The sequence below is a fragment of the Lacerta agilis genome, chromosome 11 (genome assembly GCF_009819535.1).
Source record: "Lacerta agilis isolate rLacAgi1 chromosome 11, rLacAgi1.pri, whole genome shotgun sequence".
Taxonomy (NCBI): domain Eukaryota; kingdom Metazoa; phylum Chordata; class Lepidosauria; order Squamata; family Lacertidae; genus Lacerta; species Lacerta agilis.
In genome coordinates, this window is record NC_046322.1 from 21,908,877 (window position 1) to 22,053,055 (window position 144,179).

The 144,179-nt window shown below is 42.0% G+C and overlaps 4 protein-coding genes and 1 long non-coding RNA gene across 6 annotated transcripts; 3 read left to right on the forward strand and 2 right to left on the reverse strand.

Moving 5' to 3' along the window:
* The first annotated feature begins 2,774 nt into the window (after window positions 1–2,774).
* On the forward strand, window positions 2,775–6,978 carry LOC117054953 (interleukin-31 receptor subunit alpha-like). Its single transcript, XM_033164204.1, has 2 exons — window positions 2,775–2,959; window positions 6,730–6,978. Exons 1-2 carry the CDS (start codon window positions 2,849–2,851, stop codon window positions 6,898–6,900), a joined length of 282 nt encoding a protein of 93 aa, XP_033020095.1. The 5' UTR covers window positions 2,775–2,848; the 3' UTR covers window positions 6,901–6,978.
* A 6,469-nt stretch (window positions 6,979–13,447) lies between these two features.
* On the forward strand, window positions 13,448–32,502 carry IL31RA (interleukin 31 receptor A). The gene is made up of 18 exons (XM_033164203.1): window positions 13,448–13,522; window positions 13,983–14,188; window positions 15,754–15,872; window positions 17,167–17,255; window positions 18,107–18,397; window positions 18,628–18,745; window positions 19,551–19,762; window positions 21,201–21,358; window positions 21,830–21,983; window positions 22,912–22,991; window positions 25,229–25,451; window positions 26,093–26,275; window positions 27,133–27,234; window positions 27,504–27,650; window positions 28,590–28,730; window positions 29,601–29,694; window positions 30,010–30,076; window positions 31,950–32,502. Exons 4-18 carry the CDS (start codon window positions 17,186–17,188, stop codon window positions 32,400–32,402), a joined length of 2,493 nt encoding a protein of 830 aa, XP_033020094.1. The 5' UTR covers window positions 13,448–13,522; window positions 13,983–14,188; window positions 15,754–15,872; window positions 17,167–17,185; the 3' UTR covers window positions 32,403–32,502.
* Window positions 32,503–42,679: 10,177 nt separating this feature from the next.
* On the reverse strand, window positions 42,680–72,353 carry IL6ST (interleukin 6 signal transducer). 2 transcript variants are annotated; one of them, XM_033164832.1, is made up of 16 exons: window positions 72,243–72,353; window positions 66,956–67,036; window positions 65,208–65,513; window positions 63,199–63,331; window positions 61,384–61,538; window positions 58,752–58,903; window positions 56,972–57,128; window positions 55,476–55,558; window positions 54,371–54,590; window positions 52,737–52,913; window positions 51,682–51,783; window positions 50,890–51,036; window positions 49,192–49,332; window positions 47,811–47,907; window positions 46,518–46,599; window positions 42,680–44,677 (listed from the first exon to the last, which is right to left on the reverse strand). In XM_033164832.1, the coding sequence occupies exons 2-16, from the start codon at window positions 67,020–67,022 to the stop codon at window positions 43,985–43,987; spliced, it is 2,712 nt and encodes a 903-aa protein (XP_033020723.1). In that variant the 5' UTR covers window positions 67,023–67,036; window positions 72,243–72,353; the 3' UTR covers window positions 42,680–43,984. The 2 variants fall into 2 exon arrangements, with proteins under 2 accessions (XP_033020723.1, XP_033020722.1); XM_033164831.1 differs by having other exon boundaries at window positions 65,208–65,519.
* Window positions 72,354–89,816: 17,463 nt separating this feature from the next.
* On the forward strand, window positions 89,817–107,899 carry LOC117055120. The gene is made up of 3 exons (XR_004427579.1): window positions 89,817–90,235; window positions 93,749–93,845; window positions 107,702–107,899. It is a non-coding gene; the product is annotated as an uncharacterized LOC117055120 (long non-coding RNA).
* Window positions 93,702–128,165, reverse strand: ANKRD55 (ankyrin repeat domain 55). The gene is made up of 11 exons (XM_033164491.1): window positions 127,776–128,165; window positions 121,794–121,916; window positions 118,341–118,471; window positions 116,918–117,027; window positions 111,884–111,944; window positions 111,038–111,166; window positions 107,894–108,078; window positions 106,245–106,412; window positions 101,511–102,169; window positions 98,912–99,013; window positions 93,702–94,004 (listed from the first exon to the last, which is right to left on the reverse strand). Exons 1-11 carry the CDS (start codon window positions 127,813–127,815, stop codon window positions 93,724–93,726), a joined length of 1,989 nt encoding a protein of 662 aa, XP_033020382.1. The 5' UTR covers window positions 127,816–128,165; the 3' UTR covers window positions 93,702–93,723.
* Between the last annotated feature and the right edge of the window lie 16,014 nt (window positions 128,166–144,179).

A 144,179-nucleotide genomic window follows, 5' to 3' on the forward strand; every position in this document is an offset into this window, starting at 1 on the left:
CCATGGGGCCTGGTGGCAGAACACAAAATGCATTTTATCCAAAAATGAATTTCAGGGTTGTCTACAAATATATTAAAATTTCAGAAATACAGAGAGATTAAGAGGAATAAAGCTGATAAACACAAGGTTACCTCCATGTCCTCACCAGAGTGAGTGGTGGAGACGTTGGGTTTTCTGGCTGGGCACTTTTATGGTGGTGACCCAGGCCTAAGGAGACTTCAGACGATACACCCCCCCTCCGCTCAGGTTAGCAGCCTTAGATGGCCACTGGAAGTATTGTCCTGGGAGAGGAAGTTTATCGTTTTCTCCTTTGCCCTTCCTTTGATCTAAATTAACTCCCACCCATGTCTGATTTTTCAACCTGTAGAACTAATAGCTCTGTGGGAGAGAGGTAAGAGAGGAAAAAGTTTAACATACCTGTCCAGAACATTTTTTTTTAATCTTCAAAGTAGATCTGTGTGGTTACCAATGCATACAAAGATATTTTTTTAATAAAATAAAATAAATAGGCATGTAAGATCTTAATAAAGAATCACATACTGCATCTAGGTGGCAGCAGCACATTTTCATCCTATTAATTTATGTGGGAGGGAGAAACACATGCTTTAAATTTCTTCTGTTGAAATCTGTGGCACTTGAATGTTCTCAACTTTTGGTTGTCATTATTAAAAGCATAATTCACCTTTTACTGTTCTTTTATTAAATTGTGCTCAACATAATCAGTCCTGGATCTGATTCTAAATGTGAGCTTCTTAACCACTTCTTTCACCAAAAATATTTACTAATTTTCTTCTTCTTCCCACCGCCTGCATTTTTCACAAACAGGATGTTAGAACCGAATGAGGAAGAGAAAACTGCTCAACGAAAGGGGCTTCAACATTAGAAGGTGATGATATACTAAGCTGCTCACCCAAAGTGCTTTATGTACATATTCAATCAACCAATTTCTGATCGGGATATCGTGTCCAGGTGACGGCAAGAAATAGCTTGGGGGAAGCAACGTCTGAGCCTGTTTGCATAATTTTCTACAAAAATTGGTAAGTTTATAAACAATATAAAATATGAGAAACATAGACTGTGTTTTGAGCAACCAGATCTTATGCAATACATTTTTTGCTACTGCAGAATTAAAAGTATTCCAGTGGCGTGCAGTGAACATTTTCATAGGATAACGTTTAGGGTCCAGAGGTGCCAGCTTCCAAGAGTGATTGGAACGGTGGCAACGTCATGCGCAATTGCGCATGGACATTGTGCCTTCCCTTCCTCTAAGCTGGGAAGAAGCTTCCTGGGCTTTGGGAAGGAGTTGCCAGGCTCTTGACAAGATAAGCCAAGCGGGCTTAGGGACAGATGGTAGAAGGGCTCTTGGACCCCGTGGAGCATTGCACCTCCCTAAGCAGAGCAGAAGCTTCCTAGGCTTTGAGAAAGAGGCAGCAGGCTTTACTACTTTAATACTCTTAAGTTACCAGGAACATTTAGGGAACCAGCCCAGTCTCCTCGTACAGCAACAGCACCCTGCCGAAGAATTCTATTTTGCAGAAACCTCCATTCCTATGTGGATTTTGAAAAGCTCCATCTCTTGAAAATCTTTCCATGCTTTCATTTATACGCATTAACACTTGAACAAATTTAGCTTTTTGTTTCTATGTGGTCCATAGTTTCCTGCAATATGGCAGGTTTTCCACTACGCAATCAAGGTATCGAGCCCATTCCAACCCCCCACTTGAATGTGTGGAAATTCCATAAAATCATCGAATCTTAGAGTTGGAAGGGAGCCAGGGTCATCTAGTCCAACGCCCTGCAATGCAGGACACTCTGCTAAAGCATCCGTGACAGATGGCTGAGATCTCTGTGATGGGAACAGCCTCAGAACTCATGGTCACTGCAATACCTGTATGGCTGTTAGGATTAGGGGTTCAATATGTACTCTGGCTTTGGTTATTGACGTTTTGTGATGGCACATCTTACACCAGAGCATCAGCTTGTTGAAGGTCGAATGGTTTTGTCTTGGAAAGTCCTTAGATTGGTGACAGAGTACATATTTGGTATGCAGGTCCCAGGTTGATCCTTCAGATCTCCTGTAGAAGGATCAAGTAGCAAATGATGTAGAAGACCCTTTGCCTCAGACCGTAGAGAGTCTTTGTGTGACTGCCACACACACGGTGCCAGGAACCCAGAAGTGGGGAGCACTCTGGAGAGAGCTCTTGGCTTGCAAGTAAACCCTCCCCAGAGCCGGAAGAGGACATCCTCTTTGGGCTCCAGGGAGAGACTCCCTGCAAGCCACTAGGACTCTCCATTCATATGCATTTTGCTGATGGACGCAGAGGCCTGGAACGGTAAACCCCACATAATGATGTGTTACCTATATAGCCACAGTTCAGTGCTTACAACATTTAAGCTGCTTAAAACCACAACAATAGAGAACACCATAATCTTAATAGCAAAGGTAAAAATACTTCCAATCCCCCTGCTTCATTTTATTTATTTCAATATATTACAGCTAATCAGCTATAAGACTGCCTGTTGAACCTTTCCGCAAGCAATATGCATAAAAACGTTCACTTGAAAACAGTAGCGTTGCATCACATTGATCTGGTTCATCAGTCCCCCTCCACCGAAACAGATATAATTTACATATATTTTTATAGCTGTGCTTAGAAATGAAATAAAAATTCTGCAATGGGGTTTCAAATGTGCAGCCTACCCTACTCTCCATTCTAACAGAATATCTCTTGCTGCTGGTGGTAGGATTGGTTGTAAATCATTAGCACTGAAAGGATGAGAGCTTTCTTTCTCAATTCCAGTGAAGACTGATCCTCCTCACATAACTAAAATAGAAACAGTTCCAGGGATGCCGCCAAAGCTAAGAGTTCATTGGAAAAAACCTCGGTATATGCCTGTAAGTGCTCAGAAAAATACAAGATGCCAAATTCGATATAAATCCATAAAGGAAAATGGCATGGTAAGTTGAATTGTAAGTGAGTAGCAATTTTCCCCGCTCATATAACTACAGGCAGTGGGCAAGACCTCTAATGAATCTTTTTATGTAATCTATGTGGCACGTCTTTTTAAAGTTGGAATATTTTTATAACAGCACCTTGCACTCCCTTTTTCTAAAAGGTTCATAGTGCACACTCCCATCCCTTTTAAATCATAAAATTGTTTGCCTCATTCCTGCACACACAATTGGAAAGCTTCCCACACTCATCTCAAAACAGCATGGAAGGCCACCACACAGGGGTTACTGATGTTGTCCATGTTGGCCTCATCTTCTCAGTCTGATCCTCCTAGTATCAACTAGTAGTTTACTGAGGTTGTTGTTCAGTCATTCAGTCGTGTCCGACTCTTCGTGACCCCATGGACCAGAGCACACCAGGCACACCTATCTTTCACTGCCTCCTGCAGTTTGGCCAAACTCAGGCTAGTTGCTTCAAGAACACTGTCCAACCATCTCATCCTCTGTCGTCCCCTTCTCATTGTGCCCTCCATCTTTCCCAACATCAGGGTCTTTTCTAGGGAGTCTTCTCTTCTCATGAGGTGGCCAAAATACTGGAGCCTCAACTTCAGGATCTGTCCTTCCAGTGATAACTCAGGGCTGATTTCTTTTAAGGATGATAAGTTTGATCTTTTGCAGTCCATGGGACTCTCAAGAGTCTCCTCCAGCACCATAATTCAAAAGCATCAATTCTTCGGCGATCAGTCTTCTTTATGGTCCAGCTCTCACTTCCATACATTACTACTGGGAAAACCATAGCTTTAACTATACGGACCTTTGTTGGCAAGGTGATGTCTCTGCTTTTTAAGATGCTGTCTAGGTTTGTCATTGCTTTCCTCCCAAGAAGCAGGCGTCTTTTAATTTCGTGACTGCTGTCACATGGAGCCAAGAAAGTAAAATCTCTCACTGCCTCCATTTCTTCCCCTTCTATTTGCCAGGAGGTGATGGGACCAGTGGCCATGATCTTAGTTTTTTTTGATGTTGAGCTTCAGACCATATTTTGCGCTCTCCTCTTTCACCCTCATAAAAAGGTTTCTTTAATTCCTCCTCACTTTCTGCATCAATGTTGTTGTCATCAGCATATCTGAGGTTGTTGATATTTCTTTCCGGCAATCTTAATTCTTGCTTGGGATTCATCCAGTCCGCCTTTCGCATGATGAATTCTGCATATAAGTTAAATAAGCAGGGAGACAATATACAGCCTGTCGTACTCCTTTCCCAATTTTGAACCAATCAGTTGTTCCACATCCAGTTCTAACTGTAGCTTCTTGTTCCACATAGAGATTTCTCAGGAGACAATGAGGTGATCCGGCACTCCCATTCTTTAAGAACTTTCCATAGTTTGCTGTGGTCGACACAGTCAAAAGCTTTTGCGTAGTCAATGAAGCAGAAGTAGATGTTTTTTCTGGAACTCTCTAGCTTTCTCCATAATCCAGCGCATGTTTGCAATTTGGTCTCTGGTTCCTCTGCCCCCTTCGAAATCCAGCTTGCACTTCTGGGAGTTCTCGGTCCACATACTGCTTAAGCCTTCCTTGTAGAATTTTAAGCATAACCTTGCTAGCGTGTGAAATGAGCGCAATTGTGCGGTAGTTGGAGCATTCTTTGGCACTGCCCTTCTTTGGGATTGGGATGTAGACTGATCTTTCTCCAGTCCTCTGGCCACTGCTGAGTTTTCCAAACTTGCTGGCATATTGAGTGTAGCACCTTAACAACACCATCCTTTAAATTTTTTAAATAATCAGCTGGAATATCATCACTTCCATTGGCCTTGTTATTAGCAGTGCTTTCTAAGGCCCATTTGACTTCACTCTCCAGGATGTCTGGCTCAAGGTCAGCAACCACACTACCTAGGGTGTACAAGATCTCCATATCTTTCGGGTATAATTCCTCTGTGTATTCTTGCCACCTCTTCTTGATGTCTTCTGCTTCTGTTAGGTCCTTCCCACTTTTGTCCTTTATTGTGGTAATCTTTTGACGATAATATTCCTTTCATATCTCCAATTTTCCTGAACAGTTCTCTGGTTTTCCCCATCTGTTGTTTTCCTCTATTTCTTTGCATTGCTTGTTTAAGAAGGCCCTCTTGTCTTTCCTTGCTATTTTTTTGGAAATCTGCATTCAGTTTTCTGTATCTTTTACTATCTCCTCGCATTTTGCTTGCGTTCTCTCCTCCGCTATTTGTAAGGCCTCATTGGACAGCCACTTTGCTTTCTTGCATTTCCTTTTCATTGGGTAGTTTTCGTTGCTGCCTTCCTGTATAATGTTACGAGCCTCCATCCATAGTTCTTCAGGCACTCTATCCACCAAATCTAAATCCTTACTGAGTATGGAATGTAAATGCTCCTTCCTTATCTGGGTGACATGCTGACTGTATTATCAACCTGTCAATAGTGCCCCTATTTTGTCTAGTATCTCGCAGCTTCAAAGTCAGTCAAGGGCATGACTGCCACATTCTCAGGTCCTTGTCACATTCGTTATTCTGATTCCTGGTGAACAAGTCCTTCTTGGGTCCCAGGTGAAAGGCAGATAAGTTAGTTTTTGTGAGAAGAGTAAGAATAGCTAAGAACATGAGAGGGGTTCTGCTGCATGGAGGCCAAAGGGCCCATCTAGTCCAGTATCTCCTTGTCAGAGTAGTCCATCAACCAGATGCCTATGGGAAGTCCCAAACAGAACTTGAATGCCACAGTACTCTCCCCATTGTGATTCCCAGCAACAGATATCTGAGACATACTGCCTGTAGCAGTGAGTTCCATAGTTTACTTACTTACTTAGGTAAAGGTAAAGGGACCCCTGACCATCAGGTCCAGTCGTGTCCGACTCTGGGGGTTGCGGTGCTCATCTCGCTCTATAGGCCGAGGGAACCGGCGTTTGTCCGCAGACAGCTTCCGGGTCATGTGGCCAGCATGACTAAGCCGCTTTCTGGTGAACCAGGGCAGCGCACGGAACGCCGTTTACCTTCCCGCGGGAGCGGTCCCTATTTATCTACTTGCACTTTGACGTGCTTTCGAACTGCTAGGTGGGCAGGAGCCTGGGACCGAGCAACGGGAGCTCACCCCGTGGCAGGGATTCGAACCGCCGACCTTCTGATCAGCAAGCCCTAGGCTATGTGGTTTAACCCACAGCGCCACTGGGTCCCTGTTACTTACTTACTTACTTACTTACTTACTTACTTACTTACTTTTGTCTGTCTGAATCTTCCAACTTTTGGCTAGAGCATTCAGGTCCTTGAAGTCTAATGTTATGAGAGAGGGTGAAAAACTTCTCCCTGTCCGCTCTTTCTCCCTGCTTGCTTTCTTCATGTTGTGCATTATTTATACACTTCATCACGTCTCTTTTTACTGCCTTTTCTCTAAACTATAAAGTGCCAATGCTTTAATTTTCCTCAAAGGAGAGTTTCTCCATCACTTAATCAATTTGGTTGCCCCTTTCTGAACCTTTTCCAATTCCAACATTATCCATCCTCCATGTACGGTACTTGTCATAATTGTGTGTGTGGTGTGTGTGTGTGTGTGTGTGTGTGCTGTCTTTGGTAAGCAGTTATTTTAGTGAAGGGGCCAAGAATGCATGTCAGTTTTGGGCAAGCAGAATTTTCCATCAGAGCCACACTTGGGGTGGACGGTGAGGAATGTAAGAATACAGATGCAAGTGATAGCAAGAGAGACCATGGTATTTATATTTTGCCACCTATGATTTTTGCTGTGCTCTTTGAAGGAAAAACTGTTATTCTGCCCAATTTCCAGAAAGATTACTTCATGGAAGAAGACAGTGCAACAATTGATCTCACTAATCTATGGGATTGTACAAACTATACTGTTGACATTCGGTGTGCTCATATTGGCTCGAAGTTTTGGAGTGAGTGGAGTACCAAAAAAATGGGAGCAACAGAAGGACATGGCGAGCAAGAATGCTGATACAGTGTGATGCTTCTGTTAAGTTTTAAATTGGCAGATCTAAAAAAACAAAACAAAAAACAAATTCATGTTAATCCAGTTCATATTTGTTTTTCTAAATAACCAAGACTCAATTCCATCTCTAAGGGGACTTCCACAATGCAATGTCTACATTTCACAATCCAGTGCCTACCCTATTTCAGTGTGATGAGTGAAACCATATCATTTAGGATGGGAACAGATCCATATCACTGAATGGAAGACCTAGGTGGCAGTTATGGAGAAGTGACCCAACTTTTTATCTTCTATGAAACTTCCTGCAGGGAGGTTGTGGCATTCTCTTCTATGTGGTTTTGGCAGACCACCATCTAGTAATAACTTGTGCATAACTATTAGTCCTTCAACCAAGGTTCCAGCTGAACTGAGTGGAATTACTAAATAATAACTGGGATTTGGGAATGGCACAGATGTTCATTCACATCTTTTTGGACTCATACTGATAAGAGGAAAAATTGTACTATTTCTCAGGAGAGGCTATCTCACACTGCTATACATTTATCTACTAGCTATATCATTCAGTCTTGCAGTATTACTGGGGATATTGTTCTGAACCACAGGCCCAAACGAGGGTTTGTGGGAGTGGTTTTGTGTAGGGATACGAAAGAAGGATGTCAAAAACATTGGAATGATCAGTTCTAATGCTTTTATTAAAGAAAAGTGTAGACTTACAGTAAAGCAGCCCGACAGGTTTCCTAGCCTTTGCATATGTCGGATGAACACCGTACCAAAGAGATGGCTTTTCTACAACCAAGCAAGTGTCTTTATACACAAAGCAGCATATGTCACTTTGTCTAGGACAAATACCCAGGTCTTACAGATAGTTCCCCTTTCTGGGCTCAGAACCCAGGACCCCAACCCCACATAAAGATAACATCAAAGCAAGCCAACTAGCTTTTATAAAAGCAACGTGAATATAAACATATGAGCTCATTCCTGCACAACTACCAATTACCGTAATTGTGGGCTTGTCTTGACTACCAATATGGTGTTAGCAAAGCTTCTGGGACAGTTCATCTTTGGTTCAACAATACCCACCCCTTCAAGATAACCTTAACAATCTGCATGCCTGGTCTTCTGCAAGTCCCTTGGGGTCTAGGAAGGAGGGAGTTGTGCAGTGAGTCTGCTACTCGATTGTAAGCACAATCCACAACAGCAGTACAAAAATATGCAAAGAAGCAATCCTAACAAAATTCTGACAAAAATCACCATAAGTGGTGCCACCACCCTCCAAGCCCTTGGAACCACCCACCATGATTGTGTTCCAAGTTGGCAACATCCTTCGTAAATTGTGGTGCCCAGAACTGGACATAGTATTCCAGGTGTGGTTTGACCTAGGCAGAATAGAATGTGACTATTACTTCTCTTGATCTGGACAGTATACGTCTGTGATGCAGCCTAGAATAATGTGAGCTTTTTTTGCTGCTGTATCACAATGTTGACTCAAGTTAAGCTTGTGGTCCACCAAGACCCCTAGATCCTTTTCACGTGTACTGTTAGTAAGCCAGGTGCACCCCACTTGTCACTCTCTTCCCCCCCCAGGATGGCGAAGAATCATTAATGACTACTCTTTGGGTTCAGTCAGTCAACCAGTTACAAGTCCACATAACAGTTTTTTCACACCATAGAACGCACCTGACCACAAGATGCACTTAGTTTTTAGAGGAGGAAAACAAGAAAAAAATACTCTGAATCAAATGTTGTACTAAACTGGTATTTAATAAACATTCGGTATATCAGCATAATATTTCAACCATGTAAAGTGAACAGCAGTCAACAGTGGCATTAAGAACCATCATCACTGTTGTGTTTGTGTGTGTGTGTGTGTGTGTGTGTGTGTGTGTTTGTAGGGGGGTGTTGAATCAAATAAAGGAGTGGGGGTGTTGAATAAACTGAAGGGCTGTGTGTGTGTGTGTGTTTGTGTGTGTCTATGTGTGTGTTTTGATTCAATCAACCAGAGGGTGTGTGTTTTTGTGTGTGGGCAAGTAAAGAGGTTGAAGAGAAGCTCAAGGGTGTGTGTAGGGGTTGGAGCAGCCTCTGCCCCTCGCCGACGCCGCGTTCAACAAAGAGCAGCTGAGGGAAGCGACTCTCTTCCTGTCGCCGTTGGCTGCTAACGCGGGTGGGGTGCTCCTTCCCCACCTCCCAAAAGCGGAAGTAGCGGCTTGGGAGTAGAAAGAGCAGCATCGTTACGGGCTGCCCCCTCCCTCCCTCCATGAAGGCAGCCCCCGTGCCTCCTCTGCTTCCTGTCAAACATCTCCCTCCCGCCACTTGTAAAAGCAGGCTTTTGCAAGCGGCAGCGACGGAGATGCTTCACGGAGCAGGGAAGGAGGGGCGGGCTCGTTCTTCCCGGGGCGGAGATACGCTACCAAGCCTGCCCCAGCTGCTTTGGAGGGAAGGAGGTGGAGCCATCCTCCGTGGCTCACCCCAAAGCAGCGAAGAGGGAGAAGAGCCGCCTACTCGGGTGTAAGCAGATCTTGCCCAGCTCCCCTGCTCCAAAGCAGGGAAGCTGAGTTTCTGTCGCTGCTTTGGGGCGAAGGGGAGGGAAGGAGGTGGAGCCACCCTCTGTGGCTCACCCCAACGCAGCGAAGAGGGAGAAGAGCCGCCTACACGGCTCCCACCCGTCCCTCCACGCAGCATTCGCTTCATAAGAAGCACAGACATTTCCCCCTACTTTTTAGGAGGAAAAAAATGCGTCTTTTGGAGCAAAAAATAGGGTACCATGTCTAACCCACATTTTACCAGCTTCCTCATGAGAATATTGTGGGGAGGTTTGTCAAAAGCCTTACTGAAATCAAAGATCATAGACAAAAGTTCTGAAATTACATCTGTTAGCTCATTTAGAACCCTTGGATGCAGCTCATCAGGCCCTGGAGATCTGAATTCATTTAAAGTAGCTAGGTGTTCCCTTACTACCTCTTTTCCTGTATTGGGCTGCAGCTCCCTCCTTATATCATTTATTCTGTTTGGGCTTTCCTTTTGGGTGAAGACAAAGATTTTCTCCACCTCCTTGGGAGAAAGACTGAAGGCCCTCATCCCTCAAACGCATCCAAGCCAACAGAGATTCAAGAGGCTGCTGGTGAAACTTTTTAATTGGCTCCATCAGTTTACTTAGGTGTGAACTTACCCAATATAGTCTTATTTCAGCTATGAACCCCTGCTTTCAGTGGCCAAAGAGAGGTACATCTCATCTGTCAAACCACCATTAAGTAAGGCTATTGAAACATTTGCAGCCTTAAGACTCTATTTTCAATTTTGTTGTTTAGCGGTTTCATTTTGTATTATCATTGTGGTTTTTTGTTTTGCTGAGCTTGGTGGTGAAAAGAGAGAGAACTGGTGTGATCAGCATTCTAATGGCACCACACTTTAAATTCCCAAATGATATTCCCTACTGGTTTCGTGGAAATGTCAAGAAGCATGGTGGACAAGAAACCCTGATTGACAGCTTGCACGCTTTATTCATCCTAAATGGAAAAACAACTTGTCTCCTACTGAAGTTTCTCTCTGTTGATTGTGGTGTTCTGTTGTAGAATGATAAAGAAACAGTAACAGGAAGGAAGTATTGCGATTTTTTCCGCCTCTATAGCAGGGAGGCAGACTCTAAATGGGAATATATATTGCACAGGCTCAAACTGGACATGACTTTTATAGTGTAGTTTGTTTTCTTAAAAAAATCAAATAGCTTGTGTGGGAGCTCCTGAGCCAGATTGAGATAGAGACCATGGCACAAGATACTTTAACTTGCATTTCTTAGCAAATGCTTTAATAATCTCATTTTTTCATATATCTGTGTTGCATTATGCCCATGCATAAGCAGTGAGTGGAATGACTTCAAATATTTGCTCTTATTTAGAACATAATTTTAAAGCTTAGGCAAAGGGATATTATATTTTATTCCCTGCATTGTAATTAGGATAATGGAACAGACCAAAAACAATGTAAATGGATATAAGTGCTCATTTTTAAATGGAAGTCTATTTAGTAGAAATGCATATCTGGCCCATCACACCATTTATCCAAGACTCCATATATACTTTCCTGAAGTCCTTTAAACTACCCTTTCATTGCCCTAATGTATGCTTCCAAATGCTGCACAGAAAATTGAATTACGATACTGTTGAATAAAGCCCTTTACCATTTAATATTCTCATTTTGCTAGCAATGATAATTCCAATTGTTTGGCATATATCCAAACAGAACTGGTATACCCGCCAGCTTGTAGCAATTGAATAAAAGTAAAATACCACTTAAATAACAGTTTCCCTTAGAATAACGCTCACAGTATTTTGTGGTACGTTTAACCATCTCCATCTCTGGATGGCTGTTGGCATTTCTTGGCCCAAAACATTTTCTCACTTTAATTTAAAATTATTTGGCTTTTCTGTCTCTGTACATGTTGGATGGTTGGAGCTCTGAAGCAAAGGCTGGGTTGAGGGGAGCAGGTGCTGTTCAAGTGCCTTCAGAGAGCAGCACCAAACACTCCCACCCTCCCCTGCCCTTTCCTATAGTTGTTTTTAAGTGAACTCTAGAATTCTGCTTGGTTGCATACAGTCATGTCTAGGACTTTCCCCTGAAATTATGCAGTTTACTCGGCAGTGGCAGAGGAAGCCTCCGCACTGCCCAGGGCGGCGGCACAGAGGCACCCCCCTGGGGGCGGGACGTCTCGACACATGGTGGGGCGGGCGGGCGGTGGCTTGTGGGCTGCCCCGCCTGTGCTGCTTTACGGACGGGGTAGCCCCATGAGCCACCGCTCGCTCGGTTCACTCGGTCGCCGCAGGAGCAGCGCCACCGACTCGGATGCACTGCGCATGTCCACAACTTCCGGGCATGCGCAGTGCATCCCGCCCTGCGCTGCTGCTCTCGCGGTGACCAGAGAAGCCACTGGGTGAGCGGCAGCTCGTGGGGCTGCCCCGGCCATCTGTGGAGCAGCACGGATGGGTTGCCGGGCGGCGGGGAGTGGCAGGAGGGGCTGGAGAGTGTCACCCCCCTCCCCTGGAACCTGGGGCGCAGCGCCCCCTTCGCCCCGCCCTTCCTACGTTACTTGGTATCTTGGGGAAACACATTTTTATCATCCAAGATTCATACAGGAAACTCTGCAAGCCAAGATATGAGTGTTCATCTGAAAAAAAAGATACATATAGAAGCCATTGAGTTCATTCTGTTTTTCCCTGCCCCCAAGGAAAGACAGCAAAAAACAGAGAAATTGATTAAAACATGGGTAGGCAAATTAAGGCCTGGGGGCTGGATCCGGCCCAATCGCCTTAAGGGCCGTCTTAAGCATATCCGGCACCGTGTTGCAAAGATCCCTCTGGCGCCCCCCCCCCCCCCGTTTCCCAGAATTGTTGACCTTTTTAAAAAAAAAAACGAAAAGGCAGAAGAAAACCTAATGAAGTTCCAAAGCATGACTCATTCAAGACTCAGCAGTTCTTTTAATTCATCCTCATGACCACATATCAAAAAGTTAAAGCAACCACCAGTTTGTTGTTCTTTAAATAAATTGATAAAGACACAGAGAAGGAAGTTTCCAGCCAATTTGTGTTTAAGTACAAAGCTGACGTTTTCAAATATTGTGGGGGGTGTAAAGTAGGGCTGTCTTAAGGAGATCGGCCGCCATGGCGCAGTGATCCCTCCGTGCCGCCTCTCTGCCCGCCTCCCTCCCACGCTGGCTGCCCCTCGGGAGGGGGGTGGGCGAGCGGGGGATGAGGGGTGTGGCGCTGGAGCGGCGCGGGGCTTTGCGCGCCCTTCCCAGCACTCCAGCTGGGGCTCCAGAGGGTGGCCGGCTTGCAGCTCGCCCGTCCGCCTGTGGGGGCGGGGGCGGGTTGGGGAGGGAGCGCCCGGTATGCCGGTGGGCTTGCGGGGGCGCCCCTGGGGGGCCTGGCGCCCTGGCGCGCCGTGCCACCCAGCCCCTATGACGAGACGGCTCTGGTGTAAAGCAGTAACATCCTGAACCTAAAAAGGATCCAAAACTTTGGTCACAAAAGCTGCAGCCCTAACTGCACTTACCTGAGAGTAAGCCCTGCTGAATCTAATAGGCCTTAAAACCCGCCCCCATCTTTAAAGGGCTTTTTGTTGGTGTTCACATTCACGGAAAAATAAAAACACCCATGCAATTATTATTATTATTATTTTAAAAAAAAACCAAAAACAGCCCTCACAAAACAACCCCCATGACAGCCTTGGTCACACAGACCCCAAGGCTACGTCCACCAAGGTAAAAGAGCTCAGGCGACGTTGCCTCAAATAAGCACCATGGGCCTTCCACCCTATTTTGTCAGATCTTACTCCTGTTTATTTCATTTTTATTTGTAACTAAAATGAGGCCACAGGTCTGGGCATGCGGTAGTCCTCTCTCTCTCCTCTCCCTCAAGTGGCTTCACGTTTAGTCGCAATACACTCTCAACCTTGGCTTCGGGCCCAGCCCTGCCCGTAACCGCCGCATTGGTTCAAACTGGGAATCCCCTCACGGGTTCTCCCAAATAGTTTAGCGGGACAGGAACATGGTGGGCGGCGCCAGGGAACACGCGGGTCCGGAGGGCCGGGGAAGGCGCGGCCTCGTCGACCGGGAGAGAGGCTGCTCTAGCTTGAGGAGGTATGGAGAGGAGGCGCAGGAACGGCGAGGCTGTTGTGGGCGCTGAACCCCGAAGGTTTTCTCTCACTCCACGCTCTTTTCTCCGCGCCTTCGGCCTCCTTTCCCTGGTTCGCTTGGCACTTCGCGCTCTCCCCGCTTTGCTTCCTGGCACTTTCAACCGAAAAGCCGCTCCTCTCGCTTCCCTTTCTTTCCCCGGTTTCCTTTTCTTCGTCTTTCTTGCGCAAAGGCAGTTTCTTACTCAACTATTCCCTCGACAGTCATTTGGCTTCGAGCACCACATTTTACTTTTCATTCTCCAGGGCCCCGTCATCGGTATACACTTCTTACCCACCCCGCCCGCCTTCCTCGCTTCCCAGAATTGTTATTATTTTTTAAAGCTGTTTTTCACACAATGTCCAAACTCAGTGGGTTTTTTTCTTCCTTTCTTCCTTTTTCCCTTTTGTATTGTTGTTTTTAATAGCTACAATCGAGGCGTTTATTCGAGTACTTGAAAGATCCGCCGGGTAGAGAACGACGTCGAGTTTTGCTTCGCTTCGTCCTTCGCAACTTCGCATTCCTGGTAACTCCAAAGTGGCTTTAATGCTGCTGTCGGCTGCCGCTTGTAAGCGCTGGGTTCCTGGACCCTCAAACTGAGGACGTAAATTCTCTTTAAGGACTTTTGGACAGGTGAGACTTTAAAGGGCTTTATTCTGGGACACCTGTGCTTGTTGTTCATCCTTAAATGTTTCTCAGCTCCATGTGCAATGCCTTTAAAGCACATACTCCTCCTCTTAGAATTTTGGGCACTGTAGTTTAGCCCAGTTCCCTGCAACCCTTAACAAAACGAAGTTTTTTTTAAACAACAGCAGCAACTAAAGGACACCTTTCACCACCACGATCCTTCGTAATGTAGGCAAGTCCGAAAGGGCGAAAGAGAGAGAGAGAGAGAGAGAGAGAGATGCTGGGGTGAAGGAGAAAGAAAGCGAATGGGGTGGAGGGGGGGGGGAGAGAGAGGGGTGCTTCTCAGCAATATCAGCTCTCCAGTCACGCAGCCCCGATGTCTGTGAAAGGAAGGGGGGGGAGGCGGTTGTCACATAGCGCTTAGGAACAGGCGCCGGTGGGGAAACCGAGGCTGGGGAGGGGCTGGTTGGCTAAGCAGCGAGGAAGGGGAGGCGAGATTCTTAGGAGAAACAGGGCGAAGGCAAAGTTTCCCACGTGCCTATGTCTCCCTGTCGATTCTGGAGCCCCCATTCCTTAGTTTCATAGTCCCTCCGCCCGTCCCGAGTCCCGGACCAAACGTATCTCGCCAACGCATGGATGCATCACAAGGGCATGTTTCCATGCCAGTGTGGTGTAGTGGTTAAGAGCGGCAGACTCGTTATCTGGGGAACCGGGTTCGCGTCTCCACTCCTCCACATGCAGCTGCTGGGTGACCTTGGGCTAGTCACACTTCTCTGAAGTCTCTCAGCCCCACTCACCTCACAGAGTGTTTGTTGTGGGGGAGGAAGGGAAAGGAGAATGTTAGCCGCTTTGAGACTCCTTCGGGTAGTGAAAAGCGGGATATCAAATCCAAACTCTTCTTCTTCTTCTTCTTCTTCCATCACTGAGGATTCTGCAACCAGAGACGGCCCTGATGTTCGGTGGGGTGTTTTGTTACCAAATTTGGGTATCCTTTATTATTAAAAGAGATCATTGCATAATTATCAGGAAGCCTAAGCTTTGGTGGAGTCAGTGGCACACACACACTGTGGTTTTGCTTCCCCTTTTCTACCCACACTCCCCTGTTACTTTGGCTCAGCTTTGCTCAACCCTGTCAGTAGATATTTTTTTCTATTAGACTCACAATTTGAGGAAAGTGAGGAGAAGGAACAGGGAGAATGCAGGAGAAGCAGCACGAGAGGCTGCAATCTTACACCTGCTTACTTGTGAGTAAGTCCAGTTGAGCACAGTGGGGCTTCTGAGTAGACATGCTTGACATTGTACTGTCAGTTTATTAACATTACACTAGAAAAAGAAGCTTTCAATTAATAGAGTACTTTCCATCCTTTTAAGTACAGCATCTTAAACAATTTAAGATCAATGACACATAGACAGGTTTGGGAAAACGTAAGACTTGCCTATAGGGCAAAATCTTAGGGGAAACGTAACAAAGATTCTAAGTTAATCACGTTCACACAATTAATGTCATGTCTAGCTTGACCCAATTTTTGTTTCTTTTTTTATCATTGATACCCTGCATTCTTTCTCAAAAGGTTTACTCACGGTGGCTTCCATCCTTCAACAAATGCCAAGCATCCCTACAGAAACGTGATATATGTATAGCTCAGGTAAAACATGATTTCCGGTCCCTTTAAAACAAAGCTTTCAACAGGTAGGATCTGTCTATAATAGTAGTGCCTAGACCCACTGTGGGAGAGAGAGTTATAGCTCCTTTCCCCTAGAATTATAGTACTGTAGAGTTGGAAGGGACCCTGTTGAGGATCATCTAGTCCAACCCTCTGCAATGCAGGAAGATACAGCTGTCCCATCCTTTTTTACATTTGCTGTCAGCCCTCATTTGCCCTCCTCCTGCTATGTAAATTTACATATATCTCTCCCTCCCTCCCTCCCCCCTCTCTCACACACAGGTTGCCTAGGATGCTAGTCCTACTAAGAGTAGACTCTCTGAAATAAATTAAAAATCCAAACATTAATTTCAAAGGATCTGCCCTAGGTAGGATTTAGCTGGATGTATCCTGCTGTTATGACCAAAGTATCTTACCCAAAAGGATATGCACAAACCAGTTTATCTGCCTGCATTATTCTCAGGGTGTGGGGGGACTCATTTATTTATAATTGCTTAATCTTATGGGACTAAATTGCATTATGTTGTAAGGACCTTTTATTAAATCTTAGAATTGTAAAGTTGAAAGGGACCCAAGGGTCATCTAGTCCAACCCACGGTGCCTATTTTAAACTATAATGTTATCTGCAAACTGGAACTGTGTGACTTGTAGTTTGAGAGTTGGAAAGAAGTGTGCCACACTATGTGGCATTCTTTCTCAAGAACTACAAGTTTCATAGTAGATCCTACTAACGTTGTCTAACATAGGCAGGAGGGGCCAATGGGATGTGGCAGCTAAATAGCAACAGGTGACGGGACAAGCATTATAACCGCTAAGATCCCAGGGACTGTGGGAGCCAGTGCTGTTGATAGGATTTATAGACCTCAGAACATATGGGCGTAAATGAGTTAGATCTATTTTCAGGAGTACTGTTGAAAAACTACCCATGAGTACTGTGGGCAAAGGGGAGCCCAAAATGCTGCATAATTCCAATGGTAGCAACACTGCTTTGTGGTTTGCAGGTTTTTCTAAATTGTTTGACCTCAAAAAATAGGAAGCCAATTTCAAAAGCTTTGTGCTATTGCAATAACATTGTCAAAAGCAAAGAGTCAAAAGTTCAGATCTGGAACCTATTTTCAGGATTCAACTCTGAAATGTGTGAAGTAATAGTAGAATGATGATTTCTGGTTCCTTTGGAAATTTAACTGAGGGAAGATAAGTAAAACAATTTTATTTTTATTATAAACTATAATGCTATGCTCACCAGATAGAAATATATACTATATAAAACAGCAGCATTGCTGACTTTGTTGGAGAAAAAAAATCTTAATTTTGTTACAGTGTTTCCTGCCTACGCACAATGATTCTAAATAAAATCTTTTATACTATGCTTGGGATCTTAACCATGCATTGCAGCTTTTGTTTAGTGGGTAAGTTGAACCTTTTCTGTACTTATTGTTGGAGTGCAAACTAGCTTAGAAGAAAATTCCAATTAAGCATTTAGTTAGGATGGGCAGTAAGGAAATCTGCTGCTTTCTTGAACGGAGGCGGGTGATCCATATACAGTCAAACCTTGGTTGTCGAACGTAATCTGTTCCAGAAGCCTGTTTTGCTTCCAAAATGTTTGACAACCAAGGTGCGGTTTCCGATTGGTTGCAGGAGCTTCCTGCACTCAGTGGAAGCCGCATTGGACATCCGGCTTCTGAAAAATGTTCAAAAACCGGAGCATTTACTTCTGGGTTTTCAGTGTTCAGGAGCCAAAATGTTCTGAAACGGAGTTGTTCGGGAGCTGAGGTTTGACTGTATAAACAGCTTAAAGCTTCTAAATTAACTGGACTAAATCCCAAATAAGGTGATGATGGTCAATTGTTAATACCACAGTGGGGGAGGAAAACCCACTTACCTTGTGTGCTGCAGTCCCAAACCATATCTGCTATTCAAAAAGCAATCACACACTGATATTACTTGTTTATGTTGTGTCTAGTTTGGCCCTGAATGACACAAAGAAATTTGGCAAATGTGTGAAGTCTAAACTGGCTCCTAAGTCTTTGTTTGATGGCGAAAAGACCGATATGCCCTATTATGAAAAACTACACGGGGAATTAAAGCATGTGTATCCCAAACATGAGGGGTAGTATTGAATAGTTGAGTCTCTTAAAGGGACGAGGTAGAACTGTATATACATGAATAGTGCCTTCTTTGTTCATTTTTCCATCACTGCTGTGTTATTTTGTATTTTGCTTTAGTATAACTAATCTAAGTGATTTTTCTTTAAAAATAGATGGAGATGCTGTGGCTCACATCTTTCCTTCATCCCCTTTAATTGAAAGTGGTTCTACCTTGAAAGTTTTTTGTAGACTGGGCAAAAAACTTTTTCCATATAAAAATGCAAGTCATATCATCTGGACACTGAATGATGTTGTGATTGCAGAAGAAAACTACCAAATTATCAATGATTCTGTCTCTGGAGTAGTTATTCATAATTTCACTTATGGAAGAGCTCACGTTAAATGTTTTGTTGATTCTCCGTTTAAAAAGCAACACCTGGCTCACTCTGAAGTTAGATCAGGGTGTAAGTAAGCTTAAAAGTCTTGAACTGAAAATGGGTGATTTAAGCAGTTTAACAATACTTAAAAACCTTTGACAATATTTACGTAGAACGGCATCCTGGTGGGTGTAATGTTTTAAAAGATGTGAATGGTAAGATTTTACTGATGCCAAGTAGTTTAAAGTCTTTTTACCAAATGAAGCTGGTCATTCAAATGCCTGAGAAATCTATTGTTTTTCCTTTCTTGGTTGCAGTTCCTCCACAACCTCCTGAAATTATTTTCTGCATCTTTTTTTACAAAAGTGGCTCAACTCTTACTTGCACATGGACATATGAAAGGAACACTGAAACAGTCTATACTCTCACTAAACAGTAAGTTCTAGGTGGTTGGCTGTTGATGTTATGCAAAGGGGTGTAGCATGTGGGTTAGATAATTGTATTTCCTCCCTTTAATCAAATGTTTAGTTCAACTGCTTTTGGATTATGCCAATAATCTTAAATAGCTATTCATCACAAACAGGGCACCCAACAAGATGCAAACACAGTGGCAAACTCAGAGGCCAACTCTGTCTCTATATCTGCTTGGGCAGCGCTGCTCCATGGCTTCAACCACAACCTCCAGGGTTCATTCAGCTGCTCATCTTTCAATGATACATATGGTTGTCAAGATTTTGGGGTCCATGGGCACACCTGGAATTCTGAAAACCATCAGTCATGAAGTGGTTGCCGTGAGTGTGGTGTGGCATAGTACAAATGGCTGCCATGGAGTGTGTGGCAACGCAAAATGTCCCAGAACATTTTTTTAAATCTTCAAAGCAGCTGTGTGTGGTTACCAATGCATACAAAGATCTTAAAATAAATACGCATGTAAGATCTTAATCAAGAAACTTGTATTGCATCTAGGTTGGCTGCAGCACATTTTCATCCTATTAATTTATGTGGGAGGGAGAAACGCATGCTTTAAATTTCTTTTGTTGAAATCTGTGGCACTTGAATGTTCTCAACTTTTGGTTGTCATTATTAAAAGCATAATTCACCTTTTGCTGTTCTTTTATAAATTGTGCTCAACACAATTCAGTCCTGGATTTGATTCTAAATGTGAGGTTCTTAACCACTTCTTTCACCAAAAATATTTACTAATTTTCTTCTTCCCACCGCCTGCATTTTTCACAAACAGGATGTTAGAACCGAATGAGGAAGAAAACTGTTCAACGAAAGGGGCTTCAACATTAGCAGGCGATGAGATACTAAGCTGCTCAACCAAAAATGATTCATGTACAATATTCAATCAACCAATTTCTGGTCGGGAATATCGTGTTCAGGTGACAGCAAGAAATCGCTTAGGGGAAGCAACGTCTGAGCCTGTTTGCATAATTTCTACAAAAATTTGTAAGTTTATAAACAATATAAAATATGAGAAACATAGACTGTGTTTGAGCAACCAGTTCTTATGCAATACATTTTTTGCTACTGCAGAATTAAAAGTATTCTAGTGGCGTACAGTGAACATTTTCATAGGATAACATTTAGGGCCAGAGGTGCCAGCTTCCAAGAGTGATTGGGGCGGGACAACGTCATGCGCATGGACATTGTGCCTTCCTCTCTAAGCTGGGAAGAAGCTTCCTGGGCTTTGGGAAGGAGTTGCCAGGCCTCTGACAGGATAAGCCAAGCGGGCTCAGGGAAGATGGTAGAAGGGCTCTTGGACCCCGTTGGAGCATTGCAGCTCCCTCCCTAAGCAGAGCAGAAGCTTCCTAGGCTTTGAGAAAGAGGCAGCAGGCTTTACTACTTTAATACTCTTAAGTTACCAGGAACATTTAGGGAACCAGCCCAGTCTCCCTTGTACACCGATAGCACCCTGCCGAAGAATTCTATTTTGCAGAAACCTCCATTCCTATGTGGATTTTGAAAAGCTCCATCTCTTGAAAATCTTTCCATGCTTTCATTTATACGCATTACCACTTTGAACAAATTTAGCTTTTTGTTTCTATGTGGTCCATAGTTTCCTGCAATATGGCAGGTTTTCTGCTATGCAATCATGGTGTCGAGCCCATTCCAACTCCCCAACTTGAATGTGTGGGAAATTCCAACATTCATAGAATCATAGAATCTCAGAGTATTGGACTAGGACCTGGGAGAGCAGGATTTGGATCCCCACTCAGCCATGAAGCTCACTGTGTGACCTGGGGCCAGTCACCATCTCTTTGTCTAACCTACCTCAAAGGGTTGTTGTGAAGATGAAATGGCGAGAAGGAGAACCATGTACACCACCTGAGATCCTTGGAAGATAAAGGAGCTTTATAAATTGAAATACAGTGAACCCTCAGGTTATGTACCTCTCTGGAGACATAATTTTTGGGTTGCGAAAGCAGCAAACCCGGAAGTATTTTTCTGGGTTTCGCTACATGCGCAGAAGAGCTCTATTGCGCTGCGCACATGCGCTGGAGCAGCAGCTCTGGTTACGGATTTTTTGGGGTGCGCATGGACCCCTGGAACGAATTAAATCCGTATCCAGAGGTTCCATTGTAACAATAACAACAACAACAATAATAATCTGCCTCTACCTCCAACCCAGCTGGGTTTAATTCCAAGTGTGGCAGTGGTGGAGCATCACATTGATCTGGTTCATCAGTCCCCCTCCACCGAACAGAAGTAATTTAATTATTTTTAATAGCTGTGCTTAGAAATGAAATATAAATTCTGCAATGGGGTTCAAATGTGCAGCCTATCCCACTCTCCATCCCAACAGAATCTCTCTTGTTGCTGCCGGTAGGATTGGTTATAAAATCGTTAGCATTGAAAGCATGAGAGCTTTCTTTCTCAATTCCAGTGAAGACTGATCCTCCTCGCATAACTAAAATAGAAACAGTTCCAGGGATGAAGCAAACGCTAAGAGTTCATTGGAAAAAACCTCGGTATATGCCTCGAAGTGCTGAGAATAATACAAAGTACCAAATTCGATACAAATCCATAATGGGAAATGGCACGGTAAGTTGAGTAGCAATTTTTCCAGCTCATATAACTACAGGCATGTAGCCCATGTTGGCCTCATCTTCTCAGTCTGCTCCTCCTAGCATTATTTTATGCACTTTCATCACGTCTCTTCTTACTTGCCTTTTCTCTAAACTATAAAGTGCCAGATGCTTTAACTTTTCCTCAAAGGAGAGTTTCCCTATCCGCTTAATCAATTTGGTTGCCCTTTTCTGAACCTTTTCCTACACACACACACACACACACACACACACGTGTGCTGTCTTTTGGTAAGTTATTTTAGCCAAGAATGAATGCCAGTTTTTGGCAAGTAGAATTTTCCATCTGAGCCACACTTGGGGTGGGGATTAAGGAATGTAAGAATACAGATGCAAGTGATAGCAAGAGAGACCATGGTATTTATATTTTGCCTCCTATGATTTTTGCTGTGTTCTTTGAAGGAAAATTGTTATTCTGCCCAATTTCTAGAAAGATTACTTCATGGAAGAAGACAGTGGAACAATTGATCTCATTAATCTGTGGGATTGTACAAACTATACTGTTGACATTCGGTGCGCTCATAATGGCTCAAAGTTTTGGAGTGAGTGGAGTGCAGAAAAAATGGGAACAACAGAAGAACAAGGTAAGCAAAAATGGTGATACAGTTTGATGCTGTTGTTAAGTTTTAAATTTACAGATCTTAATAAAAATCAGTTAATGTTAATTCAGTTCATAATATTTTTTTTATTCTATCTATCTATCTATCTATCTATCTATCTATCTATCTATCCAAGGCTTATTCCATCTCTAGGGAATCAACTGTGAATGTTTATACAGTATATGTTAAATAGGATAGGCAGTGAAGGGGTATCTGTCAGGCAGGGCCGTTTCACACTGCTATATTGGTTATTTCATCCATTGTTGCTGTTGGTATTCTGTTGGGAGCCACCCAGGGTAGCTGGGGGAACCCAGTCAGATAGGCTGGGTATAAACAAACAAGCAAACAAACAAACAAATATTATTCAGTATTACTATTGGATATTGCTTCTGTTTCCAGTCATTTACTCTTGAATATGGTTAGAGCTGTGCTTCCCAACTTTTTTAAGGGGGGCAAATGAATGGCCTTTTAGGTTTCCTCCACATGAATAGGAGTTCACTTTTTGAATAATAAGAATTATATGTCACCGGGGGGGGGGGCAGGATTTTAGAGATGCTTAGGTGGGGCATGGCCAAAAAAAAAAAGGTTGGGAACCACTGGTCTAGAGGGAAAGTGCATCAGTTTAGTGTTGCCAGCTTGTCATGATGTTCCAGCACACAGTTGCTAGGGGAGTTGTTCATAGACAGCCTCATAGTTGGTAAAGAACCTCCCTAGTTTTGGAGAACAACAAAGAACTAGTTGTTATGTGTTCTATTCTTGTGCTATTCTTGAATATCCACTTGCTGCAGGATAAGAATATGATACCAACTAGCTTTTTTGCAGCATAGAAGTGGCTATCTTGGTGGGCTATAGGAGTAGTCTGTTCATGCCTTTTATTTCTATATTTTTAATTATGATGTATTAATTTTGATAGCTCCCTTGAAAGTAGACTTGTGGCGTGTACTTGAATCGCATCAGCCCACTGGAAGCAGAACTGTGTACCTTTTGTGGAAGGTAAAAAAAAAATGACACTTTGAGATTCTGGGGGTTATTTGGTTTAGTATTTGAATGGTTAATGTGCTCTCAGGTTTGAGTGACACTATTTTCGATACAACTCAGTTGCCTATATACTATGTTAATTGGTATTTTTCATGTTTGAGATGATTCACATGCGTATACAAGCCATTACACTGGCAAACACCACTGTCATTTTCATTACTCTGATTTCTGAATAGACTTTCCCAGTGATGCTTTGTTTTTAGCAGTAAACATCTCTCTGAGAAAAAAACTGTTTTGCTGAATTCTGTGAAGGAATTATTTGTTTTCATGAATAAAGGTGGATTATCTAAGATGGTGTCCATATTAGTTTACCAGGATACTATTCAGGAGAGATTGGCATGGGAAATGTATGTGTGAGTATGAACTTCTTTAAATCAGGTGTTGGAAAAATATGGTCCATGCTTTGGTTCATGAGATTCTTCAGTGTAGCTTGCAATATCATACAGAAGTCTTAAGAATCCAGGCTGTTTTTGTTGTTGTTGTTAATGGTTGCATAAATGTTTGGGAGGAAAATTGCCAAAAGCAGAAGCAAGTGGCAGGATGGTGGTGAGGACTCAAAATCAGTTGGTCTTATACACTCTGCAACTTCCTACAGTAGTTTAAGGGAGTGCACACATGTTACAGTGTTGTTGCAACTCTGCAGAGATTGTGTGAAGCCCCAGATTGTACAAAGCAGTACATCTGTGGTAGGCCATTGCACTGCTCCAAGTGTCCCCAGCTTTGGAGTAGGGTAAGGTGGCTACCAGAGGACAAGCCTGCAATTGTACTGCTTGGATTGTGTTGCCCTGACCATAGAGCATCCTCCCAAGGGCAGTTTGTCTGGCACCTACATAGCTCTCTTTAGGCTCTGGGAAAAGATTTTACTATCTCATGCCTTCCCTCCTGTTGATGCCTTCTGTAAAGTTTCTATTTTTCTGTGAAACACCTTTAACAATTAATTGGAAAGGTAATATATAGATGTATTAAATGAAATAATTTGCACGATTACGGTGACTGGAGACAAAAATCCACAATAGCACACATTGCCACTGATGTGTGTTAAAATCCGACAGGGAAGTGCCGTTTCCTACAAGCCAGGCAATTGCCACTAGGTTGTAAACTTGCCTGGAGGGTACATACAAGAAATGTTTATGTATTTATCCTGAAAATGTCAAGAGCTCCCCTTTAGAATATGTTTCTAGGGTGTTTCACGGTAGAAATAAATAAAATACATTAAAATATAAACAGTAAAACAAGGAAAAACAAAAAACTGGAGTGTTAGTATGGCTCACAAAGTAGCACAGAATTGGTGGAAAGTATTTTTTTTTAGGCAGAGCAGTAGGGATTGTGGCGTATATAGGCATACCATTTATTTATTCCCTTGATATTGAAAGCAACCTGCTAGTGCAGTGTTGCAAAATTCATGTCAATCTGATGAAGTAGATATGCAATGATTGGATTGGAGATTGTTAAACTGAGAAACAGCAGCTTGCCCTTGCTTCCTGAGAGTAATGGAATTAAGAACAGTAAATAAATTTGTAATTATTTGCTGACCTATCGCTGGTATTAAGTGAATCAAGACTGCAAGGTACAGTGCAAAAGCACTTGCTGTAAATTTCCTGTAAGCAAAAGATGGTAATAAATTTCAAGACCAGATTTAACAGTGCAATCTTTTACATGTAAACTCAAGTGCGTATGCATTGCAAACTTTTCAAAACCGGTTGGCATACAGTGGTACCTTGGTTTACAACCATAATCCGTTCTGGAGGTCCGTTTGTAAACCAAAACAGGTTGTAACCCAAGGCACGCTTTCAGCAATGGGGCCTCAAAAAAAAAAAAAAAGTTCATAATCAAAAAAAGAGAAAGGGTTGTAATCCAAAAAAAGGTTGCAAACCAGGACACGCACCTCTGGGTTTGATGTGTTTGTAATCCAAAACATATGCAAACCAAGGTACCGCTGTATTTCAAAGCTTTCTGATTCCATGAGAAATGTATATGTATAGAGGGAGAGAGAGGATCCCATCTCTGTCCTTTTCAGTGTCTGTATGTGTGACTCTCATTTTAGTTTTTATGCAATGTATGTGATCCTATACATGTTTGCTTAGAAGTCCCATTGTGTTCAGCACTGCTTTCTCAGGTAAATGCACACAAGTCTTAAGAGTCTTATCTTCCTCAATTGCTATGCTGTACTATTTTGCTTTGTTTTTTAACAGAAACATGAAGAATTCCCATCTTCTGGAAGAATAGATAGCTATAGAATAAAGTATTTTACAGAAAGCAAGCCTCCTTTTGAAAAAACTGTCAATGCTAAAAATAATTCCTGTAATTTTGGACTGACAGGGGAAGCCTATGTGATCAGTGTTGTTGCTCATAATATAGCTGGAGATTCTCCTGAGGCTGTTTTGAAAATTCCATCAATACATGAAGAAAGCATGAGTGAGTTTATGTGATCAAAATGTTGATTTTTTAAATGTAGTAATAGGTCACTGTGGTTCGGGTGTTGATATGTGTCATTGTGTTTGTAAATGTGTATCCCCTTTCAGATCTTCTTTAAAATACAATTACATAAAAAAATAAAAAATACAATTACATGGTTGCAGCATTTGCTTGCAAAAGAGCAAAAGAGCAAATACTTAATTATAGAGTATACATCTAAAACAAAAATGTCTTAAATACGTACTGAGTAAGAAGTATTACTTTAGTGCAGGTAGAATTAAGAAATGACACTTCTAATCTAGCGGATCCCAAGACCTCACTTTGTACTTGAATCCCTGCCTGCAAGGATATTGCTATGCAGTCTCACTGCTTATTCATTGTGTATTTATTTTTGCATCCTATATTGATAACATGTAGAATGTACTGGAGTATTACTTCTCAGAGTACCTTGTTTTCTGTAGGGGATCATGTTAAAAGGGTTTCTTAGGAAGGATTGTTATTGTTACATACATTTCTGCTTCCTTCTGTCTTCTGTTCTCAGTTCTGACTCAAATATTTTATTAATCACAATAATATTCAGTTGAATTGCTGAAGTCTGCTTAAGTCAACATTCCTGCTAATGTCAGCAATCATTCTCTTAGATCTCCAAAGGATTCTTAGCTTGAATACTTCTGCTTTAAAGGAACACTTGTTTTTGGAATGGGAAACTTCAGAGTTAGAAATAAATGAATACATTATAGAATGGTATAATGAATTGGAGACAGATCCATACAACAGATCTTGGGAATACATAACAAATGCCACAAACTGGACATTTCCAAAAGGTAAGGGTTCTGGAGACTGTCTTTTAAATCCAATATATTTATTTCTGTATCTTCACTCCCCATTTTTTTCTATCTAAAGATGTACATTATGCTGAGAAAGTTTCCAGATGTGGTTGCATGTCACTATTAGCAAATATCTCTGAGTGGTAAGCGCATGGGTGCAATGCTGTTCTTCACTGCTAAAGTCCTCTAGAATAGTCCATGCTGAAATTGCTTGAGCTATTTCAGATTATTGGTCTTTAAAATTATTGGCTGTTCTGATAGGGACAGACAGAAGGGAGTGGATTTCTGTCACAAGACAGGGGAACATGAAGGTCTTTATACTACTTTGCAGCCTTTTTTGCTTGGCTGCAAACCAATAATATCTCCAATAATATCTATTGGAGAAAAACTCCACAAGTTGGAAACACATTTATTTAATTCTAGTGCTTATATCCCATCTAGTGATGGTGTTTTGTTTTAATGTAAACTCCTCAAAACAGTCTAGCTCCATTTCTGTATTGGCATAAAAAGTCTGGTTATCAGCTGTTCCAGGAGTCATTCTTCAGAAACATTTATATTGCATTTATATTGGTTTTATCCTGCATAAAAATTGGGTCTTGCAGGTTTCTTAGTCTATACTGCTTTGCAATATAGCAAGGAAAATATGTCATAAAGGAAAGGTCCTAAGTTTGTAAAGTCCTGATTCTGGCATGTGGCTTTTCTGTTGCTGCTGTGTGAGTGAAATGTTATGTTTGTTGTTGTTATGTTATGTTATGTTATGTTATGTTATGTTATGTTATGTGTAATTAAAAGTCTTGCTGCACTTCTTGAAAGAGCAGTGATAATCTGTGCATCTTGTTTCCCCTCCCCCCCAGGAACCTTCAATCCTTATATATGTTACAACATTTCAGTGTATCCCTTACATAAAGGTGAAGTAAAAGCGCCGAGTTCCACCAGAACCTACTTTCAAGAAGGAAGTACGTATAAATGACTGCCTCTGTGGCAAATATCAGTTTCCCTTAATCCTATAGTCAGCTTTGAATCTGGTAGTTCCTCTGCTTTGGGTTATCCCTTCCTACGACTACCTCCATTAGGATTGTTCTGTTAAATATGTAAAATTGCATTACAGTAGTTGTTTAGAAACTTGTTTTTCTACATTGCTATGCATTTAGCAACACTGAACATCATTAACGACATCATTTCTTTTATTAAACTTTTGTTGGCTGTATTTTTCTACTTCATTTAGGCCCAATCCGAGGTCCTACTGCTGTGGTGAAATATTTTGATAAAAGTGAAGCTGCCATAACATGGGAGGAAATTAAAAAAGCAGACAGACGTGGTGATATTATTAACTACACTATATTTTACAAAGCTGATGGTGGAAAAGAATTGGGTACGTATACACATAAGAGGCAGGAAGTTAGAAGGCTGTCATAATACCAATTCTTAGCAATGTTCGACTGTAGTGCTGTTCTTCTTTAGTCTCAGGTGGCCTCCAGATGTTTGCATGGATTGCTGGTAGGGAAAGGAATAACTGAAAAATTGGAAGCTTTCTGTTTGTAATCTAACACATTTGCCTTGGTACAACTGCCAGGAAAAAGGCACATGTGATTTGGTGTGGAGGCAGAATGCTACTTGCTGACTCTTACCCATCCCTGGACCTTCCAAACATATCATGCAAGGTTAATGTTTTGTCAGTGCTTGGAACAGGAGCCAACCACTTAATTCTTTTCCTGTCTTTTAAATGGCTCTTTGTTTCCTTTGGTTTGTCTCTTCTCAAACATGGTGCCAAACTTGGCTTTGTCAACAGGTTTGTTATTACATGTTGGGAATTCATTTTTTTTCTTACTGTGACATGGTTTGAAAACCTTTGCTGAAGAAAGTTTGGCTACACCCACTACTGTGTGTGCTATATGACTATAAAATGCTCAGGCTTGGGGCTGCCACCCCTCCAGCCCCATATTTCCAGTGGGGGAAGAAAAAGAGTGTTCGTGATTACTTCTCAACTCCTGAAACACAAATCTCAAGAGGCCTGAATTGCACCACAAAGTTGTTTCCTTCTACCTGGATCACTCCTCTTAGGGGGCATGAATGCACAGCAGTATTTCTTTGCAGATTCCACTCTACCTCTCTCTATAATAAAATCTCATTTTACATTTTGTCACATGCATCATTGCTGTCCATTTTGCTGAGCATCAGCATCTCATAACTCTTGGTAGTTAAAAAAAAATCTGTTTCCTTTTGTATGGCACTTGAAGATCCTTCAGGCTTGAAGGAATTTCATATATACTAGACCAGATGAACGTTTAACCCTAAATTTGTGTCTTATTAGGAGAAACAGTAAGTGCTGATGTGCTAGAATACCACCTTAAATCCTTGCAAGCTAACACCAAGTACACAGCTCATGTTATGGCAAACACCATGGCTGGAGGAACCAATGGAACAGAGATAGATTTCATCACCCATAAACTTAGTAAGTTACTCAGTGCAAATTCATTAATGTGTGTTGAACTGGGCCTCAGAAAGGGTAGTCTACTTTTCCAATACTGTTACAACACAAAGTGAAATCCAGGAAATCTTAATTCTGTTGATTGAAAGAAAGTACAGTTGACATAAACTCATAGGAAGGGTGCACTTCCAACTTGTGATTGTGCATAATCTCACTTTAGCCCATTATACATGTAAGAATGTTCTTACACGCCACTCCTCTAGTGCTTAGGTTATTACCTCCTTGAAATACACGTGCCCTGCTGAGTTGCTCCTGGCTTAGTAGTACTAAATCAGGTCACAACTGTATGGACAGGGCACTGTGCTGAAGGCTCTCTGGGGAGGATATGCAGTATCATGACAGGAAGCTGCTACACACAAACAGCCTCCCTCCCCTGCTGTGTGACACCCATGTACCGTATATACCGGCGTATAAGACGACCCCCAACTTTTCCAGTTAAAATATAGAGTTTGAGATATACTCGACCACAGATTTTCCACCCGGCGTATAAGACGACCCCCAACTTTTGAGATGATTTTCCTAGATTAAAAAGTAGTCTTATACGCAAGAATATACTGTAGTTGCATTCTACAGCAGCTGTCTATGTGGTTCAGTATATATGTCAAAAGTGCAACAAGAAGATGTCCTTTGATGAAATTTCTTTCTTTGTTCTTACTGGGGACCTCTCTACAAGACTGTAGCCCCATCTCCCCTTTTTAAGTGCTAAAATATAGTATAGTTCAGTAAACGGGAGTAAGTCCCACTGAACTCATTGGCACTTACTTTTGAGATTACCTAAAATTCTTGGATGTTTATATTTTGAAGTCATTTTACTCTTCCTCTTTCCCCTCCTAGGTGAGACAGATATTATTCTTCTGTTTGTCATTGTTGGATTTTTCATGCTGTGCTTAACAACTGTTGGGTTATTGTGGGCTCTGAAAAGACACACGTGAGTAAATGTTTGCATAAGTCTTTTTATATGGGTGAAAATGAGGCATTGTAATAAATGGAAGCATAGTTTTTTTAAAAAAAGTTTCTTGCTTGTTAAATATGTGTCTGAAAAACCAACCACTACAAAGGAAAGGCAGAGCCACTCCCTGAGCTGAGAAATCTTATTACTGAATTATGGCAAGTTACATAAATTAAAAACTTATTATGACAGATGGAGGAAAAGGGACTTGATTTTAACTTCGTGTAAATGGTTTTTCTTGTTAATAGGTGTCAATAAATACCTGTATTAGATGGATAAATTTTGTTTTGGCAGGTTGAAAAAGATTTGCTGGCCTGAAATCCCACATCCGGTACTACCAAGTTTTCCCAATGGATTTCAGGTAATGAATAATTTCTGCTGATCTGGTGTGATAATTTGTTTGAAAATAGAAGAAAAATAATATCTAATAGATGTGTGTGGTGGCCAGGGCTGTCCCTGATCATTACACTGCCCTGCAACCTGACTTCCCTTGTGGGCATGCATGAGACTTTGCTTTGCTCTGCGCTCCCTTTCATGCTTGTGTTTGCTCCTGCCATTCCCCTACTACTTGCCTGCCCTCTCCATTAGGTAATAGCAGCTCCCAGTAGCAGCTGTTGCCAGCTGATGACTTGCAAAGGCAAGCGACAGACACTTGCCCTTTTTGCTTGAAGAGGGGAAAGTAGAGCTGTAGCCAGTGGTAGAGGGAAGAGAGGTGGCTAGTTCTTCCCGGAGTCTCTTTGTTCCTCTTCCTGCAATATTGAGGATAATGCTTAACTTACAGGGCGGTTGCAAGGATTACTGGGATAGTGTATGTGAAGTGCTTTAAACATTCATAAAAGTATGATTATCATTTCTCTTTTTCTGACTGGTCTATGGCTAGGGTAGCTAACCTGTGAGCCTGATTCAGCTGGCAAAGCCACAGGTAGTCTTTCGATCTGATCTGGAGTTACCGCCTGATCGTTAGAGATCACTTTCTACAGAAGTGTGTTATTTAATTCCAGGCTTTTAGAGAGACCATTCTGTGCAAAGTAAAAGGCAGAATTTCCAGCAACCCCCACCCTGCAAATGGAGTGGGGTGGGCTCATGCACATGCATTGATCATAGCTGTCAACCTTCCTTTTTCTTGCATTGGGAAACGGTGCTGGAATAAGGGAATTTCCCGCAAAAAAGGGAAAGTTGACAGCTATGGCATTGACCATGCTTACTTGCTGGACTGTGGCCCTCATAAATGGTAAAGGTAAAGGGACCCCTGACCGTTAGGTCCAGTGGCGGACAACTGGGGTTGCGGCGCTCATCTTGCTCTATAGGCCAAGGGAGCCTATAGCTTCCGGCGAACCAGAGCAGTGCACAGAAATGGATCCCTCATAAAGGGATGGGCAAATCAGTCATTTTTCCAATCTTAGATTCAGTTCTCTACATTTCTTTTGAGCAATTTGCAATTAAAATAAAAATAAAAAACCTCATTAAGATTAGTCAATTTCATTGTGAATTTCCCCTAATAAACTCATTGTTGTTCGCCGTTCTGAATAATACACACATTTTGTAAGTAATTTCCCCAATATAATGCATTTTTGCATATTATATTCAACAATGTGTGCTTTTTTATGCACACTTTACCCTAGTGTATGCATTTTTTGTGCACATTACTTGACTAGAAAACTGCATTGCAAAATTTGGACAAGTGTGAATTTCTAAGGACATATGTGTATCAGTTTGAGAAATGTGAACTGGGTAGCTTCTCATTAAAATGTAAACAGAATTGAATTTTGCTTCCAGCCTTTCCTTGAGAGAGGTGATTCTAGGGCCAAAAAAGGTTAGTCATGCTGGACTAGGGCATATTATAGTGGGGTTGAGAACTCAAGTGGATGGAAAATGTCACTTGGTAGCATCTGCTCCTTAAAATTAAGGAGGACAGAACAGATTTGTTAATGAGACTTTTCCTTTTTGCTTCCATGGTATTGATTGTTAGCAAGCAGGCTGCACTCATATTAGTTTGAGGATCATTCAAAGAATGTGAGGTTATGAGTGTAACAAATGGACAGTGGCTCATCTGCAGGCTTACTTGTAGTTTGTTAGCAAGATTCCAAAAGGGAAAGACTTATTGGAGGAAATTACACTATCAAAGTTTCTGCAAATTTTGGAGACTTAATCATTTTTTTCCTGTTGGTGAAGATCCAAGAGGAACTTAATTACTTAACTTTACATCCTCGATCTTTCTCTTTTTCCCCTCCCAGGAGAAAACAATGTTGAGAAACTCACCCTCTGAGAATGAGACACTCAGTGTTTTGAGGGTAGATCCTTGTGGAAAGGATCATGATGAATTAAACTTGCTGACCCTTGAAACCTCGTTGAACCAGACTGATGTTACCTCAGACTTCTTGATGGCCAACCATGAGATTTTGTGCAGTGAAGAACATGAATCTATAGTACCTCTTGCACAATCAACCTCTCTGGAGCATGATTTCAGGAATCCACCAATTCCAGTTCCAAAAGTGGATTCTACAGATTATGGAGATGATCAGCCAGAGTTGGAGGAGAAAACTGAGTTCAACCTATATTTGAAAAACTCAGTCCGTACAAGAGAGTTCTTAGGCCAAAATACAGAAGGAACAAAAGCCCAGCCAGCTTTTGTGACAGGACAGGGTTATGTGGCACTAGATGCAGTTAAACTGTTCTCAAAGCGTTAATATATTGTCCCTGTTCAGAGTAATTTAATGGAGCATGAGACTCTTAATCTCAGGGTCGGTGTTTGAGTCCTACGTTGGGCATTGCAGGGGTTTGGACTAGATAACCCTCATTGTCTTTTCCAGTTCTATGATTCAGTGAAAGAAGCATGCTGCTGCTGCTGCTGCCTGAGTCAAGGAGAGTTTTGCAGACTCGATTTAGCTGTGACCATTATTTAGGACATAAGTTCTCCGTCCTATTTTCAATTGGCATCAAGCATTTGATGGCTTTCCATGGCCCACTGTTCATTAGCAAAAATGAAGTAGTGTAATTCATACGGAGGCACTATGTTTCTCCCCCACCCCCTCCATCCAAAGATAGAATGATCAGAGATGGAGGGGGTGGCAGTCTCTGCATCCCAAACCTCTGTGGCCATCAGAATGTGGGGGGAAAGTCAACTGGGGAAGCTTTGACACCAGAGGATTGAAAATATATTTTTTTAAAATGCTCACAATCATCAAAGTGTTCTAGAATACCAGAGCACCTTTTTAAAACCCTCTAATGATTTAATCCTAATATTTCACACCTACCTGGTAAGTATGGAAGCATAGCTGTGCAGGCAGGGGGAGGGAATCAAAGCATGTAACTGAAAAGTTAAATAGAAATTCCTTCAAATGAAACAATAATAAACATGGGGCTGTATCCCACAAGATCATACTCAGCATAGATCTACTGATGTCAAAGGATTTAAGTTTCAGTGGATCTCCTTTGGGTATGACTTTAAAATACCATGGGTTGTATACAACCAAGTAAAAAATAACATAAGTAAAAAGAAAAGTAAAAGCATTAAGGACAAAGTTCCTTAGGCAAAAATCCTATTCAAGTGACTGATATAGTACCTTATTTGGATAGCAAAACATACATAGTACAAATATTCCATTGTTTCAATCCACCTTACTGTGGAGTCAAATGTTACTTGGTTTGCATATAGGTAAATGAGAAAACAATGCATTCCACTCCCGTTTCACATTGGCTGTTTGAGTCTCATGTATCTTCTCATATGGGAAGACCTGTCAGGTTTGGTAAAAAATGTTTTAGCCAAAGAATTTGAAAGCTAGCCAAGTTGTGGTTTCAGCCTTTCCTGTAGGTAGAGGAATCATGACAGCAATCCAACTTCATTCAGCTTACTTGTCCATTTGCAGCTATTTGGCATTATTGGTTGCTAAACCACCAGTTCAGTATATTTAGGGCATATTGCTGAATGTGAAAGCATATTAGGCTTTCCAGAAAGAAAAAGGACAACAGAGAGAAAAAGCTTCCAAAGATCTAGTCAAAATAAGAAGTATGATAGCTATTTCTCCATCCATTATGCTGCTCTATTTCTAGTCCCCCCAGCCAAACCCTCTGTGGAAATACAGGGCCCATGCATACCAATTACAGCATGTAGTAGATCAGGATTTAGGAACTTCTAGCCTTCTGTATGTTGCTAGAATCTAACTCTCTTCAGCCCCCAACATCATGGCAAGGTCACCAGCATCTTCAGCACCACAGGTTCTCACACTTCTGATGAAGATAATATTAGCGCCAAGCCAAGTTCTGTATCATTTTTTCTATTTTACAGACGGCCTAGCGTACTGTTGGTGGTAGGTGTTCCTAACACAGCAGCAAGGTGCAAGTAGATGTTGTGTGGGTGAAATGAGACAGCATCACAAATAAACTCCATAGATTATAATCCCCTACAATTGCTCTTAATTGTCCAAACAGATGCTGAAATGAGGAGCAAAAGATGGGACTTGGAATGTGATTAAGCACACATGGCATACAATCAATTGTGGTGATGACATGTGTCCTAGGGAAACCCAAAAGCCTTTTTACCCACCTACACCCTAGCCAGGAGATCCACATGCCCTTTCTAGATGGCAGCCCTTTGTCGGTATTCCTATATGTTAGAAGTGCTTCTTTTGCCACAAATTTGCCTATTCAGACATTGTATTTAGACAGGTTGTATGTGCAGGGCCTGCCCCAACTGCTCCACGCAGGAAGGTCTGAATGGGGATTGTAAGCCTGTTAAACTGTGCGGTCTGAATTCCTGATCAGGGGGAGGGCTTTCATTGCATTCAGCCTAAGAGGCTTTTGTTGTTGTTGTTGTTGTTGTTGTTCAGTCGTTCAGTCGTGTCCGACTCTTCGTGACCCCATGGACCAGAGCACGCCAGGCACGCCTATCCTTCACTGCCTCCCGCAGTTTGGCCAAACTCATGTTAGTAGCTTCGAGAACACTGTCCAACCATCTCATCCTCTGTCGTCCCCTTCTCCTTGTGCCCTCCATCTTTCCCAACATCAGGGTCTTTTCTAGGGAGTCTTCTCTTCTCATGAGGTGGCCAAAGTACTGGAGCCTCAACTTCAGGATCTGTCCTTCTAGTGAGCACTCAGGGCTGATTTCTTTGAGAATGGATAGGTTTGATCTTCTTGCAGTCCATGGGACTCTCAAGAGTCTCCTCCAGCACCATAATTCAAAAGCATCAATTCTTCGGCGATCAGCCTTCTTTATGGTCCAGCTCTCACTTCCATACATTACTACTGGGAAAACCATAGCTTTAACTATACGGACCTTTGTCGGCAAGGTGATGTCTTTGCTTTTTAAGATGTTGTCTAGGTTTGTCATTGCTTTTCTCCCAAGAAGCAGGCGTCTTCTAATTTCGTGACTGCTGTCACCATCTGCAGTGATCATGGAACCCAAGAAAGTGAAATCTCTCACTGCCTCCATTTCTTCCCCTTCTATTTGCCAGGAGGTGATGGGACCAGTGGCCATGATCTTAGTTTTTTTGATGTTGAGCTTCAGACCATATTTAGCGCTCTCCTCTTTCACCCTAATTAAAAGGTTCTTTAATTCCTCCTCACTTTCTGCCATCAGGGTAGTATCATCAGCATATCTGAGGTTGTTGATATTTTTTCCGGCAATCTTAATTCCGGTTTGGGATTCATCCAGCCCAGCCTTTCGCATGATGAATTCTGCATATAAGTTAAATAAGCAGGGAGACAATATACAGCCTTGTCGTACTCCTTTCCCAATTTTGAACCAATCAGTTGTTCCATATCCAGTTCTAACTGTAGCTTCTTGTCCCACATAGAGATTTCTCAGGAGACAAATGAGGTGATCCGGCACTCCCATTTCTTTAAGAACTTGCCATAGTTTGCTGTGGTCGACACAGTCAGATGCTTTTGTGTAGTCAATGAAGCAGAAGTAGATGTTTTTCTGGAACTCTCTAGCTTTCTCCATAATCCAGCGCATGTTTGCAATTTGGTCTCTGGTTCCTCTGCCCCTTCGAAATCCAGCTTGCACTTCTGGGAGTTCTCGGTCCACATACTGCTTAAGCCTGCCTTGTAGAATTTTAAGCATAACCTTGCTAGCGTGTGAAATGAGTGCAATTGTGCGGTAGTTGGAGCATTCTTTGGCACTGCCCTTCTTTGGGATTGGGATGTAGACTGATCTTCTCCAATCCTCTGGCCACTGCTGAGTTTTCCAAATTTGCTGGCATATTGAGTGTAGCACCTTAACAGCATCATCTTTTAAAATTTTAAATAGTTCAGCTGGAACTATTTAAAATTTTAAATAGTTCAGCTTACAAGCCCCTTTGAAATTGTGTGAAAGTCAGATGTGGAACTGGCACGGACATTCTCTCTACTCATACAATTAATGAATGCCTGACTAGTGCTTCTGTGGCTTAAGACCCCTATCTCCATATGTCAGTGGAAACAATAGTGATGTACACTACAGATTTATTGTGAGGACAAACATGGTAAATATTAACAAACATGGTATATATTAAAATGCTGCATAAATTGCTCATATACAGAGCATTGATCCATGAAAAAGATCAGATTTGTAAATATTGGTGTGAGACTTGTCATTTAATGTACCATCCTACTCTGAGCTGCTGGAAAAAAATGCTATTAAAGCATTAAATAGTCTGCTAAATTCTAGATGGCTTTGTTATGAAGTTGCAAGTGACAGGAGAGCATATGTTTCAGCCCTGAGTAACAAGTGAGACTGGAGTAAAGCGAACAGGAGTGGAGTTTAATCTTTCAAGGACATTGTGAAACATTCCATTTCATGAACAGGATGCGAGTATACTGTGACCAGGCAACCAATGGTAATAGAAAAATGCCAGTTTTTCATATTAACCTCAATTTTGCCTGATAACTCCCATAGGGTTTGCTATCCCCAACTCTTGTCATTGCTAGTGTCTGGGCAGTTGTTTACTTTGCAGCGCCTTCTATTGCCAACATTTATATGATATACTTCATTTTGAGATATATATATATGATAAAACCTTCATTTTGAACACCTGTAATCCATTTAGGTCTAAAATACTCAAGTATTATCACTACATAGATGATTTATTTTTTGTTCTACAAGATCAATATGCAGCTACACAGTTTCTACAATGGACTAATGACCAGGATCCGCATATACGTTTATCTGGAACGATTCACGAAAGAACAGTTAATTTCCTAGACATCACAGCCTTTAAAGACCACCACCAACAATTGAAGGTCCGTCCGTTCCATAAACCTACTGATCGAAACCCGTTGCTACACGCATCATCTTTTCATGCTCCTCATCTTCTTAAGAACTTACCTTATGGTCAATATTTAAGACTAAAAAGAAATGCATCATCACAACATGATTACAAACTAGCGTCTGACCAGCTTACACTTTCATTATTACAACGGGGATATACCGGTACCGTTAATACACTCCCATGTAGCCAAAAGCAGAGCTGATCAAAAAACCAGGAGTGACCTCTCCACAACAACCACTAACAAGCCAAAAGAAGACCGCATATTTTCTGCATTACAATATACGCCTTCTACTATCAAGAAGATAATACATAAACATTGGCATCTGATTGCCAACATTCCAGGATGCCATAAACCCCCATTGTTTGGATTAAAAAGAACCAGATCCTTATGGGACTATTTGGTAAAATCGGATCTGACCACATACCCCACAGAATTAACAATGGGACATCATAGATGTGGAAACTGTAATATTTGCAAATATGCACTTCAAGTAAAGGAATTCATCAATGAACAGACAGGATTAAAATTTCGGATCAGACATTTTAGCAGCTGTAACACCAAGAACTGTGTATATGTATGGATGTGCCCTTGTAAGAAACTCTACATAGGCAAGAGCACCAGACAGATTAAGATACGGATTAATGAACATCAATCTCGAATTTGGAATAAAATCTTAGAAGCCCTGCTAGTAGAACATTATATACAACAGAAACACTAGGAAGACGATTTCGTATTTTTCATCATTTGGAAACCTAGAGTGGACCAATTTCATTGAAGAGACATTAATAGATTGTTATTACAACAGGAGGCCCAGTTTATTCATTTACTTATGACCATGGCCCCCATAGGTTTGAATAGTTACCAGGATTATAAATCCTTTTTATGAGATCTCTTATTGGTTTGCAGTTGTCCTCTGGAACTCTATTCCTTTAAGAAACCTTAGGGAACCACACCTACCCTTTAAAGAGAATTAATATAAAAGGTTACACTCTAAGACACGCAGAGAACAATTGGGTACACACTGACCTCCTTAAACTTAGGTAAGGAACCATATGACTATATGCTGTTTTATGATTTTCAATCTCAATTCATGTAACTAGTATATATATGCTTTTTCATGCAATGTTCAATCCTTCTAGCTGAAGACACCGAAACAGGGCCCTGTCCTGGCTTCTGACTTTGTATTACCATGGATGCTACCATATTCTAAAAGACTTCTACATCAAACACAATACTGATACATCCTGATTTTGGACTATTATGAACTCTATTTAATTCTTAAAGACTCTCACACCAAACGCTGCATTGATATATTGTGCTAAGAGACTTATTTTGTGAATGTCTTTGTAGCTTTAAGTTTATTATAACAACTGTGTGGCTACATGTATTTTTGTTTTTGTTATTTATATTTGACTTGCTAGTAGGGATTATTCTCACTATTGAATGCTATATTGACCCGAGTTCTTGGTCTGTTTCCTATTGGTGTACATAATGAGAACTCCAATTTATTTAACCTGAACAGTCATGGCTTCCCCCAAAGAAACATGGGAGCTGTCATTTGCCCTTCACAGACCTTAGTTCCCAAGATTCTTTGAGAGAAGCCATGACTATTCAGTGTATGGTATGGATGTGACAAATTTTTATGGACGCTCCTTTTTGTTACCAAATAAACTAAAATGGTTCCAGGCCATCATTTTTGTACTTCTGTGACATGGGCATAATGGCTTGTTGCACTAAAGACACGCAAGTCCTGTGTGACATCTTAGAGATTTAATATTTTTGTAAACTCTTTCTGTTACTTCCCCCTCTGTGAGCTCCAAGAGAGAAGGACAATATATGTTTGCCATTCATTTTCAGATTGCTTTCCAGACTTTGTCTTTTTCTGGACATCAGGGAAAAGGAAGGTGATCACCGTAGCTCAGGCTTTCATAGCGCTCCAGTTCAGATTCAAGAAAGAGGCACAGCTTCTCTACAAATCTTGAGGAACCTCTTCAGTATCTCTGGTAAGTCAAGCTATGTTGTTAGACTTGTATAGGCCGTTTTCTGAAGCACACTTGACCACTGAACCATCCTAGTTCCTACAAGATGGTAGAATACAAATAGTCCTGCACAAAGGAGATGGACTGGTGAAGGGGCAAGGGTTCTCTGACCTAGTGGCCTCTAGGGCAGAGATAGCCAATCTTACAAGTGTTGTAGTTCACAACTTCCATCTCTTAACTCTTGGCCATGCTGGCTGGGTTGAGGAGTCGTCCACAACAACAGGAGAGCATCATGTTGGCTACCTTGCATGCCATCCTATGTTTCCTCCATACTTTTTATAACTGGACCAGTTCCTCTTTCTGGATTAAAATTTGAGGTAGCCTTCACACTCAAGTGAGTTTCTTAATCAGTAAACAATGCCTGTGCTACAGATTCTAACTCAGCTGTAGCACAGACCACCTCTGAAGCCCACTGCATCCTTGTTCTCTCCAGTGGATCAATGCTTTGAATGTCAGCTTGCTTTAATGGGCAGAGGTGGCTGAATCAAACAGGTGAGACTTTTCCAAAATATTTCTCCCAGCACAGCAGTATATATGGACCAACAGTTTTGTAGCCACTGCACTAATGAAAATAATGTAACAAAACAAGCACAAAGCAAAACACTGCTGGGAAATACCGAGAAACAAAAAGACAACTTTTAATTATGACTTCATAGTCTTATGCAGCTAGAAAAGCAACATACACGTACAACATACGGTACTCCAAAGACACTGAAGGCTACACAAATAGATACGTTAACAATAGTTTGCACAACACTGCGAGGATGACAAACATGCACCTATATAGAGATGAGAATGGGTATCAGATGTTCTTATACAAGGGATGGCCAAGGGCTTGTTTATGCTACCAGCTGACTACATGTCAGTGCTTAGTTGGGAGCTGAATTGACTGTCAGTTGACCTGAAACAACTGTCAAAGAAATTCTGGGAATTGCTCCAGGCATGCCTGAAAGATGTTTGCATATTTTTCCTTTTCTTTAGTGGAAGGTTGTCTTCACTAAAGTGTGACCTATTGAAGTTGAGTGGCTACAACTTCAAGACTGTGCCTTATCTTTGACATTTTCTCTTGCATTTGTATGGTCTTGGTTGAAACAGGTCACATCTAGCCAAGCCAGATATGAAGTAGGAAGTACATCTTAGTTAATTGCCCCAGACAAGAACCTTCCTCCTAGAGTAGAGAGATTAGTCATGTGAATGATTGTAAATCGTATCAAGCTGCAGCACAGTCAGGTCCTGATGAAAAATTAAGCACTGTGTGCATTACTGTGAGTTGACAATCAAAAGGTGTTTATGAACTTTTACCAGATATATATCTGACGCAGTAAGCTACAATACTTATGTTCAACATCAAATTTTCACAGCTGTTTTGAAATCTAATGAGGTTTCCCACTTTTCTGCAGACTTAAAGACAAAGTTCTCCAGCTAACATTCCATCCAGCAGTCAGAACATAGCATGGTATATCTCCATACATTTTGTCGGTCCATCACTTTAGCTAAAAAGCAACATAAGGACGCAGTATTGGGTGAGAAAACGACATGGGCAGGATATTACATAGGATGGAATGCATGTATTAGCATAAACTGTTACTGTATTTGTACTATCCCTGCAACTAGCCCATGTACAAATGCTATAGTTAGGGAATGCATTGCTCCAGAACATCTGAACCCAGGGCTTGTGTGGAGGTCTTTGTTGTTTCACCCCATTGACACCAAATGCAAGCAAGGCATCCATGTGCAAGTCCTACTGAACTCAGCCTTAATTCTGAATTCTATTCAAGAACAGAATTTGGTTCAAATCCATGCATGATAAAGTAAACCACAGTGTTTAATTATAAGTCACACTTAATGCCACATTAATTTGAATTTTATGAACAAAATTACATGTAGAATTTTATTACGTAACAATTCTATCGCACACAAAGGAATGGGTAATACTTGACCTTAATAAAAGTTTACATTTTTATTTCAGCTTGCTTCAGAATTCTGGTTTAAAAACAGAGGTGTTCAGGTTTTTTTTGGTATTGTATTTTTTGAAAGCAGTGCTTTAAGGTCAATTTCTGCAGTGTGGCTTTCTCAAAACAGAAAATAAGCATGTCACATGTGAAATCTCCCCCACAAATATACATATATAGACGTAAATAACCTTTTACCTTATGTTGCCTGTTACTTAATTGGATTCAGGCAATTTAGTGTTGACATGCCTGAGGAAGATGTTAGGTGATATATTTTACTGTCACAAATCAGCTTTTGATGTGGCCAAATGAAGCAAAATCTCAAAACCCTCTTTTCAGCATTAGAATGGTATATTAAACAATACACAAAGGCAGGAGTAAACTGAATTGTGGGAGCTTCCTCTTCCCAAGAGTTCATCTTGCCTTCAACCACCAGGTGGAACTAAAGTCCAACTTTCACAGGCAATGAGCGATTGGTCATTTCCTCTCTGCACACCAGAAAAGCTTCAGAAGTTAAATCCCACTGGTTGCAATGGAACTAGGAAGTGTGCATAGGATTGCAGACTTAAGGCTAGAATTCTGTACTCTTATTTCATACACACCTAGGAGCTTGTCCATTGAACTCTGGGACTTAATTTTAAGTAGACATGTATAAGATTGCACTGCTAATGGTGTTGATTTGATTGAGACAGCCCCTCCCAAATAAATGTCAAGACAATACTCTACAAATCACCAAGAGGGATTGCACATTTAGAGTACCACAGAAGGAAAACAATGCCAAAACTGCAGTAAGAGGAAGATGAACAAAATTTGACTTGTATGTAAAATGTATTTTTTCAATTTATAGCTTGTCTTTCTTTCATTATGAAACCCAAGGCAGGGCACACATGACTCTTAGGTAGTCCCCATTCAGGACGAACTAGACCCAAACCTGCTAAGCTTTAGCAAGGTATAGTTCCACGTTGTCTCATACCATACCCTGTGACAAACTTTTGAAAATGCTCAATAAAACTTTTAATGAGTACTTCCACTGGATCACAAACACCACTGAAGATCATTTTTAAATTTTATTTTAAAATATTTTTAAATTTTGGTGAGGTAAGCTTGCTACACAAGGAAAGGAGGGTCTAAACTTCAAATGTGTGTTAAAATTTATTTAACTGTAATGAAGTAAGGTGATTGTATAACTATCCTGATAAATTGTCTGTGTTGGAGACTAACATGAAGATTACATTGGTGCAGACAGACAGCTCAAGCATTAAAATTGGATTATGACACTTGTGATACCATACAAGAAGACTGTGTATTATGGTCACAATAGACTGCTTTTGCCACTGAGAAGCCTACATTTATTTTACTAGGGCCTGTATAGTACAAGTTCAAAAAGCAAAATGGGGCTTACTCCCAGTTAAGGTGTTAGGATTGCAGATTTAATTAAGCACACAGAACACTATTCACAGTGTTAACTTTGCTTTCCCCCAAAATAAATCTTGGGAAGGTTTGTTTCTGAAAAATAGAAAAATCACAAACTATGGACTGAATATTGTTGGCATTCATTACATTTTTAGAGCACTGGATGAAGTATAACTGCATCATAAAAGTGGCATTAAGGAGCCGTGCACTACAAGCAAGTGAAGACTAAATCTATTATCTCAACATCAAAAAAGAATTCTGAGGTGGTCATGGCACAAACTCATTATTATAATTTATGAACTTGAACATTGCTGTAATCAGAATTGTTTTTATAGAAGAAACCCTTAAAAGATTAAAATGTGTTTTACAGCTATTCATTCTTATAGACTGGCTAGCTGATCTTCATAGCCACCAATTACAGTGCAAGAGCTTACAAAGTAAAAGCCACTGAGATTTCAAAACACAATCACTACCATAGTTAAATTGTTGAGGAAGAATCAAATTAACTTTTATTTCTTGTTAAAACAATTGTAGTGTTTTTGGATTGCTTCAAAAATCAGTCTCAACTTAATGATTTTATATTAAATACAAATAGAATCTGCAAGAAATGTTTCCAGATTTATTCATTGGCGAAAGAGAAAACCCTCCATGCAGAGTGCCAATATTGCTGTTCTTCAAGATGTCTTTGTGGGTCCGCCATGACTATGCAGTTTTCTTGTTCTGTTCTACGAATTAATAATGGCAGCAGGGAATACTAGAACCTGGCATTGGCAGTCAAAGAGCAGTGGACTTTCCCCATTAAAAACACACTTACTGTATAACTACATTATCTATTATTAAATGTTTACTTCACCCAAGCCTATTCTGGTAAAAAGCAAAAAAGTGTTAAGTGCAATAAGTGCACAGGTATGAGTTCTAAAAATGTTTAAACGGCAGTAGATTTGGCTCAATTTGCAAGACAGGAAGGGTATGAAATACTGGCATTTGACATTAATAGCATTTTGATGGTCATGATTCATATAAATATCTCACTCCACTGGCTTGTAGTTTTTGACTGGCAAGGAGGGCACATTTCCAAACAAGGTGTTTCTGGTCCATTAATCTGGGAACATTAGATGCCATCTAATGTTTTGATTCTGCCATAAATTTGGCCACAGATTTGGTCTCCAGATTATTTTTAAAGCACAGTTGTTCCAATATAAAACACTGTACTTTTACAAAGTTGACAACAAAGTTGATGAAAAGAGCACATTCATAATATAGTACACTAATCTCTTCATCCTGTAAGAAGGTATTCACAGTCAGTCTCCATCTCTATGCCTTCACCTCTAACAAAACGAGGTGTGTTCCATTTTACGTTAAAAGAAGTGTGATGCCCCAGAAGAAAACAGAATGACAACTAATTTGCCTGAAAAGTTGAGTGACATGTAGTGCTTGAAGGAATATTTCTGTAAGAATGGGTGGAAACTTCCAACTTAAATCAAAGTCCGCAAACCCATGTTGTCCACGTTTTCTTCTATAAATGAACCTGAATTGTTCAGCAGAAGCAAGATTTAAAAAACAGTTTAACTTATCAGAACCAATAATGTAACAGTATCTACTGGTGGCAGTGTCTCTTCACTGGGGCATATAACCACCCTGCTTTACAGTCTGTGGTAAGTAACACTTTGGGACCTCATCCTCTGTCACTGCATTTGTTCTCATTGTTTCAAACTGTGCAGCTAGTCCTTCAGTGCTTGGGTGGAAAGCACCTGCTAAGGCAACATCATGTTCATCTGGGCCAGAGCTACACATTTGCAAAGTCTGAGGTCCAGCAGCATCTTCCTCATTTATTGGAGAAATCTGTTTTACCCCATCCAAATGAGGCTCATCCATGACTGTATCATCGTTATTACAATTCTGTTTGAAATAGCGATGTCTTGGTGTTGAGTTGTCACTTCTCAGCACTGGCGGATCTTCGGGCCTCTCCTCCGAGTCCAGTAGAGGTTGCGTTGACTCAGACCTTGAAAAGACTTGGACTGAAGGTATCTGGTCCCGGTAGCCATTGGGTACAACAGTCGAATACTGGACAGTGCTAGAAGTATTTTGAGCAGGTTCGCCTTCATCGCTGTCAGAAACGCTTTGCCGAGGAGAAGACATGCAGGACGACCCCCCAATACCACTGCTGTGCCCTTCTGAGGCATTTTTCTCCTTTCTAAGCAAGTCAAAAGGCTTAGGATCCTGTTCAGAAAATGGCTTGTCAATTTCAACCACACTGACATCAGTAAAGCTGCCTTCTGGATATATCTGATCTTTGGAATGATGAAAATGCTAAGGAAAAAACCACAGATTTAATTAATGCTACCTTTAAATGATGCAACTTGATTATGTTTAGGATCTATATTATGCTGTCATTAGCATGCACTCATAATTCCTTCTAGGAATTACAGTTACAGTGGTGCCCCGCTAGACGAAAAACTCGCTAGACGAAAAAGTCTATGGGGCTTCCTCGCAAGACGAAAAATTTTCGTCTTTTTTTTTTCGTTTTGCGGAGCGCGGCTGTCATTGCCGCTCCGCAAGACGAAAAACCCGCTAGACGAAAATTTTCGCAGAACGAATTATTTTCGTCTAGCGGGGCACCACTGTACTTGAAAAGCGAGTTAGTGCAGCTCCAATTCAGTCTTTTGGCTTTAACCCCCTCTCACCTAAATACTGAATTATTCAAAGTCTACCACAGAGCTACTGCCATATTCGCATTATTCCCCAAACATGGTTCAAAAAGGTTCTGTATATAAAATTGGATTCTCTCCAGGATACTAAATTAATTATTTCTACTTAAAGGATTAAAAATATCAAGTTTCTTCCATATTTTCTATCATGTAAGGATTTTTTTAAAAAATTGATAAACTTATCACTTACATTTTTGTATACAGTCAATATATTTGTCTGACATGTTGATTTACTGATACAAAAATGCAACAACAATTCCCTCCTCCACAACCTTTCAAATGAGAAGTGCTGGAGCTTGCATCTACTGGGTATTCCTTTTTATTTTTCATCTTTAAATCTCAATACATGAGAGTTTGTTGTAGCAATCTCCATGTTCCCTAAAGCAGTGTTTTTCAACCTTTTTTGGGCAAAGGCACACTTGTTTCATGAAAAAAATCACGAGGCACACCACCATTAGAAAATGTTAAAAAATTTAACTCTGTGCCTATATTGACTATATATAAAGTAATTTTTCAATTTTTCCCACGGCACACCAGGCAACATCTCGCGGCACACTAGTGTGCCGCGGAACAGTGGTTGAAAAACACTGCCCTAAAGGAGTAGGCAGATTTCAAGCCTGCAGGATCTTTGTTTTTTCTCAGACCCCACAGATCCACCATCTGGAGCCAAGCACAATTCAGTGGATTAGAAAGAGGGCCAGAGGTGTTCTTAGAATTGAAGACGAGAGCACCTCTGATGACTCTCAGCCCAGGAATTTGTTTTCATTACCAGAAATGAGCTCTCTGTTCTAAATCCACCCCCCAAGCTTTATTTCAGCAGTGTTATCCAAAAGAAAAAGTTGCTTTCTGATCTCCAGCTGTTTGCAGCAACACCAGTAATCTACTAAAAACCATCCAAAGAGCTACCTGAAATTTGTTATCTATCTTCTGTTCACCTGTGCCCTAAAGGCATTCATATTTTTCATGGGCCTAATATCTGAAATGCCCTTTTCCTTAAGTGTCAAGTTATTATTTCCATTCTTTCTGTGCTTGTAGCAGAGGTTAAGTGCCAAGAAGCCACTCTCCAATCAGATTTCCCCTCGCAATACACCACTTTTTCAGCTACTAATTTCTGGAGCAACTTGTAACATCTCTACACTGTTCTGAAGACTCACGTTTCTCAGTTTCAGTTAATGCAAGTCCTGTTTTAAACACAAAGTCACAGTTACAGGTAGGTAGCTGTGTTGCTCTGCCTTAGTCAAAACAAAAGAAAAAAAAAATCGTTCCAGTAGCACCTTAGAGACCAACTAAGTTTGTTCTTGGTATGAGCTTTCGTGTGCATGCACACTTCTTCAGATATCAAGTCACAGTCACATTAGTGGTTTAACTATGGAAAGGCAGCATACAAATAAACAATGATGAGGACGACAAAGCACTTCAGAATAGTCTATTTTTCTTTTTACCTTTGATGGCGTTTGTGGTGACCACTGGGCAATAACACTCTTAGAAGGATCAGGCACGTTAGGCCAGATGTGCTTCTTGATGCTGGAAAAGGATCAAGAGACAAGTCATTGCACTTCAATTGCAAGAGCCTACTGGTAAACTTACACCAATGTTAAACTCCAACTTTCAGATTCTTAATGTTATGATTTTTGAGCTCTGTACATAGGTGAACAGATATCCTGTGGTCTTGGCCACACCTTGTCTATAGGGGGAAGGATTATGCAGACAGAAGAAGTTTCAAGTATTCTAGGTCTGATGCTAGATCTGGAAAATCACTGCCAGCCTCTTCCCCGTCACAGTGAGGGCAGCTCTGACTGTGAAAAGGAAGCCAGGAGAGATTTGCACTGGACAATGTTGGAATCTTTTCCCTACTTAGCATCACTATGGCTGTAAAAGAAAGGGGCAATAAGGCCCAGAAACCACAAAAGTCAGTTTTCTTTTTTTCTAAACAAATGCATACAATTCATGACACAACCAAGAAGCTTCTGTTCCATACCCCAGCCAGATGCACTGCTCCATGTGCCATCTCCATAGGAGGTGTGGCTGGCAAGGATATGGAATGGCCATCACTGTGGCAGCACCCTAGCTGTGGAACATTCACTTAAAAGGAGATAACTGCACTCCCCCACTCCAACAATGTTTAGGCAGGTGGGTTAAAACTAAAGGATTTTAGCTTTAATTCCAACCAGGTTGTGAATCTGCTCATCAGCTGTTTTAATGCTATGAACTGTCTTGAGGGTACTTTCAAGAGCTGAAAGGTAATATGTAAATTATTACACACACATACACCAACTAAAATATGAGTAGTGTTATAAATTCTTTCTGTAGGATTACAAAAAGCAGGGATGGGGAACAGCTTGAATGTGAACATGGGACCCACCCCAAGCTATACCCCTTTTCCTCACCCTGCGCTCTCTACTGCTGTTGCCTGCCGGGTACATGCCCTTGAATTGCTGCCTGGATGGAGAGGTATGTGTGCAAAGTTCTGCCTTTTGCATGGCTGCAATGTAGCCTATTATCCAAAGAACAACATCTGTTTGTCTGGCATTTTGTCTCCACCAGTGTCAAGCAACAGCCCCTCCCTGCCCCAAGACTGCCCATGAGGAAATGCAGCCCTAGGGTTGAAAGAAAAGGGGAAAAAATCCAATTCCCAGTTTAATAAAACAGAGCAAACTCAGAACTTTTGCCTAATACCTCTTTCAGAGATAATACAGCATATTATCCATGCAATGTACTGAAATAAGGATGCTTACCTATCTCGTTTGTTGAAGCAAAATAATACACCTAAAAGAGTAAATAGCAGGATTGCTAGGCACACAGGGACAACAATTGCTTCAATTTCTCCTTCCGCTAAAAGGTAAAAGACAAAATGTTAGACATTTTTAAGATCTCCCTAAAAATGCTGTGCTTAGTACAATCTTATTTTAAAAACATGAAATCCATTAGTATAAAGTAAGTCTTTCAGAACCTGACCCTAGTCTTCTTTGCTTGAGAAAAAAGAAGTCTAAATGATTTAGATGAGGTTTAAGGCATAATAAGCAAAATCTTCTATTCTGTTACACTTTTGCCCTACTTAAAAATAAATAACAAGACAAAGCCTAAGGTGACTAACAATAAAATCCAGAATAAAAAGCAACTCATCCACACAAAATAAGCAGTAACACAATTAAAATATCAAAAGAAAGGAAGAGCAGATTTAAAATGTAAGAAAGGACAACTAATTGAGAACATAAATTACAACAATATGGCAGAACAAATCCACCCTGGTAGGCCAAATGCCCATTTATATAAGGCCTTTGCCTGCCAGCAGAAGGCCATCAACAAGGGGGCTAGGTCTATGAGCCTCTGCTGTAAGCAGTTCCAAAGCCCAGACACAGCCACTCAAAAGACCAGGCTTCCTCAAACTCGGCCCTCCAGATCTTTTGAGACTGCAATTCCCATCATACCTGACCACTGGTCCTGCTAGCTAGGGATGATGGGAGTTGTAGGCCAAAAACATCTGGAGGCCCGAGTTTGAGGAAGCCTGCAAAAGACCCTCTCTTGAGTATGTGAAGATAGTGTAAAAAGGTATATCTAGGTAATGTGCAGAGGTGACCCATCTTAACTCATGTTTTCAGTGAGTGTCCATCCAACCAACCTGTGTGGTGTGATGCCACCTAGTGTCCAAAGACAGGGAATGCACTCAGAGTCAATGCACAGGTATTCTAATCTATTCCTTCCAGTTCTTTTAAGCCAGCCTTTCTCAACCTTGGGTCCCCAAATGTTTTTGGCCTACAACTCCCATCATCCCTAGGTAGCAGGACCAGTGGTCAGGGATGATGGGAGTTGTAGTCCAACAACATCTGGGGACCCAAGACTGAGAAAGGCTGTAAGCAGATGCTTTGACTTCAAGTGCCATTTCTGTCATTGGGCACTAGATGGCATCACATGATGGATGGACCCAAGCCACCTTTCAGATGAAACCAATGGTTGCTTTTGATGACCAAGTTAGTGTTACCAAGTGTGCAATAAAGTCCCAGAGTACTACTTAAGGTTAAACTAAGTATGAAACTAGATATGTGGCACTACCAATTTATACTAAGTCCTGAGCAGTTCAACAATTAAACATATTAAACATTTTATGTAAGAACTTACCAAATTTCTTTGTAGTAAATGTAAAAGCAGGACCCCTTTTCCCTCCATTTTTTGTGTATGCTGCTACCTGCACCATATATAAAGTGTCACTTGATAAGGACGACAGTGGGTATTCCGTTTTAGAAGGGTCCACAAACACAACTGGAAATGAAAATTACCCATTTGATATGCATTATATAAAACAGTAGACAGCTCTTGTATTAACACCATGCAAGCAAAACCAGCTTTACCTATGAGTTATCATTTTCATGATTCAAATAAAAAGAAAATTTGAAGACTGTACTTCAACTTGCATGCCTGGTAAATCAAATTCTTCTATAATACCCCTATCACCAAATAAGCAGTACTTGTCTCAAATTCAAAACTCTACTAGAAAAGAAGTGAAAGTGTAAATAGAGATCTTGTTAGCAGTTTGTGACCTTCATTTAAATTTAAGATTAAACTTCAGAAGTGTTTTTAAACAAAAATATTTAATAGAGCAATAATGAAGTGTGCTATGAGAACATTGGTGCTACAAAACACTAAGCTATGAGTTAGTGTTATGTGACTGAGCAGAATCAAGTTTCAACCACATGTACTCTCCCCACCCCCTTCTCCAGGCATGACTACAAGAGGACCAGAAGCATCCTCTCCAGAATATCATTAGACCTGCACTGGTGAAACTCTTGTTAGTTAAACTATACAAACCAAGATCAGGAACCACAATTTGATCCTGGTTTGTTTTTAACAAATTATATGTTAAACCAACCAGCATTTCCATGGTTTAGAAACAATGATAAACTCAAGTTTCTTTAAAACATGAAGTGCTTTCAACCCCTTCGCAGTCACACTGGAGAAGGGAAGAGTGATCACCCATGGCTTGCTTCCGTTTCTGCTTATCCATGTAGTGCAAAACCATGGTTTAATGTTACTTCTGAAGCAGGCCACAAGCTCCCCCTTCTTTCTGCATGTGTGGAGAAACCATCCTCTCTATCAAATTAAAAGCTTTGAAGAAACTCCAAGGCACAAATCTATGAAAAATTATTTGCTGAGATAGCTTAGTATCTTGGCAAATGAGCATGCTCTCCATTTATCTTTTGGAGCTGTGGTAGGGCACATGGGAGGAGGTAAGATATTTAGATTATGCCACTCATTAGTCAAAATGAGCATCTGGTGCTGTGCACAAAAGGCTGCAGAAAAGTCAGCAAACACTCAGATGCTTTAATGCCTAATGACTTTCCAGTGACCCACTATTCAAGAGGTATCCTCTGCATTCTACACCAGCAGCAACCTCCAGATCGTCAAAACAAGCTCACAGAGCATATTATGCTTGTCAGGATATGAAAGGTTGAAGAGTTTATATATTCCACGGAAGCTGTAAAAGGCTAAAAGCCACACCAAAGAGAGCCGAGTCTCAGTAATTGGAAGGAAGTGAGCTTAATTGATGACTGAAAGTTCCTATAGACCACAGTCAAAAGGAATGATTTTATAAAAAGAAAAGAAAATATGAGCCAGCATATGCATAATGAGGTATAGCAATTACTACACTTGTGCCATATCACTATACTGTACATTATGATGCTGCTGCAGACATAATTGCTAACTTAAAATGTCTGGAGTTTGGGTAGAGAAAAAGGCAAAGTAAAGCTTAAAATATCTTTAGAAAAAGTAATCTCAGCTGAATCATATATTTAAACATGATAAGCAAAACTCAATTACCCGTTTCATTTCCAGTAGCTGTTTTGTAAATTATATTGTAGTATTTGATAAATCCATTCTGTTCTTCTACTGAAAGAGGTTGCCATTCAATAAGGGCGTCAGTTTTTCCAACTTTTGCTGTGCGAACAGTGGGACCTACAGCAGGTGCTATTAGTGGAAAATATTGAAAAATTATTTCTGAAGAGCAAGTTCTAGATAATTGCTTATCTTTTAAGTTTGTTATATTAAAATGCTATTTTATCTGTTTTAATATGGAACAAGCCTGAAGGTATACTGGTAAGTGGCATACTATATCTGACTGTATTGTAAGAAAAGAAGAACCTTTAATTTTCAAAGTCTGTATTTTGTTGAGATTTCTAAGAAATTATTATAATAACAAAGACAACAAGGTTTGCATAATAAGAGCCCATATATTAATAACTATGTACAGATAATAAAAAGTAAGAAGTAAAAAACTCCATATTTAAAAAGTATAGGCCATTTATCACAAATTTTCATAAATATTTCCAGAGCAAAGGGAAGAGGATCACATGAGTAAACACTAGATCACTGGTCACGTCAGAAGAAAGCTAAAGACTCTGGAGGTTTCTTTCTTTACTTATCACATTAAAAATGGAAACCATATGACCACATGAATCTGGTTTGGCCAACCCTTAAGCTAGCTGCACAATGCGAGTTAATTTCTCAGAAAACACCATCTTCCCAATGCAGTCATGCCACCTATTGATGGAGAAGTCCGAAGATGTTTTTGGCTACCGTCATGCAAGAGAAATTCTGGTGCTTTAAACGTACCATCTTCTTGAAGGTATGCTTGTATTGATCTTTCTTCTCCTTGACCATTTGAATATAATGGATACACACTTATTTTATAGCTTTTCCGTGGCTTTATGTCTCCTAAAGAAATAATTTTAAGACTCAGATTTGCATATTCTCAAATATATAGATCCACTGACATTTCCATTTCGAACACTAGTTTATCAATTTCCTTCATACCTTTAATCAAATCCCTTCATTTCTACTCCGGCAGCCTTTTCAGCAGAAGAGTGGGGTACAAATACTCTAAATACCTGGAAAATCAGCTGAAAAGCCTAGAAGCTATTCTAAAATACATCTGAATGAAGAACAATCTTGGATGCTATATAGGACATGCTGGCAAGTGATTGTGCAAATGATTCATACTTATTCTCTATCTGAAATGTCTAAAAGGGAACTTTTTGTGGTTGCGATGACCAAGCTATCCATGGGTTGGGACAGAACAGCACTCTCCATGAAAATCTGCGAAGCTACCTAGTAAATGCAGTGTCAGAGTTTCTTAACTATACTGTACTGGAAAACTGTAATCCTGAAGAAACTAAACGTACTCCTGACATAGCTGCGACATCCAAGGTCTGTTTTCCCATCTGTTGTTAGTGTAGCTACTGAGCTCTGTTGTCTCTCTTTCAGGCTTCAATATGTTCCCTTGACACAAAAGGTATGAGAAGGAGGGTCACCTCTGGACTATGATGAAAGGGAGATTAATTTTATTCAGAGCTCAGTCACTGGCAAAGAAGGGCACACACACTGATAGTCTTCACAAAAGGACAAAACTGGCATGCTGTAACATTGAATTCATCTCTCTCAACCCATAAAAGTGCCCTAAAGGAATTCCTCCCCATGTGTGATAGGAGATTAGAGACTCACTAAGAATATCAGATATTATAGACATATTTATATTTCTTTTATATTTAAAAAGATGCCAAATTACAAGTGCCTTTTTATTTTTAAAAAACAAAATCACATTTATTTAAGGTGTAAAAAAGTTTGTGTACTCTATAAATATCCAAGAGTTTATAAATATTGAGAGTTACCTCTTAAAAATGTGCGATTTTTCGTTCCAGATTCCTGTTGCCATTCAGTAGCACATGTCAAATTGTCACACTCTTCATACCATTCAATTATGTATCTATTAACATCAGTTTTAGGAACTGTCCACTCTACCCAGAGCTTGCCATCTTTAGGAAATGCTGTAAGATTTTTCACAGGAGCTGAAATGACCATAAACATTCTGTTAAATTAGTATTCTTATTTCTAAAAGAGTAATGAAAACAATAACATTTCAAACATTAAAAAACTAAAAGGGGTTGTTGTAGAGCTGTAATTATATTTCACTACAACAAAATGTTAATAAAGCCTGAGCAGATGCCCAAGGTCACAGATCAAGCAGCATCAAAGGTAAGTTGCAATTCAATCAAGTTTTGAAACCCAAATGGAATTCAAATGTTTACATTTTGAAGCACATTTAACAAACTTTTCATTGCTCCTTAATAGCTACTGTGCTGCAATGGCTGAAAGCAAAAAATAACAATGACCTGTTAGTGGCCAGGTCCACCACATTGAGAAATTGCCATATAAATATAGCAGTATATAGTAAGGGAATAAAAGATGCTTTTAATATGTACTTATTCCTGTTTCAGTTGTTAGATGGTGCCACATATTTCAGAGGAAGTCTTACAGATACCAGATATGTAATCCCCACTTGTTCCTCTCAGCTATAGACTTCTGTAGAAAGGGGCTGTAAGTATTACAACTCATTTTATTGTATTTGTATGTTATTTTACTTATCATAGATTCATATATTGTAAAGAAACAGGAGGGGTCATCTAGTCCAACCCCCTGCAATGCATGAATCTCAGCTAAAGCATCCATTACATATGCTTGTAGGATCATTGGTTTTATTTTGTTGCAGTTTATGACTTCATAATAAATAATCTGTATTGGTATTGTCCATTTGCTTTGCTAATAGTCCAAGTTACAATGAAGATGCTAAGTCTCACAAGCTGGCTTCCATTTACTAATGCCTACACTGCTCTAAATAAGTCAGAAATGTTTAGAAGCTATCCTGTAAAGCACCTGGATCTTAAGTTAAAAGAAAAGTGATTTGATGAGGAAGCAGCAGCATTATACATGTAATAAAATAAAATGAACTGGACAGACGGAATGCTAATTTGAAAACAAACTGAAAGACTGATATCCTTCAATAAGTTAACATTTGAAATATTTCCTCCTCTTGTGGGGATCCAATTTACACATCACATTAAACCATAGCTAGAAATGAACTATGATTTAATGTGAATGTGCAACATGTGGCTAAAAAGTTCTTGCTGTACTTCTCTGGCTTTGTTGTGTCATCCAAACTCAGGCTTAAAGTTTGTTTCTCCCCTAACAAACCACAAGCAGCAAGCACAAATCTAGGCTGCTGCTCCTAGTTTGTGTAGCAAGATACAAACCAAGGACCTGGGTTCAGATGACATGACAAGCCAAACTTCTTTTGTTCACAGTGCAGCAGGAGCAAGGAAGGAGTGCAGCACAAACTTTTCAGTAGCATTCATTTAAGTGTTGTGGTTGACCGTTTAGTTTAATCTTACATGCGACCCTTCTAATGGGATGTGTGAAGCAGGTAAAAAAGTGGGATATATACTCAATGCCATGTGGGAAAACTTACCTCTTGAGTTAGTTGCTGGGATCAGCAAAACTGATGCAGGAGATTCACCCACACTGTTTGATGCTTTAATTCTCACTTCATATGTCCCATTTTCTACATTTAGAGTCAGCTGTGTGGTGTTCAGACTGTAGAATTGCTGTTGAAAATGAAGTGGTGGCTTTCCCAAGATAGATACATCATATTTCAAAATTATTCCATTAGCTTCAGAAGGATTTAACTCCTGTTCAAAATAGAAAAAGATCTGTTTTATTTGACAAGTTTATATGTGAACATCTGAGATTAGCTAACGAGAGTAAGACCTTTAGAGATCACTTAAGCCAGAACCATCTATTCTGATGAGCTGCAGCTCACCAGTGTCTAAGGCAGAGCCTTTCTCAGACTTGCTAACCAAGATCCTAACCAATTTGTACAAGGATCCTTTTTTATGCAAAGCCTGTCTACTACAGAGCTATGCATGATACCTTTTCCAAAGTCCTATTCAGCCATGATATTTACCATCTGGCCTTGGGCACAATGCTCCAACTAACATAGTTTCATGCTTCTCATCCATTATGACTGGAACACACTATCTTGTAACTTGCTGAGATCAGGCTTACGTGTTAAAGCTTTGTTCAAAGAGGATAAACCACTTCACTCAAAATTACTTTGCCTCATAAGCTAAACATGGACAATTCTCAAGCGGTATTTCACAGAACTTTTATCTAGAAACTACATCCATGTGTGCCATGTTTACGGAGAAGGGCACATATATGCCTGTACAACTTGTAGTTTGCAGAAGCAAGAACTAGGAAAGCATAAGATCTTAATCCGTTTATTTTAAAAATGGACAAGTAGCAAATGTGACATACATGAGCCTTTTACTTCATAAGCTACATGTGTGCATATCTTACACTTCAATATATCCTGAGTGCAATATGTTGTGAAAGAAGCTACCACCTAGAAGAAAGTGTTTACAGTAGGATGCATCTACTGCTGCAACAGTGCTATGTGTTAAAAATCATGAGTTTACATATAACAGGAATTATGTTTGGGTGCAGATGACAGATATTAGTGAGAACATCAGGAAATCAGACATTCAGAGTGTAGTAAATTTGGTACTATTTACCTTCCAGATCAGCACCAGAGTCCAGTTTTCTGGTGAGTGAACAGGACTAATCTTCCTCCACAGATCTGGTCCTTTAGATGGTCCTGATAAAGACAAACATCTCTCTTAAGAATCATGTTTATTTAGCCCACTATTCATGTTTCTTTAATTTATATGCAGGGTACTGAAAAAGATTCAAGCCTATCACAAGTGCTTTGTTGCAGTAGATGCAGCATGAAGAATAGCAGCAGTCTAGTCATCCAATGGTCGGCTATGACATATGGCCGGGCATGTGTCTGCTGAAACCACCTCCATGATTTGGGACAAGCAGCCAGGAAAAGTGGCTGGGAGGCTCCTACAGCTTTTCTGAAATAAGGATCACAGTTGCGTGATCTGAAGGCTAAAAGGCCCAAACTTTTTACTCACCACTAGTTAGGAATATAGTGAGAGAGTGGGGAAGATAAGAAAGTAGGTACAGAAAGTCATTATAATTATTTTTAATTTCTAGAAAAAGTTTTTGAGGAATACATATAGCATGCTCATGGATTTTTATTTATCTTGTACTAACTACCAATCCAAATAGCTTTGGAAACATGTTCCAAATCAAACTCTCAATATTAACTTAGAATAATTGTTTTATAAACCATTTTTGTTAGTTCTTAATCTCTTTAAGGTTTAAACCACATTTATAGGGGTTCAATTCAAGTATGTTGGAGAATTCATGCTAAAATACAGATAGGTATAATTTGGTCTTCTCCAAAAATAAAATATTTTTGTATGTTGGTAATCTGTGAAATGGAGGAAATCAGAACTCAATAGTTATTTTATTTGATTGTGTAAAAGATCTGATTCTATCAGAAGATAGAGAGCTGGTGATTGACAGTAAGCCCTCAACTCATGTGAGGGTTACGTTTTGGGAATCGTGCCTAAAGCTGAAATTGTATATAGTCAAAACACATTGGGTGCAATGGTGAGTAGAATTGCCAAAGTCTTTTTTCCTGGTCCCCCTTTTTAATTATTATATTATTATTTTGTCAAGCGTGTAAAGCTGAATGTACACAAGGTAAATGCTTGTAAGTTATAGGCCAACTGTACTTATTAGCAGCTATCCATATGGTAATCAGCTATAACGGGGGGGGGGGGGACAACCCTCTGAGATACAGGGATGATTTACAGTTCAAATGGTAAAATTGACAAATTTGGTCAAGGTAAGAGAATGAAGACAACTTATTAATTTGTTGAGAAATTGAGTTTTATCATAATCTATTGTGAAATAAAGTACAAGATAATGCTGAACCACTACTTGGAGGTTAATAAGAGATGAACGAAAACCAGAGTAAATCACAAATATTAATAAGTACGGTTTGCTATTCATGATTTAAACGACAAAAATGCATTATTATATTGTAGCATAGTTTTTACACATATATATGCGTATTTATTGTGTAGAAACCTTTTAATTAAAAACAGGTTTTGACAATTTGGAGCAAACTGGAGAAGTTGGAAGTCTTACTTACTATCTTCAGCTGTGAACCCAACTACTTCTTTACTCCAGTCACTCCAGTGCTCTCCCCAACTAGTTGCACAACGCAGCTGGAACACATATTTTGTGTTTGGTCTGAGCTCTTGAATGAAGAAGGTATCTCTCTGTGTTGCTGTGTCTTCAAGAGGAACCTGCCAAAATGAAACTGGGCTTTAAGTGCTACTAGTGAATGAACAACATTCACTATACTGAATTTTGTAGCTCTCTCTCAAGATCAGCATAGCAAATTTAGATGTTTTGTTTGAATGACCCTTGTTAGCATAAAACATGAAATTGTGATAAAGATCAATTCAAGATAAATTCAAATTACTCCATCGTTTAGTCACTATTCTCTCCACCCTCCATTTAGTGTTTTTTGTCTGCTTCAAAAACTGAGAAAGCTTATGGAGCTAAACATCTTATCAGGAGAGAGAAAGTAACTATACTTTATAATAATTCTTATGTTGCATCATTTTTTGTAATCCTGAAGTTTATTGATAACAAGCATCAGAAAAATATATATATTTCAGGTCAAGTAGTGTATCCAGTTAAACCCTCGCCACCTACGAAAGCTAAGCTACCAATTGTCCTATTTCCATAGGTTGACAGGGGGTTAGCTGGGTTGAGTTCTATTCCGATCACATGCCAAAGGAGGAGGAAATTACAATTGTAACAGAAATTATATGGGTATTTTGGGGGGTTCTGATAGGTTAATTTCAGAAAGCTCTATTGTACATTACAATGCAGCAAAGGGTTCTCTCCCATTCTCTATTTTTTTTAAAAACAACAACAACAACAACAACAACAACAATAAATTAAAGACATTGTAAAGGTGTACCAGTGTTGCCAGGGGTGTCCTATACAAGAAAATGGCTAGAATGGTGACCTGGATTTGTTGTTGTTAAAGACAGCTATTATACTTTTTGAAGTCTGCCACCTAGGGATAAATAATGCAGTCTTTGCAGAGATTTCACTCTGCCCCCAATCCTTCAAACCTATGAAATTTGGCTGGGCACTACTTTGGTCCAGTACTAGTTTCAAGCAGCTGCCTAGTTTTCCAAGGAGTTCACATGTGCCATTAATCCTGTCTGAAACTAGGATTCTGAAATTTAGCCTCCACTGTCTTAAAAAATATCCCAAGCTTATAGTCTTAAAATGTGAAAGCACATAAATTGATGTGTACTGCAATTCATGCAGAGCAGGAGGTAGAGACAGGGTTCTTAAGCAGATGGAACCTTCTCCCTTCATCATAAAAGACCCAAGTAAATTAAGTATCCCTTGGAGCTAGATCCTTACTGCTTCACATTATATTTGCTGTGGCACCTATTCCTTTTTCTACCACACCATTCCAATGAGAAGGAATTTGCAGCAACAGCTCTTGCTTTTTTAAAAAGTTTCCCTTTCAGCTGTTTTAGGGATTTAGCTATATCATTGCTTCCAGACACTGGTCCAACACTTTCACAGCCTCTCCGGATTCATATAGAATGGAGAGGTAGAGCTGTTTATTGCTGGCTTCCTCAACAGTTTATTTTCCTTCTGACCTATTCTTAAATTTCTATTTCACTTTTCCCAACAAGGATTTTCTACATTTCTTTTCACATTATTTAATTTATGTTTCCACTGAACACTCAGCTGAAATCTATATTTTCTCTAATTTAAACAAATACAATTCTAGTAGATAAAATGCAACTGTCACAGCTCTTTGAATGCAAACACCAACTGTATAAAAGAAAATGCCACAGAAAACAATTGACAAATAATGGGTGTGGGGTTACCTGAATCCAGTTTATACTGTCAATGATCTTGTATCGAATTTGAAATCTCAGCTCCAGTGGTGCTTCATCAAATAGGTTTTCCCATGATAGCTTTAGGACTCTGGGAAATTCTCCTGAGTTGAGGGACAGATTGCATGGTGGCAGCGGTTTTACTAGGGGGGAAAAAAAGGTGCACTCAATTAGCCACAGGCTATTTCATTGTTTTTAATATATAGGTTCAAATTAATTTGAAGTCTAATATTCAGGTACACAGCACAACTTTTGCTCCTTAATAACAGGAGCACAAACCTTTGGATAAGTGGTGGGCTTCAAACTAAACCTCTCTGAAACAAAATTGCTGGTTAAAAATGTAGCAACATAAGAAAAGAAGACCTGGAAAAAACATCTGGCTTAAAGATCTGCAATAAAGTAAAATACCTAGGTATCTGGATCTCTCAAAAAACATCAATGTATTTCAGGATAACTATATGAAAACCTGGAAAGAGATTAAAAGGAGCCTCAAGATTTTGAGTTGGCTAAACCTTTCATTTTTAGGAAAGATCTCTATCATCAAAATGGCCATGCTTCCCAAATTACTCTTTCTATTCCAAACAATTCCAATTCTGGCTGGAATGGGCTGCCTCAAAACCTGGCAAAAACAAATCTCAAAATTTTTATGGCAGGGAAAAATATCTAGAATTAAACATCAAATTCTAATCAATGCAAAGGAAAGAGGAGGCTTTGCTCTGTCTGACATAAAATTATATTTCAAGGCTAAAGGAATGGTGCACACTTCAAGATCCCAACCTCCTAGACTTAGAGAGTTACAATAACAGGTATAGGTGGCATGGGTACCTGGGATATGGGAAAGTAAAAATACATAAAAACTTTTTGACCCTTATAGTTAGAAAATCCCTGTACACGGTTTGGGAGAAATATAAAGATCTTTTAGAGCCTAAGACTCCCTGGTGGATTTCACCAGTTGAGGCAACCGCAGTAAAAAGGGAAAATACGGAAGGGAACTTGCCAACTTACAAAACTTTACTAAAGGAAGAAACAAACAAATTAAAGCTAAAAGTTTTTGAAGCAGTAAGAGAGGAAATAGCAGGTTGGTTTCAATAATATCAACTATCTGAGATGTTTAAGAGGGATAAAAAGGGGGGGGGTTTCGACAGAGGCATCCAGACTGGAAACAGATTTCATCAATTCCAAAACAATAATTATTTCCAAGATATACCGACTCCTCCTTGACGTGGAAGTCAAGGAGGTGATTAAATTCACGGCGTGCTATACGTTGAGGGATATTCTTTCAAAAGATGCAATACCGTTGGTATTTTATACCATGGAAACTTTCCAAAATGTATAAAAATGTACCTAGTACTTACTGGAGATGTAAAGAAGGAATCGGTACAATGTTGCATATGTGGTGGCAATGTAAAAAAATTAAAACTTTTTGCGATTATGTTTATTTAGAACTTTAAAAAATGTTACGAGGTCAAAATCCCTTCTAGGTCAGAATGGTTACAGAAACTAGTTGAATATTTAGTTAGTTAGCTGAAAGTGAATTCAAAGGAACTTGCTATAACCACTGATTAGTTATTTAGCATCCTCTTTTGAAATGTGACATGTACTAATCACCGCATGCCATTATGAAATCAGGTGAGATCTCTTTAAAATGTTAAAAAAGCACTTCGGATTATGCCCTGAAATGCACAGGAAGCCAGTTGAGATAGTTTAACATGGGAAATATATAATCCATATGGTCAATTTTATTAATAACTCTATTTTTAAAACTACATTGGAGTGCCTTTTTTGGGTACAGTCCACCCAAACTCTGTGTAGGAACTATGTTGAATAAAATCAAACAGTAGATAAGATTGACTTGAGTGCAAATGGCACTTGCTTTGTGCTAAAGCCAGTAAATTAAACCAATTGTTTGGTTTATTCGGATCCATTCTATGAGTCTCAACCATTATCAGAGAACTAGAGGAGAAGCAACTAAATTTATTAAGAGGAGCCACCTCCAGAATGGCTGGTGTATCTATTTTGGTTACACAAATGCAATTGTTAAAAGCTGCATCTTTTGATGCCTGGAGTTAGCAATCCCATTACGGAAGGAGAGCAGGCTGCTTGATGAACCCAGAATCTATGGTTGGTCAGCCCCTGCTTAAAGTCTCTCGGGTCTCATCAGTTTTCTTTGCCAGCTATTGTCCTCTTAACATTTTTAGATATTTTTGCTAAGCCATTACCTTCCAGCTTCAGGCACATCGGTTTACCGTAATTTTCTAGACTCTCCCCAGTCTGACTTTTAACTAGAGGTATGACACCGAGGTGGTGGTCTCGTTCTCTAAGTGAAAATCAACCACCAATAGAACAGTAACATTTTTTATACTTTCTTTAGCCCGTACCACTACATAACATAAGATAGGTGACAAGGTTCTAGGACTTGGTGGATATGGTACAGCCACCCTGAAGATGGTTGCATTCATTCTGAATAGAGAGAAACAATTTCTCCCTAAGAATTTCCACCCTATTCCTTCTTTCACCATATAAAGAAACATTATCTTCCTTAGAAGATATGATGATATGAAATCATTCATAGGAGTAGCTCTACTGATTTTTTCCAGAATTGTTCAACTGAGGATATATTTACCATGTTTTATAGGATCAAACACAATGTGGTCAGATTCAACTACCCCAAGAGCATTCTTTGCTTCTACCCACACTTCCAAGTTGACAAAAAATACAACCGAAGTACTGGTACAAGAATTATTGGCACCCAGGCAGTCAGGAAACACTTCGTTTGGCCTAGAAGTTGGAGAAAAAGAAGCAGGATTTAATACACTAAAATTTATATTGGTCCCAATACTTCAAAAACCACAACTACATGTACATATCCTTGACAGATTTAAACAGAGGTGAGTATAGCAGAATTCAATGAAACTTACTCTGTAGTAAATGAGCTTTGGACTGTAGCATTTGCTCCACAATATCACAAAGAAATTTATTTATTTAAAGGTGGGGCTTTGCTAAAATGACACCCAATCAGTTAAAAAAAAAGTTATCTGCAATCCAAAAGCAATTTGCATTAATCCAAATACTTTTAAGTAAAATAGGAAATAACTGTTCATATTTATTTATTTAATTTTTTTAAAAAGATTAACTGGTATACCAACTAACCAGTCATAAGTAGGTTGACTATTTCTACTTGTATGCATCAACAAAAAGTCTGGTAGAAATCTCTAAACATTATGTTGTTTTCTGTTGTGGGGGGATTTAAAGTAAACTATTGATCTCTCTTTTCCTCTTACAAAATATTCTGCTCTTTAAAAAAAATCTTGTTGCAAACAGCATGGATTTGATTTAAATCAGATCAATTTAAATAACTAGTCAGTAAGATTTACTGATTTGAATCATTTTTTTTTTTACAGAAAGACTCATTTTAGCTGGTATACTCTTAATATTTACAACCAGATGAAGGTTCTATTTTTGGAATAATAAATTTTCAGAGTAGTTTTTACAGTTGTATCAAAAATTACTGATTTGGTTATACTATTAGAAATACATAGACAGATTATTATGATTATTACAAATATGCATATACTGTGAGTATTCTGCTCACAAGGTTGCACTTTCATTTTTACTGCTTCACACTTAGGTACTTGTGCAGATCTATTCTACTCCAAACAATCTATTCATTGAACCTCTTGGAACTTAGCATTTAAGAGCTATGGGGTTGATTCTGTGTATATAAATTTGCAAAGGAACAATGGGATTAAGGCTTTTTCCTCAACTCTGCATGTTTATTTTATAACATTCTTCCTGTGAAGAAAAGGCATGTTATCTCTGCAGACACAAATTCAAACTTTTGAGAACTGCAAAAACAAGCACCGTGATAATATCTTCTTGTCAGAAAAAACTGCCCCAAATAATATTACATAAACCTCTGAAAGAGCATGACAATGTGAATGGATTAATGGAATCCATTTACCAAAAGAATTAAACACTGCATATAAAGCCTCATGCTATATAATTAAAAACAAATCCTTATTTCCTGATGGATAGCTTTTGGACTATAATGTAACTTACATAGAAAACTATCTTTAGAAAGATTTTTCCTCCAAAAGCATTTTATTTTTAAAAAATCTGATTTAAATAAAAAAATCTGATTTATCCACCCTGGTTGCACAACGTATCAGTAACCAAAGTTAGAGTTCCTCAAGATTCAGCTATTCAGTAGCTTTAGTCCCCTTTTTCTCTTCCACCACCTATTTTGGCTTTCAGCTCTTTTAAAGTAGCAGGACCACTGTGCTGCTTAGACACAGTGTAGAGCAATGTTTAAATATTTTGGACAAGTGGCTTCCCTTTAAAAAACTGTGTGCTTAACAACAATTATTAAAAATTCAAAGTTTTGTATACACATTCAACAAATTAACTACAGGTCTTTAAAATTGAAAAATATATCTACCACCGAGATTTCAAAGTATAATTGGTGTCCAGAAATGTGTATCTTCCAGGCTCCCAAGTACAAGTTTGATAATATTTCTTTATTCCTGTCTGATGCACAATGCAACTCAAATTCTCAGGCTTGTCTGGAGAAACTGCATTTAAACACACACAAATAAACAGAAGTTAATCTAGGAGTACACTTGCAAAAAAACAACATGAATTCATTTTGGTCCCAATCTTCCCCCCCCCCCAAAAAACAAACTCATTTTTAATTGATTTTTTTTCAATACTGTAAAGCAGAGCATTATGTCAACAGGTCATCAAAGGTAAAGGTAAAAAGGAAGTACATCAAAACACCACAGGTGACATAAAATATTACAAGAAGGGAGGTATTTATTTCCTGCCTTTTTCCCCTCAGAGGGACTCCAGACAGCTTACAAATAAAAAAGGAAAATAAATAAAAACACTGAAGCAATAGTATCATTTTTACATACAAGGCAGCATATACAGCTGTAAATAGAATTTGTGTTTCAAAAACTAATATTGTTCACCTGTTCATTCCCCAAGTTGGATCCAAGATTGTGCAAGCAGGCTACTCACAAAATGATTTCTGCTACTCTACAATAGCTTATATGGAGGGTCAGATGACACTCCAAACAGAATGGGCATGGTGCCAGCTAAGGTGGTGTGTCCTAATAACTGCTGACCTATATGGTTTCAAGACAACCCTAAAGGAGTAACAGGAGCCATAAAATTGTGTACAAAAAATCCCAATGACTGCTCCCAACAATTTCACATCAGTATTAAATATAACTGGGAATAATATAGTGCCCTGCAGCCAAACTTAGCGTAACTGCCAGGGGGACAAAAGGCACTCTTTCAGATCCACTCTCTGGACTTTTATGTAGGATTGGATCCACTGTAATCCCAATTCCTAATCCATGCTCCGTCAAGGAAGATGCCATGCCCAATGGTGTCAAAAGCTGCAGATTCGAGAAGCAGGAACAAGGTTTCACACCGCTTGCCCTGCTCTTTGTAAAGCTCATCCATCAGGGTGACCAAGGCCAATTCATTCCCATGACCAGGCCTGAACCCAGACTGGAATAAATAATTTGCCTCATCCAAGAACAGTAGGTGGTCATCCTGCACTGAAACTCTCTCTACCACCTACCCAAGAAGCGGGTATTTATTACCAGTAGAGGAACTAGTGTAAATAAGGGGCCCAGGATTGGTTTATTTAAGGACATACCACTACCTCTTTCAAGGCAGCAAGCACCACCCCTGCAATCAGTGAAGCATTAATCACACTCTGTACCCAACCACCCTCTCTGCTAGATTGAATAAGCCAGGAGGAACGGGGTCAAGAGGCTACACTGAAATAGATCCTACACAATACAGACATAACTGCTGCACTGTCTTTCTTATGGAAGCATAATGCTTATCCCCATGTAACACAGTTAAACTTTATTTAGAAAACTTATATCCTATTTTATATCTTCGACAGGTTCTCCAAGTGGGTCACCAAGATTCTCAAAATAGAATCTCATAATACAGCACAAGGGCAGAAATTGTGTAGTGACTATGTGGAACAAACATTATTCAGACAGCAATTTCTGCCCTCATCCTTACTCCTGCCGGTGACATATTTGCCAAGTGATGATGTAGCTTTTTTCTTCTTTTTTACTTGGTACCTTTCAACTATGTGAAATAAATGTTTCTCATTTCTCCTTCATGTTGTCTTCAATATATCTGACAAAATCCAACATCCTCCAAGAATGTTATAAGGATACAGTGGACCCTCCGGATATGAATTAAATTTGTTCCAGGGGTCCACCAACCCAAAAAGTCCATAGGCAGAGGCACCGCTTCTGCGCATGCGGTGAAACCCAGAAGTATACACTTTGCTGCGTTCATAACTCGAAAGTTATGTATCCAGAGCAGTACGTAACAAGAGGGTTCACTGTATGGCAATAGATTGTTCCTTTTATGTGTATCCCCACAAGGAAGAATTTAAGGAGATCTACTTACAGCCCAAGGCAACTTGAATTCCATAGATGTTCTGCTCAATATTTCCCGTCACTAAGACGTTACAAGTCAGAGGAGAAGCCAATATAGACGTGTCATTGAATGTTACACTTGAAACAGTTCCATTTATTATGCTATAGTGTTCTTTAGGAACAACTTCAGTTTTAATTCTCCAGATAACTTTATCAGCACGAAGGTTGCCATAATCTGGACAATAGTCACTAAGAATGCAGTATGCTGTAAAGCTGGACTCAAGGGATACTACAGGAGACTCTGGAGTTATATAGCCACATGGTATCACAAATCCATCTGAAACAGAGAGATCATTAGTTTGGTACTGTTCACTAACAACATAGCTACTATTGCTATAAGCATACAATATGGCAACGGAAGACAATAGTTACCTAGAAAATACATTTCCCCCTTTACTTTTCTAGTGTACATTAATTGACAACATTTGCTTGGATCCAAGATAAATGAATGGATGGAAGTTAATAAATAGGTTTCTTGACTTCGCCTCAGGGCCTGCCCATCTATGGGCACCCTCCCCCCCACGAGAAGTAGCAGTAGCTTCTGGGTTCCAGTGAGATCTTGTGAGAGCTGTGCACCTTGAAAAGCTACTCCAAAAGGTGTCCCCCCCCCCGAACAATTTGGGATGGGGTACCAGAGACTGCTGGGATAGCAGGGAATTTCCTTCCAATCTCGGGGAAAAATCCTTCCCTACCATAGCAAACCCATCCCACATTGTTCAGGAGTAACCCCAACCCTATCCAGAGGCTGTTCAGGGTAATGCAGAGGATGGAGGAGGGAAAGAAAGCTTTAATTCTGTTCTCATATTTAAAGATCCAAGACATTAGGTCTAGCAATTGTAATCATTTTCCTTATGACTATTTGCATTTCTTGTCTGTGCTAGTTAAGTGAACTCTCCCACACCTCATGATTTCAAAGATAGTTTCATTATCAAACATCAGAATTAGAAGTGAATAAAAAAATAGAAATGTGCAGAGGTAACAGGACATATGTGTTACATTTCCTTAGGCCTGTTTAATGTTATGTAAAGAGAAACATTATCTTGAAATTTCACCTATATTTCATTTCTAGAAGCATATTATTCAATTTTGTCTGTGCAATTTAAGTATTAATCTTGCAGGAAATATTTCAACCATCTTCTCACTTTCCACCACAACATACCACATGTAGTAACTTAATTGGTTTGTGTATAATCTTTCTCTACTCTACCAGGATTTCTTTTTTTTAAAAAAAGAGGAACTTAGCAAGCTAGAAAACCTGATAATAAGTTAAATATCCTTCATTTCATATTACCACATCAACTATTGGCTTGTTTCACAACATTTTATATTTTGACTTTACAATGGCATCTATCTAGAATTACGCCCTCCCCTTAAATTAGGCTCCTGAAATGAAGAAAGTCTGGGTTAACCAGGAGTGGACTTTTCAGTGAACTTGATTCAGTTCCGCTACCGAAAACAAATACAAAGACCCAGAATGCAATCTAACTGTATGCCTTTTACACCTGGCTCTGGCTCACAGATCTTGTGGTTTTAATTAAAAAAAACAAAAACAAAAACAAATAGATCTGACAAGCCTGTAGTTTCTATGCTGTTGCCTTACATATAATAGATTCAAACTAAAAACCAAGGATCATTTTCTATAATGTATACAAATTAACAAACTGACAGAGCTTAATAATACAGTGGAACAATTCAGTATTATTAATCCTGCAGACTTACCTCCAAAGGAGTAAATGCTCAGCAGAGTACACACAGCTTGCAGTAACCAACTCCATTTTGAAAACATCTTGAACCAAGTCTCTGTAAAAACAATTTTTTATATATATAATATTTTACTCTGCTCAATCAGCCACTATTTTCTTTTTATGAAGACACTTCTCAGTAGACAGGTTCTGTAGTTTCCTCTGTTCTGACAGGTTTATTAACCATGAACAAAAAGGTTTTGTGGAAAGCAAGAAAAGAATAGCGCACGGGGAAACAGTCAAGAGTGAGAACAGGAATACAGGCAACTCCCCACTTGACTAGTTGCCATTTTGGGGCAAGACGGCTCCAAAGTCTTTCTTCTTCTTCAAATGATTTGACTGACTGTGATTGAATATCAATTAAACATCTGGCTAGTTCGGATGACCACATTGAGCTAGCTTAAGAACTCTGAAAACTTAAAGAAGAAAAGTACTCGATCCAGAGACAGGCCACATATATTCCTATTCCTACCTTTTTTTCTTAATGGTGACTGCTCCTGCTCAGGCTGCACAGAAAAAGCATTTTGCTTTCTGAAATTCATTCCAATTGTAAAGATAAATAAACCTTACAGAATTCTACAAGATGTGGTATTATTAGTGTGTGAAAACAGTTCAGATCCAATGATCCCCAGGCATGAACCTCCAGATGGTGGAGATGTCAGGTGCCATCCTGGTGCCCAGGCATCTTCACTTGGTCACTAGTGGTCAATGACCAGGTACAAAATGTGCCTGACGTCTGGCTACTGAGCTTACTTCTCAACCATTATCACAATGCAATAAAGTGAGGGAAAAGTATATACTAACACACAATCTCCATTTTATATATAATTTACCGGTATGTCTAGCATGCTTGTTAATTATTATTATTGCAATCGTGATTTTATAAAAATGTAAAATTAATTGACAGCTGTGGTTAGTGATCATAGTTAAATAAAATATATATACCGGTATATGAGATTTAGTGTGTTTGGATTAGTATAATAATTTATTACATGATCCTTCATCCTAAGGTCTCTGGGAAAGTTAAAACCATTAAGACACAATATTAAAATCAGTGTAAAACAACTTAAAACTACAAAAATAAGGTGCATCATAAAAAATACAACTCAACAACAGACAGGGTAAAGAGATGCATCTTTGGTTGTACAATGAAGGTAACTAGATGCACCTCTGTAGGGAGAACAACAATTTAAGGGATACAGAGGCTGCTACCCTGAGCTTTGGAACGTGGTTGAACAACCAAGAGGGTCCCTTCCACTGATCTTTGTGCCAAAAATGTCTGAGAGGAGGAGATGGGCTTTTAGATTATGTGTACTTCGGGGTTTAATCTACCCTTGTTAATGTTCCCATTAGGAACAGATTCTGTTTGCATGGTCTGGTCTGTGTGTCACACTGAAACAGTGATTTAATGTTAATTTGTCCTGCTTCACTTCTCTCTCGCTCCTGCTGTCCTGCTTCTGCTCATGGTTTGTCTGAAGAAAAACAAACCAAAAGCCTGGGTTCACAAGTAACAAGCCAAATTCTTATTTGTTTTCTCCCCAGAGGAGCTGGAGCAAGGGATGAACAAGGCACAGACCTTTGAGGAGTACACACTGGCATGGTGCTGGTTCACATTAATTAAGTTTATTTTAACTACAGGTTAATGTGAAATACAACCCAGGCCTATGTTACAATTTCAGGTTAGAATTGTGTGTGCATATAGAATTCCCCCACACACATCCCCCACCCCCCTATATGCAGATGCTAGAAATTATCTGCTGACACCTGGACCTTTGAAATATGACTCTTAAGAATTGATGCTACTGCAGATTTGAAATACATTTCTGCTTTACAAGGCCTGCATATGTTTTCTAGGCAGAGCAAAGTGCTTTAAAAATGAAAGCCAACATAGTTATTTCCAGTGCATCTAACATTATAGAACACCACCACTAACAGTGCAATCCTATGCATATGCATTCTAAGCCCTTCTTACTTCAATGGGACTAGACATGCCTAACTGCAATGATCAGGCTGCACATTACATTAATATTTAGAACCAAAAATCTATATTATAATAAATTTTGGTTGCAAAGTACTAATACAATGTTAGCTAAAATATTAGTCTGTTTATGCACAACAGAAGATAATTAGAATTCACAGGAAGTTCTTGGGGGGGGGGAATGGAAAGCCTACTTTGATCTTGTCCTTTTTGCCTTTGATAGCAAACTAAGAAGCATCTTAAGAAAATATTATTGGCTACTGCTTATGTATACCATCTTGTCAAAGGTAAACCGTCAACTCTGGGAAAAGAACTACATGCTGAGAATTCTCACCACTCTCCTGTACTAATTCTCAGCACTCCAACTCAAATTTATCATACAAATAAAAATAGTATGCAACACACTACTGTAGTCAAGTAGCCTGTGGAAATCCCCTAATCAGGCACACTGATGGTCCTAGCATCCTTGGGAGGCTGGGGGGTGGAGAGAGGAAGTACACAAATGGTAAGCCCAGAAACACAGAGTAGAGATAATATTGAGATGCACCAGTCTGCCTTTCAAAAGAGATATCAACTAAGATGAATGACAGCCACTCTATGCCACCATGTACTTCTAGCATGATCCCAGAAATACTATTCAATATCAAGTATGTGTTAGAACACTGCACATTATCACTATTGTTCATATAGCATGCCATCAACTGCTCATAACATAACAAAAAGACTGCATCCTCCTCCAAAGCAGTTTGGTATAAAACTGTACAAGTGGAAGTCAAAGAAAGGGAGTGAAAGGAAGATACTGCTGGATTACAACTCTCATCATTCCAAACCATTGGCTATGCTGCCTAGGCTGATGGGAGTTGTAGCCCAGTAGTTCTAAAGGGCACCACAAAGGTAGTCCCCAGTTTAGGCTCAGGTTTACCACCAACACAATGAGACCTAGGCTGCAGGGGTGTAATTCAGCTCCTGGCCAGGGAACATACAATCCAGTGGGATGCAGTGATTTTTTCATAGGTAAACAGTTAGGGCCAGAGGAACCAGCTTGTGAGGGTGATTGGGGTCCTCTGAAGTTGCAACGTCATGGAGGTGAGCACTGCGCCTCCCTCCCTAAGCAGGGCAGCTGCTTTCTGGGCTTTGGGAAGGAGACACCAGGAGGACATTTAGGGGACTAGCCTAATCTAGGGTTACCAGACACCCCCATTTCCTGGGGACAGTCCCTGGATTTGCAAATAAGTCTCTGGACAAATTCCATCCCCAGAATGTCCCTGGATTTCATCTAAAGTCCCCGGGGAAACGCAGCAGCGGCAGCCTCAGCAGCCCGGAGCAGTTGGCTCTGGCTGGCTTCAGGAGCTGCTCGGAAGTCCCCATATAATGGTGGTGCAGGGGCTCTAAGATGCAGCTTCTGGGCTGCCTCCACCTTCCCTGACCCCAGCAACTAAGCTGTGATGGGAGGCTATATGCTGCTTATCCGAGCAGCCTCCCAACTCCTACTTGTGGGAAAGCAGGAGTGGGGCGGGGATCTCTCAGGCAATGGGAAGCCTTCTTCCCAGCTGAAGGATCCCCACCCTTTCCTGCTTGCACGCAAGTAGGAGTGGGATTGGGGCTGCTCCGATGGGAAGGGAGGCATTGTGCTGCCCGAGCCTCGCTGCTGCCACTCAGCGCTCCTTCTCCACCTTCCATGCCTGACCCACCGCACACTGCTTCCCCACCACCACCACCGAAGAACCAACAACTCAGGGGCTGTCCAGGCTCATGGAGAAAGGAGATAGAAGCCTCGGAAGAAGGGGAAATGTGGCGGTTGAGGTCAAGGCGGTGGCCGCTCCTCTGCCATTGCTGCAGCATCAACATTCAGAATGTGTATTATTTATTTATTTATAGTGTCCCTGGATTCATTGAAAAAAATCTGGTAACTTTAGCCTAGTCCCCCTAGTCACTGGCACAATCCTCATTTGACTAATTGGCAGTGCTAGTTTTCTAGAAAAAGAGGTGCTGGAACTCAACATGAAGGCCTCCTTTCTCTTAGAATGGCAATGGTGTCCACCATAGGAGCCAACTTCTAGGGGACGCAGGAGCTTTGGCCCCCACAATAAAATATTTCAAGGGGCTGGGCCCCCACAAAGTTTATGTGCATTCCCATTCAAACAGGGTGTGTGCAGTGCATCATGTGATCGATTATGTGGGGTGGGGCTTACCTGAAAAAAAAGCCCCACAGATAAGAATTTGGAAAACAAAACAAAACAAAAAGTTATAGCAGGAATGAAAAGATCAGGGACGGCCAGATTGTAACAGTGGAGGAAGGAGAGGCCACCCAGAAGATAAGGTTGTATATACCCTTTATAGTGTAAAAGAGGGGAAGGAAATAACCTCGAGAAATTAGTTCAGGTTCTCCAAACCGCTGGCGACAGGGTAGCCCAGGGGTCAGCAAACTTTTTCAGCAGGGGGTCGGTCCACTGTCCCTCAGGCCTTGTGGGGGGCCGGACTATATTTTGAAAAAAAATAATGAACGAATTCCTATGCCCCACAAATAACCCGGCGATGCATTTTAAATAAAAGGACACATTCTACTCATGTAAAAACACACTGATTCCCGGACTGTCCGCGGGCTGGATTTAGAAGGCGATTAGGTAGCATCCGGCCACCGGGGTTAGTTTGGGGACCCCTGGAGTAGCCTTTGAATAGATATTTGCATAGATATTTATTTGAATGCTTAGTCGAAGAAGAACGACCACTTGCCCCATTCGGCTGAGAACTCAAGGCAGACCGGAGTACGGAGCAGTCGCCCCTCCCCCCCTTCTTCGCGCACGTAAGAAACGCGCAGGAAAAAGAGGGCAGGGGGAATTCTGCTGCCACCCTCGGCCGCGACTAGAAGAAGTTGGCTTCTATGAGAAATGTTACCAGGGGGCGGCGTCGCAAACCAGGGCGACCCAGCGCTGACGGTCTGAGGCACCGGTGGGCGTCCCAAAGCAACGCGAGGCGCCTATCCAGCCAGGCGCCCGAAAAGCGGGACGTGCCTCCAACACACACATTAAAAGGGCCCCGCTGAGCAGAGAGCCGATTCAGGGACCGCCTCAGAGGCCAGAGCCCGACCAAGGCGGCCTTCTCGAGAACAGGCTTCGTTCCCTCACATCCTTCGGAGGACAAGGCCCGTCCGCGGGGGAAAGCGGAGAGCTGCTCCCGCCGAGGGCAGCTGCCAAGTTTTCCTTTTCGGCCTGGCCAAGCTGCTACCAACAGGCTGCTCCCCTCGGTCGAAGGCCAACGCGGGCCGGTAAACTCATCCCTCACTCACCTCCTCCGGGCGTGCTACTCCCACAGGCCTCGGACCATCGCCGTCCCCGCCAGACGCCTCACGAACCGCCGCCGCTGCCGCGCACACCTTATCAACTGCGGTACGCCGCTTGCCTTGACTGACGGCTTCACTCCGCTAGCTCGAGCGCCTCCATTGGTGGGCAGGGCGGCGACGTCACGGCCATGGGCGGGGCAGACGGCAGAGGAGGCGCTTCCCGTAACGGGCCTCTGGGCTGCCAGGATTCCGGGCTCCTGGTCCCAGCAGGGGAGGGGGAAGGGAGGGGAAGAGAGGCCGGGAAAGGGGGAGGTGGGTGGGGGGCACTACGATTGAGCGTGGCGAGCCGCAAACGCTCAACAGCGCCTGCGCGCAGGGCAGCGAACGTTCAGAGAGTGTGACATCCTCCCCCCTCGCTCCGTGCCCCAATCAATTAACCAGCAAAAGTAAAACCCAGTACAGTTTTACATTCCCAGGGCTTGGCTATGCTGAGGCTGAATGTGCTGGCTTACTTTGGAAGGGAGCCCAGTTGAGATCGTTTGCTTATTAGAACGTAAGCAAGATACACTGGATAATTGATCTGATTTTGGGTTTTATTATGTTGCGCTTGGAATATATTGCCAGCAAGGTTCTCACTACAGGGAAAGGGAGAGGCCACGAAAGCTTAAGGCTATAATGAATTTGTTAAGTCTTTATATTACAGTTTCAGTCCTTTCAGTCACCATCATTTTATTTGTAAGCCTGGGCTCTTCGGATGAAGGGCAGTATACAAATTTGCTAAATAATCATGATAGTTAAAACTCTGCTCCAGGCAGCTTATAGCATGAAAAGGTTTACATAATTACAAACATAACAAAAGTAGTCAAAAAGTACACAACCAAATGGAAACTGTTTCCACAGGAATCAGAATAGTATGTATCGAAAAGGAAAGTTACAAAATACTAATATCAGTAACAGTAACAACCCCCCCCCCCCAACAATTCCCCATTTATTGGATGCAAACCTCATTAAAGTCACTGGGCTTTACTTTTGAGTAGACAGAGATGGGATTGCACTGTAAGGTGCCTCAACAATCTTTGTTTATGATAAAAGCTTCCATCTGTCAGAGTTCACTTAAGCATTATTGACACAGGCATTTGATTATCTTTAAAGTGCCACGGTACCACGTTGTTCTAATGCAAAATAATTTCACAGTCATCCTTCTGGAAATTAAAGCATAGTTTCTCCACAGAAACGTTGTTTGCAAGCTGCTGGGAAGATTCTGTTTCAAATGTATAAAACAAAGCAGGACAGAAATAAGGGATGAAAATATGAGAAAAGGTTAGCTCATGTGACAGTGTTTCTGTTGTTATTATTTACCGGTAAATAACAAAATGGCGGCCCATTGTATAAACCAGTCTTCCCCAATCTAGGGCCCTCCAGATGCTTTGTACTTCAGTCCCCAAGGTTGGAGAAGGCTCTTCATGTAAGTTTACCGGTACATTTGGGCATTCTCTGGATATTAGTACCTCAGCCTGTTTATTATTGTGTTAGTTAAGAGCAGGTTGGTGAAGTTTTGTATGTTTATATAGAGGGGACGCGGGTGCACTGTGGCCTAAACCACAGAGCCGAGGGCTTGCCAATCGGAAGGTCAGCGGTTCAAATCTCCACAACAGGGTGAGCTTCATTGTTCGGTCCCTGCTACTGCCAACCTAGCAGTTTGAAAGCACAGCAAAGTGCAAGTAGATAAATAGGTACCGCTCCGGAGGGAAGGTAAACGGCGTTTCCGGGGGCTGCTCTGGTTTGCCAGAAGCGGCTCAGTCATGCTGGGCACATGAACCGGAAGCTGTACGCCAGCTCCTTCAGCTAATAAAGCGAGATGAGCACCACAACCCCAGAGTTGTTCACGACTGGACCTAATGGTCAGGGGTCCCTTTACCTTTAGGCCAGTGTTTTTCAACCACTGTTCCGCGGCACACTAGTGTGCCGCGAGATGTTGCCTGGTGTGCCGTGGGAAAATTACTTTATGTATAGTCAATATAGGCACAGAGTTAAATTTTTTAACATTTTCTAATGGTGGTGTGCCTCGTGATTTTTTTCATGAAACAAGTGTACCTTTGCCCAAAAAAGGTTGAAAAACACTGCTTTAGGCTACCTTTAACAGCAGGTTGGTGAAGTTTTGTTTGTTTATATGAGCTGCAATTTGCATTTTTAATGTACCATGCCCTGGGATTGCTGCTGCAGTGATGAAGAGCAGTAAATAAATATATTAATTAAATTACCTTGGGGAAGGGGGAGATGCACTACCACAACAGTCACAATATTCTATGACCACTCAGCCCAGGTGGGAAAAAGGAACCCCATGAAGAATCTGCAGATGATGTGGAAATGACACACAAACACACCTTCAGCACCTATGGAAACACCACCAGACTCTACCCTGCCACACAGAAAACTAATGTGATGACAGCCACAAGTCACCAAAACATTCTATCAGTTGGTGCAGGCCAAGGAAGGGGTGTGTCTGCCTTGTTTCCACGTCTATCACAGAAGGAACACAGATAAACAGCAGGCTCCCGGAGAGCTGAAAATTCTGGGTTTTCTTGTTTCTGTTCTGAAATGGTTCCTCTGCATTGGGACGGGGGACATTTTTTCAGTCAGAGGGCCATATTCCCTTGTGGGTAATCTTCTGGGGGCCACATGGCAGTGGTGAGTAGGGCCAGGAGCAAAAGTGGCCATAGCAATAGACTTAAAATAATGGAACAAAGACACAACTTACCTAGATAAGAACAAGAAGGGCATTCCTCTACCTGCTCAAGAAAGTCCTGGTGGAAAAATTGAAATAGCCACTTCACACTCTCAGCCCCCTTTTACATGGGAAACAAAACTATGAATAGCAAAGGAAACTAGTCATTAATATTCTAAAAATTACTACTGACACACCTCATGAATTGTGTGTGTGTGTGTATGCTTTGTTTGAACTGTGTTTGTGAGAAACAATAAACAATTAAAACTCAGGCACATGAATAACTCTAGTTTTACTCTGAAAACGAAAAGTGATCTTACACCATAGAATCATAGAGCTGGGAGAGACCACAAGGGCCATCCAGTTCAACCCCCTGCCAAGCAGGAAACACCATCAAAGCATTCCTGACAGATGGCTGTCAAGGCTCTGCTTAAAGACCTCCAAAGAAGGAGACTCCACCACACTCATTGGCAGCAAATTCCACTGTCGAACAGCTCTTACTGTCAGACCAACCTGTGACCTTACATGTGTGAATTTATTAAATTGATTTCAAATGGGTTCCATTTCAGTGTCTCACCCTTATTACAGAACCCTTTAAAAATTGCAAACAGCTGGTGTTTCCCTACCTTTCAAATCTCAGCAGGGCCGGATTTAGGTTTGATGAGGCCCTAAGTTATTGAAGGTAATGGGGCCCTTTATATGTCCAGCTGTCCTTTGTCAACAACAAATTGTCGCTGTTTTTTGTGTTGAATATATGCTATATGGTAATATATGGACCTAATAGGTCCATAAACAACACAATAAAATAAAACCTACATACAGCACTTGCTTTATGTAGGTTTTATTTTATTTGTTTTTTATCTTATATTTTGGAAATGTACATCCAGGTTTTTTTCCTTTACATTTTTTTGGGCCCCCCCAAGAGAGTGGGGCCCTAAGCTATAGCTTGTTTAGCTTACACATAAATCCAGCTCTGAATATCAGCATCACTAACAGAAGATATTCAGGCTGAAGATGCAATCCAGAAAACAGTCAGTAATTCTAGTTGTCGAGATCATTAGCTGTAACAAATATATAAACCACACACTTAAATAAATTGACAATTCAGAAAATCTTGGCATGCTGCATAATAAAAACTGTTGCGTCCATGTTTCTCAGAGATTCTTTTGCCATACTTTGGCTGCTTTGTACGCAAAAGAAGTACCTTTCCAAACCATTTTAGTTGCAAGTAGGGTTGGGGAGAAATTTGTTTCAGTTCTCATTTAAAGGCAAACTTACCTAATGTGCATTTTCTGAAACAACACATGAACCAAAACACACCCATCCTTCAAAATTTGTACTTCTCCAAATTTTGCAATGCAGTGCTCTGGTCAAGTGTTGTATGCAAAAATGTGTATGTTAGAGTAGCATATAAATGTATCTATTGGGGAAAATACATTCTATTGGGGGAAGCTGCTTTGCCAAAATGTGCATATGAGAATAAACCTTTACTAAGATACTGATAAATTTTTATGAGGACTCTTTTAACAAAAAAATAAAAATAAACCACAAACTGATGTGAAAATCTGGAAAACTGAACTTGAAAGAATGGAAATAGGAGAAACTGGGAGGATCCCTCCCTGGCTGCAAGTAACAGTTTAGTTTTTTTAATCAAACTGATCAGTGATGGTCCCTTATATGAATACTGTGCAGATATTTAATTCTTATTTAATTACCGGGGGGCTCTGCCTCCCTGTTCACCCTCCCCCCCCACTCCCCTACAATAACACCTTAGATCAGGCTTCCTCAAACTCGGCCCTCCAGATTTTTTGGCCTACAACTCCCATCATCCCTAGCTAGCAGAACCAGTGGTCAGGTATGATGGGAATTGTAGTCTCAAAACTTCTGGAGTGCCAAGTTTGAGGAAGCCTGCCTTAGATCTTCTCATTTCCACCATGTGCCCCCCTTTTTACTTTCTCAATCCTGTTTCTGAAGCTGCCTTGCTATTCTCCACCCTCTTGAGCCCCAGCCAATATGTCCAATGATCAGGAATTATGGTCTATAGCAGGCATGGCTAAACATGGCCTCCAGATGTTTTGGGACTACAACTCCCATCATCTCTAGCTAACAGGACCAGTGGTCAGGGATGATGGGAATTGTCCCAAAACATCTGGAGGGCCAAGTTTGGCCATGCCTGGTCTATAGGAATAAAATTCTAATTCTATACTGCTTTACATGGGAGCAAGTATTACAGAACTCAGTGGGAATTACTTCTGAGTACCTGTATATAGAATTGCACAAGACAGGTGCCTCCCCTGAGGAAGTTGCAAAGAAGAAATGAAAGAGATTCAATTCAAGAATTTCACCTTCTATTGTATACCCACTTAGCTTGGAATAAAACCTACTGAACTCAATGGGATTGTTTCACTGCTGGGTTGCACTGTCAATTTTAAATCTTTCCAACATGAGTTTTTCAACCTTAGCCCAGTTGTTGTGTCTCACAGGGTCATTGTGAGGATAAAACGTGAGAGCTTCCAGTCTTGCTACCCTGAATTCCTTGTGGGAAGGACAACACACTAACACCATAAATTATATTTTGAGAGTCCTTATAGAGATAGGAGCTGTGTTCTCATATCTCTTCCTCCATAGGGCAAATAAGTTGATCTTGGACCAGTAAAATGGTAATTTATCACATGTTGTGCAAATGTGTTTACTTCGTTTCTGCCCTGGAGATAGAGGGCAGCATCCTAACTATAGGAATGGTTTACTATTGGATCAGAGTAGATTGGCTGAATAGAGACGATTGAGAGAAACCAGTTTTTGCTGTCTGTAACTGAAAAGCATAGAGGTTATTTGGAGGGCAGAGAGAGCAACCAGTGTACATTTATATAAGTTTAATGATTGGAAATACAGAAATCATCTGAGTCCAGCTCCTTCTTCATACCATCATACCTGACTTGTCATGTAGGGACAGGCCCAGCCACTGTACAACAGAGGCTGTCTGAGCCTGTCTCCAGGCTAGCCCAGCTCCCATCTACCTTTGAGCCTTCCCTGGAGGCAAGCCAACACCTATGGGACAAGCTGAGTCCTGCTAGGGAAAGAAGAACACCTTGTCTCCCCACCAAATCCCAACCTCCATAACTGGAGACAAACCTTGCCAGCTGCAGAGGGCACACGAAACCTTTTAGCCAGAGGGACACATTGACTCTCATGGGCAATCTTCTGGAGCCCACATGCGGGCAGTGGGTGGAAGCAGTGGCAACAGTAGGAAGAGCAACAGATGCAGTTGTTTTACCTGCAGACAGTAGGACATGCATTCAGCCATGCAAAAGTCAGATGATTACATACTGCTCTCTCCAGCCAAGCAAGCCAGAGGCATTGTCGTAGCTGAAGGACACTCCCCAGTCTGGCAAAAGGGCAAGGACCAGGGTTGGTGATGACATGGGAAAGGGTTTGTGGCCTGGGAGGAGTCCAAAGGCCCAGGTAGTCTGTATCTCTATACTGACTGGCAGCAGCTCTCCAGAATTTCACACAGGGAACTCTCCTAATATTACTTGCAGATTCCAGGAGTCGAACCTTTTGCAGATGCACTGCCACTGAGCCACAACCGTTCCCTAGAATTGTTTGGCTTTTGTTTCTGAACTCAGGTTTCCTGCACAACCACCCAAGAACTAATCAAGAGCTAAGGACTGAATGATCTGACATTGCTGGCAGTTCTTTTTTTTGCAGTTCTTTCATACTTTCAGCCTCACATTTCATCAGGAAAAGGGGTAGACTCTGGAGGAAGTACAAAGCACTTAAGCTAGCTATCCTGTAACAGAGCAGTCTTCGTCCCACTGGCTTCAAGTTTCCAATGGCTTTGTTTGTGTATTGCTTTGCAAGCCTCTTTTCACATTCACTTTATCAGGCCTGCACCCTCATTTGTCACACTTCCGGCAGCCCCCCGGGGTGCAACATGACTGCCACAGGAGGGAAGAGCATTCTTGCAATCAAATCCTGCTTTCAGGTTTCTGCACTGGCATCTAGTTAGCTGCTTTGAGAACAGGATGCTGGACTAGATGGGCCCTCGGCCTCATCCAGCAGGCTCTTCTTATGATCTCATGGCACTTTAAGGGTCATGGCTTCTCCCAAAGAAACCTGGGAACTGTAATTCATTAAGTGTGCTGAGAGTTGCAAGGAAGATAATTGGTTAACCCCAGAAGGTGTAGGTGGCCTTATGCAGTTAACCCTTAATAAAGCAGGGCTTCACCACTCTCCTAAGCTCAGCAGTAGTGATTCCTGCTGACTTGATTGCTTGCAGGAATGTTCCTTGCGCAGAGATAACACAATTGTAGATTAATTACTTTGCTTGCCTTCTGGTCTAGATCATGAGACCAGCCACACCCCCCCTCAAAAAATGCCATGTGAAGGTAGCTTAACAATGAAGCCGGGTGAAGTTGGTTAAGCAATTAAGCCTCATGACTTGGGGTGGACAAGGGTATAAAAACCATAGGGTCTGAGCCAGAGAGAGGAGAAGCTTTGATGCAGGGACAAAATGATGTAGGTGTTGCATAGCCTGGCTAGATGAAGGTCTACTCTGCTGCTATATCTCTGGGGCTTCCAGCAGCTGAAAGGAGGGGTCGTCATTTGCCTGATCTATTCTCTCTTCGTGCGAGATAAGCCTGCTGCTTGATAAATTTCAGACTTACTACTTGTGTTTTGCATTTGCTTCAGAAATCCCTCCAAAAAAGAAAGAAAAAAGAGGGAAAAAACCCTTTTTGCCTTTGTCAAAGCAGGAGGCCATTGTGACTGTTAAAGTGGCATAAAGGTGCTTGAAATACATGGTGTGGATGTGACCTTTCTGAGCTTGGCTTCTTGCTTTGCCGTTGCTGGCTTGGTTCCTGAAACGTTTCCAGTCTGCTTGTTGTCACGTTGCCATTCCACTTCTCAGACACTCTTCAACCCATCCTGACCCTCACTCTATTTGGCTCAACTCCCTTGTTCCTTATCTGGAACTTTATTCTGCACAGAGCAGCTGTTCCCCAGATTCATGGCTCTTAAGTCTGTCAGCCATGTCCACCGCCTTCAATAGTTTCTTGCCATTGTTGCTGATGAGGCTGTATTGCTCTGCACACTTAACAGGGTAGAAAGCACGATAGAAGTCAAGTTGGAAGAAGGGATGCTGGGGAAATTTAGTTCACATGAAAAGGACAGCCTACCAGACTTTTAATTTTTGAAACAATGCGTGAACTGAAATGCAGCCATTCTTTGAAGCTTTCAGCTCTCCAAGTTTTGCAGTGCAGTTCTTCAGCCAGGTAAAGTGTGCAAAAATGCATATACCTGGGCTAAAGAGTGAGTAAAAATGCATGTTTCAGTGAAAATAACATACAGACTAGAAGCACCGCAATACAACCTTAGGGACTCCACAATTGTGTAGGGTCTACATTTAGCCTCTTCTTCTCCTGAAGATATACCACAAGCCAGCAGGTACAGATTTTTCCTTGGGTTTTGTTGCCGAAATCTCTCATGAACGATTATAGCCTCTATCCTTTATATCAATAAGAATATTATGTTTTATCCTGGGTTTCTTCCCCCTCCATATAAATTTAGACAGATCTTTCTACCATTCTTTAAGACAGCATACATCATTAAGTATCTGGATCGTTTGAAACAGAAATAACATTTTTGGGAGAACATTCATTTTTATCGCCAAGATTCTCACCATTAGAGATAGTTGCATTCTGCCCCATATATCTAGGTCTTTAAAATTTCTTTCCAAGTCTTAATGTAATTACCCTTCTAGATATTATGATTATTTGCCATTAACCACATTCCTAAATACCTCACTTTCCCCCTCTATTTCCCAACTGGCAATTTCCCCTAATTTCTTTTTAATGTGATCATCCATGTCCTTGACTGACATTTTGGTTTTACCTTTCTTTATTTTAAAGCCCACCAGTTTTGCAAATTCATTTATCTCCTTTAATAACTCTAATGCACTTTGTAAGGGTTGTTCCAAAGTTGAGACTATATTGTCTGCAAATGCTTTGGTTTTATAATTTTGCCTGCCCACTCTTATTCCTCTGATTTTGTCATTGTTGCAAATAAAACTGCAGTTAGGCACATCTAAAATATTTTAAAGCAATAATAATATCAAAAAGCACTTGAAAATTAGGGCGTCCTTAGGGAATAAACAAGCTTTTGGATACCTGGAGCACCCAACAGTTTGCTCCTCCTCTGCAGGACTTTGGCTCCTGCTTGCTCCCGGTATTTAATCTCCTCCCTGTTCGTTTCCCACCTGAGATCTGCCAGGCAAGGGAACATCAGTGTTACAGAGATTGAAGAATCGTGTTTTGGCAACTCCCCTTCTGGAATTCAAATGTGTGATGTCATTGAGCCACGCGGGCAGCAGTTGCCACTCAACACCGAAGCACAATGCCAAATATAAAGCACCTCAATGTGGGCGAGGGCAAGATGCCCTAGCAATCGAATGTGGCCTGCGCTATGAAGAGGAAGGAAGCGTGCAGCAACAAGCCCCCTTCCTATTTCAATGTGAAGTGGCCTGGTAAAGACAGATGGTGCTCACATAGCAATACAGCTTCCTGAGAAGTGGTTGCTTTTGTTGAAAAACCATAAGGGTTAAGGTAAAGACAACTGCATGTTCTGTAGCAGATTTGGTGACCATAATTGACACACCTTCATTATTATTATTATTCTTTTTGTAAACCTCTTTGAAGTTTTTCTTTTCCAATCAAGCAGCATGCAAATTTGATGAATTTTTTTAAAAATGAAATAATAACATCCATCCATCCATCAACCTTTTATTGGCATCAAACACACAAACATACATAGAAAACAGAAGCGGATTAATACTTTCACAGTGGCACAGACTATGTTAGAAAAGAAAAGAGACAAGACTCCGCTGACCATGATCACATCTCTGGGACTCCTGATAACTCAGACGACTGCAGAGTATTACGACGAGAAAAGAGCAAATGTAGGTATTGAGCTACCAATTTGGTAAGCTCCTGGTCAGTCCCCGTTAGTAGGAAACCTAAGACTTCCCGCTCTGGTCTCCTTGTAGGGATACAGAGCTGGTCCAGGAATTGCTGGCGGAGATCATCGTAAAGTTTGCAGTGAAAAACCATATGAACCAGGCTTTCCACCTGGTGGTCATCGCATGGACAAATCCTCTCACCCTCCACCCTGCCTGAGAACCTTCCCCATAGGAGGTTTGATGGATTTGCATTGAACCTGGCCAATGAAAAAGCCCTTCTTAACAATTCATCATAACAATGATGAATACATTAATTTCCCGCCCTTCACCAGCAAGTGCCAGGTCAGGTGCCTACCATTCAAAACCCAGTGTAAAAACATAAACAAAAACAAAAACAGTTAAAACAAACCACAGTCACAGGTATGGACATGCGAACTAATTATACTGATAGTATCCAGAGTTCAGTGGGAGCATGGCAGGACACCATTATTCATTTAGTTTGGTTTTAAATGTAATGGTTTGAAAGCTTGCCGGAACCGAGCACTAGGAAAACTCATATATTGCTGACACCTTCACATCTATTGTGACAATAGTGATTCTCCACCGCCTTGTCTTTGGGTGAGCAACACTGTCTTTAAGTAAACATCCTTAGGCAGTGATGGAGGAGTAGGAGCACACCTGCAAGTCTTGCCCCTTGCATTTGCCAACAGATCCTCTTTGAATGAAGAAACTTTTCAACCTGCTGTTGCTTATGGGGTAGAATGGAGACTTTCTCTCTTTCACCCCCCATACCTTTTCTGTTGTGTTGCTTTCTCATCATTCCAGGCTCCTGCCTAAGGTTGAGGAAGACAAAAAGCCACTACTGCCTAAAGGGAAGGGCCTTCTTAGCTCAGTGGTAGAGCTTCTGGTTTGCATGCAGAAGGTTCCAGGTTGAATCCCTGGCATCTTTTTCTTTTCTTTTTTTGTGTCTTTCTGTCTGGTTGGTTGTAAGTCACTTTGGGTTGCCCTGGGCAATATCAAGTGACTAACAAAACCTAGAGAGCCACTTCCAGGGTCCGTAGGCTCTGCTATAGTATGGACTGGAATCAACACACCTGTACCTCTAAAGCAGCTTCCCTGTCCCCAGTCCTCTCCAGAGATGATGCCTACAACTCTCAGAAGCCCCAGGGGTAAAGTGAGTTGTACACCAAAACATATGAAGGGCACCAGCTTGGAGAGGAGGATGTTAGGGGAGAGAACCATCTCACTGCCTCCTCCACTCACAAATGGAGCAAGTCTCAGCTGATTAGTCAATGCATATCACCATGTTAGGTGATTTGCTCTCTCTCCTGTGTGGCAGTTTGGCAGATCAGTAGATACTGCTTCACACCCTGTAATGTTGTCGCGTTGCTAAATCTAACAGGAACTGGAGATGGTATTCCACGACTGTCTCTTATTTTGCTCTATAAAAGTGGGGTAAGGGATCCTTGCCAGTACTTCTGCCCTGTACTCGACATCAAGATGTAGACTAGGCCTGTTCTGACAGCCAGAAAGGAATGTTTCACTGTCTCATGATTCACGATAAGCACACTTAGATGGCATGCCAATGTCCTTTTTAGGTGACAGTGGTTCATAGCAGTTTTATTTGATGGTATCCCACATGACCAGAAGGATTCACTTGACCGTGAATCAGTGGCTCTCTATGAGTTGCTTTCCATATAAATAATATTGGGTTTGATTGTGGCCAAGAGTGACTCAATAGAAACATTGTGTCCTGAAATGATGCCCATATGCACAAAGCAATGTGCTCCCTTCCATATCTCATCCCCTATATCAGAATTTGCCAACAAATTGAGCCTGGGGAGCTGGATTCTCTATACTCAATGCCATCCTTTACTAGCTTAGCTGGAGAGTGGGATGCTAGCAGTACCCCATTTTCCAGCCAAACTAGAAGCAATATTTCCTCCAACGCTTTTCACCTGTCCAGCAGGTAGGCTGATTCAAAAGTTGTCCTCCCATTTTAACCTATGTCATGGAAGCTTTCCCTCTAATTCCCAGAAACTCATGCTTTCCTGACTTAGGAAGACCAGAAGTGAGTGTCTCATCACCTTCCACTGCTCTCACAATTTCTGTGAAGTTACTACTAGCTTTGAACAATCTGGTCCTCTCCAGATGTCGTTTCTAATGTGCATCAGTTATGATTTGTGCTCATGATGGTATTGGGGTGATTAAACACAATGCTGCTTTCAATGCTGTTTGTGCCCGCAAATGTTTTGTGGATATACCTCTTCATTTCAAAACCATACCACATATATTCCAAGTGGGGGTGGTTTTTTTGTGCCCAGCTTTTGTTGCACTTGGATCCCTTAAGTAATGGGATCTGCAAACTTGCAGTCAAAATGTAGGAAACTGACCACTGCTGAAGACCTAAAGTCCAATATTCAAGTGACAATAAATTAATTGGCCACCAACATAAGAGTCAACTCCTAAGGGCCAAGGTTTCTTCGCCCCCCCAAAAAAATATTTGAGGTGCCCCCCCCCAAAAAAAACTGAATGGGCATGAATGGGTGTGTGTATCTGAATTGGTGAGAAGGGATCTTGAAGTCTTTCCGCATACCACACCCATGTGTGCATAAAAAGACACAAATATATATAGGTGTCAACACGTCATTATATATGAGTGGGTGAGAAGTCCCCATCTAAGAGCAAACAAATCTGTTTAAACTGAGAACTATTCAGCCTTCTCTCGGATTCTACGTGTTTGTTGACAGTACCAGTTGCATATCCACCAGGGACTCGTGCTTTAATTATCAGCATCCTCCTTTCCACAAAAGAATCGGAGGAAGTAACTTCTGTAAACTATCGGCTGACTTCTGTTTCAACCAAGATCTCCCACTCATTTTTATACAGGAAGCTCAAGAAGTTTCCTTTTAACCTTTCTCTTGGTCGCTTACCTGGGAGCAAGTCCTGGCAAACTAAGCAGGACTTGTTACAGGTGGGTAGCCGTGTTGGTCTGCCATAGTCGAAACAAAATAGGAAATTCTTTCCAGTAGCACCTTAGAGACCAACTGAGTTTGTTCTTGGTATGAGCTTTCCTATTTTGTTTAAGCAAGACTTAACTTTTGAGCAAACTTGTATATGTTTGGGCTGCATCTATAGGTTCATTCTTGTGGACACCCAATGAAGCTGAATGTTGGAAGATTCAGGGCAGATTAAAGAAAGCACTTCTTCATTCAGAACATTGTTAAAACTATGGAACTTGCTCCGACAGGAGGCAGTGATGGCCGCCAAGTTGGATGGTTTTAAAAGAGGCTTAGACAAATTAATGGAATATAAAGCTATCAACAGCTACTAGCCATGCTGGCTATGTTCTGCCTCTGCTTCTGGAGGCAGTAATGCTCCTGAATACTAGTTGCTGGAAACTGCCTCCATTAATGTTATGAAAGAACCATGCGGTTGAGACCCCTGGCTTTCCCAAGTAACATCTGTTCCTCCCCTTAACACAACTGCCAATACCAAATTAATTAAACTTACCAGGAAAAAGCTGTGTCATTGAGAGAATAGCCCTTGAAACATTTCAGAGAAAGGAGCATTTCAGGATATGACAATGGTTTCTAGGAAGGCCATTCTTTATTTTCACTGACCGATAGCAGAGGGAAAATGTTCCCCAAAAGATCTTCTACATCTGTCCTCCCATATGCTTTTTTGGCTCACCCATCAAACTCTGCTATATTTTTTTACAAACATTTCTCAGCAGAGCAGATTATAGAGGATGGGATTCTTGGCAATGAAGCCATCACATTTCCAAAGAAATGCATCTCTGCTGTAAATAAGGAACACAATAGACTATGGAAAACCACACAGCAGTCTTTGTTGGTTCACCACAACTCTGCCCTTTAGCATTTTGGTTCTTTGGGCAAACTGGATTCTGGAGATTATGCGGCTGGCAGCCTCTCCTTAACCAGCAGATCCCAAATATGTTTTCAAGGCCAGAGTTAGAATGTACCGGTAATAAAAAGGTGTCCCACTCTTTGCTGAGCGAAAATGCTTCTCTGTGAAAAGGGATTTAGCCATAGCTCTGTGCAGGGCTCCCCCCCCCCAGCTGGAACTTGCTAGAACTCAGTTCCAGCACCTTTCAAGTGGGTGCCATTGCCATTATAGAAGAACAAGGGAGGTCTTTCTAGTGAGTTCTGGCCCCTCTTTTTCACTGGCTATGTGGTGCATATGCTTTGTATGCAGAAGATCTAATTCATCTTTTGTCTCCCATTCTAAAATCAGATTGTATAATTTAGACATATTTTTGGAATCAACTCAAATTAAATATTGATCTAATTTAGAAATTTCTTTTTCAAGCCCTATCTGTTTATCTCTGGCCAATCTATACTTTATTTGAGTAAATTGAAACCAATCATTGACATAATTTTTTATCTCCGAATAATCCTTTAATTTTAATTCCCCATTCAATTCTTGCAATAAAATTTTGTAGGTGGCTCAATTTTCTTTCGTATTTAATCTTTTCACTCTTACAATTTCTAATGGAGAGGCGCACCAGGGTATTTTCGGTTCTAATATCCTCTTATATTTCCCCCAACTTTTATATAATGTTTTCCTGATTATATGTTCCAGAAACACTTTACTTTTTCATTGATCAGGTAGGCGTGCCACCCAAACCTGGTCTGTTGTACTAGCATGGAGGAGCACACGGCCTCCATGTTCTAATCAGTGTGTGTGTTCTCCATTTTGGATGTTGCTGTGTGTTTGGAGAAGTGACTGCTTAGCCGCAGTCACTTGGGACTAAATTCTTTATCGAATAGTTATAGTTGTTAAGTAACCTAAGCCTGCCTTCATGGATATGTCTGTGAACCTGAATGAATCTGTGAGTAAACTATTTTTATTTTGACATTAATCAGATTCTTGTGTTTATTCTTTTTAAGAGGGAAAGGCAAGTGATTTTACCAGGAAGGAATCGTTAATAGTAAGACTCAGATGAGTCAGCAACAGGCTGATTGCTGCGTAATCTAAAAGGGGGGATATTTGGAACTCTGCTAGAATATGGAACTTGCTAGCGCAGGTTTGGAAGGATATTATTAAATAATATATCCTCTCCTGGCTCCCTAATCATCCCCACATTTTGCTACCTGAAGTAAATGAGATTATTTATTTATTTATTGAACTTGCACACTGCCCTTCATCTGAATATCACAGGGTGGTTCACAACAAAATACAAAATGAGAACACAAAATACTAATGCGACTACTGCGACTACTAATGGGGGGGACCATTAACCCCCCTCCTATAAGCACATTTTAAAGGTCATAGAATGTTTAATTATCCAAAGGCCTGGTTATAGAGAATCGTTTTTGCCAGATGCCTAAATATATGTAATGAAGGCGCCAGGTGAGCCCACCTGGAGAGAGCATTCCACAAATGTGGGGCCACTGCAGAAAAGGCCCGTTCTTGTGTTGCCATCCTCCAGAACTTTTGTAGAGGGGGCACATGAAGAAGAGCCTCAGATGATGTTCACAGGATCTGGGGTGGCTAACACAGGAAGAGGTGGTCCATGACCTGTTGGGGTCCTGAGTTGTTTAAGGCTTTATAGATCAAAACCAGTATTTTGAATTGGGGCAATGCAATTGGGTCAGGATTATGCTTTCACCCCCATTCCTTGTGCAGAAGCTGATTGGACTGCAGTTCGATCTCATTCCAGCTTCTCTGTTGAGACAGCAGCAATATTAGGCGACCAAGGCAGGTCACAGTGTGGCACATACAGCTTAGTCCTCCAATACCTGTCTGCATCTCACTCACTACTCCACCTGGTGCCTGCTCCTTTCCTACACAAGCAAGAACAAACTCACATTGCCCGCTGGAGTGCCTTAGCTGGTTTAATGTCTGCCAGCTCAGGCAGAATCACTGTGGTTGGGTCAGGGGGGCAGAGACCCGCAACCCCCATCTACCTAATGGCCAAACCAAATGTGGATTATGTAAATCATTATAGGCTATGGGATAATAAAGCATTAGATCAAATATGAACCTAAATTTGTCAAAGTGCAAGGCTGCTTGATCAACATTTTACACTCAGTTTCCACTTTTGTATAGAAAAATGGTAACTGATGTGTAACACTTGTTTGTCTATTTCATTTTTGCTCTGCATATGTGAGGTTTTTAAAAAAGGGAAAAGAAAGTATTCTCAGAGAGTTCACCCAACTGAAAAGTTCAAAGAACAAAAACAGGAAAAGGGTTCCCTCTTTTTTTGTTTTCAAGGTCAAGGTCAAGTTGTATTATTGTGAAATTGGCAAAAGAAGAAGAAAATGGACTGCAGCCCATCCCATGCCTTTTCCTGTAACTCAGAACCTTGATTCTTATAAGAAGTGGGTGAATATTTTAGGGGATTTCATAGAACTGTGGTACGATTCAAACCAATGTATTCAAATTACAAAAAAGGCGATTCCGACTAAACATCAGGAAGAACTTCTGATGGTAAGAGCTGTTCAACAGTGGAATGGACTTTCTCGGTAGGTGGTAGACTCTCCTTCCTTGGAGTTTTTTAAGGAGAGGTTGGGTGACCATCTGTCATGGATACTTAGTTGATTCTTGCATTGCAGGGGAGTTGGACTAGATGACCCTCAGGGTCCCTTCCATCTCTACTATTCTATGATTCTACGAATAGCTAACTGAAGGTTTCTTGTCTACAGAAAGTGATATCTCTGAATAGATGTTAAACCTTTGGTATGTATGAAGCAACAAGAATATGAAGTTGTACTTCAGCAATTACAGACCACATTTTTTTAAAGCACAATAATTATCACCATATTGGAAAAGTATAAGATGTTGCTTTGTGAGAAAAGCACATGGGAGCAAACATACATTCTTCCTATTTATTAGGCAATGAAGAATTTAGTTTAAAATAAGCCCAAAGAGAAACAAATATCATAAAATGAAGATTAAAAGAAAATATATCTTACATCTTTGACATGTTGTGATCTTGGAGCTAGTTTTGGGAGGACTCCATTTTAAATTTGCAAACCATAGCTCCTGTTGAGTGGTTTCTCTTGTGTACCACACACATAAATTAAGTCTACATTGAAGATGTGGAGGAGAAAGAAACAGGCACAAACGATGAAAGAGAAGACAAACAAGTGGGAACATCTCAGCGCAAATGTTAAGCAAGTTGATGGCCACCAATAGTTTCCTTCACTACTGCTGCTGCACCAATCAGTTGGAAGAACTTCAGGGGTGAGGCTGCTTTGCCCTGCCTGGCATGAGTGATACTGTTTGCAGGTCAACACAGTTTCAGGCTTTAAAACAAAACACAACAAAAGCATTCCACCCATGAGTGCCTTTTCTCCAATAGCTGGTTCTAACCTTTGGCAAGGCACATGTACAAACTGTTCCTGAATTGAATACACAAATCCAAGAATATAACTGAGGCAATAACTAATTTCAGGGAACTTAACAGTTCTGTTTAGATACAAGAAATAGCTCTAGTGTTTGTAGACTGTTGTGACTTTGCCTCTCATCCAACCCTTGTTGTGGATTCTGCTTGCTTGGGCTCTGACTTTGGAATGGATTCTGCTTTGGTTGCTGCCAGCAAGTCCCTGTTTTCTCAGGAGCCCAGTAAGAACAGGATAGTTCCTGTCACAATGGACACACTGCAGGCTCAAGTGAACCCTCTCAGGGCAAGTGACCAACCCCTACCTATGCTACCAGGATGTAAGTGGCCTGGGAAGAGGGGCTGATTGCTAAACCACACTGGGAATTGTAGCTCTGTGAATTGGAGCCTCCTAACAACTCTCAGCAAGTTTCTGGGATTCTTTATAGGAAGCCATGGCTATTTAAAGTGGCATGGTACTGCTCTAAATGTACAGGGTGGATGGGAACAGAGTTTCATTACGTAGCACAGTGTTCTTCAGCTCCAAAGCAGGACTGGGAAGGCACAATTTTCAGAGCAGAAGTTGGAATGCAGGCACTTAACGCTTCCCTTATGGGGAACATACAGCCCTTCAGATGTTGATGGATTACAACTCCAATCATCCCTGACCATTGTCTGTGCTGAGGATGTTGGGGTCCAAGAATGTCTGGAGGGTCTTAGGTTGCTCATCCCTGTCTTATGTGCTGCCTTCTACCTTCAATTTCTCCCTCATCTGCTTCTCTTTTCTCCAGCCCAGAACTGTGTTTTCATCCAAAACATTCATTTGGAACTGAACTAGGAGAACAGCTGTTGAGAGTTGGGGCTACAGAAGGGAAGTGGTGGTGATCGTGAAGCTTAACTGCTCTTCCTACACTGCAGACTCTGAAGACATGCAGCAAAGCTGATGGTATAATTTCCATCCACATTCTCAGGTTTCCGTGACTGTTTTCTGCTCATCTTGTGGCCCCTGTTGATGCACTTGATTGTAGTAGGTTGTTCCTCACTGATTAACTTTGTGCTCAAGGATGGGGGAAGGTATGGTAATTGTGATGGAGCTCCGATTCAGCGATGATTGGTCCTTGTCTCAGAAATATTCTGGGAAACATAATTACAATTTTTGCAATAAAAAAAATGAAATACATTCCTACAAAATTACAAGGAAGGCATTTCTTGGCAACAAATTTGCAGTAGTGTTAATAAGGACCAGCTGGTTTGTTGGCTTCCATTAAAAAAAAAATCATATAAAAAGGTTGTTATTGCTTAAGAACCACAATCACTTCCAATAAAATGAAATGGATACACCCTTCTAAATGAAGAGATTCAGACGGTAATGCAGTTGTCTTATTCACTTACCAAAATGATGGCATTGCCCTACATTGGTTAAAGAAGTCATGAACATTTCTGGCGTGGTGCTTTTGGAGAATAAAAGACAGATCTGAAGGTTTCTGAGCATACTATTTTGCTTGGAATCAGCTTGCAAAATCCCACTAAGATTTTCTGAAATTGTAGGAAAACAAAATGTCATGAAGTAAAATAGTATAACAGCACTCTCTCCACTTGTGGTCACCTACAATACTACACAGACATACCCTTCCAACATTTCTCCAACGAAAATAGGGACAGCCCATTCCATAGTGATTATTTTACTATTTATACCCCACACATCTTACTGGGTTGCCCCAGCCACTCTGGGCAGCTTCCAACACATATAAAAACACAATAAAATCTTAAACATTAAAAACCCTTCCCTATACAGGATTGCCTTCATATACCTTGGGGGGTTGCATAACTCCATACCCTCCAACATTTCTCCAATGAAAATAGGGACAACCTAAGGAAAATTTGGACATTCCTGGATCAAATCAGAAAATGAGATGGCTTCTCTAAATCAGGGACGTCCCTGGAAAATAGGGACACTTGAAGGGTCTGCACAGATATCTTGGCTAGTAGTAGATGTTGATAGTCTTCTCAAGAGGCCACCTGCAAGTGCCTATTGTAAGCTTAAAATTCAACAGGGCTTGGGGTGTCAGGTCAGTCACCCAAGCACAGACCCCAGATTTAGGGAGAATAGCCTGGGAGGGACTAGGGACTAGATTTAGGGAGAATAGTCTGGGAGAGATTTTAGAAATTTCCCTATGAATTTAGTAGGTAGGTACATACTTAGGTTAGATATAATGAAGATGGAAAGGGATTTATGAATAACCATGACCTTTGTGAGATGGAGGGAAAGGATCTGAACTTCCAGAGAAGGAGTAACCTGAGAAGAAGGAGCAGATCCCTCTGAGCAGGAAGCGGGATGGTAGTGGAAGAGATTTTATCTGCCCATAGGTTTGTGTGACCTCCTTTAGATAAGGGTATGAAAATCTGTTTGTATAGTTGTGCCTTATTCTTCTAGCCACACTAACTGGCAAAGGAACAATATTATTTGTTTATTTCTAGAAGGAAAGCAGGAAGGAAGGAAAATGAATGGTGGACAGTGCTATTTTTGAAGGGCTGACTGGTCCAAGTCCAGTTTAAAGATAAAGAATTGCAGGAAGGGAAAGTAGGGCCCACCAACAACTAGCACACAAATCACCAGGCCACAGCCTTCCACACTATGGTGAATGTGTTGTATATCATGACATATCTTTATGCACCAGGCAAAAACATTCTCCTCCTCCCAGACCTTTGGCTAATTAAGCCATCTCTCTCTCTCTCTCTCTCTCTCTCTCTCTCTCTCTCTCTCTCTCTCTCTCTCTCTCTCTCTCTCTCTCTGTGTGTGTGTGTGTAGGGGGTTATTGTTTTAATTTTTATTGTGGTTTGTATATTTTTGTTTTCTATATTGTAAACCGCCCTGTGATCTTCAGCTGAATGGTGGTATTGAAATTTAAACAACAACAACAACAACAATCATCAACAATAATAATGCCACACATGCCCTTGTAGCAAAAAGCCCTAGATAGCGGTACTTTATTTGTCATGGTGGTGCTGGCAAAACGGAGTAACTGTGAACAGAGCAATTTAGCAGGGCTGCTGCAATGGCTTGAAAAAGCACCACAAATAAGTTTAAACTGATTGTGTGGAGAAATCCCCAAGCACGTTTGCCGAATGAAGATATGTACATTTGCAAATATATACATTATATATATATTTCTTTTGCAACCATCAACTATACAACTGAAAAGGCAATGTTCTTCTTTGGTCTGCCCCTTTTCTGCACTATATTTAGCACAGAGATCACAGGGACCAACAGTTCCTAACACAGGAAATGCATACTACTTGACAATCAGCATCAAGAAATTAATAAAATATGAGTTTTATTTATAGTTCATAGATTTTCTACAGTCATAGTCAACATTTTTTTTTACCATTGGTTTATATTTTGTTTCATTTTATTAAAAACGTCTGCCAATTAAAAAGGAAAAAGAAAAGAAAATCCTTGCCAACACTCATGGTACAAACTGCTGGAAGTTAAGTGTGCTTAACTCCTACTAGTCAATGCAACCTTCAAAATGGTCTTAGAGATGATCGAACTGGGTCAGCCATTTGGCCTGGTTTGCACAGGAAAACAAGCCTGTTTGCCTTAAACCATTCTTTAATCATGAGTGTGTTTGCTTCCTGCCATGCTGTTCCCCTTGCCATTCCTTTCCTTCTTATCTTGCCGCCCCGCACCCCCACATAGCACCCAAATAAGCCATAGTATGGCTTTCATCATCTGAACCTGGATCGTGATTTTCTTGGTTCAAACAAACCATAAAACAAAAAAATACCAAGAGGGAATAGTAGCAGGGCAGGGGCGTTCTTAATTAAACCATGGTTGAAGACAACCTGAAGGCTATCATGATGAATGAACAAGACCATTGTGTGGGGATAGTTCTGAAAGGCACTTACCTGGGTACATGCTTTATATAAGGGACATCCTGTTTAAAAGGTTCTTAGCCCGTGTGGTGACTGATAGGTTTGGAGCATTTGCACATGAACATGGCTGCCATCTGGGCCACAGAATACTGGCATATAAATGCTGCATAGGTATGTCTTACAACTCAGTTAAATGTAATGCCCGTTGTCTGGAGTGCATGCACAGGTAGATCATTTTGAGTGGCCTCCTGGCACTGTATGCAAATCAGACCTCAAAGAGATGAACATGTGCTAAATATTAAGTATATTTGACTGGGCACTGGAAACAGGCATTCTTGCTTGGCTCCCAGGCCTAAATAACAAAGTTAAGAAAAACTGTGTTTTCATTGTCTCCCTTCTGTTTCCACAGCACATTTGCTAGCACTTTCCCAATATATTATTAAGTTAAATAAATGCCCCCAAAAGATTGCTGCGATAAGTGCTGCTTGAATTTTAAAACAGTCTGTTTGCTAACTCTCTAATTGACAATGGATCGGAAAGCAACGTGTACAAATGGTTTTTATGTGCCAGTTGGATTCTTGAGCTAATTGTCACTGTTTGATTTGCAGTGCGATTGGTTAAGTGCTTCTGTGAGGCTGGGTTCCTTCTGGCTTGGAATGGCAGGCAGGACTCTGCTTGTTCGGAGGGGCTCTGCTGACAGCACTGGTAAGAAAGAGTACAGCAAATTACTCTGAGAGAGTCCTGCTTTGGGGGATTTGGTGGTAAGTGCTGGTGGCAGAACAGAGGCACCAGTCCTTAAGGAGTTTAAAGACAATGACTTCGTCTCCTTGACACCCTGAGAAGCCTGGCTGGGTGGTAGCTGGGCTGGAAGAAAGCAAAGAGAGAAAAGTGAGAAAACAAACCAAGAGATAATGCAGCTTGTCAGATGTATACTTTTTAGTGCACTCTAGTGGGTTATGCTGCAGGCAATATGTATGCATGACTTGCTCATAACTGCTTTAAGATGCACCATCGTAATACTGGCATTCTGCTCCTCTGTCAAACTGTTGTACTATGCACATTTCAACTGTTCTTGCTTTCCGTGGGCAGACTGGGTACTTGCCTCTTGCAAACCACCAAGGCAACCTCACCCCTGATTTCGCATATACGCTAATTAGGTCTGAACTGGTTGTGATGAAGAAGCAGACTCTGGGGTTGTACTGGACAGCTTGATGAAGATGCCAACCCAGTATGCAGATTTTGATTTGAAACCATGATATATGGAGGGCTGTGTGTGTCTGACACCCTCTTATAACTCTCTAGTTGCAGTCTCATCTAGAATGTCACAACACAAACTAAAGTTGAACATAGACAAAACTGAATTCATCCCTGTTCTGCGGTGGCTCCCCGTTTGTGGAATGCTCTCCCTAGGGAGGTTCGCCTGGCGCCTTCATTACATATCTTTAGGCACCAGGCAAAAGCGTTTCTCAATAGCCAAGCCTTTGACTGATTAAACAATCTATGGCCTTTTAAATGTGATTGTGAGAGCGGGGGGGGGGGAAGGGTATTAGTTTGCTTTAGTTAGTTAGTTTTGTTATGTATTTTGTGTTTGTATTTTGTAAATTGATGTTGTGAACTGCCCTGTGGTTTTCGCATTATACAAATTTAAATACACATTTAATAAATAACATAAACTTAAAATCTTATTTCCTTAAACTTATTTTAATATCCCAATTGTGTTTTATGAGTACTCCTTTTGCTGCTGCTGCTGCTGTTCAGTCTTGATGTTTTAGTTTATGCTAATTCACCTTTTCATCCATATATTAACTGTTTTGCAATGGATATCCTTTTTAAAAAACAAAACCAAACCAATATTACAAATATTTGAACAGCTTTATTTTGATTTAGCTAAGAATAGAGATAAAATTCTTCTTGCTTCTAAGGCTCCTCATTTTCTCTAATCAAACACACAGCAACCAATAATGAATACTTTATTTGCTGAGTGTGGCAATTACTGAAAGATTACGTGACTTCTGCCTATAGTTACATAAGCAAGTTTCCTTTACCGGGGAGTAAAAGGCATTTGAGTTTGGTTTATTTTCTGCTTCTTTGCAAAACAAATCCCTCCACTCACACCAGAAGTAAGAGCCAAATTAGATATGACACTAATAATTGCATGCAATTAACTGTATGTGAATAGCTGCAACAGGGAAAGTCTAAGATGCTTCAGGAATATGGCAAGCAGAGAAGGAAAGTAAAGGAAAGTTTAATTCTCTCTGTCTCTGTTACTCTCCTTGTAACATTACAACCAAAATGCTCATTCTGAAGGTGCTACCCACATTTCAAGGGAAGCTGCCTTTGGTGCTAGAGGTACTGAATATCCCAAAAGCAAATAGCAGCTTTGGAGGGGAGATATGTTTATTTGTCTTCAAGGTCTTCCTCCAAAGCAGAGGTGCACAGCCTGTGGCCCTCCAGATGTTGTTGGACATACTTCTCATCATCCCTGATCACTGGCTATGCTTGCTGGGGCTGATGGGAATTGTAGTCCAGAAAAATCTGGAGGACTGCAGGTTATGCACCCCTGCTCCAAAGATACCCAGGGCAGCCAGGATGTCAGTACTAATACAATTAAAGCTTATCAAAAACAGTTTAGAACAACTTTCTAAACAGTTTAAAGCTCTAATTATTTCAGCATTGCCAGAGGCAGAATTTTTAGTCATCCAAAGCCTGGATAAGCAGGAATGTTTTAAAACTTCTCCTAAAAGTTAATGAGAGAGACTGACACACTTCACTAGAGAAGGTGTTCTTAAAACAGATGACCGCCACCAAGAAGGCCCTGCCACCATGGGTCACCACCAACCAGACAGCCCCCAGGCCTCCCTTGCTGACCAAAGGGCCTGAGATGGTGTTGTCAGGATTGGGACCATGGTAACACTTCATATCTCAGTTTCAGGGCTACTTGGGCTTCTCCATAACTGGCCCTCAAGGTCTATGGCTCATGTGCTGGTGGTAGACAGCAAGGTGTTCTTGAAAACTAGGTGTCTGGTGTATAACATCTTTAAATGATGTATTTGTGTTGTTATTAGTGTTGAACTAGTCAAATCCCATCATTCTCTGGATTTCATTGTCCTATTGCTCTGTGGGATCCAGGACAATGAGGGCCATTCCCTCCAAGACTACTGAGTAGATTTTATCCTCACTATAACATTTTCCAAAAGTGCAGCTGTTTGCTGCTCCACACTTTTCAACAAGAACTTATCACAAGTTTTCATACAAAGAATGATATGTGGAAATATCATTTCCTGAAACATTTAGACATCATTATTCTCTTTTTATGCCAATTCTACTTTTTATAAACACCAAATAACATACTTCTCTTTTGCAGTTCTATTTTTAAGTGGTTCCTCTTTACTTTTTACACCCATTCTTCTTTGTTTTTCTTAAAATTTTACTGTTAAAAAAGTTCAGGTTTTAAAGTTTTCTCCTAAGCTATACACTTTTCCACCCCTTCTTCATTTGATTTTTAAAAAAATCACCATGTCCTTTTGTGGAGTTCACTTCTTACTATAATATACATTTCAACCTGAATTTAACTTACCGGTAATTCAAATTCTCTCTGTCTTGGCATGAACCCTTTCTCCATAGCAGGAAATGGCTAGAAATTTTAACTTGGTGTGCCTTTACTAATCAACATCGTGCTTAATTTAAAAGGTTGTCAGCTCCTCTAATCAACTAATCAAAATGCAAGTCACATATGACTGTCGACAGCATTGGCTCTTATCGGGATGTGGTTTCAGACTGACTGTTTTTATATTATGGTGCTCTGACAGCTAGTATTGCCTATTTTTTCAGATCACAGTACAGTTACCCATTATAGCTTCAAAACATGATTGTACAACAGAATAATTATTAACTTGGGGAACTTTTTTTTTATAAAAAAAACCCAGAAAAGCCATGCAAACATTGTGCTCCAAATAGAGTGCTTCTGCTAGCTAGGCAACTGATATTTTGCCTCACCACTTGTTACTGTGAACCACTGAAACAACATGCTGACTACTGGGGGAAATTGAGCTTGTGGCAAACTACTGGAGAAATGACTTTGTTCGGAGGAGTTTTAAGTGATTCAGACAAAAACACCAACGTTTGTTTTGAACATTTTCCACCCAGCCTTTCAACATTACAAGATCTATACTACAATATAGTATAGCCTGCTGTTCCTACACTGCAACAGGAATTTATTGGTGCACAGTACTGGCTCTGATAGTAAGAAATAAAGAATAGGATAAGCAATGGTCGCAACCTAACACAGTTCTGGGGAACCTTTGGCCCTCCAGCTGTTGCTGAAATACAGCTTCCATTGTGACGGAAAAGTTTGTTTTTGCTGGGCAGGTTGGTTCACCAAGTGTTTTCTTTTTCTTTTTCCCTGCCAGCAAATGGTTAATGAACAGCAGCTTATGATTGGCCAGGGTTCCAGGAGGGGGAGTTGAAAAGGAGAGGATTTTGAGAGACAGTTTTTGGTTGGGATAGAGGTTGGGAGAATAGGTTGGGAGATAGGGAGTGAGAGGAGAGAGAGTTGGTTCTGGGTAGAAACATTCACTCTGAGGAATACCGTATTTTTCTGTGTATAAGACGCCCCCGTGTATAAGACGCCCCCTATTTTGGGGGATTCAAAATTAAGAAAATGCACTATGCACTATCCGTGTATAAGATGACCCCTTATTTTAAACTTCAAACATTTAGGGAAAAACATAGTCTTATACATGGAAAAATATGGTGTATCAAAAGCCAGAGAAAGGAGTCTCTGAGTTTTGTGTGAAGGACAGTGTGTGGTGTCCTGTAAGAGTAAGAGGCCAGGAATTAACTGGGAGGCTGAGCCAGGAGAAGTAGAAGCTGTGAGGATAGGTCTCATTCCAGTCAGGAGGGGAGAGATTCTTCTACAAAAAGAGAAGACTCCCAAATCAGTTACTGTAAGAGGGGTGTGGTGATCCCTTGGGTCTGTTACTTGGAGTACCTCAGGAGTAGGGTTGTAAAAGGGGTGTGTAACTGACAGGAAGTCAGGGGTATACGAAGGGGAGGTAGGGAGCGGTGCACCCCTGGTGCGACCCAGGGGGTGACAAGATGGCCCACTGCCTCCCCCCAGCTGTAGAGTGACTGAGGGTGTGCACGAGGTGTCCGTATGGGCTGCTGCGCATGTGCCCCCCCCGCCCCGGGTGCCAGAGAGACTTCCTCCGCCACTGCAGGAAGTACCACCTTGTTTAAGAACCAAATGTTAGGAGTCAACAGCTGTGCAACAACTGAGGAAGAACTGAAGTGAAATAACAGTATAATCTGAAGTATCCTCTGTTTTACCCACGTTGTGTCATAAGCTTCCTTTGTTTAATAAAATCTTTCTTGTTTATTTGATCAAATCCTGCCTGAGACTCCAAATTATTAAGTTTTCCCTCACAGAAGTCCCCCACAAGATAATCTGGGGTACTTTGTAGGATCTGGGTAACTGGTGTTCTGTGAGGTGGGTGCACTATATTTAAGTGAGGGCGGGCCCAACGGCGCCAGGGGAAAAAGTGCCATCGCACCGTCGCACCACCAGCCCCAGCAAGCATGGCCAATAGTCAGCAACGGTGGGAGTCATAGTTCAGCAACATCTGGAAGGCCAAAGCTTCCCCACACCTGACCTAAAGCTTTGCAGAATATTTTTTAGATTATCAGGATTAAGCATTTTGGGGGGCCAGGGGATGAGGAAATGGCCAGTAAACCATCATTTTTTACAGATCACACATAGGTAATACTCTTACCTTTCTGAACACAGTGGTTTAGTATGGGAGCCAAGTTGTTCCGAATGGGTGTTAGTTCTTTTACTTTGGGTCGTTCTAGAATTGCTTGTTGAAAGCTTTCCCCTGAAACGGGAGGAAAATACAGACACACAAATTGTGTTTGTTTTGAAAAGACACTAACAAGGGTGGGATATGGGGGTGAGGGCAGGGGGAAAGGAGGGCCCAGATTATATTCTGTAAGCCCCTTTCCTTTCTCTCCCCTCCCAAGTGTTCAACAAAGCAGTATTATCCTACATGCAGATAGTGCTGCTGTCTCCCTACCTCAATGCAGGCATGGTTTATTTTGGGGGAAAGGGCATAAGGGTAAAGAGTTAGAGCACCCTCTCAGAGAACATAAGAAGAGACCTTTGAGATCAGGTACAGACCCGTCCAGTCTAGCATCCTGTTCTCATAGTGGCCAATCAGAGGCATATGGCAAACAGGACATGAGAACAGCAGTATTCTGCCCACCTGTGATTCACAGCAATTGGCATTCAGAAGTATAATGCTTCTTAAAGTGGTGTTAGGGCACAGCCATCATGGCTAGTAAGCACATCCTAGACCCACTAGCTAGCATAATAAAAACCACAGGCAATTGCTCACATTACATCTAGTTTGGCCTTAAATTTCAGTAACTCCGTAAGAGCTTTGCAGTAACAGCAAAATATGGACTTTCTAACCCATGATGAACATGTGCCCTTTGGGTTTTGTGATCCCTTGTAAGATCTGCACCATGAACAACAGTCCAGTGCTCACCAGTTGTGGTACTAAAATGTACCAGGATGGCCAATTTTTTGCTATAGAATTTGAGCCAAGGGACTAGTTCTCAGTAGAGATCTCACCAGTGTAAGCTTACAGCTTTCATGAGTTTCCATTCCAACTTTTGAAAGTATTAATTGAAATATAACAGATTGTGCATGCTTGAGCCATGATATTCATGAAAGCAATCCAAGAGAAATTGCCTGTGCCAGTGGTAAAACTGTGTAACACATAATCCCACAGTACTAACCAGACATTGTCATTGGAATAAATGCCAGTTCTAAATCCAGTAAGTGTTCATTTCTAAAAACACAAACCAGAAGCCATTCCAGATGCCTTGCAGATACACACAACCATTTGCTATTATTTTGTGGTTGTGTTTTATGATATACAGTGGTACCTTGGTACTTGAATGGCTTGGCTCCTGAACAAATAGGCTCCTGAACGCCACAAACCCAGACATAAGGGTTCCGGTTTGTGAACATTTTTCAGAAGCCAAACATCCAACACGGCTTCCGCTTGAATGCAGGAAGCGCCTGCAGCTAATTGGAAGCCACGCCTTGGTTTTTGAATGGTTTCAAGAGTTGAACGGATTAAGTTCGACAACCAAGGTACTGCTGTATATTTAAAATACAGTGATACCCCGGGTTATGTAAGTGATCCGTTCTGGGTCGCGGTACGTAATGCCGGCGGGCGTATCACGAACGCACGAAAGAAAGAAACAACACCCCGGTAGAAGTGTGATTTGAGCACTTCTGCGCATGTGCAAAGTGTGCAGAACACTTCTCCACATCTGGGAGTCGCGCGCAGGTTGCGTGTGCTCCGGAAACACTTCCGGGTTGCGGGTGTTCGCAACTCGAACGTCCGCAACACGGGAGGTACGTAAGCTGGGGTTCCACTGTATTAAAACTCATCCATCCCAGCTAAAAAACCTGGCTGGGAAAATGAAACAATTATTACCAGGTTCCTAATAACTGTGAAGTTTGGTGCCAGATGAATAGAAAGAAGGATGGTATTTCACAAATGGGGACATTAGTACATGTGCAAATCCGCCCCCCCCATTAATTTAGATATCTGTGTGGAATAAAGGCTTACATTGTAACTTGGCCATCCATGCATGATGGTAACAGAAGGTAGCGCTAAATTAAGAATTTGATTATTAAAAACAAAACTCTAATTTTTATTACTGAAAAGTAATATAAAAAGAATGAAATGGTATTATAGTACAGTGGTACCTCGGGTTAAGAACTTAATTTGTTTTGGAGGTTCGTTCTCAACCTGAAACTGTTCTTAACCTGAGGTACCACTTTAGCTAATGGGGCCTCCCGCTGCCACTGTGCCACTGGCACGTGATTCCTGTTCTCATCCTGAAGCAACGTTCTTAACCTGAAGTACTATTTCTGGGTTAGCGGAGTCTGTAACCTGAAGCGTCTGTAACCCAAGGTACACGGTAATGCTATGGCTAGGCCAGTGCTTGGAGTGGAACTGGCCTTATTTGAAACAAAACCATCCTACTTCCTTGATCCCCCAGTTTGAGTATTGGGAACTAAAAGAGTATATGCACTATTATGTCCAAAAATGGGATGGATGACGAGTGTGTGGAAGAGAATGATGTGCACTGTGTGGGGTTTATTCATTCCCACTTCTGAAGAAAAAAGCCACAGTTCAGCTTAATAGGGGCTTGACTCTTCAGTATGGAAACTGTCATACTGAGAGCAAGAAGCACAGCTCTGACTGCTGCATGCAATGATGTCATGCTAGGCACTTATGGGCCTTCGTGGATCACATGCAATAAATACAGAGAGGAGCGGGGAGAAATTACCTGATGGAGAATTGGGCAGGTGGGGCAGGTGGGGAGGGCACAACAGCACATGACTGGATCTTTCTGCGTACAATCCGTCTATCAGTTTATTATCAGAAGGCATTGCCGTCCAGACTTTACATGTGAGTATTTGGTTAGTGTCAACTTTCCAAGGATTGTCCAGGGTTTGACGGCTGCTCTGATCTGACAAATCATGCTCACTTCTGCTTTTTTGGGACCGGTGTACAAAATGGTGGATGTCAGTACCCAAATTCATGCTAGGGGTTGTCGTGTGAGAAGCTGTTAAAAAAGAATGACCCACAGTAATGGGCGGGAGACTCTGAGCTCTTATTGGCGGAAGACCATTGCAGTCCGAGGGGTTATTCTCTGAGATGAGGTACTTCTTGGTGTCCGCGCTTCTTCGTTTGAAGTCAATCGCTGTGACACATTCCTCAGAGGAGCCTTTGCAGCTGGCATCCATAATGCAGTCAAATGTGGTGATAATGTCATCCACCTCCGAGGTTTCGTCCCTCTGGGATCTCTCTCTTTTCTTGTCTTTTGGGTTTGAATTCCAATCCTCCTTCTTCTTTTTGCAGAAGATTTGGTTAAGCATGCTGAATTTGCCTTCCTTCTTCAGGAATTTATTGTTCTGGTTGGAAACTTGATGGACAAACTCAGATCTTCAAATAATTAATAAATAAATAAATCCATGGTGAGAAAAGAAAACTATAGCGCTTTAGAATCTCTACTTAAAAAACAAAAACAAAAACTTGAGACTTTTGAAAAAATATTTTTAATTAAAATACTATTAAATAAACACTGTCACCCACCATAAAAGGTAAAGGGACCCCTGACCATTAGGTCCAGTCATGGATGACTCTGGGGTTGCGGTGCTCATCTCGCTTTATTGGCTGAAGGAGCCGGCGTACAACGTCCGGGTCATGTGGCCAGCATGACTAAGCTGCTTCTGGCGAAACCAGAGCAGTGCACAGAAACGCTGTTTACCTTCCCACCACAGTGGTACCTATTTATCTACATGCACTTTGATGTGCTTTCGAACTGCTAGGTTGGCAGGAGCAGGGATCAAACAATGGGAGCTCACGCGTCATGGGGATTCGAACCGCCGGCCTTCTGATCGGCAAGCCCTAGGCTCTGTGGTTTAACCCACAGCACCACCCACCATACCCATATTGAAAAAATGTAATTCTGCCCACAAATTTATGTCCCGATTTTTGCAATTTTCACAAGATTGTATACTTCTATTCTCAAAAATCAGGTTTAACACTACACATTTTATTATTATACAACCCCCAATCTATTTGCACACACACACACAAAAACACACAAACATACAAAAAGTAATTCAGAGTACTTTAATTCTTCCTCTGTTCCTTTAAAAACTAACTTCTGTCTAATATATTTAATCTCAGGGATCCATGTCTGTATGTTACTTTTTGCAACATAATTCTATTAGGTCTTTCAATATAGCTGTTACCATATATACTTGAGTATAAGCCTAGTTTTTCAGCACACTTTTTGTGCTTTAAAAGCTGCCCTCGGCTTATACTCAAGTCAACCATTCCTTAAGAAGTGTACAAGAACGGCGGTTCTTTACTCTCCCCAGGCAGCTTGTTCCATTCCTGAACTGCTCACATAAATGCAAACTTTACACCCCAGAAGGCAGAAAGCCTATCAGTTAAGGAAGTATTAAAACCCCACAGGTGCTCACTTTCCCTGGCTCCTGCTTAAACAGGACAGGATCCCAGCCTTCTCTGTATAACACAAGGGAACATTGCGCTGTGAGTTAAACCACAGAGCCCTAGGGCTTGCTGATCAGAAGAATAGCGATTCGAAACCCTGCGACGGGGTGAGCTCCACAGCAGCAAAGGAGGAAGAGGAAGGAGCAGCCCAAAGGGCTGCTTTCGGGCTGCTCGTTTCTCCTCCTCGACCCCAGCGGCAAAGGTGAACCGGCTTATACTTGAGTCAATAAGCTTTCCCAGGTTTTTGTAGGGAAATTAGGTGCCTCGGCTTATATTTGGGCCGACTTATACTCGAGTATATACGGTAATTTATGAATTTCAGTCCATTCCCATAATTTGTGCAATAGTTACTTCTTAGACTTAAAAAGGATGTTTCTACATTTCTGTATAAGAAATTCTTACAATAGTGAAAGTATACAGAATTAATATTCATTTTTCAACTGGTATGCTATTTTTAGACCTACTGATATGTCTGCTAAGTCATGATAAACATATATCCCAGCAGCATTCTCCAATATTAAAAAAAGTTTATCTTAACAAATAAAATGCTACACACAGATAAAGTTGAAGCTCACAAACTGGTTACTGGAACCAGCTACATTCATACAATTTTAATGCCTGATCTCAGGATTACGTTATAATGGTTTGTTTTTTTTAAACCAACAAACAACATATCTTTGCAGCTCTATAACACTGGGAGCGAGTTCTAGTTTTAACTTAAAACTCCCCCACCAACCAACCAATATCCTAAACTTTGTATGGTTGCAGCAAGAGGATTGTTCTGAAAGTAGTGAGCTTCTGCTAAACCTTTACAGGAAGTGTAGTTTGCTGAAAATTTATCGGAAAAGAGGCTTAAGCATTTTCACTCTCACACTTCACAGCACAGGAAAGAAGGCTAGCTGTAGTCATTAACCGAAGGGTGGGGAAGGGCAGAGAAAGACTGGGGGGGGGGGAACGTTGCTAAATTTCCACCTTCATAGATGACTGTCCTCAAAAATGGAGAGCATATCAATACAAAAGGCACAGAGGATTCATAGTGCATTGCCATTTAGTAGGGCAGTTGTGTGATTGTTACATCTTGTATCCAGAATGATTTTTTTCAGTAAATGGTGGTATTTTAAAGCAAGCCATGAACCTCTTTCGCAAGTGAATCTGCCAATAATCCAGAACAAATGGACAACCACCACAGCTCTATGGCTGTACCTAATGATGATATGATGACTCCTTGGGTATACCCGGTACATAATTTTGCCTGCTTCAATTGATCTCTGGCAAAACAGGCTTTGCAGGTTCTTGAAGTACTACTAAAACCTGCAAAACATGTTTAATCAGATACTATTAAGGGACAGATTTTTTTTTATTGTGCATGCGAAGGTAGATCTCTCAAACTGCACTTAGATATCTAAAGAACTCTCTTTTATATATGGTCTGTGACTCTTTGAATGTGATACGTATCAGATTGAGGATTATGTAAACTGAAACCTAATCTAGGGTTTGTTTGTTCTGAACTTAATATAGAACATGTGCTAAACTGTGAACAAAGACTGCATGACTAGCTGATTCTAGTCTCACAAATTCCTGTTCAGATTTATAACCTGCCCTTGCTCAGAGATTCCATTGATAGGACTCATTAGCTGAAACCTGCCTGATACCTTTGAAGCAGATTTGTAGCACATTTCTCCCCTCAAAGAATTATGGGCACTGTTTGTTAAGGTTGCTGGGAATTGTAGCTCTGTGAGGGGTAAACTACAGTTCCCAGGATTTTGTGTGTGCTTTAAATGTATGGTGTATATAAAGCCTGGGGTTGCAACTACAAACATATAAAGCAAAAGGTACATTTTTGTTTTATATGTGCGGCACTGATGTGAGAGGAAGGTAGCCTTGTGTTTACTACTTAAACGTTAATAAAACCAGTGTCTTTCTCTGATGGAAAGCTAGAGGACTCTCCAGTCAGCAAGTGCAACAAAAACTTTATTGTCTCTTTTAAACAAGAGTATAGCAGCACCAACTCCTGACTCCACCCCAGGGGTCAGCAAACTTTTTCAGCAGGGGGCCGGTCCACTGTCCCTCAGACCTTGTGGGGGAGCTGGACTATATTTTTTTTTTTGGGGGGGGGGAAGATGCAAGAGCACCACGAGCCCCGGTGGCTGCTTACCTGTGTCTTGAGAGGGGCAGGGGCTGTCGGCGGCAGGACAATGAGCAGCGCACGAAAGGGCTCCGGAGAGGGGCTGCTTAAAATGGCAGCCACTCGAACACTGCTGCTGCTGGCACCAACAAAGCCCAGCCCCCTTCCTCCTCTAGGCAGGGCGGGGAGAAGCCAGGAGGAGGGAGGGAGGAGGTGCCGCCGCTGCCACCGTGTGAGGGAGAGGGAGGGAGAGGGAAAGAACGTGCGCGCTGGCGATCCATGCAGCAATTCCTGGACCGTCTGCAGGCCAGATCCAGAAGGCAATTGGGCTTGATCTGGCCTGCGGGCCTTAGTTTGCCTACCCATGCTCCACCCAGATGCAATTAAATGTTATGCCGCCTAGTGACTAAACTATATAATGACAGTGTCCTCACAGCTTCTAAATTAGGGATGGGGAACCTATGACCCTCCCAATATTCCCCCCTCCCTTTTAATGACCTCACAGAATAGTTTCAACTCAAAAATAGAATCTGGAAAAGTGCCATAGTGATATAGCATCTGCTTTCCATGCATATGGGTGCCAAGTTCAATCCCTGGCATCTCCAGGCAGGGCTATGAGAGACTCATGTCTCGTTCTCTGAAGGGGTGCTGCCAGCCAGTGTCAACAACACTGAGCTAATGGACCAATGGCCTGACTCAGTATAAGGCAGCTTCCTATGTTATTGCAACTCAGTTTGCAACTGTGTGGCTATTATGTTGGGTGGGGAGTGGAGAAGCATGGTGAATGTCCTCAGGGAAAGCTACAGCAAGGGACAACCTGATAAGCTCCTTTTCTTGCTGGGAGAAGAAGTGAAAAGGGAAGGATTTTACCTGTTCTCTTGGGACAGCAGTTTGATGCATGCTGTGTGCCCACAGTACATAGCATATGTCAGGGGGGTGTTCTCATTGATGTCTCTTGGGCTGCAATCCACCCCCAGTTGTAGCAAGGCCTTTACACAGTCATCTTTTCCTGCTGCTGCAGCCCAGTGCAAAGGTGTCCTAGAGAGCAGGAAAAATAAATCATTTTATAGCTTTGTGCTGTTTAAATTCAGGCTAAAACAACCAGCTGAGGAGGTGGAGTGCCTCTATGGAGTCAAGGTTTTTGAGGCATGGCAACTGTTCATATTAATGCAATTACATGTCAGAGGCAAGATGTTGTTGTTGTTGTTGTTGTTGAGTCGTTCAGTTGTGTCCGACTCTTCGTGACCCCATGGACCAGAGCACGCCAGGCACCCCTATCCTCCACTGCCTCCCGCAGCAAGGCAACATAGTAGTTCACAACTTCCTATAAAGCATGACTTTGTAAGATTCCTGGAGCTCATGAGATGCAATCGGGTCCAGTTAATCTTCCTGACACTTGCCTGTGAAATACCACCTCCATTGTTCCTCTGACTCTACTTCAAAAGAGTTGAATTTGAACATTAAGCAGCCAAAGAAACCTGGGTTTTGGCTGCACAGCCAATATTATATTTGCAGATCTCACACTCGGATGTAATTTGAGATTTGCCAGTAGGACTTTGTACTGAGATCGAAGTTTTGCATCACAGCACAAATATTTGAAGATTGAATTCTCTGTGTTCAATTGTGTGTTGGGGAGAAGTTTTTTTTTATTTAAAAAAGTTTGTTTATTATTTCTGTATTCAACTTTTAAATGGGGCTCCTAACAGTCTCCAATCCAGAAAAACTACCCAGTCCACACCTGCTTAACCTCAGTGCTCCAAGATCATTTACATGAGCTTTACTTTATTTTATAAAATGGATATTATATGCTTTTACACCATGTTGTTAAAGCATTCTTAACCATTCCAAAAAAAGATCTCCTTATATCTGGAAACTCTTTTTAAAAAATTATAAAACATTTCTATACTGACTTTTGGTTCTAAAAACACAAATGTTTATCTATTGTGGTCTTTTCTTCTTTTTACAGTAGACTTTTTAAAATAAAATGAGAGCTGCTGGGACCTAGGGAGGCCATACGCTCCACTTTACAGGGGACCGCCCTCTATTTGAAGGGCTGTCAGAAGACGGCTCCCAATTTGAAGGAGTCCTCTGTTTGAAAAGACAAAAGCCTACCTGAGATTCTCATTGTCTACCTTGTAAACCTTTCCCTTTAAAACCCCAGATGTGCAAGAAGCACTTCCTCGTTTATCTTATTACTTATTAGATAATAACTCACAAGGCTCCTCCCTAGTGAGCTGTGGTGCCACAAAATCAACTCTGTCCAACGTTTAAGCAAACAACATGTTAATACATGCCTTCCAAAAACACTTGCTTTTCCTCCTTTACAGAACCGTAACAGTAAAGGTTAAGGAACCCACTTGCTGAGTTGTTGCTGAGCAAGGAGGATCCATGGAGAGTATCATTTCATTAGGGGGCACGTTTCATAAGAAAGCCGCCAAACCTCCTTCACTGTAGGTCAGAAAACAACGAGGGCCACTGCCAGAGCTCTGCAGCTCTTTTCAGTTGGTTTCCATGGTCACCTGTCATCCACGTCGAGGGCCTGCAGGTTGCATTCTGGGACTCTAGCCAGCTCACTGATAATGTCGCTGTATCCTGCAGCGGCGGCAATGTGGAGGCAAGTCTTCCCGTTCTCATCATCATAGTTTATGATCGACGGACCCTGGCGGTGGCTCAGGATGATAGAGCAAAGGATCCGATTCCCGCTCTGAAAACCAACCATATATGTGTTTGTTCGCGGAGAAGAAGAAGTAATGAACAACAGCAACTACTACTCCTACTAACTTTGTGTGTGTGTGTGGTGTTCCCTCATGCACCGCAAAGGCATGTGCTTTATATTTAGCTTTCAACCAGTCTGTTACCTAATTAAATTTAAACTGATGTATAGCCGCAATCAGAGTTTGAGACTCATGGATAGAGCATTTTCAGGGGTATTTTCCCCCTTAATGGTAACTTGTGCTTTAAAAGACAATTTGTTGTTAACAGTGGGAAAAGTTCCCGTTGGCAGCACTATAGGTTTTTAGAAACTTTAATTGTTTTATTACTTGTCTGTTTCCTGCCCTGAGCTCCTTTGGGAGGAAGTGGGGAGGGAGACAAACAAACAAACAAACAAATGACTGTGAGATGTGGAAAAAATACATTATTCTCTAATGCAGGAAGTACCACTTCATTAAAGTGGTTGCTATGAGCCCAGCCTTGTTGCTTTATTATTATTAAATTTACTAACTGCCCTTCACCAGTAGTTTCTGGGGCAGATTACAACAATTTAAAATTCAGTATTCAAAACGTTTAAAACAAATTACAGTCACAGGAATAGGGTGGGTCATCAAAACACACATATCAGGTGTCAAAGGCCACGGTAAAGAGGCATGTCTTCAGCATTCGCTAGAAGCTGTGTAGTGAATGTGGCAGCCACACATCTGTGAGGATGGAATTCCACAACTTAGGGGTTGCCCCAGGGAATGCCCTCTCCTGAGGCAGCACCCCACTGAACTTCTGAGGGCAGTCAAACTACCAAGAGGGCTCTGTCTGCTGATCTTAACATCCTGGGGTGTGTGTGTGTCTGTGTGGGGGGGTCATTCAGATATTTTTTTGGGGGGCTTAGTTGTTCAGGGCTTTAAGCATTAGTAGGAGCACTTTGAATAGTGCGAAGAAATGAATTTAGAAGGTAAGGGGCACCCCAGGAGCCAACAACATCCCAGGATGACAAACCAGATGATTAATTAGGGGGTGAATCAAGGGAGAATGAGAGGAGAGGGAGAGATGTTGGGAGAAGTGGTTCTTCAAACCTGAGGAATCAGGGTGAGAATATTCTGTTTATTGCAATAGATTTGATAAACACACCCCTCCCTATAACTAGTGCCTTTTAAATCTGTTTTGCTTCTCTTACTCAAATCTTTGCGAAAGTGGTGTTACAAGTGCTGGTTAATCATTCTTCTGTGGGGTGGGTTGCTTCTGAATAGTGGAGAATGGTCAGTTTACATGTTATCAATGGGAGCCAATGATCAAGTTCTCCTGATAGCTGGGAATCTCTTTATGGTTTTGAATGAGACGCCACCAGAGCTTAGAGAACATGACACATTTACAGCCAAGGGGGTAGGGCCAGAGAGACTGCAAAAGAGCAGATTTGAGTTTTGAATGTGATACTACAGAGAAAGGGACGGAGAAAGCTATGAGTCAGCTGAAGGTGAAGCTCATTGGAGTCTCCATGTTTCTCTGCAGATCTGCTATTTGTTTGTCTCCATGTAAACTCTGCTTGAGTATTTGTAAATAGAGCAAACATTACAAAGACACCCTAGGTCTCCACTGCTCTTTTTTTATCAAAAGGAATCTAAACCTAGAGTCCATTCTGAGTATTACTGCACCACAAAAAAATATTTTTAATGTCCATTTGAAATATAGTTTTAGATTGCTCAGCCATATGTATTTCACCCAGCTCTGCTTAAGTCTCCTGGCAGCATCATAAAAAAAAGAAGCTTCCAATGGGTAGATAGCAAATGATGGCCAGGGTCCAATGAACTAGTTTTATGTTCCCAAAGGGGACTGGAAAAACAGCGCCCTGTCAAGCATAGCAAAACACTTTTGAAACAGATTCAGAAAAGGGATTCACTTTAAGACTTAAGGGCTTGTTGTTCAAAGAAGGAAAAAGCAAACTAAAACCTTCCTGAGCCAGAGCCAGAGCTAGGTGCAGGGGTGAAGCACCACCCTTTTAGGGATTTCCCAGATGAGCTTAGCAGATAGCAGATGCAACAGGGACGGGTGGAGGCTGGTGGCAGCAGGGGAGGGGGTAGCCATGGGGACGAGAGCTCCTGAAATCAGCAGCATCACCTCCAGCCATCCAGTCCTCCCTCAGCCCCGTGCTGTGAAGAGAAGCCCTGGGCCAGGCACCTGTAGCTTCCATCTTCAGTTCCTCAGATCGCCTTTGGGCCCGATGGACCACCACAGAGGGATACTAAATTGGAGGCAGACTCCAGAGGCATTGTGGATACTGGTGTTGATGGCAGCTGTAGCTGCCTGGCTTGGCACTTCTCTGTTCATGCTGGGCATTTGTCCAATTACACTATGTGCCCGTGTGGGGCCTGACTGAAGCCTTTGCACAAATGTATATTTTTGGATCTCAGCAGGTGTCTTTTAAGCCAGTGGTACATTTCATTTCCATCCCTCTTTCAACCACAAGCCAGTGCTTTTACGTTTCTTGTCATTAAGCAGCCTTTGTGGTGAGCCAGTTTGTACAAAGGTGAATCATTTCTTTGAATGTTGAAGGTAGCTGTGGGTGTATGAACGTAACTCACGCTGACGTATTCAAAACAAACAGTGACATAATTCTATGCATTTTTATAAGAGGGGAAATAATTCATTTTATTTATTCTGTCGTTATCTTATGGCCAAATCCTGGTCGCATTCTTTCCTCTGCTTCCCTAGCTACAAATGGTGTGTCTGAGTAACAGAACTGGATTAACTCTTATGAAAAATGTTCTATAGATCCACAGGCAGATTTGGGATCCTGGGGAATATCTACAGTACTTCCCATGCTCACCTTACAGAGTACTCATGTTGTTGTTGTTGTTGTTGTTGTTGTTACTTTCAGTGGTTTCACATTATGGAACACAACAGGATCAAATGAAGAGACACATTTGCTTTTGAAAAGGCTGACAACCGTACTATACCTGGACTGCCCAGTGAAGAGCTGTTTTAAAATCTTTGTCCACCAACACTGGATCAGCTCCTTTATGCAGCAGGATTTGCGTGTGCTGGGGTCGATTGTGGAACGCAGCCCAGTGAAGAGATGTCATCCCCTGAAAATCACAACCCAGGTCATCAAAGCTTTGGGCAATGCATGACAGCCCTAGAAGTAGGGATAATAAGGTTATGAAACAATAGATCTGCCTGTGTCCATGAGGGAGCCAAAAGCAACTGCCATCCTGCCTGGACCCAACACTACCTCTGTGGAGACTTTGCACTGAATTACAGCGGGGGGTATTCACACCCCTGATTCACACCCCAAAGGCCTTTGCCTGCCTGGAATGTGTTTTTGAACTCTGGTGATGCCTCTTCCTGGCCTGGATGGAGGATAGAGAGGGCTTTTGAATGTGTGATGAAAGGAGCCCATTTGACAAAAGTAACATTTACATTACAGCGGTACCTTGGGTTACATACGCTTCAGGTTACAGACTCCGCTAACCCAGAAATAACGCTTCAGGTTAAGAACTTTGCTTCAGGATAAGAACAGAAATCGTGCTCTGGCGGTGCAGCGACAGCAGGAGGCCCCATTAGCTAAAGTGGTGCTTCAGGTTAAGAACAGTTTCAGGTTAAGAACGGACCTCTGGAATGAATTAAGTACGTAACCAGGGGCACCACTGTAACTGCTGCACCCACTCACCTCACAGAGTGTTTGTTGTGGGGGAGGAAGGGAAAGGAGAATGTTAGCCCGCTTTGAGACTCCTTAGGGTAGTGATAAAGTGGGATATCAAATCCAAACTCTTCTACATTTTAGGGGATGCTAGTTTGCTTACCTCATTGTCTTGGTGGTTGATTTCACTGAGATCAGACTGCTGTAGCAGCACAGATAAAAGTCTGAGGAGGGCAAAGTGACATTCCACGTCAAAATAAAAGTCAAAACAAAATTCAGAGAAAGTCATGGTCCCATTTCAGTAAGAACGAAGCACCCTTATGTCAATGTCATAGTGACATAACAATTAAACATGTGCTTAACTTTCACTTCACGAATTCAATGGAACCTAAATGTACTTAACTTCAATTAATTGCTTGTGTTTCTATGCTTTTGTCACGGCCTTTGGTTAGCACAATAAACTTACTGAAGCTTTAATTAAACAATGCCGTACGTTTTTAACAGTATAAGCTTAAAAATTAGAACCTTAGAGTCAATGGCCTTGTTCACATACTTCTCCAAATATGGCTCAGATCAGTGTCACATTATCACACTGTTAAAAAACAAGAAACAGTACCCATGTAGAAAACAAAACAGAAAAAAAGATATTGTGTACATTACAAGAAAGGGGGACGACGACAACTTGTTACTGTGGTTAACCAGGCCTTGTTTCTTTTTCTTTTTTTGTGTCTTACTCTGCACTTGTATTTTGTTCTTTTTATTTTTCAATAAAGAATATAAAATAAATAAAAAATTATCACACTGTCAAGCACTCCTCCCTCTATTGTCCCTTGCTAAAGGGGAGAAAGCAACTGTCTTAGCATTATGTGCAAACCCCAGGGCTTATGGTTTTTCTCCAAACAAAGAAGAAGCCAGGGGTCATTATTGGTTTCCTGTTCATGGTTTATTTGGGTGAAACAAATCATGAGTGCTGGTTCACACATCAGGTTAAGGTAAGGTTACCAGATTTTTTTCAATGAATCCGGGGACACTCTTCACCTTCCTACTAAATAGATGGATTTTGTCAGGGGACTCATATGTAAATCCGGGGACTGTCCCTGGGAAACGGGGACGTCTGGTAACCTTAGGTTAAGGTAGCTGCTCCAGGATTTGTTTTCTTGCTCTAGGATTGGTAGAGCAAAGTGGGGAATGCTCAAGTTGTGTGCACTAATGTGCCTCTTGTTCTCGAATTAAATCATCTGACTATGGTGAGGGCCGGATTAAGACCTTGAGAGGCCCTAAACACTTAAAAGATTTTGGTGCCCCCATATATATATAAAATTCAAAATATAAACAACAATAAACCATAAAATAAATTTTTATTTTTTTCAAAATGAAACAAAACCTACAGTAAGATGGAAAATAGATCTTCATGGATATGAATGCCACCATTCGGAAAAATCTATATAACTATAGACTTGCCCCAATTCAGCAATATATTCCAAGATGTTTTTTATTTGAGTTACTTTTGGGTGGTAAGAGATATGGCAAGAGAGGCATTAATTTATTGCAATGTGAATTTTGCATTTACCATAACATCAAACTAAGGTTTAGCACCATGGGAACAACAAGTTTCACATGCTTTCTTCTTACATGCTCCAGTTCAAATAGTTATTTAGACAAACCGTACCTTGACCGCACTACAGCTGAACTGACAAATTATCATTTGCACTTGCCCACCAAACCAAGATTGAAAACCACATTTTGAAGATGGGTTGCAATCCTGGTTTGAAGGGCTTGTGTAAACCATAGAGAGGGCTCCAGCACCATTGTTCCATGAGCAGAAGGGAGTTTATTTACGAAATGAGAACTACCGTATTTTTCGGTCCATAAGGCGCTCCGGACCACAAGACGCACTTGTTTTTTAAAGGGGAAAAACCAGGGAAAAAATATTTTCCTGGTTTTCCTCCTCTAAAAAACACGGAGGGGAGTGCTGGAGGGGAAGCCCCTTCTCCCTTCACAGCGGCTCATCCCCGCTTCCTTAAAGGGACATGGGGACGAGGGGAGAAGGTTTCTCCCCTCCTCCCCATGTCCCTTTAAGGCAACAGGGGATAAGCCTGCTTTTGGCATCGGGGCGCAGGGTGGTGGAGAAAGCAGCAGCATCCCCGCTGTTTCCTCCACCATCCCATGCCTTGCACCGATCCCAAAAGCCTGCTTTTGGGATTGGCGGGCAGCGCGTGGGGTGGTGGAGGAAATCCTCTACCAACCTCCCTGCCGCCCACCGATCCCAAAAGCAGGCATCGCAGCTGCCTCCCCCACCTCCCGCGGAATACGGCGGGGGATGCTGGCACGATCCACCAACATCCCCTTTGCTCCCCGCCGCCTCCCCACATCCCCCGTCGCGTTCGGCGGGACGTGGGAGGAGGCGGCGGAGGTGTTGGTGGATCGTGCTAGCAGCTCCGTGAACGGAGCTGCTGGCACGATCCACCAACATCCCCTTCGCTACCCGCCGCCTCCCCCCATCCCCCGTCGCGTTCGGCGGGACGTGGGGGGAGGCGGCGGAGGTGTTGGTGGATCGTGCTAGCAGCTCCGTGAACGGAGCTGCTGGCACGATCCACCAACATCCCCTTCGCTACCCGCCGCCTCCCCCCATCCCCCGTCGCGTTCGGCGGGACGTGGGGGGAGGCGGCGGAGGTGTTGGTGGATCGTGCTAGCAGCTCCGTGAACGGAGCTGCTGGCACGATCCACCAGCATCCCCTTCGCTTCCCGCCGCCTCCCCCCATCCCCCGTCGCGTTCGGCGAGAGGTCGGGGGAAGCAGCGGAGATGTTGCTGGATCGTGCTAGCAGCTCCGCTCGCCGAAAGAAGCTTCTTTCGGTGAACGGAGGTGCTGGCATGATCCAGCAACATCGCTGCTGCCTCCCCCCACCTTCCGCCGAACGCGACGGGGGATGGGGGGAGGCAGTGGGAGCGAAGCCTTCGCTCCATAAGACGCACAGCGATTTTCCCTTCCATTTTAGGAGGGAAAAAGTGCGTCTTATGGAGCGTAAAATACGGTATTCTTATGGAACAGATCCTACCATGTGTGTAACTATCTTTCCATAAATGGAAAATAAATTGGGATTTTCAAATGGTCATGTCAACCACTCAAAAAGTTTTGGAATTATCACACCCGCACACCAATTGCGTTAGGAGAAAGATTGAAAGGGTGGCTTGGATCCTAACTTTCTTTCCATCCATGGAACACAGTTCATGTTCATGTTCATACAACAAGGTTTATTTTTCTTCCCTTTTCCTGGGCTGCTCCCTGCACCCCCACCAAATGTGGGTAACATGATGTAACATGACTTAATTTGTTGAATTTATACAAGTATCAGAACACACCCTTTTGCTGCACAATTTGAGATGTCTTAGTGCTGAATTTAGTTGTTTTTTTAAAAGTATTATTATTATATTATATTTTCTTCTGGATGCACATTGATTTCTTACATGGGCATTGCTGTTTGTGTTCCTTGCCATGTTGAGCAAAGATGAAGAGAAAAACAAACGGACATGGCAAAGATCTGTGGCACTTCAGCAGTGCTTTCTTGTAATGGAGTGATCATATTCAGAAGATCTAATTTTGCTGATTTGGGCTAATAAGACAGATGAAAAGGAGCTGAACAGCTGGCACACTTCTGCTCCGACCAAAGGTCTGCCCGTTTCCATGGGGACTGTAGAAATTTATTTTGCAGGGATCTCTCTGTGTTGCTGCTAAACTAAATTACCGATACCGCTCCCTTTCCAAATATCAGTGCAGGCCCCTTTTCTATGGATGTTTTATTTATAATGCCCTCTTGGTTGCCTTGAAACCTTCCAAGAGTACTGTTCAAATGATGTGTGTAAGGAAGAACGAGGATGCCAGAAAATTAGAAAAGCAACTGAAAATTGAGATTGCTTGAGAGAAGTGGATGCAAGCAGTTTGTGAAGCATAATGGACACGTGATACACTCATGGAAGCACAATGTTCAATATTTTCATCAGAGGTAGCACACACGCTGGTAATATCCTGTTTGTTTCCTTAAAATGGATTAGGTGTTGTTGCATACATGAGTCCAAATCAAGCTGCGATTTGCACAGAATGAAGCAAGTGCTACTGTTGCTTCTTGCCTGCTTCAAGGAAATCAATATTAAATTAAATAAGAATGACACTCTCTTTGGTTTTGCATGCATCTGTGTCACGGAAACCAATGGGACTTGCCTGCACAAAATTGTGCACAGGATCACAGCCCATAAGAACCACAAAAATTTGATGGATTTTCTTGATAACATGCGTATCAAGTGATTTCTTGTTGGTATTGTTAAAAGTTCCATGCAGTGCTTCTCCACAACTGAGGAAAGGTAGTCTCAAGGCAAATCTTAGCTACAGAATTGAACTATTCCACCTTTTGCACAGTGCTGGATGTGGTTGTCTGGAATTGTGGCTGTTTACTTAGCTTGGCACAATCCCGAAGAAACTAACACGAGGCTTAAATCCCTTTTTATTTTTTCTTGTGTGGATTATGTTAATGCCTGGTCATTGTTCACCCAGCAGAGAGACCTTTCTAAATAGGAAGTGTATTTGCATGAACTAGTTTTTTTCCATATGGAGGCTGTACTCATGAACACTCATTGGTTTCTGCAGTTGCCGCAATTGCACTTGTTGCAGAAACTACAGTATATGTGAAGCCCCATTGGGATATCCTTCATAGAAATAGCGGCTATATATGAACATCTCTTGGTCACAAGCTCAGTAGCAGCACCACAACATCTTCTGTACTTTGATGACTGATAAAGAATCGGCCCTAGGATGGTATTTAATGTAGGTTTTAGCCAGAGTAAACCTACAGAAATTGATGGATATGACTAAGGTCCATTGATTTCAGTAGGTCTACTCTGAATAAAGCTTGCATGAAATACCACCCCAGGGTTCAAGTATAGCAAGCAACACCACAGCTGTGAAAACCTTCACCAGCAACTCTTTATGTGCAGTTAATTATTAGTGCAGGATGCCCAGGCAGGTAGAAAAAGTATGATTAATAATACAAAAAGGCTGAGATTCTAATGAGCCTTATCAACCTCTTTTATTACCTAAGAGGGAACATGTTATAACCACTATGAGAAATAATGAAAAAGCTACAGATTACAGATCTATTAAAAGATTCATTATCTGTAGCTGTCTGGTGATTTCAAAGAGCATACCTGACATTGGGATCAGCAGTGGCAGCGTGCAGTGGCAATCTTCCATTTTTATCTGGGATGTTCTGTTTGGCACCATTTCTCAGCAGGCTGACGCAACCTTCCAGCCACCCCTGAAAGTGAATCAAAAGGAAAGAGGCTGTGCAAATTGCAGCAAACTTTTTTTTTTTTAAACTATGTGTACTGGATATGAATTTGTTTCAAAAATCAATTTTTTTTTTTTAAAAAAAGGTAACAGTGCAATCTGTACACGACTACTCAGAAACAAGTCCCATTGATTCCAGCATGTCTTACTCCTAGGTAAGACATAGACGTAGGACTGCAATCTATATCTCTAGGTTTGGGACCTAAATACTGAGTTAATTGGCATTTGGCACTCTTAAGACCTCAGAGGTTGTGCTAGTTTGTAGGTCTACCTTCCTTGATTTTTCATGGCGTTACATCTGCTGAAGCAGGGGTTCTTAACCTGTGGTCCATAGGACTAGGGGGGGGGCATTGGTGGGGGGGTCCATGAACACAATGCAAAAAAAAAAATGATTTCCAGTGCAATAAAATAATTTATAACAACCAGGAGGTAGAATCTATAAGACACGTCCTTCTGTTTTGCAGTTTCTAGTTCAGCAGCATACGATTACCGAGCAACAGTTTTTCTGATGAAGAGATATTCTACATAACGCTGGGCAAAGGAAATGTTTACTTTGGAAGAAGATTTGTGTGCTTAAAAAAAATACCATAGTGGAACTGTTGCAAGTTTAACAAATGCATTTTTACCGACACCTCATTTAAACTGTCAGCAGTCCCTTTGACAATGTCATATTTTGCCAGTGTTGTATTTTTCGCTCCATAAGATGCACTTTTTTCTTCCTAAAAGGTAAGGGGAAATGTCTGTGTATGGAGCGAATGGTGGTCCCTGGAGCCAAATTGTCCAGGGGGCAAAAACAGATAGTGCTTTTTTTTTTTTAAACGAAGAGAGAAGGGGGTGCTGAAAGGAAGCTGCTGAACAGCTGATCAGCAAGCGATCGGGAGAGAGATAAGGCTTCCTTTCTCCCCCACCCCCTTGTTGCATGTTTTGCAGAGGAGGCTGTTTGTTTCCCTAGTGGCATGTGACTGGCTGATTAGAATATCTGTCTGAAAACTGTAGAAACAGCTCCCTTTCCTTTCCTAAAGAAGCTGCAGAACTGTGAGTTGAACCCCATAAAATGGGGCTTTTCCCCCTTTGCAAAAGAAGCTGCACAACTGGGAGCTGATCCTCAAAAAAAACAGGGCTTTCCCCTTTCCTCCTCTAATAACTTGGTGCGTCTTATGTTCAGGTGCGTCTTATGGAGAGAGAAATACGGTAATCATATGCTATAATAGTTCCATAATGCTGCTTTTTTGTTGTTGACTTTTCCTAAAAACTACGTACAGGGGAAGGAAAGCTCCATACCAGGTAGGTTGCCAGAGATAAACTAGTGCGGCCACATGCATCTTGGGTGTTGATATTGGCTCCCATCTTCAGCAGTAATTTCACTGTATCAAGCTGGCGTCCTGAGACGGCGTGCATCAAGGGAGTACAGCCTTGGAAAGGAAAAGAAAAATGTCTTTCGTTTAAGGCACAGTTAGTACAAAAACACATGTATGGTATATCAAGTGCTTCATTTTGCTTTAAAAAGTGCTCGCACTCCTGGAAGTATTGTCACCTCTCAGGAGAGTCCAATTTCAAACTCCACATAAGTTAGCTATATTATATGACTGTGTTAGTTGACGTGTGTTTGTGTGTATTCATTCATTCTGTACCTGGCTAGCTTTGGGGGGGGGGGGAGAAAGGGGAAGGGAAGTAATAATCTGAAGCAGATACCAAAGATCCTTCCAAGATTTTTTATTTTAAACATTAGCAAGAGCTTTCAGGGTGGCTTCATGCCTTACCTTACCCACCAGTTGCCCCCACTGGGTAGAATAAATTGGAAGAGATTGGGCTCCAAACTGCTTCACTTAGGGTTGCAGACGATTTGTTTCCTTATTTTAATTCCTAGCTAAAATGCATTGCAAAATTCAGGAAAATGCACATTTTGGAAGATGCCTGTATTTCATTTCATGTACTGTATTGTTTGGAAAGTGAAAATTTGGCAGCTTTACCTTTAAACTGAATCTAATTTCTCTCCTACTCCTAGGCAAAGGAATCAGTACTATTGGCTTGAGAGTGAAGCAGAGAGATGGGAAGGGAGGGGAATAGGATGTTAGACCCACAAACCGTGGCTTCCTGCAATCCGGAATTCCTCTCACAGCTCTCATGGTGTAGAAGCCAGACATAATAGCCATTCCTGCAACACATACATCTACTATTCCACATCACTGTTTACCTCCTAAGCCTGTCATTTGCCCACCATTTTGTCTCTTATCCCTTGTTTATTAATGCACTGATCATTTTGCATGTTAGCAAACTTTGTCCTCTGCAGTGCAAAAGCTGCACAGAAACTGAATGAGGCAAATCAAAAGCAAAACTGTGGAACGAGGAGCAGCAACCATAGTGGTTGACCAGCCTAATGACTTTCATTTTTAGGTGCAGCTTTTTTTTTTAATTAACTAGATCCAAGTAGTTAATTGGGGAACTAGTCACCGGCCTCTTACTTTCTTTTTTCGCTTCCATCTGCCACACTTCTGTAGCTATGTAGAGTGGCACAGAAATGTACAGATAGCTCTTTTACACACCCTCCAACATTGTTGACCTCCAAATTGGGACGTCAGGAGGGATGCACCTTCCAGTTTGTTACTCTGGTACTGGTCAGCAGAGTTGTGCCACAGTGCTGGATATTCGGGGCAGCTGGGGGGGTATGTCTTTACACACCAGCAGCTAATTCAAATGTTCAGAAAAACCATGCAGTTCAGCCTTCCTGGCTGCAGATTTCCTTAGATTGTACTACTTCTGGAACTCAAATGACTGTTGTTCGAAGCATGTCAAGAGCTCCTTGCATATGGAAAACTAATAATTCAGGTAGCTGATTCTAGCTAAGCTGGAAACATCCCCACATGCATGGGGTTTCTTGATACTAGAAGGAATGACTGATACTGCTAAAATTCACCCGGGCGTAAGTGTCATTGAACTCAGTGGTGTTTCAGATTTCATAATCTCAACCGACAGAACACAGCAGGCTTTAAAACAAAAGATGCGCAGCCAGCCGAAAGGCAACCTTTATTTTTTATCCACCAAGGCAAACAATCTTGCAAAGAAGCAATGCTGCTTAAACTACTAGGGTGAAGTTGGAACGCCATCAAAGCAAAGGAAAGTATTCACCAGCCTTTTCTTTATTCCCCCATCCCCGCTGGTCCTCTGACTTCTCGTATGTACAGGTATAACTGTCACAAGCAATAGTAAAGCAGTCCTGTTGTTCATTAACCAGAACAGTTGTCCTGAAACTCTTACAGATGACATTATTGTTCTTACACTGAAAACAAATAAACCCAGAACTGCTCCCACACATTTCCCCTCTACTGTACTAGTTCGGTTCTCAAATAGTATATAGTTCTTTCACAGTGAAGTCTGCATCTTTCACAGTTAAGTCTGCATTGCTTTGCTGTTTGTGAACATTTAGGATTACAGTTACGGACATACGAAGCTGCTTCATCCTGAATTGACCATTGGTCCATCTAGCTCAGTATTGTCTGCTCTGGCTAGCAGTGGCTTTCTAGGGTTTCAGGCAAGAGGTTTTCCAAGGCCTTTCTGGAGATGCTGGGGATTGTGGAGATTGAGAACCAGTGTGGTGTGATGGTTAGAGTGTAGGACTACTAGGACCTGGGAGAGCAGGGTTCAAATCTCCACTCAGCCACAAAACTCATTGGGTGACCTTGGGCCTAACCTACCTCACAGGGTTCTTGTCAGGATGAAATGGAGGGGAAGAGAACCATGTACCACCTTGAGATTGTTGGAAGATAAAGTTGTTATAAAAAGGTAAAGGAACCCTGACAGTTAAGTCCAGTCACGAACGACTCTGGGGTTGCGGTGCTCATCTCACTTTACTGGCCAAGGGAGCCGACATTTGTCTGCAGACAGTTTTTCTGGGTCATGTGGCCAGCATGACTAAGCTGCTTCTGGTGAAACCAGAGCAGTGCATGGAAACGCCATTCACCTTCCCGCTACAGTGGTACCTATTTATCTGCATGCACCTTGACGTGCTTTCAAACTGTTAGGTTGGCAGGAGCTGGGACTGAGCAATGTGAGCTCACCCTGTTGCGGGGATTCAAACGGCTGACCTTCCGATCGGCAAGCCCTAGGCTCAGTGGTTTAGACCACAGCGCCACCCGTGTCCCAAAGTTGGTACAGTGGTACCTCTAGTTGCAGACCTAATCCATTTTGGGGTGCCTTTCGCACCCCAAAAAGTCCTCAACTAGAGTGCCTCTTCTGCGCATGTGATGTGTGAAGTGCGCAGGTCGCTTCTGCGCATGTGCGGGTGGCGAACCCAGAAGTAAACGTGTTGCCGTGTTCGTAAGCTGAAAGTCTGTAACAAGAGCGGAACACAACACGAGGTATGATTGTATATAAATGTCAAAAATAAATACATTTCAAAAATAAATATTTGACCTCTAGACTTTCTGCATACAAAGCAGTGTTGTCCAGCTGAGTTTCAGCCCCTTCAGCTTGTTATTAGGTACACTGGAGAAGAATTCGCTTTCTGGGAGTTGTGCAGCTATAATACATGATTGTGTCATATATTATTGTGAACAGAGAGGAGGAAGAATGTGTCTTAAAAGAACTACTGTAATCTCTATCCCTTTTCTTTCACTTGTAAAGAAGGAAGTCTCTAGCCGTGATACCGTGATGTCGAAAGTGATGCTAAAAACAGCAGAACCATAGCAATTAGTTACAACTTTTAGCAACTGAATACCAGAGAAAGAATCGCTTTACCATCACTGTCGCAGCATTCTAGTATTGAGGGGTCTTCACGAATGACAGCCGTCAAAGTGTTGATATCCCCATTAGCTGCTGCTTGATATACCAGAGTCAAGTCAATTTCTTCTGCAGAATCGCCTGTGGGAATAAAAGCGGCAGGGAAAACAAAAGATTTTGTTTTTGTCTTTGGTGGTGGTAGGGTTGCAAGAAGATCGATAACAAGTTTAAATACAGCCCTCACATTAAAGACAGTTGCATAGAAGAAGAAAGAAAAACATCATTTCACAACGCAGGAGCAAATAAAAGGGCCGGCAGGCATTTTGCTGTTCCAATCCAAATGTCTTTAATGTACTTTGGTGATGATGGAAGCTGCAGATCATGATCTAGATTGATATGATTATGACTTGCACTTATAAGTCACTTTTTTTAAACAAAAAGAAAAAATTATTTCATTGTGTTTAATTGCTCTTAGATATTTTAAACTGTTTTAAAATATAGTTATATTTTATTTTTAAACTATTTTTCTATCATAGAAGTGTTTGCTACCATGAGCACCTTGGTGAGAAGGCTTGGGTATAAATGTAACTATTATTATTATTATTATTATTATTATTATTATTATTATTATTATTAAAAGGCAAGGCCTTTTCTGTTGTGACATCTTTGGTGTAGAACAGGTGTGGGGAACCTTTCTCCCACCAGATGTTGCTGAACTACAATTCCTATCATCCCTGGCCATTGGCCATGCAGGCTGGGACTATTGGGTGGGAGTCGTGATTCAGGAACATCTGGAATGGCACAGGATCCCTATGCATGGAGTAGAGGCCCTATGTGCTCTACCTGGCTTGGGGGGAAAAGGTGTAGGTGTTTTTCTCCCCAGAACTTATAGAATGTGAGAGTTTAATATATTTTTAAATGCTGGTTCTGCTGGTATTAATATTAGTTTAGTATCGCCACATATGCTTTCAATGTGCTTTAATTTTTAAAGAAGTTACACATTTTTAAAAGATTCCTTTGTAGTTGTTAGCCATCAGAGAGGGGCCCCTGCCGACACACACACACACACACACACACACACACACACACACACACACACGATTAAATATGTACATACAGTACATACATGTTTAGAGGGGGTCAAACTCTTGGGATTTGGCAGTCCATTGATGCAGTTCTGGTACTGTATAATATAGTCTCCACTGCATCTTCAATTCTCCAAAGCAGCACAGGCCCTGGGTGAACACCTGGAACCCCCTGGAACCTCGCTACCACTCGGCAAAGACTGGGGGTGGCACCCAATTTCTGTAACGATAAATTGCCCCATGCTATATGCCTGCGCTTTCATCTTGCAGTGCTTCATTGGCCTGTGCAGAAGAGGAAGCACAGTGGGAGGGAAGTGTAACAGCCTGTGGTTTAGTCAGTCTGTGATTTCTACCTAAGAGGAATCCACAATAAGGCTGCTGCTCAGCCCTTGCTGCTGTCTCAAAGGCATCGAAGCCTGCAGAGATTCATTTATGCCAATCCCCTCCCTCCTCTCACATTGATTTGCATGATTGCAGCCAACAGCAGTAACTGTCAAGTAGACAGGCGCTTTTCTTTCTGGTAAGCAGAAAGGTAGCCTAGCAACTAATGGTCCTTTGACTCAGATGAAACTATTTATATGTGCTGTGGCCTTTGGTCAGTGCTCAAGAAATCACATGTTCTGTGCCGCTGATACTTAGAGTGGGATAGGACGTTCGCATATGTATAAGCCCTCTTCAGACCATCTTCATCTGTTGGAGATGCAAAGGGAGAAGGGGGCAGTGGGACTATGCTGCTGGCGCCATCCCTTGCCATATGCCTGCTCAGCACAACATTTGCAAAGGGGTCCCTACTCTAGAGCAGCTTCATGCCTATAGGAGTTCTATTAAGAGACCCCTGATTGACTGGGGATCCTGATTATGTGGCACGCACAGAGCTACAAATTTCAAAGCATCCCTTTTCAGATACACTGAACAGGCACATGTTTAGAGAGTGGAGCCAGAGGCCCATGTGCTGTCGTGGGCAGTGCTAGCCACAGTCCCCCAATTATTATTTTTATTGATTTTCCAGATTATTACAAATCATTACTGAATTAATTCAATTTAAAAGAATTTCCAAAACCAGTTTCCCACTCTTGTTACAAGGCCAGACTCTTCCTGTCCAGGAATGGCCATAGTTGGTGCACCAGCTATAGCTGGCAAAAGGCACTCCTAGACACTGAGGGTATCTGAGTGACAAAGATAGATCCAAACTCCATATCTGTTGTGTCCAGAGTGCCATCCCACCCGGATCATGTGCCAGTGTCCCAAACATGAAAACTACCAACCCACAGTGCCTCCATCTCCCCAGGGTTCAAGTTTAGTTTATGGGCCCTCCTCTACTACAGCCAGACAATGGTCCAGATCATGTACAGCCTCTTCTGATTCAGATTTTATGGGGAAGTGGAGCTATGTGTCATCAGCATGCTGATGACATTTCGCCTCAGAAGTCTGAATGACCACACCCAGCGGCTTCATATGGATGGCAGGGTCAACGTCATAGAGATGTTAGATTAGGGACAAATTTGCACCGACACCGTGGGGCTGAAACATAATCTCCTAATGCTACTCTCTGGACATGGCCCTTAGTGGAACCACTATTGAACAGTGTCCCCAATACGCATTCCACAGAGCTGGTCCATGAGGATGTCATGGTCAGTGGTATCAAAAGCCGCTGAGTGACTGAGAAACAGAAACAGAGCTGTACTCCCTGTCCCATTCTTGATAGAAATCATGTATCAGAAGAAGAAGAAGAAGAAGAGTTTGGATTTGATATCCCGCTTTATCACTACCCGAAGGAGTCTCAAAGCGGCTAACATTCTCCTTTCCCTTCCTCCCCCACAACAAACACTCTGTGAGGTGAGTGGGGCTGAAAGACTTCAAAGAAGTGTGACTAGCCCAAGGTCACCCAGCAGCTGCATGTGGAGGAGCGGGGAATCGAACCCGGTTCACCAGATTATGAGTCTACCGCTCTTAACCACTACACCACACTGGCTCTTAACCACTACACCACACTGGTATCAGGGTGACCAAGGCTGATTCACTCCCAGAACTGAACCCAGATTGAAATGGATCTAAAGAATTCATATTCTCCAGGAACTCCTGCAGTGTCTCAGCCATCCCTCTGTCCACCACCTTACCCAAGATGCAGACAGGTAGGTGGGCATATTCAGGAATGGATGCATTGCCTCCTGTTTAAGGGCAGTAGGCAACCCACCGTCATGTAAAGACACATTCACCACACTCTGGGTCCGTCCAATCAACCTTTGGTGTCACAGCCCCATGCCCTCCCCCAGCCCTGAAAAAAGCACACATTCTAAGGCCACAATCACATATGGGTCACATGACATGCGTGGGAGCCCGCCCCTGGAAGATGCATGACCCAGTTTTTTTTGCATGTCCCAGTTGGAGGGTATGAGACCCATGTCTGCCACCTGGAGCTACTTGGAGAAAAAGGCAGGATATTAACACAATAAATAAACAACTAAACAAATATAAACAAGTGTACAAACGTTCACACCTGACCTGCCAGGGCTCCCTGCTGATGGATATTCCTTTTCAGGTGCTCTAGGGGAGAGGAGCACCATTTAGATTTCCCACAATGCACTGCAGTGATACTGCATCAGGGGCACTGGAGGGTCATTTACATGGTGGCTCCAAGCTACCACTGTGCTCACCAGAGCAGCTTTGTAGCTGCTTTCCTCTGCTCCCCTCCTGCCACCAGCCTCATGAACAAGGGAGCCAGCCTACCAGAGGAGATACCGCACTGAGGATCCCTTCAATTTGGAGCTGGCCCTGTCACTCCCATTCATTCATAATAATGTCTAATAACAGCCCCCTCCCCATGCATACAACTGCACGTTCGGGGCTCTGGATTTCACGAAGAAAGGCTCTCTCTCACACAGCTGCAGGCACAGGGCTTAATTTGTGCCTGTCCATGGACATCCGAAGGTAAAATGCTTGCATTTCTCCCCCACCCTTCTCTTTTTCCTCTCAGTATTCCCATAGCACCCGAAAGTCTGGGATACTTCTGTGGAAGGGGACGGAAAGCAGGCAAACTGCATGCTATTATCTTCTGGTGCAAGATGAACATGTGATATCCAAATGCTGGGAAGCCTGGCAGAAACTGTCGAATACCGGGGGGCAGTGGGGGCTGTCAGTGGTGGGATGAGGTCAATGGAGGACAGTGGGAAGTGGAACAGGTTGCTCCCTATGGTCTGCCTTGTCTCTGAATACAGAAAAAGCCAGATGATGACAAGTACAAAGTGCAGAGACACAGGCGAAAGCTAGTCCTCACGTGCAGCTTTGCAGAGGTGTGGGCATTGATAAAAGCAATAAATTGATTCATTCATAAAATGAGAGGTGCTAATTCTATCATTGCACTAAATTTCAAATGTGTAGAAGCCTCAGTGAGGCACAGCATGCCCTCTGCACATCCTCAGAGGCACTTTCCAGGATCCAGAGTTATCTTCCCCCCTCTCCTTCCCACGTGATGAAGATGCAAAGGTCTAGTGATCTGGTGGCTTTAGGCACAGATGAGATAAATTCATGAAGGCCAGGTACGTCACTGCTGTTAGCCTCATTAGCTGGGAAATGAGTTTCTTTATTCCAAGAGAATTAGACTGTTAGACACTCCTTTTTCCAAGATGCTGGGAACCAAAGGATTCTCCATCATTCTCTGCTTGTCAGCTTCTCCTGATTATGTGTGCTTGGGTGCTGCTGGAGATGAGAGAGTGCCAGACTGCATAGACCTTCAGTCTGATACAGCAGTTCTTATGCTTTTATGCACACTCTGTTTCCATTCACACTCATGACGTGGGCAGATCCACATACTCAAAGGAAATCTTTCATGGCTTTGCTCCTTTGGACAAATTAACCGCAGAAGCTTTTGTGGGTAGAGGAGCTCTGCGTGCCCATCTCAGTGACTAGAGTGGATTAGAATGACTATCCTTTTCTTAAAAAATAACAGATAGTGCAGAGACTTCAGCACAGAAAACTGGTCTACAGATAAAATAGTACAACTGTTTTGACATGGGAAAGAAACTGAGCAGACAGCATTCATTCTCTAACATTATGCTTGTGCCCTTTCATGAAGTCATAGAGCCAAGATGCTTTTCAATATGGGCCCGATTCTGCTTTCCTAGCAAACATGTACAACTTGCAGGTGCAAACACAAGACCAGAGGACGATCATCAACACCTTGTTCTTTGGTTCTTGTTATTTGGTGCAATATCAACGCCTGACATGATTTCAGATCATTTGGTGGGTACAAAAGTCATATGAAAAGTTATGGAAATTTTGGAATCGGGCACTTAGAATAAAAAAATCATAGAGTAAATTAAATTGAATGCCAAGAAATAAAATTCTGCCATCACATTACAAAGGTTACAGAGTAAGCGATTTTGTTTCTATAGTAACCTTTCCTGGATAAAATGCACCTTTGCTTATTGGATTGGAATATACAATTGGACATTTGTAGTTTGTCAGTATCCATGCCATCAATTTAAGGATTTATTGAAAGATGAGAGCATCTGAATTTTCAATTGCTTGAACTTAATTCATAATATTTTATTTAAACCAAGAAGCCTAATGAGTTAGATTTTTACAAAACCCAGAAAGCAGATAAACTAGGTGTAAAAGTAGAAATCTGTCAAATATGCGGAAAATGTCAAACACAGTCAGTTTTCTCAGTAGAATTTACCTCTTTTGTTTAACCATTTCCATACTGAAATGGCTGCCTTTAAAACAAACTGAAATAGACCCCCTTTTTAAAAATCAACATGTGCAGATAGTCGAATTGAACAGTTTGACATGAAGTTCACATGATCTAAGAATTCCCACATGTAACATGAAATGTTCTGAGTGATGTGAATGAGAATGCAACAGCAACAGGCATATGAGCACGAATGAATATTAGCATTAACAACAAACAGCTTACCTTTCTGTTGATCAAACACTGATGAAGTACTAAAATCCATGGTTGCCTATTGTATTTCCCCCCCACCTCTGCAATCGCCGTATCAATAGCCCATATATTACACCAGTAAACAACGCATTCAATGATTGCTGCCGCCAGTCTTCCTTTCTGGATTAAATTTGCTTTATGGCTGCAGCTTATCAGAAAGGCAACCACACTCCAGTCATGTACAAAGAACAATATATTCCATCTGTAAAAGACCCTATTCAAAATGTTGATTGTAAATGACCTAAGGTACCATCATTTCACAGGGAAAATAAACCATCTTTCATCCTGTGCCTGAGAAGGGCACTGCTGAGAATGCAGCGTCAGCTGCAAGAATGCCGTGCTTAAACTGAAGTCTCCGCAGATGAATGAGAATCCATCGCGCCAGACAGAGCATGTGCAAAGCTTGCGGTGCCGTTTGCAAGCTGACGTTCTCATTGCTCAGGTGAAACAGCATGTACTGGGGCAAAAAGAGTCAACACTCTCTCTCTGAATATTGCAAGGGTATACCCTGCTGCCCATTGACTATACTCCCCCCCCAACTCTAAACACCTAGCAACCTGGGTTAATCAGCCCACAATCTTATGCATATTTACTTGGGGAAAGCCCATTAGGTATATTTAGAATGGTAGTCTTTATATTATATTAAACATGCATTGTTTAATATGCATGATTTCAAGATTGTTGATTTCTAATATAGCTTGCCATGCATTCAAACTGAAAGTCGCATGCAATGCAGAGGGTGTAATCCAATTGTAGGACTTTTGTTCTAGGAGACATCTCCATGAAAGCAAGAGGAGGGCAGGCAGTTTTTGCTGATGTCCACTTCCTGCTTAAATTTGCAATGCCCATTTCCAGCCCCTGCCGTCAGCTCCAGAGATTTAGGCAAATGCTCAGAGCAGGGGGGGGGGGAAGGGAGCATGGGGCGGGGGCTGCAGTGGGAAGGGAAAGTGGTGAAAATCAGCTCCCCTCCTCTTCTGTTAGCTGTGGGCAGCTGCTGAGGTCCAAGCATCCAGGCATTGAAGCCTGCATTTACATCTGTCCTGGGACCCACATCGAAACATAGACACCTGTCTTATATTGAGTCAGGCCAATATTCATTGAGAAGTGTGGGATGAAGACATGTAAACACCCCACAGACAAATCAGGATGAATGCCGATTGTCCTGTAACTGTTCTGTAAACAAAGTGGAATGAATGCTCACTAAAGAACAGATGCAAGACTCCTCCAGCCATCCTATTTATTGTGAGTGCATGATGATTTGTTCTCATGATGGTATCAGAGCAGTTGAATGTGGTTCCCCTTTCAATACTGTTTGCACCCACACAAGTTTTTGGCTAGACATACAGCTTAGTTTCTAATCTCTGCATCTGCTGTAGCTTCTTGCTGAAATTATGCAACTTTTCATTCCACAAATCTTTGGGGTTTTTTTTTTGTCCTGCTTTTAATGCTTTATAGTGCAAGGGTGCCCAGTCAGGCGGCAGTGATATGCTAACACTGGGAAGCATCGCAGAACAATTAATAATGTTGAATGATGTGTGGGGAGACGATTAAAAGTGAAAAACAACCCCATTTAAGGTACAAGAAGGGCTCTGATAGGCACAGTGAAAACAGGCTGAGTGGGACTTCTGGTCGTGCACGACGGGAGAATGGCTGACCCATAACATCTGTGCCATCCATCACGAGTTAATTTGGCGACTGCGATGGGAGTAAGCAGCCTCCCTTACCTCCCTGGGATGATGGGGAGGGCTGCCACGCCCGCAGATGCCCCTTAACCCACTTTGATCCTTTGGGACCGAATGGGGGGGCCTGGGCGCAAAGGGTTCGTGGGGGATGGAGCTCCTGGACACTGGCCCTGTCTGTGCACGACTTCCAGAACTGGAAATATAAATTTGGTTAAAGGTTTTGGGCATGCCTCGGACAAAGGAGTGGGAAGAATGTTGCTAACAGATTCAGCCCTGAGCTGTTAAGAATGAAAATCAGAAGAAGATATGGACTTTACACTGGTATGTGAAAGAGGGAAAGGAAGGGGGGGAAGCCCTGGACTCTATGTTTGTTTTGCCTCAATATTTTACTTAACACGGGCGAAACCTCCCCCAGAAAATCCACTTTCACGGGGAAATAGCAAGCAGACTTTAAAGACTGAGAGTGAATTAGGCAGAATTGGACGTCATATATATAAACTGTATGGACTTGAAACAAGATTTGGAATGATTTAATAGTAATGGAGGACTTCCGGCTGGTAATGGCGCAGCAAAGATTGATTGTTGTGGAGAGCCCGTGAAGCTGAACACCACTTCAAAGGGAGAAGCCAGTTCTGGTGGATGATTGATATTGGATTTTATGGAGGTGTCTGGCTCTCCTGGAAAGGAGTGGATGTAATGCGAGCGAGGGGAGCGGCTGTGCAAAGAAGTTTGGTTTGCAACAGAAGGAGAATATGGCGACGGCTGGAATGTGGCATTTGGAAGAAGAGTGACCTTATCCATACAGAGACATTATTCATTATAATCTCGTCTACTTGCTGGCATATATCAGAGGCTGTGAAAGTATTAGGACTATGAATGCAACTGAAAGAGAGGTGAAGATCGCTCCGGAGTCCAAGACATGGGGAGTCCAAAAAAATTGTAAAAATTTGGCATAATTGGAATTGTTTTAATTGGGAATTGTATAATTAATTTGGATTGTAATTTGATTGGTAATTGGAGATTTGTATTGGAAAATCAATAAATATGATTAAAAAAAGAAAAGAAAACAGGTTGAGTGAAGTTGCATTTCAAGGAGTGTGATTGGATGACGAGATGGTTGAGTGATGTGGTGGCAGAAGGTGATTGGCCAGAGGATGAAACAGCCAAGGTGACATATATTTGCCTATATAAATTGCATTCTAATGGAAAGTCCTCACAGACCCTTTGGATTCTGTCCTGTAACACATTATTGAATAAAGTCTGACCAACTGGGAATTTGGTGTGGGCCTCTATACTTGAACCCGTAAGAACAATTTCTCCCACAGGTTACTTGGTACACCTTTGAAACCCCTCCCCTTGATTGGGTTATCCACACCTTTCCCTTCATGCACCAGGTGAATCAAGAAGGTTGTGGTGACTGCAGTCTCAGTATATGTCTACCCAAAACACCACTGGGTAGTTACTGGGACCATATACAACTGTTTTCAAATAGACACACTGCAGGATAATGCAGAATCAATCTGCAATTAGCTTTTTTTAAATTGAAACAAGTTTCTCATGAAGTGTTTTTCAGGGGCAGAAAACATTCGGTAGATTGTGTGGATTACAAAGGAAAAACAAGCACTCAGTCTCCATTGATTCTGGAATAAAAATGGTGCATGTACTTAGGATGGGTGTATGGAGCCAGGCAGTGATCCTTGGATGAAGATTGGAGGGTTTCCAGTATGTCTCCGTCTTCATCTATGAAAAGCCGGAGAGCATAATTTAGTAATCCTCGCAAATGCAATAGCAATGTATTAACATAACTGCCTTTGAATCTTAGAATGAAGAACTCTACTCTCAGTGTAATGGGCTTTATGAAAAGCATTTCACTTACCACTTAAAAAAAGAAAATGTTGCAGAGGTTGTTGTTGTCTTTTTAAAAACCCTTTGTATTTTTTCCAGAGGGAAAAAGCCTATTAAAAGAGTGGGTTGTTTTTTTTGGGGGGGGGGGGCTTGCAGTAGGGGGCCGAGTGAGTTGGATCACGACTAAGCCGTATTCATTTAAATAAAACTAAAGCATGATTTAATCTTGATAGCATGTCACGTATTGCCCTCAGTCTTGGTTTTCTTGTCTCTTTACTGCTGGCTATCTACCTTGGTACCAGGCTTTGTTTTGTTTTTGTCTTTGAAGAGTTAGCAGTCTTGTGACATCACCTGCGCACCCCTCCACCCCTGTGTGAGCCTCAAGAACTGAGATGCTGTTGCCCTGGCAACCCTAAGTGATGCGATGAGTGATTTACTCCCCCCCCCAACCCATTTATGTAGTACTACTAAATAATGAACCTGCTTTGCAAAATCACTTGGAAATAAAGGGTGAAATGCCACATGAAGCAGTTGTGAAAAACAAGCCATTCATTTTCCCCTCCACCTTTTTCCAGCCTGGATTGCTTCAGTCCCTTTCGTGGAAGCAGCCTGGAATCTTCTCCTGAATGTTTTGCTGTCTTACAAGTGATGTGCAGTACAGCAGCAGCAGTCCCTGAGTCACCTGCAAAACCCTTTGCACTTCATCTAGGCTAGGAACACAGAACGCTGCTTTATGCTGAGCAGAATGTTGGTCTATCTAGCAGACTGACACAGACTGGCATCAACTCTCCAGGTTTTCAGACAAGGAGTAATTTTTAAAATACCTTTCCTTATTTCTGGGAGGTGGTGCCTTGATGTGTTGGAGCTGAGGGTACCTCTTCAGCAGCTTAAGGGGATAGAGAAGGGGGGGGAAATGAAAGTTAGAAGAGAGGAACGGGGGTGGGTTTGAAAACACAAGAAGTATTCCTGGGTGGAAAGAATAAGGTTTCTTTAGGGATTCTCAAAATCCCTGGTTGCTAAGGCAAAAAGCCGCTGGTTTATATGCCCCAAGGGTGTGTGGTGGAGTTGAATGATTAAAACAAAAGCAATCCCATTTTCCAGTCTTATTTTAGTCAGGATGTGTACACCTGGATTAAGAGGCCATATCAAAAGGAAAGTTAAAAAAAAAAGCAGTAACTGGGACCATACCTGTTGGTTACTTCCAAGTCAGGGGCTTACTTTTGCACTTTAACAAGCACTTCCAAGAAGGAGCAAAAGGATTAAGTTGAAAACATTGGGAATACCACAGATATGCTGACTGTATAGGCGGCATTTCAGAGTGCATTTGGTTACGGCTCAGGCAACTCTGATGTCTTTCAGAATTGCAGAATTGCAGCCTCCATGCCATTCCCTGCACAGGTTATCCATGCTCAAAAAATAGTAACAGAGAGATGGGATGGGAACTGTGCCTATGGCCATTTGATTGTTTCAGTCATTGTATATCCCATTTCCTTTACCAGGTATCTAGTTAAATTGAAAAGTTTAATTGTTGTCCTCACTGCTATCTGATTTTATGATGGAGTTGTTCATCTATTTCTTGTACTCACTGGACTTTTTATGCCATTTAATTTTTTTTATTAATATTTATTTTCATTCAGATTTTTGTTATTTGATTTCATTGCATTGCATTTGGTGCTAGTCCTACTCAGTGTAGGCCCATTGAAATTAATGGTGATGACTAACTTAGGTCCATTACTTTCAATGGGTCTACTCTGAGTAAAATTTAGTTGGATTCATTCCATCTTCAGCAGCTCTGGGACTGAAATATTCAGCGATGATGAATAATGGATTACACTAATACTAATTAATAATATTAAGAAGTGAGACTGGACAGTGACAGGATGAAAATCTCCTTTTGATTTGAAGCATTACATGGGAGAGATTATTGCTGCCTATCCCATGTCTTTGGGACAGGTTGGGCTACCAATCTGAATGGAGGACGTCAATCTCAAATTTTCAAAAATGTGGTGAATGGATGAGATACAGTATATGCACCTGATACTTAGTTGTCTCAAAGCAGAGACAGTCTGCTTCTAAATATTTCTGAAGAACACATAAAAATGTATGAGAGTCTTCCTTTATATAGCTATGTGGTATCAACCTTCAGTAAACAGAGTTAAAAAATTAAAGAGCCTGTAGGGCATTCATCTATAATTTGTATGTAGCAATTGAGTTTTCTTTACACAGCTGGCATCTGGTCTCTCATCTGCAAGAGGAACAGGATCTGATTCCTCTTTGGATTTCACTTCCTAATTTTTCAACGATGCTTTGAAGAATGTTGAAAGGATGCATGTTCCCAGTTGAATTTCTAAGATTTTGTAATCGTAGACAGTGTTGCAACACTCTCTTTAAGTGAACCACTGTGCTGGAGCTATGGGTAGCAAACCAGAGAAGGCTTTGTCCCAAATAAGAAACGAAACAGAGCGAACAGCCAAAGTAGTTAGATCTTGACACTGTTTATGTGTATTAACTAATATGGAAAGTATCCTGCATAACAAAGGGAACAAACATCTTATAGGATTGTTGCAGCAAGATTGTGTTATGCAAAATACTGGAGAAAAGGCTCAAATCCATTTATCATAGATGCTTCAGTTGAGATTCCTGCATAGCAGGGGGTTAAAATAGATGACTCTCAGGATGCCTTCCAACTATACAATTCTACAATTAAGTCAGTCATAACAGAATGGAAAGCAAATCCGCTCCATTTCCCAGTGGGGAGGAGTTGCGGTGGACCACGTGGCCACCCACTCCCCTCCGGGGGCGGGGAATGAAGTCCCGCATCACCTGGAGGTTCCTGACCACGTCATTGTCCAGCCAGCCAATCCGCTAGCTGGGGAGGCGTGGCCGGACCCCATTTAAACTGAGACACAAGCTGGAGAGCTTCCTCTTGGCTCGCTTCCTCAATCTCCCACCCTCCCTCCCTAATTTTCAGGTTTTGACATTGGCCTTGCTATGGACCTTGATTGATCGCTGTTGAGGGGGCTGGTAGGAATTTTTCCACTTGGCAAATTGGCATGGGCCATTTGGTTTTCACCTACCTTGTAGCAATCGCCACAACTTTGTAAGGTTTGGCAGTTAGGCATTGGTTGATCTTATGTTGGGGGAAGGGAGGTGTGGTCATCACCTGCCCCTCCAAGCTTAAGGGTATTCTGTTAAAAGAATCTGGGGGTGTGGATCTTGACCAAAGCCTGGGGCGGAGCTAGGGCTGTGCCACGACTCCGTCGGGAACCCTGGAAGAGCTCGAGTTGGTTTGCATTGACGGGGCTCCCCCTATCAGTGGTTGACCCTTACAGGACTCCCTGCGTGATGGACAGGAGTCAGATATAGTCAGGTCAATTCCAATGCCTAAGCCAATACCGCTCACATTCTGTAACCAATAAAATTGTGGCCTAAATTTGCCCAATAACATTAACCTAATATCTGTCTCCGTATGTCTTATTCATCAACGAGGGGGTGGTTTCGGGGTCTCGACACACAAAAAGGTATGAATTGGTGTCGGGGTTTGGGTGCTGGAGCTCCTCGTGCACGGCCTTGGATTGGTTATGCACGAGGTACCAGTTGCGGGGAAAGTGGCCAGCGTTCCGCGTGCTTTTGAGCACGGTCGCCGGCCAAGCCTCACAGTCTGAAGGATGATGAGTAAGCCAATTGAAGACTCTGATGGTGTGTGAGTTCCTAATTGCCTTCTTTAAAGAAACGTTGCCTCGTGAAATAAAACATGTACCCTGACTCTGAATAGGCGGACCAGTTTACTGAAAATTAAAAATTTTACTTTACTCCCCCCTTTAACCCCAAAGGAAGACAGACACCGGTTGTATCTTTAGTGGCTTCGGCAGAACCCGCGTAGGCTCGTCCCCTAAGCTAAGTTCTCCTAAGCTTAAAGACCCTGCGCGCCCAATCTTCCGCGAGGCTAACTAAATAAACTAAAACCGAAATATCTTCCGCAATTCTAGCCCTAGGCTAAACCTAAAGAAAACCTAACTAAGGCTGAACCGAATGATCTTCCGCGATCTAACTCTAACTAAAGAAAAACCCATCCAACCCGTCCAGCCCGCTCCTAGTCCCTTAAACTAAACTTGACTTCAACTAAAACCCAACTAAAAGAACATAAACGAACTACTCCAAAAGAACGTGCGGTCTCGTGCCTAAGCGGGGTGCCTCTGCCTTTTATTAGGGAACAAACGTGACATCATCATAAGTACTTTAACCAATAAAATCACTGTTGCTGCCCTCCAAAAGGGCGGGAAGCAAGTTTAACGCTCATTAACAACTTTGAACGTGACCGGATCTACAAAATAAAGGCGGATTAATCTTGTAAGTGAATCACACTATTCATTCATGCTTTCACTTTCACTTTTGCGCGCAATTATACCAAAAGTAGACCTTGAAAAACCCATAAAATAACCAAATAATTATGAATCCATGGCGGATCCGTGAAACGTATTCCGACATATCATCTTTCTTTTTTTGTTTTAAATTAAATTAATTTTGTTTTAGTTATATAAAAAAAATAGAGATATCATAAGCATTTATCTGACATAAACATTACCATTTGTTTTGATATAAACTCGACATGAAAGGGCAGAGCATCAACAGTGCCAACAGTGTCCACATCAAAACTGTGATATAAACACCAGCAACACTATCAACATCCACCCCCCTCAATAAGAGGAAATACTTGTACAATAATGTAGCAATAAAGTCATGAAAATAACAAACCACTAGCCGAACATAAAAAGTGATCGATCCGATACACTGTAAACCTTTAAGGCATATATAAATACTTCAATATGTAGTGTAACACAACAAATTACCTTATAAACATGTATACTTTCGCGTGCAGCGTAAAACAACAAATTACTCCCCAAACACAAGAGAGGACCTGATACAGGTCCAAAATTAAAAATAACGGATAACGACTGCCCAAACATAAGAGAGGTCCCGATCCGGGACCCAAAATTAAAGTATAACTAGAGCTGGGGCTACATGGCCTACCCAGACCCCTCCCCCATTTTTTTTAATTTTTATTTGTAAAACCAAGGAAAATGGATAAGGAAACATAAAAGGTGTGTGGCTCTGAGGCTACAGAATCGAAGGAACTTTCAGGAAGGCAGATTCTGGACTTACCACAGCGACCACAGGTAACGGGGAACTAGGGTCCGATTCCAGAGAGGGGATTTAAGCCACCTATGTACAAGTGGTTTTTCGCCACAAGAGGGAATTTAAGCTACCTACATAAAGGTGTCCCAGCCAGGAGGAGGATTTAAACCATCTACGCAAGGGTTTCCAGCGAAACGAAATGGGATTTAAACCAGCTACATAAGGGTCTCCCATTAACAGCAGGAAACAAGGTGAAGGGAAAAGCTGGGAACCTGGTTTACTGCCAAAGGTAGCATATAGAGGGGTATTCTTCAAAGAAAATAGGGGTACCAAAAGGGTAGGACGCCACCAGACTTGACATATATATCTTGAACAAATCCGAGAATGACCAATTCTTTGACCAAAGGAAATATTTCAAATAAGGCATATAAGTGTTACCACATTTTGAACTACAACTTTTGCAAGCACAACGTGGAGATTTAGGATTATTGAAATAAAACATATATGCATGAATATGTCTACGACTAGAACTGCACAAAGACGATGCTTTGACCTTACATAAACATTTCCATATCATCAAAATTGCGACGCTCTAAATGGAAACCATTGCAGAAAAGTTTCATATATATAAACACCCATATCATTAATTACCAAGCTATAAGGAAAACACATGTAACATGCGAGGCGGATATTTCAAGAAGCATACAAAGGTAAATATGCAATTTTTACAAGTACAATATAAAGTACAAGACAGGTTTAGAACTGCAAAATGGTGTTGGAGAGGAGGATGAAGACGATGAATGAGTTGCCGGTCGTCTTCTTCTCCGACTACACATGACCATGTAGAAGAAATAGTCCTGGAACTCAGGAAAAGTTCATGGAGCTCAGGAAAGTACTGAAACATCGAGCTCTGAAGAAACAACGATACCTGTAGAAGAAAGGAGGTTAAGCAAGCAAATCAAGGTGATCTGCTAGTGAATGCAGGTATGGGAGTAACTGGAACAAATCTAGGCAGCCAGGAACCAAGGGGCTGCCCAGAGGCAAACAAAAGGCATAGGTTGAGGATAGTTGAAGAGTTGCTGCATTTGACAGGAAGTTGAGCAGTTAGCGAATAGCTAACAACCAGAGTTAGACATCACGGCTTGTGATGAAAAGGGAGTATCGAATTTCACGCAAAGTTTGTCCAGCGTGTTTCTTGAGTGAAGAATGGAGTTGAGCACACAAACAGGTGTGGGAAATAGGGGTTCTTTTCGCAGAAGTAGGGACAGTCCTTCGCTGAGAAGATTAAGCAACAAGGGGTTGTCGTTGAAGATGCAGGCTGGCAAGTACCACGCAGGGTTACATGACTTGATCTTCAGGTGAAGAGTTCCTTGCGGAAGACAGTACTTCTGAGCACAAGGAGGAACCGCCTGAAGAGCCTGTAGTAGAGTTCTTGGTTGATGCAGGAAAAGATACTCCAGAAGAATACCTGGGGAGATGCGGAGCATATTTGCAATCAGGTAGAGAGCAACAGAAAGCAGGTGAAAAGGGTTTGCGGTTTTGGTTGGAAACAGGTATGCTGCAAGAAGTGATGGCAGCAATCTGTAGGCACGGTGAGTACCATTCAAAACCAGCCAACAGAATGCCCATGCAAAAGACAGCACGGAACATAGCAAGGAGCGTCCCACGGTTGGCGATTGGATCACTGAGACAAAGGAAAGTTTCAACGGCGTGAGAGCGCTTGAAGATGCTGCTGAACAGAACTTGTAGACAGGAGAATTCACCTTACCAAGCAGTGAAACTTTCCAGGGGGACTTTGCAATAGGCTTTCTGCAAAGGACAGTTTTAAGACTATCAAGGGAACGCTCTAAGATCAATGACTGTGGAGCTTTATCCATGAGGTACTGACGGAGAGTAAAGGGTTGCATGCGATCCTGGTGTAGCAGCTCTTTGATTAGGGCCTCTGCTGCAGCGAGCTTTTCTGACGTCAGCGCCCATTGGTCGACCCATACAGGGGGTCCTTCCTTCCATGTGAGTGGAAGAGCATGTACTGGCGCTGATGCAAAGGCCCACATCAAAAATGTGTATGGACAACAGTTCTTGCTTTAGACAATAAGTCTCTACCCCAAAGGGTGATAGGTACATTCATAACAAGTGGACGGAGCTGCACCATGGAGCCTGAGTCCGACTGGAAGGTAATCGGATGCACGCTCTGGTGGGCGGGTTCGAAACCTCCGACTCCGAAGACTTCCTGGGTGACAGTCGTTGCCCACTGGTCAGGCCAATCTTTTCTGGCGATCACTGTGACATCTGCGCCTGTATCAAGAAGACCCTTGATCTTTCGTCCACCCATTTCTAAGACGAGATGAGGGCGTTCTTCTGTAATCTTGATTAGCGCCATTGCTGTCTGAGGAGGCAAAGAGTCTACAGGAGCTGCAGGCGTAGAAGTAAGCAAATAGAGTCTGGCAATTTCCAAACCTTTTGTTAGGACACAAGGAACAGTTGAAAATCCTGGAATCAGCAACTGCGATGAATCTGTGATTCGAACTAGGCCTGCAGTCAATGTGACTGTGGCAGGGAGGCGATCCATCCTAGGCAGGATAAGGCAAATCGAAGTGTCTGGGAATGGACCACGAATGGATGTTGGCAATTGCTGAGCAAACCATGGATTTGAAAAGTAACAGTCCTCTGTTAAGAAGAGTGGTATACCTGGGACAGAAGATTCTTCTTGTTCTTCGTTGGCAGTGTTTGAAGATATCTTTTTGGCTTCGGGTTTTTTGCACTGCTGAAGTTGGCAACTCTGAAGCTGCTTGGCGTTGAGTTGGCAAACTTGAGGTTCTTCCGTTGGTAAGAGTTGCTGATGCTGTTGAACCTGTTGGCATTCAGTCAGTTGTGCATCAAACTGACAGGATGGAGCTTCTTCTTTGACACGAGGCAGTCGAAGTTGTTGTTCCTGATAATTGCTTGATTGTGGCGGGCTGAGCTTAAAAGCTGGAGGTGACACAAAGGTGTGGACATTGTTAACTGGAGTGATGTTGAAGCTTCCACAAGAGGGAGCTGGCTCACTCACTTGCATTCTTTGGCCACATGGAAAGTGATCATCAGCTGGGTTGCAACTTGAACACTGCTGTTTCATCAAGGGCAAATGTCCTTCAATGACAGGCTGACCTTGACTCAAAGGTGAATAAAGCTCAGGTGCTGCGAGGTTGACCTCAGTAGGATGTTCTCTCAACGTTGAAGGCAATTCTGCGATCAGAGACTTGACTGTGATTGTTTGCTGTGAAGCAGGATCAACATCAGCAGGAACTGAAGGGCGGTCAGCAGAAGGTGAACTGAATGCTGTGTTCTCTACTGGAACCCTTTGAATAGGTAAGGCAGATGATGAAACCTCTGGAACCTGAATGCTTGATGAGGTCACATCTTTTCTCTGGACATCTGGAGAGTAGATATCTCTTTGGATCACTCTTTTTTCCTGATGACCTGGATAAGGAGTAGCGTTGTTCACCTTTCTGGGACGATTGACCTTCATGATGTTCTTGAACTTGCACCCTATTGTTTTACCGGGGCCGGGGCGCGGCCCGCAGAACCGTTTCCCTGAACTGGAGATGAGGTAGGTGATGTATTTTGTGGATTCAAACGACAATCGTTCGCCCAATGAAATCCTTTCTGACAGATGGGACATCTCTCTGGCGGCTTGGCAGAAGGCCTTGGCGTTGTTGTGCACTGCGACCGGAAATGCCCATCGCCTCCACACCCATAGCACTTCTTGACTGGCGTAGAGCTGTCTTGACGTGGCATCTGTACCGCAGCTGCCAAGAGCTGTGCTTTGTAGGAGTGGGTACCGACATTCTGGCAGACGCGTAGCATCTCAGTCAATGTGGCATCTGGACGAGCTGCAACTGCTGTTAGGGCATTCTTGCAGTCATCATTGGCATTTTCAAAGGCAAGTTGTTTTGTCAGCATGTTTCTGGCATGACGATCTTCTATCTGGCGTTCCACTGCAACAATCAGGCGATCCACGAAGTCCCCATAAGGTTCTTTTGGACCTTGCCTAACTGCAGCGAATCCTGATACTGAGCTAGCATCTGTGCGATTGGGTAGTCTGCGCCAAGCTTTGACCACAATGTCTGCTATGGTGACAAGTGCAGCATCAGGTATGGCTAGCTGTTGATTGAGATTGGAGTAATGTCCTGATCCTGTGAGCATATCTTCTGTGGCAAGTGGCGTTGCACGTCTGGCTGCTACTTCTTTCCACTCTTGCAGGCACAGAAGAGCATCTGTAGGCGACAGAAAGGTGCGAAGTATCAACTTCCAATCAGATGGCAGAAGTCTACTAGTGGACAGTCCTTCAAGTAAACTTCTAGTATAAGGAGCTTGAAGTCCATTTTCGCGTATGGCTTTTCGCAGTTCACGTAGTGTTTCAAAAGGAATGGCTTGATATCTTGCAGGTTGTCCTCCATTAGCACGAATCACTGGAAAGATGTGCATTGGATCAGCACTAAAGTCTATTTGTCCCAAAGCTGCTTCCAAAGCTTGGGTTCTGCAAATGGGCTGCATTGCTGTTGGATCTGTAGGTGGCATCAGTGAGTTTAAATCTTCTTGATGCTTTCCAAATGATGAGCCACTAGATGGTGCTAAAGAGTCTTTGACATCTGGATGCCTTGAAGATGGCTGACTATGAAGACAAGATGGCTGACTTGAAGTTGGATGAAGACAAGATGGCTGACTTGGAGTTGGATGAAGACAAGATGGCTGACTTGAAGTTGGAGCATAAGGTTGTTGGCTCTGTACTGCAAGTCCTGGCATCTGGATCATCATTGTTTGGCTTTGCTCTTGTCTTGGAATCTGCATTGGCATTGGAGGTGCTGAAGGGTTGGTAAATTGCTGTTGTGCTGCTTGCATTGAAGCTTGGATTGCTGTTGATTGGAAATCAGCTTGCTGCAAAACTGGAGCTGCTGGCTTGAGCGCGGCCTGCAGGGCAGCAGGGTTTGCTGGCAAAAAGGCTGCTTGCTGCTGCTGCTGCTGGATCGCTGGCAAAAGCGCGGCTTGCGATGGAGGAAGCGGGACCGTTGCTTGGAGCGAGGTCCGCGGCTGCTGCTGACTTGAAATCGCTGGCTGGTAAAAGGCCTGCGATGACTGCTGAGCGACTGGCGGTGGGGCAGTCCGCGGCGGGGCTTGAAAGGCCGACGGCGTCTGCTGCACCGGCACAGGCGGCAATGAATCTGGCAACGACAAATTGGACAAGGGCGAGTGCGTGTACGACAACGGGGCCTGAACTGGCTGCTGCGAGGGGGCCGAAAATGGCACAACCGCAAGCGGCAGCACAGGGGCACTATTAAAAGCAGTATTTCCTAAATTCACTGTTCCATTAAGCAAAACATTTCTTGGAGCGATTTGTTGAAAGCAGTTTCTTACTTTGCTCCATACTAATTGTACAGGAATTCCGATTTTCGGGTTGGCCATAAATTCTAACCCGATCCTTTCCCATGAGGCTAAATCTTTCGTTCCTTCCTTAGGGACCCAGGGACAAATTTCCCCAATGGTTTTAACTAAAAGCTCTACTTCTGATTCAGAGACAGGGTGACCATTTCTTTTCAAAAGGTACAATAAATCTTCACAAAATTTTACTTGAGCAGTTGAGAGTGAGGAGCCCATTTTTTAAACACTTTTCCAAAACTTTTCCTCCCCCACCCGTAGGCTTCTACTAGGGGACACCGGTTCTACCCGTAGGCTTTAACCGAAAAACCTGGCACCCGTAGGCTTTAGCCAGAAAACCTCTGCCCCCACCCGTGGGCTTCTACTAGGGGCTACCGGCCCTACCCGTAGGCTTTGACCGAAAAACCTGGCACCCGTAGGCTTTAGCCAGAAAACCTTTCCCTCCCACCCGTAGGCTTTTTCGGGAGACACCGGCCCTACCCGTAGGCTTTGACCGAAAACCCTGGCACCCGTAGGCTTTTGCCAGACCCTGGCACCCGTAGGCTTTTGCCAGAACCCTTCCCACCCGTAGGCTTTAGGGAAGACCTTACTCTGCCCGTAGGCTTACACTAAACTCCTTGCCGCTCTACCCGGGGACCCCTTGGGGCAAAAATACACGCGCGCAATTTCTATTTACAGTACTTTGGGCAAGCGGTGGATTCGCGCTACTGCAACGAAATCCTGGATAAACCGGGCCGTTATACCTCACCTCTCAATGTCTGTTTCCGAGCCACTTCCGATATGTTGCCTTCAACCGGAGTCTTCGTGGAAGCGATTTTTGACTACGCTTTGCCTCACACGGGGCACCACTTGTCGGGGTTTGGGTGCTGGAGCTCCTCGTGCACGGCCTTGGATTGGTTATGCACGAGGTACCAGTTGCGGGGAAAGTGGCCAGCGTTCCGCGTGCTTTTGAGCACGGTCGCCGGCCAAGCCTCACAGTCTGAAGGATGATGAGTAAGCCAATTGAAGACTCTGATGGTGTGTGAGTTCCTAATTGCCTTCTTTAAAGAAACGTTGCCTCGTGAAATAAAACATGTACCCTGACTCTGAATAGGCGGACCAGTTTACTGAAAATTAAAAATTTTACTTTACTCCCCCCTTTAACCCCAAAGGAAGACAGACACCGGTTGTATCTTTAGTGGCTTCGGCAGAACCCGCGTAGGCTCGTCCCCTAAGCTAAGTTCTCCTAAGCTTAAAGACCCTGCGCGCCCAATCTTCCGCGAGGCTAACTAAATAAACTAAAACCGAAATATCTTCCGCAATTCTAGCCCTAGGCTAAACCTAAAGAAAACCTAACTAAGGCTGAACCGAATGATCTTCCGCGATCTAACTCTAACTAAAGAAAAACCCATCCAACCCGTCCAGCCCGCTCCTAGTCCCTTAAACTAAACTTGACTTCAACTAAAACCCAACTAAAAGAACATAAACGAACTACTCCAAAAGAACGTGCGGTCTCGTGCCTAAGCGGGGTGCCTCTGCCTTTTATTAGGGAACAAACGTGACATCATCATAAGTACTTTAACCAATAAAATCACTGTTGCTGCCCTCCAAAAGGGCGGGAAGCAAGTTTAACGCTCATTAACAACTTTGAACGTGACCGGATCTACAAAATAAAGGCGGATTAATCTTGTAAGTGAATCACACTATTCATTCATGCTTTCACTTTCACTTTTGCGCGCAATTATACCAAAAGTAGACCTTGAAAAACCCATAAAATAACCAAATAATTATGAATCCATGGCGGATCCGTGAAACGTATTCCGACAAATTGGCAAAGCTTATAAGCCGTTTAAGCTTACAAGCTGCGTAAAGGTTTGTTGTGAGCTATGTAAGATTAGACAGTAGGTTAGAGGGACTAGGGTGAGTGGGGTGCAGATTGCACACTTCTGAGCTAGAGAAATGGCAGGAAAGGCATGCTTCTTGCAGACTATAAAGGTGACTATAAAGGGATGCGGGTGGCATTGTGGTCTAAACCACTCAGCCTCTTGGGCTTGCCGACCAGAAGGTTGGCGGTTCCAATCCCTGCAATGGGGTGAACTCCTGTTGCTCAGTCCCAGCTCCTAGCAGCTTGAAAGCACACCAGTGCAAGTAGATAAATAGATACCGCTGTGGCGGGAAGGTAAATGGCATTTCCATGCACTCTGCTTTCCGTCACAGTGTTCCGTTGTGCCAGAAGCAGTTTAGTCATGCTGGCCACATGACCCAGAAAGTTGTCTGTGGACAAATGCCCGCTCCCCCGGCCTGAAAGTGAGATGAGCGC

Excerpts from the sequence above, each read along its gene's own strand:
- LOC117054953 (XM_033164204.1), top strand. The coding sequence starts at position 2,849 with ATGCCGCCAAAGCTAAGAGTTCATTGGAAAAAACCTCGGTATATGCCT. Across the intron at positions 2,960-6,729 it reads CCATAAAGGAAAATGGCATG|AAAGATTACTTCATGGAAGA; the intron begins GTAAGTTGAATT and ends CCCAATTTCCAG.
- IL31RA (XM_033164203.1), top strand. The coding sequence starts at position 17,186 with ATGATTCTAAATAAAATCTTTTATACTATGCTTGGGATCTTAACCATG. Across the intron at positions 18,746-19,550 it reads GTCTATACTCTCACTAAACA|GATGTTAGAACCGAATGAGG; the intron begins GTAAGTTCTAGG and ends TTTCACAAACAG. Across the intron at positions 29,695-30,009 it reads TGGGCTCTGAAAAGACACAC|GTTGAAAAAGATTTGCTGGC; the intron begins GTGAGTAAATGT and ends TTGTTTTGGCAG.
- IL6ST (XM_033164831.1), bottom strand. The coding sequence starts at position 67,022 with ATGTTTTCAAAATGGAGTTGGTTACTGCAAGCTGTGTGTACTCTGCTG. Across the intron at positions 57,129-58,751 it reads ACAGTATAAACTGGATTCAG|GTTCCTCTTGAAGACACAGC; the intron begins GTAACCCCACAC and ends TCATTTTGGCAG. Across the intron at positions 54,591-55,475 it reads CTCTGGTGCTGATCTGGAAG|GAGTTAAATCCTTCTGAAGC; the intron begins GTAAATAGTACC and ends TATTTTGAACAG.
- ANKRD55 (XM_033164491.1), bottom strand. The coding sequence starts at position 127,815 with ATGGATTTTAGTACTTCATCAGTGTTTGATCAACAGAAAG. Across the intron at positions 121,917-127,775 it reads AGTGTTTGATCAACAGAAAG|GCGATTCTGCAGAAGAAATT; the intron begins GTAAGCTGTTTG and ends TTATTCCCACAG. Across the intron at positions 111,167-111,883 it reads TCAACCACCAAGACAATGAG|GGGATGACATCTCTTCACTG; the intron begins GTAAGCAAACTA and ends TGTGATTTTCAG.